At 51.3% G+C, this 142570-nt stretch overlaps 1 protein-coding gene across 2 annotated transcripts; it reads left to right on the top strand.

Annotated features, from left to right (window-relative positions):
- Positions 1–18288: 18288 nt before the first annotated feature.
- Positions 18289–79293, top strand: Spsb1 (splA/ryanodine receptor domain and SOCS box containing 1). 2 transcript variants are annotated; one of them, XM_057784579.1, is made up of 3 exons: positions 18289–18443; positions 67708–68550; positions 77192–79293. In XM_057784579.1, the coding sequence occupies exons 2-3, from the start codon at positions 67857–67859 to the stop codon at positions 77317–77319; spliced, it is 822 nt and encodes a 273-aa protein (XP_057640562.1). In that variant the 5' UTR covers positions 18289–18443; positions 67708–67856; the 3' UTR covers positions 77320–79293. The 2 variants fall into 2 exon arrangements, with proteins under 2 accessions (XP_057640562.1, XP_057640563.1); XM_057784580.1 differs by lacking the exon at positions 18289–18443 and adding an exon at positions 32561–32578.
- Positions 79294–142570: the final 63277 nt, after the last annotated feature.

Below are 142570 nucleotides of genomic sequence, written 5' to 3' on the forward strand. Positions count from 1 at the left end.
GACTTTCTTGGCGATAGCCATCTTGAGTGAGATGAGGTGGCGTCTTGGAGTAATTTTAATTTGCATTTCTCCAGTGACTGGGGATGGTGAGCCCTTTAAAGTAGTTCTTGTTTCTGTGTGTGTTTCTTCTGTTTACAACTCTGCTCTCTTCATCAGCTCATCTGTTGTTCCGCCGTTTTATTTCCTCGGTGTTTCATCTCTGCGGTCCTTGATAAACTCTGGATGGGAGCCTCACCCGAGGTCCAGCTGACCAGGGGTTTCCCCATGCAGTGGGCTGTGTGACTGCTCGGCTGGACATTGCCTTTGCCGTGCAGGAACTTGTTTTCACATTGTCCTGTGTGTTGATGCTTAAGGCTGGTTCCTGGCTGTTCCTGTTCTATTTGGGCAGTTCTTGCCTACCCCAATGCCTTGAGGAATAGTCCCTATGTTTTCTTCCAGAATGTCTAGCATTTCAGGTTTTAAACTAAGGGTCTTTAATCACCTCATGTTCATCTTTACACAGAGTAAAAGACATAAATATGATTTCATTTTTCTGTGGATGGAAACCCAGTTTTACTGGCATTTCCTCTTGACTAGCGCGTCTCCTTCCCCACCACCCCACATGTTTGGCCTCCTTTGTCCAAAATTAGGTTCCCATAGCTTTGTGGCTTGATTTTGACATCTTCTGTTCTATTCTATTGGTCTAAATGCCTGTTTCATGCCAAATCAAATTGTATTTGTCACTGTAGCTCTGTAGTATAATTTGAGATCAAGTATATAACCAGCTATGTTCTTACCGCTAAGGATTGCTTTGGCTCTTTGTGATTTTTTTTTGTGGTTCTACATGAATTCTTAGGCTTTTCTTTTTTTTCAAGATCTGTGAAGAATATTGTCAGAGCCAGGCATGGAGGTACACCTCTTTAATCCCAGCACTTGGAAGGCAGAGGCAGGTGGATCTCTGAGTTCGAGGCCAGCCTGGTCTACAGAGTGAGTTCCAGGACAGCCAGGGTTACACAGAGAAACCCTGTCTAGGAAAAAGAAACGTTGTCAGAATTTTAATGAGTACTGCATTGAATGACTGCTGCAGTCTCTGCAGCCTCCATGGCTAGCAGAGTGACAGTCTGTGGGATGGGCAAGAAAGCAGTTTGATTGAACATGACCAAATAACCAATTTGGGTTCAAACTTCAGAAATCTGACCCCTAGTGGTTTATTTTAGGCGTATTTAAGCACAGCACAATTTGGTGAAAACTTTTCTGGTGCCAATTAACTTAGTCTCACGTGTACAACAAAGCACACATAAATCTCTGACAAACAAAGTAGGCTAAATAAAGACCAGACATGACTACATTGAAACTCTTTGTGAAGTACATGGGACACCGGCCATAAAGATAGGTTCTACAGATTGACTGGGGGAAAAAAACCAAGCTCACCATACGGATCTGGGAGGTTTCAGTGTGGTCTTGGCCACACAGAGAGACCAAAGGTCACCAAGCTATTTAAACCACATCCACTCCCAGCCTTCTGTGTGGATAACAGATTATGCATCCATTACTTGGAAGGAACAACCCTGCCATGATTAACATTCCCGGTTCACCTAGTGCTTAACTGTGAGCACAGGACTCTGTACCCGCTACAACGATCTCGATTAATTTTGGGAGTAGAGCCATTTTCATTACACTACACTGCCAATCCAGAGCCGTAGGTAGTGTTTCCATTATCCAGTTTCCTCTTTGTTGGTTTCTTTTCTCACTTTTCCTTTTTTTGTTTTGTTTTGAGATAGGATCTCTTTATGAAGTCCTAGAGATCTGTCTACTTCTGCCTCCAGAGTGCTGGAATTAAAGGCTACCGTCCCCAGCTTTGGTTTCCTTTCCAATATGTTGAAGTTTTCAGTGTGTGTGTGTGTGTGTGTGTGTGTGTGTGTGTGTGTAAAGGCACACAAAGTGTGAAGACAACTTATGGAAACCTGGTTCTCTCCTTCCACCATATGAGTCCCAAGAATTGAACTCAAACCATTAGGCAAATACCCACCAAGTCGTCTACCCCGGTCTGATGTTTTCCTTAGTCTCTAAGGCCAAATGCTTAAATGCCTTCTGGTACCTGAAAACTTCCAAGGCTGCCACAGCCACTCTGCTCTTACCCACTTTTGATTTCTTTTTTTTTTCTTTTTTTTTTTTTTTTTTGGATTTTCGAGACAGGGTTTCTCCATAGCTTTTGGTTCCTGTCCTGGAACTAGCTCTTGTAGACCAGGCTGGCCTCGAACTCACAGAGATCTGCCTGCCTCTGCCTCCAGAGTGCTGGGATTAAAGGTGGCACCACCACCGCCCGGCCCACTTTTGATTTCTTATAGCTATTGTGTCTTCATGTGCTGTGGTGGAGGAGCTTCACAAAACCCTAAGATGCCTGGGAGGCAGGCTATGGGTGTCTTAGGTATAAGTGACAGGGCAAGCTGGCCAGTGCATGTGTGAGACGTAGGAGCTCCTGGAGCCAGACATCAAGTGACAGAAGCAGATGGTGCCCCTGCACACAACCCCACTGTGGGGAGTGACCAAGAAAGAATGTTCCAGGGACAGACAAACGGGCTTCCCCTCGATCATTTCTTGCCCTTCCCTGACCTCCCCCTCCCCCCTCGCCCATCTGTAGTCTCCAGGTGTCCTATCTCTCTTCCCTTCTCACCCCAAATGTCACTCAGTGGCTTCCTATAAGTATGTGTCCCCAGGTACCAGTCAGCTCCGTAGAGCAGACAAGTAGTCCAGGGCCTCCCCTGGGCTGGATCTCAGGGTACCTGGGTCTTCTGCCCCTGCCCCAGGAGTTAATGTTAGTGTTCAGGCATCTGCACTGGCCTGCCCTTGGTCCTGACAGGATATGTCCTCAGCTGCAGTCACTAAGCGCATCCCCTCTGCACATTTATTATGTTCCCTTTTAAAAGGTAGGCCTTGCCCACCTTCTCTCTCTCTCCCTCTCCCTCCCTCCCTCTCCTCCTCCTCCTCCTCTACTTCTTCTGTTCCTGTCACCAGAGGCTGATCTCCCCCTCCCCTCCCCTCCCCCACTTCCCCTCCCCTTACCTCCCTGCCTTTTTCCCATTCCCTTTCCTCCAATAAAAACCCCTCCATGTGAGTTCCATCATATGGCGTACGTGTTTCTCTCTTGTGCCATTTTTTAAAATTACAGTTTTAGTGAGTATATAAGAGAACAGAAGAACACACCCTCTGGCTCTCCCCAAATCTGAGTCCATGCCCTACAGTGTCCCGAGTGCCAAGGCGTTGAGACTGCCTCATTCATCCCTTTGACTTATTTATCTGCCTTGAGTGAAGATGAAGGAAGAGAGAGAAAGGACAGCACTAGGGACAGGAAGGGAAGCCTTGTGTCAGGAAGTGTAGTGGCCATGGCTTTGACTTCCCAGCCCCCTTTCTCTCCCCTGATTTCAACTCTGAGCCCTTCTCACTAGGGTGGAAGCCCTAGGCCAGTTATATTTGGATCTTCTCCCCTGACCACAGATACCCAGGGAGAGGGGGTAGCAGCAGGCTGCTTAGCCTCCCTGGGTGTCCTGCCCTGCCCTGCCCTGCCCTACCCAGTAACTTTCCCTCCATCCTGTCACAACTGGATCTGAGAGAAGCTGATCTCACAAACAGTCCTTGGCCCTAAACAAGGTTTGAGCCATCCGTGGGCATCCGTCCCGGGCAGGTCTGCTCCCTGCAGGTCCTTTCCTTTATTTCAGAAAGGAGAATAAGAGGCCCCGGCACTCCCACCCACCAGACTCCTGCCCACCAGACTCCTGCCCACCAGGGCACTCCTATGAGGCATGTGCCAAAGGCTGGGGCCAGGACTGAGCACTGTCTCCTGGCATTTTCTACCTGGAGTTGGGAGGAAAAGCGCATTTCTCTTTTTGACTAAGAGTTGGTCCTGCTTCAAGCCTAAAGAGCAGGCAGCCAGTCTCTTTTCTCCCCCATTGATTGCTGGGCCCAGAGAAGGAAGCCCAGCAGACAGGGGGCCTGAGGTCTCCAGCCAGCCTTTGGTGCCCAAGGCTCTGCCCACGCCTTCCCTTGCCTGTAAACCAATCCGTCCGGCTTCTTTCCCAGCTTAAACTGCTTTGAACTGGGTTTTTTCACCCCTAAGGAAAGAACCCCTGGACAATGGAGCAGACAGACACAGAACAGAACATATCCCCAGCCCAGAGCTCCACCGCCGAGAACCACCAAGACACATCCCCAGCCCAGGAGAATGTTCGGGACTTAGGGTTCTTCATATCCTTATTATATTGAGTTTATGTATTTATTTATTTTATTTTTGCAGGGCTAGGGGTTAACCCTAGGACTGTGTATATAGAGAAAAACAGATTTGTTGTTATTGTTTGCTTTTGAGACAGGATCTCACACAGCTCAGGCTGGCCTTGAACTCACCATTTTCAGAGTACACACTATAGACACAGACAGCCACTCTTGTTTATGCAGCGTTGTGGATGAAACCCAAGGCTTCAAGCCTGTTGGGCAAGCATTCTGCCAACTGAGATGTATCTCTAGACACAGAAAAACAGGATTCTAGTTTCTGTCTTAGAAGTCCAATGATATGGAGATCCCAAAGCAGGGCGCCGGCCACAGAAGGAAGAGCGGAAAGCAATGGTTGTGTCCTGAAGACCCCTGCCAGGAGAAGGGACTAGGATAGAGCATGGGCTTCTCAGGCAGGAAGCCGGAAGCAGCATGTCTCAGGTGGGAGACACAGGAGGTTCTGAACTGCTAGACAGGATGGTTCCAGGTGGGCAGCTTGGGCTACGGAGGCTGAGAGAAGACAGACCTACACAGCCTTGAAGGCTGTTCAGTCCTCTCTGACCAGGTCACCCCATAGACTTGGAGATATGAAGGTACAAGGGATAGGGGACCGTCTCCCAGACAAAAACCATATCCAAGAGTGGTTAGAAATGACTTTGCCCTAAAACAGTGCTAGAGCGGCAAATGAAATTCAAATAGGCCTGGCAAGAAGGCTCACCATTGCCATCGGTCAAACATGACAGCGTTGTGTTCCCTCTCTGGAACTCGTGGAAAGGTGGAAGGAGAAAACTGACCCCACAAAGCTGTCCTCTGACCCCCACACATGTAAATAATAAAAAGTAAAATACAAAAACCGTATCAGAAAAACCAGGCCTGAGAACTTGCCGAACACGCCACATGTGTGAAGGGATGATGTAGCCTCCCTGGACTCCATGGTGAGGAGGGCACTTGACAATGAGATGGATGGTCCCCTTGACCTGTGATCTCACCACCTGATGTGTGTCAAGGGACTGACAGGCAGAGAACTCCCTACTGTCCCCAGGGCTCCAGCTCAGCTCAGTCCCCCTGCTTGAGTCTGTCTGCTGGGTCACCACATTGCTGCCCTCTATCCCATCTTGTTTCTGTGTCTCATGCCCACAGTCCAATCCTCTGCAGCTCAACTCCACTCTGAGGTGGACCCCAGCAGCTCTGTGGGCCACCAGCACCCCTCTAGCTGGGTTCATGAGCATCTTCTCTTGGGGCTGAAGGAGCATGACTCAAGAGAACTGGTTGAATTTATTGTGACATTGTAGGAAGATACAAACGTGTTTGGCGATGTTTGGGGCACGGCTCGCTTACAGCAGGGGTCCAGCCCGTGCAGCTGCTGTACAAATGCTCCGGGATCCAGAGGCGGGTTGATCTGCCCATCAACACACCTTTCATTCACTCACTCATGGATTCCTCCCCCTGGAATTCTTCAGTTCAGGCGCAATGGCAGATGCTGGGTCCCTGGCTTTGAGGAAGCAGGCCAGGCCCTCCGTTTCTTTGCCATATTGTGACAAATCTCCCCAGTTAGGGGCAAAGGCTTGCTGTTTTTTGTCGCACACCCTGCCTGGTGTGCCGTTGGGCACTCAGAAAGTGAGTCAGGCCTTTGGGCCAGACCACCATGCTGCCCTGCCCACGAACATTTCCTTCCCATGGGCTTGCTCAGTAGCGGTCTGGCTCATGCTGGGCTGCTGGCACTCCGCCCACACACCCCTTCTCCAGCTCCTGCCAGCAGTGATTTCCTCTTCCCAGGTCCACAAGGGAGGATCAGCTTTGTCCGTGACACACTTTCTATGCTCTCCATCAGAAGCCAGGAACAAGGATGTGGGACCCCTGTTCGCACCTTGTAAGATTCTAAACGTGAAAGGTCAGAGTTCAGATCCCAGCTCCACTCCTTAGCAGTGAATGCCACGGGGTCACGTGACCACTCTGAGGTTCGTTTTCCTCCTCTGTGAACTGGGATAGTTTCTGGTTTTTGAGACAGGCTCTCATATAGTCCTCAAACCCGCTAGGAAGCTGGTGTCGAAGTCCTGATTCTCCTGCCTCCTCTTTCTAAGTGCTGGGGTTAGGGGCACACAACCACCACATCTTAGGCTCGCTCCGGGAGCCGTGCCTTCAGAGAGCGCCCTGATGCAGAGAGCTGGCTTGTGGAAACAGGTTCATGACGGAGGCACCTAGCCCCAAGCAGGTGACCCGGTCAGGCCACAGTGGCACCGGATTTCCTACGGGAGGCGTTGCTTCTCTTCCAGCCTTAGCTGTAGCTCTCATGTCTTCCCGAGCCCGTGTGGCCCTGCCTAACCACAGAAGGCTTGGTGTCCCTTTGTGCCATCGGCCCCTCCGGGAGCAGGAACCCTGTGAAGCCCAGACCTGAGGAGGGCAGGCTGACATCCTGGAACCAGTGCAGCCCCCTCCTAACCCCAACAGCTGCAGAGTGGCTTCCGGATGCAGCCACCGGAAAAGGTTCAGCCCATTCATGGAACGGTCCAGATCCTGGGTGGTCTAGTGTCAGGGACCCAGAGGCCAGAGGATCTGGGTTCAGATTGCCACCAATTTCCTGAGAGATTTTTTTCTAGGACTCCAGGCAAACCCACCAGTTGAACAGGAAAAAAACAGACCCCACACTTGAAACCAGATGTCAGAATTTCTCCCGAGCCACTCAGAGACAGGAGGCGCCAGCTCACCTCTTCCTCCTCGCTGCAGACGGGGGCCTCCGCCACTAAGCCACACAGCAGACAACTTAGCGGGCACCTAAAAATATTGCCTTGTGTTTTCCCCTTAAATAGAAAGGCCCTTCAGCTTGATCCCTGCCAGGCCTCCGCCTTCTCCGTTCTGGGTGGGCGCCGGGGACCTCAACCAGATTCAGCGGTCCCCACGCTGTGCTGCCATGGCTCAGAGATGGAGCAGGGTCGGGTGGGGTGAGTCGTGGTTCTGTGGCTGGTCCACTCCTGAGAACTGGTTGGATAGTACAGGGTAGACTGGTGTTTGGTTTCCCCGCCATCCCAGAGCATCACGTACCAGAGGAACCCTATTTCAAAGCCCAGGGCATACCATAGCACAGGTGAGAGGCAAGGGTCAGGATTGAGGCGGGGGGGGGGGGGGGGGGGGGGGACCTGTGACAATGGAAAGGGGACAGAGCAGCTGATGTACTTATGGGAGCCTTGTCCAGGGCTGTCTGCTTCCTGCGGTGCCAGAGAGAGCCAGGAAGCTGTGCCCTGGGTTCTGAGCTCTGTCTGGCAGGAGAGACCAAGGGATTTTTTTTTTTTTTTTTGAAGGAAGAGCCAACCAGGGGCCATGATAGCTGGGAACCCTCAATTCTGACCCCCAACTGTGCCTCTATCCCCTGACTGGAGCCAGCTCCATGGTCAATGCTTAGGAGGAAGAGCAGGAGGCCAGTGTATGGCTTGTGGCCCCTCCAGCAGAGCACACAGAAGGCCTGCTGCTCCCTGGGGTATGCCCAGGTGACCATGAGAAGGCCACCTCTGGGGAAGGGGACTGTTGGAGTTGACTTTTCTTGATTTGTGCTGTAAGCAGGACAACACAGACTGTTGCTATCTGCATGTTTGTGTCCTCAGAGATGGGTGGTACCCTCATGAATGAAATTAGTGTCCCTATAAGAGAGGCCCGAGAGACTTTGCACACTCTTCCACAGCAAGGCCAGGTCACACAGGAGGTTACAACTGTCTGGCAAGCATGCTATGTTTGTTAAGTGTTTGCCACTGTGTCATGAGCTAGGGTCGTCTGAGAAGAGGGACCCACAGCTGAGAAAACAACTCTATAAGATTAGCCTGAAGACTAGTCTGTGGGACATTTCCTTGACTAATGACAGATGTGGGAGGGTCCAGCTCACTGTGGGTAATGCCACCCCTAGACAGGTGGTTCTGGACTGATTAAGACATCAAGCAGGAAAAGTCACAGAGAGCAAACCAGTAAGCAGCGTTCCTTCATGGCCTCTGCATCAGTTCCTGCCTCCAGGTTCCTGCCTTGCGTTCCTGCCCTGACTTCCCTCAGTGATGATTCTAACCTGTAGGCCAGTTAAACCCTTTCCTCCTGACACTGCTTTTGTTCAAGGTGTTGATCACAGATGTAGAAAACAAAATGAGACACGGGCCTTCCCCAGACAGAGCGATTTGGACTTCCTCCCAGTCCTTCCAGCCTCCAGAACTCTGGGGAGGAAATCCCTGTGGCATTTTATTATAGACATGAACTATTTAAAATACATGCAAGTCGTTTGTTTATTTGATTCTACAATCCCAGGTATCAGACATGGGGCCACTAGGAACATGACCTAACACTGGGCTATGTTCCTAGTCACAAATACTTTTTTAAATATGAAAAAGATACAAGCAAAACAATACCCCTCCCCAGTGGTTCCCTGCCCACCCCCACACCCAGTTGCTACACCCAAGGGTGGCTACTAGAATTTTTTTTATTGTTCTGTTATTTACTCTCATATTTTTCGATAGTCTTCCTTGATTGCTCCTTCATAAGGTTTATTTTATTTTATTTATTTTGTGTGTGCAAGCCTGAGTAAAGTTTTTGAGGAGGCCAGAGGAGGCACCAGAGCCCCTGGAGCTGGAATGACAGGTGATGGTGAGCACTTGATGCTGGTTGCTGGGTGCTGAGGAACAGCCGCGCATGCTCTTAACTGCTGAGCCGTCTCTCCAGCCCCACATTTTTGTTTTTGACATAACCTAAACACGCGATCTCAGGTAGAGACCAGGATGAGGTGCTGCCAACAGCTGGGATGTGAAGTGCCCTCATGGAGCCTTTTTTTTTCTCTCTCTCTTTTTTTGGAGGTGGTATCGATGGGGCAGTGGCCTGCCTGGCAGAAATGGGTTATTGTTTAGGAGCCTTGAAGCTGATATCTGCTTCTGCTTCTAGCCTGAGCCCTCTGCCTCTTGTCCCACCGAGACAGCCTCCATATAAGCTGTTGCCAGCCGTGAACCAACCGACCGGTCCTACAGTCCTGCCTTCCCCACTGGGAGAGCCACCGAGACTGGGAGCCCAAACCAAACTTTCCTCCCACGCATTGCTTCTGTGAGGTATTTTACTCATAGCCATAATAAAAGTTTTCAGTGTCTGTGCTGATTTTGAAGCTAGGTGGTGGGTTCAAAGCCACGCTATAAGTTTGTCAGTAACTTGACTAGTGGCTACACTGTCCTGAACAAACCATTGATTTCAGTCTGTGCCTCCCATTTCCGCATCCACACCAGAAGACTCCTGTGAGGATTAACCAAATGAGGTTTCCTTTTGTTTTGTTTGAGGCAGTCTCTTGTGCAGCAGGCTGGCCTTGAACGGCTGATCCTCCTGCCTCTGATTCCCACTGGCTGGGATTGTCAGGCTGCTGTGGCTGGCCCTTTAAACAAGGTTTTTCTTTAAAAATTCATTTATTCTAACTGGGAAGAACCTGGGAACTACAACCAAGGCTTTAAACATGCCACAGCCCAGAAGCCGCCTCGGGAGTACCGGGCATGGAGCATGTCACACTGACGACGTCAGGCTGCTCCCTTCCTTCTTCGCTGGGCTGTCCCTTTGTAGAGTAAGCTTATTCAATTGAACATCTTCATTAATTCATCCAATACTCTTTGAGGACAGTGGGGACTGAGATTGTTAAGGAAAGAGTCACTGTTCCCTCAGTCCCACCCACTGGGGCATCTTCGTCCTCCACCCTGTGACTTCCTCTTGTCCTGGAAGGGAGCAGATCAGAGACTTAAAAGGCACACAAGCTCCAGGTTTTCTGCCATCAGAACTTCCACAGGGTTCCGCTGCCCTTTCAACTCAGGTCCAGGGTTGCTCATTTGTGAGTCAGGCTCAGATAACCCTGGAGCCCAAGGCCAGGAGAACCAGCTCATCCCCAGCCACTCAGCACACGTGACAGAATAAACGATTGCTTTTATTGCTTTAGCTGCTAGGTTTGGGGGTGGTTTGTTTCATGGCAATGACAGAGATATCATGTATCGTCTCGGACCCAGATGAGCCTTGGGCATTTGTGGGAGGGCAACATAGCCCCTCATGTAATAGTCCGATGAGATTGGGGTTCATCAGAGATTCAAACAGACTGCAATCTCTCTGACAGGTGTTGTGAGGGAGGGCCGGGTGGGAGAGTTGGGTGTATTCAAGCCAAGAAGGGCAGATGGGAGCTGGGAGCCAGAGTAGAGCAGGAGAGGAGGGGATGCTCCTGGAGAGAGGCCCGTGGCTGTCGTGGGAGGAAGCAGGAGGATGAAGAAATGAAGGGAAGAGTGGTGGGGCTGGAGAGATGGTGAGAGGGTGCCAGGTGCAGAGGGGACAGAAGACTGGCCATCGAGGGCCTTGTTGACGTGGTCAGGTTTTGGGACTCTGTTTTAAAAACATTGGTTGATTTTTTTTTTAAAGATTTATTTATTAATTATATATACAGCTTTCTGCCTGTGTGTAGGCAGAAGAGGCCAGAAGAGGGCACCAGATCTCAGTACAGATGACTGTGAGTCACCATGTGGTTACTGGGGATTGAACTCAGGACCTCTGGAAGTAGTCTGTTTTAAAAATATTGATTGATTGTGGGGTGTGTGTGTGTGTGTGTGTGTGTGTGTGTGTGTGCATGCCCACACATTCATGCATTCGGTGCAATGAATATGGAGGACAACCTGAGGGAATCTGTTCTCTCCTTCCACCACGTGAGTTCTGGGGATCAAACCCAGGCCTTGAGCTTGGCACCAAGCACTTCACCTGCTGAGCCATCCTGACTGCCTTTGGGCTCCATGTTAATAACAGAGTGGGATGGTGGAAGTTGGCATTGCAGAGACCATTTCTGTTGCTGAGTGACTGAAGGGCTGAGTTCCCAAAGGGACGAGAATGAAGGGCCAGCACCAGACGGCTGAGGGGTGAGGAGGGCGTGCATACCAGTTTCCTGTCAAGGCCAAAGGCAAGGCAAAGGTGTCTCAGGTTCTAGGAAATATTCCTTTCTTGCCACTTCCAACCCCATGAATATTGACAGTTTGGGTTTCTTTTTTTTTTTTTAAATATTTATTTATTTATTGTGTATACAATATTCTTTCTGCGTGTATGCCTGAAGGCCAGAAGAGGGCACCAGACCTCATTACAGATGGTTGTGAGCCACCATGTGGTTGCTGGGAATTGAACTCAGGACCTTTGGAAGAGCAGGCAATGTTCTTAACCGCTGAACCATCTCTCCAGCCCCAGTTTGGGTTTCTTTAGCTTCATGACAAAACAGAGAAAATCACAGCATGTACTTCCTGGGAGGGCCCTGTGGGAGGATGCAGGTAACACGCGTAATTCCTGGAGGTGGTAAGCATATAACAAATGTAGCTTGAAAGAGATTTGATGAAGCTGGACATTTTAATTACTCTTCTTCCATGCTGATCTTCTCTGGGAAGATTCAGGCCATCTTCAAGGAACATTCTAGAATGTTCTAGGCTGTGTGCAGAGGGTGGCAGGACTGATGCTTCAAGCTCTTGGTGTGAGGTAGAACTGGAGCTGACTCAGTTTCATCCTCCATCCTTTTCTTCTTGCTCCATCCAACAAGCTCCCAGCATGCAGCAGGGCCTATGGCTCATGCCCAATAAATGCCAGTGCTGGGTGAATGAGGAAACAGATTCTTGTTAGGTGTGAGGATGAAAAAAAGTCCAGATCTGGGGGTCTGGGCTCATGATCAAGATATCTACCAAACACAGCAAACTCTGTGGTGGGGACTGGAGAGAGATTGAGTCCCTAGCTGCCAGAGGTGTCTGGGGACAACAGAGTGGCTTTTCTAGATTCTTTATATGGAGCAGTGGTTCTCAACCTTCCTAATGCTTAGTACAGTTCTTCATGCTGCGGTGACCCCCAACCATAACATTATTTTTGTTGCTACTTAATAACTGTAATTTTGCTAATGTTACAAATTGTAATGTAAATATCTGTGTTTCCAATTGTCGTAAGAGGTCACTGTGAAAGGGTCATTCGACCCCCACAGGGGTTGTAACCCATAGGATAAGAAGCACTGATATAGAGTCTTAAAATTCTGAGCCAGAGTCCTGAGTAGAGGTGTTCTCGCCCCAAGCTTCTAAGTAAAAGAAAAACAGACCATTGAACAAATACACCTAAAATGAGTCTTTTTTTAAAAAAATGATTTAATAAAAAATGATACAGCTGGGCAGTGGTGGCACACACCTTTAATTTCAGCACTCGGGAGGCAGAGGCAGGCGGATCTCTGTGAGTTGGAGGCTAGCATGGTCTACAAGAGCTAGTTCCAGGTCAGGCTCCAAAACTACTGAGAAACCCTGTCTCAAGAAACAAACAAACAAACAAACAAACAAATAAATAAAAGATTCTTGTGTGTGTGTGTGTGTGTGTTGCCTGTATATCTGGACACAACGGTCAATCCTGGTACCTTCAGAGGTCAGAATAAGGCATTATCCCTGAAACTAGAATTATGGATAGTCATGAGCCACCACCTGGGTGCTGCAGACCAAACCTGGTCTTAACCATTCAACCATCTCTCCAGTCCCATGAAGTGAGTCTTCATTCTCTCTCCTACTATCTGAATGATGCTACTTGCCCTGTGTATTTGTACACCTGTGTGTGTGTGTGCCCGCCCACATGTGTGTGTGTGGTGTGTGTTCAGGTGTGTGTAACTTGTGTGTAGAGGCCAGAAGTCAACATTGTGTGTTATTTTAAATCTCTATCTTATATTTTGAGACAGGGTCTCTCACTGAACCCAGAGCTCGCTAATTAACGAGCCTGGCTGGCAGGAGCCTCGGGATCCTCCTATCTTTGCCTCTCCAGCTCTGGCAGGAGCCTCGGGATCCTCCCGTCTTTGCCTCTCCAGCTTTGGGGTACAGGTGTGCTGCTATGGCCACTTTCTTACCAGGTCTTCATTTGACCAAATGATCCAGCTCCCCAGCCCTGAATGATCCCATTGCAGCCTTTCCCGTTTACATGGAAACTCTCTAAAGCCAGGGGCTTGTTCTGTTTTGTTTACCACTTACCAGTGTGCAGAACAGCACAAGAAGGTTCTGTGCAGGGCTGAGGTGAAAAAGCACTGGTCTTACCCAGTGTGCTGGGTGCTGAAGTTACAATACTGGCCTGCCAGGAAAGGTGTGCCTACTGGCACAATAGTGGCATCAAGCTAGAGTAGTAACCACTGCTTTCTGTTTGGACCGGAGGCCTTTTCCTCAAGAGGGAACTCATTTCTGGTTCCGTAAAAAACAAACATTGCAATAACTGTTGTCCCAGGATTCCCCCAGAAGGGGTTAAATTCCTATTCTCACAACTGAGTTTAGGTTTCAGTTCTCAGAGAAGGGCAGAACAGGTGTCTCTCCCACAAAGAGCCATTTATCCACAATGCCCTTGTATTCAGGGACAAAGCCTGAGCCAGCCTCACAGTGTCTCAAGGACAAATCCAGAAGCCCCTTCTGAGTCACATCCAAACTTGCCCAATTTTGTGCAAGTATGTCCAAAAATGATAAGACTAAACCTCAGCCATTTAAAAATATACTAATATAACTCTGCTTGTTAACTAATCATATTTGAGATGACCTAACTGTTCCTGGAACTCCCCTTAGCTTTGCTTAAAAAGAATCTGCACATTCCTCTCAGGGTTCTTGCCGTTTTGTACTGGTGAACGACCCCACATGCATGCTGGGATATTAATAAGCGCTCTTTGCTCTTACATACTATTTGAGTCTGGGGTCTTTCTTCAGCATCTCCTCAGACCCTACACTCTATCCCCCATCTCTTTAGGATTTTATGTAGCCCAAGCTGGCCTTGAACTCATTATGTAAAGGATTCTGACCTTGAACTTCAGATCTTCCTGCCTCTACCTCCCAAGTACTGGGTTTACAGGTATTATGCCAGCAAGGCCAGGTTTATGTTATGCTAAGCACTCTACCAACTGAGCTGAATCCCAGTTGCACAGAATGACTGTTTCTCTCTCAACACCTTCTCAGAGTCTTAGGAACTCTTCAAGCCTGGGTCCTACCCAAAGCCTGGCATAGTTTAACGGAAACTTTTCTCTGAATGTTTGATAGAGCTATACTGCAATCTCACATTCTGCCAGCAGGTGTCACTGTTCAATAACATATGATGCTGAACCAGCACCGTGTTCAATAACATGTGGTCCTGCGCAACCCCCACCCCGGACAAATGTAGGAAGGATGGACACACCAATTCATAAAAGTCACAAGATCAAAATCTGTGAAAGAACAAATCTAGGTTTACTTTGTGAGAGAAAGCTTAGACTACGGGTGCCCAATGACCTACATTTATTTATGTGCCTCAGTGTTTGTTCTTTCTGATTTGGTAGCTCTTGCCACTTGTCTGTGTCTTGGATTGCTCTCACAAATCTCTGGGAATCTCTAAACACCTCAAAACCTTTTGATTTCATCCTAACACAATGCCCTGCACTCACATTTGTTAAAGGAACACACACCTAGGAGGAGGTGCCCCTGTGAACCCTGGAAAACACACGTAGAACAGTTTTGTGGATAACAAAGCTGAATCTCTCGGGCTGAGTAAAACACCACACAACTGTGAAGACCTGAGTTCAAATCCCCAGCATCCATGCACAGTAGGCCGTGGTCATGATCGTCTATAATCTCATTTCGACACTAATACTTCGAGATGGGAGGTGGAGGCTGGAGAATCCCCAGAAGCTCTGGCAAAGGCCTGGCAGAAAGGAAGCCATTCTAAAGAGACACACCGTCTCTCAGTATGACTGTCAGACTATTGAAACAGTGGACCCCAGAGAAATGGAAATGTCCCCAGGAATCTCATGCTGGCAGAAGGAAAGGACACCAGCCGTGGGGGGTGGGAGGGCTTGTCTCCCAGAGAGATTTCTCACAGTTCCTAAGAACTCATCAGTCCTCCCACGGGATGACACTGAAGCCCTGCCAGTGACGGGCCAGTGATGACGGGCCAGTGATGACGGGCCAGTGACGGGCCAGTGATGACGGGCCAGTGATGACGGGCCAGTGATGACGGGCCAGTGATGACGGGCCAGTGACAGGCCAGTGATGATGGGCCAGTGATGACGGGCCAGTGATGACGGGCCAGTGATGACGGGCCAGTGACGGGCCAGTGACGGGCCAGTGACGACGGGCCAGTGACGACGGGCCAGTGACGGGCCAGTGATGACGGGCCAGTGACGGGCCAGTGACGGGCCAGTGATGACGGGCCAGTGATGATGGGCCAGTGATGACGGGCCAGTGACGGGCCAGTGATGACGGGCCAGTGATGACGGGCCAGTGACGGGCCAGTGACGGGCCAGTGATGACGGGCCAGTGACGGGCCAGTGACAGGCCAGTGATGACGGGCCAGTGACGGGCCAGTGATGGGCCAGTGACGGGCCAGTGACGGGCCAGTGACGGGTGGAGCCGCGTTTTGACTGGGACAGCTTAGATGCTGTCCATATTCTTGGCTTCTGTCTCACCTCAGAGCCCCCCAAATGAACTTGTGGGATTTATAAGCTCTCTTTGTCCCTCTTCCCAGTGCAACCATATGAATACATCTTCTTTTTCTGCCTCCCATGTTTAATTTGGCTCTGTTAATTGGCTTATTGAGGACGGGTGGCTGGCCTGATTTGAAACACAATTTGTAACCCCAAGTTAGCCTGGTGTATGCAGAAGCAAGTAAGAGACCCTTGTCTCAGATGAGGTGGAAGGTGAGGACCAATGCCTGAGGTTGTCCTGACCTCCACATGCATGCTGTGGTACATTGGTACCCACATTTCCATACACCAGCAAGCACCCAAAATACCCTCAAAACAAACAATCCCCATAGGTTACGGGGATTGTCCATAGGCCATGGACACTCAGTGGGTGAACGACAGAGTTGGAGTTTACCCTTGGCTACTCCTATTCCCAAGGACCTCGGAGAAGATGGGAGCCTATGGTCTTTTGAGAACAGCAGGATTCTTCCCTTCTGACCCCAACTGTCCGAGACATCTCAAGCTAGACCTCGGACCATCATCAGAAAAAGCAAGCCTGTGCAAGTTTGTTCCCTAGTGATGCAGTCTTATCATTTCCTCAAGATTAAAGAAGTGAGCAAACTCTATCGCAGTGTCCATGATACAAAGATGTGGAGTGGGTGTGGGAGGGCAGAACTGGGAATCTCCTCCCCGTGGCTCACAGGCCTGACTCAGGCTTCAAGCATTCATCAGCTGACCTTCCAACGGCGTTTATCAGCTGGTGTTACACTGTTGCGAGAACATGACTTCGTAGCAAACAATAGCATCAGGCCCTGTTACTCCTCACAGTCTGGCCTTGAGGAGTCTGTGATAGTGCTGGCTCTGAGTCACCGGGGTCACTGCTACGTGACTTAGCATCTGACATCTAGCCTACCTTCCCGGTGTTCGGGGGCCGGGAGAAGAAGACTGTCAGTACCTAGGTACCCAACAGTATCGGAACTTAAGAGTTCAAGACTTTTGAGAACTCTTTCTTGGGGCCATTCTAATCATTTGAAATGTGCCCCCAGTCTGTCCTGGAAACTGTCCCCCAGGCAAAAGGCAAGGCCTGGAAGAATACTTTTTGGGGAACCTGAACGTATGTGGGCCCCTGGTGTGTGGCTGTCCTCCCATGCTGGAGGAGGTCGGTGGCTGCTGTGATCACTCCAGAATGCTACAAGTCTTCAAACTGTGAAAGGGCTGATGGGAGAGAGTCATGATGATCAGCCAAGGGCAAACACCCCGAGGTACCGACAAGGCTGCCCCTCTAAATAGCTGTGAACTTAAACCTATAGGGCCCCCAGAGGGGCCACATACACTCCCCCCCCCTTGCAGGCCCACCTTGTCCATTGCAGGTGGAAACATCTGTGGGTTTTCAAACAAAACTAAACTTATCTGTAACATAATTACTCTGGCCCTTAGGGTTTCATCTTCACCGGCCACAGTATTTATAGCACCTCCTCTGGCATTCCCTACCACCCACAGGTGAAGAGTGGGGAAATCTTAGGGGGATTTCGTCTAGACAGGAATGTGAAATCCCCCCAGTCACCTGTGACCACTCTCTGTGCACAGTGAGGGAAAGAAAGATTTCTTCCAGACTAGAGGCTCATAAAGGTGGAGACTGCCTGTCGCTCATGCGGTCCTAAGCTAGGGGTACTGTGGATACCCATGTAACCAGCCCCTGGGGGTTTGGAAGTCTTGAGATGCCTGCCTGGCCCGATGGGTGCAGAAAGAGTGAGAACAGTCCAGTAGGATTACTAATTGATTCATATACTTACTGCCCCTTTGCACGTAGGCATTACAGAACCTTAAAACTCGGAGTTTAGGGCGGTGGTGGCGCGCACATTTAATCCCAGCACTTGGGAGGCAGAGGCAGGTAGATCTCTGTGAGTTCGAGGCCAGCATGGTCTACAGAGTGATTTCCAGGACAGCCAGGGCTATACAGCCTCTAAAAAAAATTTTTTTTAAAAATCTCAGAGTTTCAAACGAATTAAGCAAGGTTTTGCTCCTGTGATTATTGTTATAACCTCACCCTGCCAAACGTGCCCCCGCCCCCATGAATGAACCTCAACTCCCCAATGCAGGGCCTGGCACTACCGCAGCCCCCCGCAGGCTTTCCGTTATTACAATCCCGGCTTCAGGCCCAGCCTTTCTCAAAAACTCCTCCAGAGGGATCGAAGCTGTTGGTGCAGACGCCAGGGTAGAGATGCCTGGCTGCAGCCTCCACCACCCCAGGGAGCCTCCGCAAGAGGGCGGGGGCGGGGGCTGCAGAGCTCGCCCGCCCGCCGTCCCGCCCCGCCCCGCCTCAGCACCCTGTGCGCCCTGCGCTCTCGGGCTCCTCGCAGCGCTCAGCGCTGGGAAACCCACGACTTGGCCGGGAGAGTAGAGGGGCGTGGCGGGGAGAAGGGGCGGGACACGGCATGGGCGTGGCTGGCAGAAGCCGAGAGGGCGGGGGTAAAGGGCGTGACCCGAGGGAGGGCGTGGCGTAAGGGACTCGACAAGGGGCGTGGCAGGGCGTGCAAACCCCGCCCCTGGCACGTCCCTCTGTCCCTCCACCCCCCACTTTAGAGCGGTCCGTTGGTTTTTTTTCTCAGTGCACGAGTCGCGCTCGAGCGGCCCGCGGGCTTGCAGCAGGAATCAGCTCCAGGCGCTGGCGCCGGGGCCGCGGGAAGGAAGCTATTTCGTTCTCTGCAGCAGCGGGCGCGGCCCGGAGCCCCGCGAGCGTCCAGAGCTCCAGGGGCTGCGGCCTCTCTGCACGGTAGGTGGCGCGGGACGCCGAAGACCGGGTGGGTGGGCGCGCGGTGGGCCTCTGGGACCCGAGGAGGAGGCAACGTGGGGACCGCCGCGCTGTGGGAACTGAGAGGGTGGGCGCGGGACAGAGCGTGGGTATAGGGTGGGCACCCGGCGCGAAGCGCTGGCTCTGGAGCCCTGTTCGCTGTGGGTCCCTGGAGAGGGGCCGGGCGCCGCCCAGCGCGCTGCTGCCTGTGCTGCTGAGGGCGGCTCCTGGAGGCTCCAGGGTTCCACCTGCGGGGGCGGCACTGGGCGGGGGCCTCAGTGGAGCGGGGACTGTCGCGCCGTGGGATGATCCGCGGCGGCTGCAGAACGGAAAGAAGCCTGGGGCGCGCGATAGTCTCCGGGCGCCCTAGGGTTCTGACTTTGGTTGCCCAAGTAGAGTGGACCCCTTCTGCAGCGAGCATCGCGACCCTGCTGAGTTAGTTTCGCTTTTCCCGCCAGTCTGGGTTCTTATTTGCAGCGGTTACTACTGTCCCGGTCCCCCTCTTGCTGCGGCCCCGTAGCGCCTCTCTATGGGAGACCGCCTGGTGTCACTGCGCTTGGCGCCAGCCACCCCGGAGCCGCCGATGCTTCTCCCGGCAACCGAGGTTATGTCAGGAAATCGATGGAAACAGAGAAACAGGAGCAGCCTGAGTCGCTGGTGAAGCAGCGGGATGGATTGCCCCGCTCCTGCCGAGTGTGTAAAGAGTCGTTAGTTTCCAAGTTTACCAATGTGCGATGGCAAAGGCTCTGAATTTTCGTCAAATGGTGCCTTTAAAGATGCTGGCCGGCCAGGAAGTTGTGTGCTTTTGAGTATGGGCGTGTGTCCTCGTGTGTTTGTGTGAGTGTCTGTCAGTGTATCCTTGTGAATATGTGTTTTCTAAGTGTTCTTGCGTATTCACATATTTCTGTGGCATGAGCATGTGCTGTGTGTGTGTGCGCGCGCGCGCCATCTGGGGTAACCAGTGGGGCTGGCCATTGGCTCTCCAGGCTATGGAGTATGACCCCCTTGCTTGTTTGGTTTTGGTAAGTGGGGTATTGCTGGAGCGTTAGCTGGCACCCATCCAGGGAAGCCCCTGTGAGTACCATCTGACCAGGGCTCAGGCTCTTCTTTCTCTCTTCCTCTCTTTTTCTCTGAAAGTAAACTGTGCAGTGTGGTGGTGAGCTGGCAGAGGCTGCTTCCTGAGTGAGTAATATTTAATTAAATACTCGAGTTAGTAGCATCAGAAGCTGCTCATGAGCTGAGTTCCAACAGGTGTTTATAGGAACAGTGCTGTCCCCCATGCGAAGGCTTGGTGTCCTTGAAGGTGTGTGTGTGTGTTTGTACACACTGAGGTAGGATGGCCTGGAGGGAGTTAGCTTTCTTCATATTTGTTAGGTCTGAGGAGAGTAGACGGCTTTTCTAACTTCCATCCCTGGGAGGTAGAGATCATTACGCCAACATTAGTGGCACAGACAGAAGGAATCATGGAGTCGGGGAAAACACTACATCACTTAGAGAATATCCAGCTAGACCAGCCCTTTCCCAGTGGAAGCCCAGTGGAGAGGTTGGGTGGCTTACCCAAAGGGCTATGGACCAAGCTCCAAGTCCTCTCCTGGCTGTTGTTGGTTAGTGTCCCCGGCACTGAGGTCATAGGCCAGGCAGCTGCGGAGTGATGAACTGGATTAGATCATTTGAACCATTTCTGCTCCCCCTCTTTCTGCAGGGAGCTCTTCCAGTAGATGGTGGTTATCTGGATGGGAGGTGTGGAGTTGCTGAATCCAGAAACTTTACAAGTCTTTTTCTTGACTTAGCCTAGATCCTACTTAAATCAGCCAGACCAAGCCCTGGGGAGAAGCCACAGCTGTTAGAGTCTCAGGAAGGAGTGGTCTTGCCTGGGGCCCTGGGTGAGGTCACTTAGGGGGTAAATGAGGCTGCCTGAGTGTGAGGTTGTGCCAGGCAGGGTGGACACACCCTTCAATGGGTTCCTCACAGCTACTGCGTAAAACTGGGCCCCTCGGAATCAGCATAGAATTCTCCTTGCTCTTAGGAGGTGCTGCTGCTCATGGAGATGTGGGTGCACCCTTCTAGAACCTGCCATCTTCTCCTTCCTGGGCGGATGAAGCTTGCAGGCAGAGGTATCTTCACTTTAGCCAAGTCTTTGCTTCTTACTGGGTTCCAAGTTTAGTCTAGGAATTTCACACCACTCCCTTTCAGAAACAGGGTGTGGCCGGTATGCGTGAATTGATTCATCCTCGTGTTATGGGTGTACAACGCGTGACAGGTGTGCCTCAGTCTGTCTAGGTGTAAGTGCACAGACCCTGCATTCACTGCAGGCCAGGTCAGTGAACACAGAGCACATGGCTGTCTGTCATCTAGGGCTTTCAGTGCACCCCTTTCCCCCATTGGCATCCTCTCCATCGGAGAGTCTGAGTGATGCCCATGCTGCCAGGGCTCTGATACAAGCCTTTGTCTTACTCTTGGTGGGCAGAGGCTTGAGCAATGTCCTGGTACTCTGATTGAAGCCTTTGACACGTTAACTTGTCTACACTTCCCGGAAGCTCTGGACTGTGGGCTCTCCCTCCTTCCGTCCCTCTTTGCCCCAGCTGGCAGGTTACGTAGTCAAGATCTGTTTGCCATTCAATGGTGAAGTCAAAATTCCAGTCCAGACTTTAGTCACCAGAATGGCGTCTCCCTCTTCTGCCTTTCCTGTCCCCTCAGCAAGTTTGTGTTAACTTTTAAAGTTTTTATTATTGTGTGTTTATGTGTATATGGTGTGTGTGTGTGTGTGCGTGTGTGTGTGTGTGCAGAGGTCAGAGGACAACCTTGGAGAATCTCTTCTCTCTACATTATGTAGGTGCTGGGGATCAAACTCAGGTTGTCAAGCCTGTGTAGCTAGCCTTGTCTGCCGAAACATCTTGACGGCCTTGTTAATTTTTTTAAATGATTTTTTTTGTTGTTACAAAAAAAAAAATCTAAGCTTGCATCAGTGGAAAGGAGAATATACTGAATAGGTCCCTACATTCCCTCACCAGTTTCAAGGACCAACACAGGCACCTACATGGATGCCCGTATGAGCACATGCATGTACACATACATGTTGGGATATTCTGAAGCAGAACTATGTTGTCAGTTTACCTGTAGCTACCTTTTAAGACGAACTTAAGGGGGGAATCGAATTTATAAGTGACCGTGTCACTCCTTATGAGGGTAAGATTTGGGTCAGTGTGCCGCCAGCACTTTGGAGGTGACGTTGACACTTATCTATATTCCGGTCAAGAAGATTGCGCAGCCAGTCAGGGCCTCCAGCTTGGTGCCACTCTTCAGAACCTCTGGGCCGCATCTTGCTTATTTAGCCTTGTAAATGTTCTGTGCATTGCCTAATATTAAAATGAATGAGTCTGAGGGTCATGAGGCAAACCACATCAGCTTAGGCTCCCTCGGCCTCCCTGAAGAGTTGGGCAAGAGAAGCCGCCGAGGCACAGCCAGCTCTGCCTGCTGTGGAGGCCCAGGCCTTGTGCAATGCTGGTGCCGGGGGTCCGGCGTCAGGGTAAGAGAAATGATTTGTCAACAAATTCTGGACCAGACCTCAACCCAAGCTTAGCTCTTCAGCTGGTGCAGTGCCGTCCGTGGCTGGAGTGGGTCTGGGGGCCTCTGCTTCCCCCATGCAACGTTCGGGAAAAGAAGAGTAGCTCTGGGCCGCCGGGGCCAAGTGTGGAGGAGATTGGGATGTGACCTCACACTCAGAAAAGGGCAGCAGAGTGGGACTCCAGCCACTCAAGGTGCCCTGCCCGTGACAAGGTCTCCAGTCTGCCCCTCACTGTGAACCCTGCTTACCAGGTTACCTGAAGCTGCTGGCTGTGTTTTGGGCCACCTTGATGGGTAAAGTTACAGCTTTCTGAGTTACTTTTCTTGTTGCTAAGACAGAATACTGGACAAAAGCAGCTTAAAGAAAGGGTTATTTCGTCATTTTGGGGAAGGTGTGGCGCAGAAGCCTGAGGTGTCTGGTCCTGTGGTGGTCACATAATCAGAAAACATGGAAAGACGGTGCTGGGACTCAGCTCGCTTTCTCATATTTCTTTAGCCCAAGAGCATCCCAGACATTGCCACTCACACTCAAGGTGGGTTTCCCGCCTTAGCTATACCTCTCTTGAAATAACCTCACGGCACACCCAGAGAAGCGTCTCCTAGGTGAGTCTAAATCCCATTATAAGTTGACCAGGCAAGCTAAATATCATAGCACCCCTATCTTGTGAACATCTGTGTCTGCTTCTCACCTCATCCCTAAGGAGCAAAGGCTCTTGCCCTTTGGGTCACCTTACCTGTGCAAGGTGACCTGCCCTCCAGAACAACTTATGTTCACTGGAAAGAACCCATAAGCCTATGGGGACGGACTTTGTGGGTATGGGGCCATGGTGGCAGGGGGCACAGAGTTGGGTCTGCTGAACTGATTGGTGCTGAGAGTTTTAATTTAGTATTGCAGTTCTAAGAGTTATGAAGGACGCTAACAGGTTGACTGGCTGGCTGAAACATGAAAAGCTGGCACTCTGTGTTGGAAAGGAGATGCCAAATCTCCCTGGGTTTAATGAAGGAAAGAATCGGCAGCTGGAAAGATTGGAATTCCAGAGGGGCAGGCAGATCTCCCACTTAAACCTCACCGCCCATCCTGGGAAGGTCCAAAAGTTGAACTTCCCACCAGTACTCTCGGAAACGGATTCGGGAGAAGAGACCCACCACTCCTGATGTGCTGGTTGCTCTTCTCAGGCCTTATGTGGAACCCTGAGGACTCTGAGATCAGTGGGAGTAATTGGATGGGGCAGAAGGAGGCCGAGTGGTGGCTCGCAGCCTCCAAAGCCCAGGTGGGTGTAATCAGTAATTATGGTAATAGAGGCGGCGCAGAGCAGCAATCACAGGCGTCTGGCTCGTGCAGACTTATGGGGCTGGCGAGTTAATCACCATGTTCCTAGAAGTGAAATAGATGGGAAGCCTGCTGCATTCTTGACCGTGCAAGCAGAAAGCCTCTGGGGTGGGTGAACTGAAGACAGGCTCAAATCATAACAACGGAAGCGGAAGCGTGGCTCCTCCACTGTTTCCAGCTTGAACCAGTTTTCAGGCCCTGAGCTCAATGACAGGGAGGCCAGGCCTACCTGAGTACACCCAGTATCACTCGCGAAAACTTATACTGTTAATCTTTTGGCCAGGCCTCCCGGAGGCCCTTTGAGCAGGATGACTGTGCACTGGGAGAAAGGAACAGAGTACCCCGGGCCTCCTGGATGTTGCCGTGAGCTGACTTGAGTCCAGGAGACTGGAATTGTCATTGTGGTCCTCCCTTCCGACAGGGGCTGATGGAAGTCATGTGATTCATGGATTTTCAGTTTAGATCCAACTCGGAGGGTGCTGTGGGTCCCTGAACATATCCTGTGGTTATTTTTTTCCCAACCCCAGAGTGTAATTGGAGCAGAAAGTATAGCAGCTGGCAGAATCAGCACATTGACTCTGACCTGCGGAGTCAGGGCCTGCTACGGGGACCAAAGTCAAATGGAATCCTTTAGATATGTGCCCGCCCAGGGAGATCATACATCGGAAGCAATGCCATCCCCTTTAGGGGGATTTCAGAGATGAGCACCCCCATCATGGGTTTGAGAGATGCCAAGGGTGACGGTCTCTCCACCCAGATCCCCATTCAACTCAACAAAAGACACGCAGCCTATGCAAAACACGTATGGGTCTCAGAGAATAATGCTGCCCACCATTAACTGGACCAAGTGTCCACTCCAGCTTAGCTGCCATTACAGATGTGACTTTCTTGTTTACACAAATGCACACATCTGGTACCTGGCATATAGCTATTGACCTGGCAAATGCCTTTTTCTCCAGACCAGTCCATAAGACCTTCCAGACCTTTCAGCGGGCAAGGCCAGTAATACAATGCGTGGTTCCACCTGAGGGGCAGTCAGCTCCCCTGTGCTGTGGCACAGTTTCATTCCCGGGGACAGTCCTGCTTACCTTTCCCTTCTACCATACACCCCGCGTTGTAATGGTGTTAATAATATGATGCTGATTGGATTAACACAGCAAGAGGTGAAAACCACCCTGAATTACTAGTAAGACAGCTTCATGACAGAAGTTGGAAATAAGACCTACTGAAGTTTAGAGGGCCCTTTGCATCAATGAAGTTTGTGTGAGTTAGTGGTTTGAGGCATGCCGGAACACCCCTTCCTAGGCAAAGAATAAGTTGTTGTGCCTTGCCCTGTCTCCAACCCAGAAAGGAGCATAATGTTAGCAAGCAGACATTTTGGACTTTGGAGATAGTACATTCCTCGGTTGGGTGTGTTACTCTGGCCCATCTATTGAGGGACTCTTCAAGCTGCTGGATTTGAGCTGGACCGGACTGGGAGAAGGCTCTGCAACAGATCCAGGCTCCCCTACCGACTGCTTTTGTGTTTGGGCTGCATGATCCAGAAGCTCCAGTGATCCTTGAGGTGTGGTGGTAGATAAGGATGCTATTTGGAGCCCTTGGCAGCTCCACATGTGAATCACTGCACAAGTGTTTGGGATTTTGGAGCATGGCCCAGCTGCTATCCCCAAATAACTACTCTCCTTTTGAGCCTCCCTTGGCATGCTGCTGGGTCTTACTGGAAAGCCAACCTTTGACCATGGGCCACCACTTTGTCATTTGATCGGAGCTACGCATATGAGCTGGTGTTATTAGACTGCCCTAAGCCATCACGATGGATATGTACATGGGAGCAGTCTGTGACCAGCAAAAGGTATTTATATGCATCTGAGTGGTGCCTGAAGGCTCAAGCGTGTCTCAGTAGATGGAAGACATGTAGCTAGATATATGTTCAAGTAAATGGCCCCTAAAAGATGATCTCAGTAAAGGGGATGTTAGTGTTCAAGTGGACAGGGATGATTTGTTTTGAAGATAACTGGCCAGCTTCTTTCCTATTGCCCAATGATGTCCTAAAGTAGCCGTGGTGCCAGAGAAGAACGCTGTGTGAGAAACAGAAAGACTGACGCTTGGGAATTATGTATGTAACATGCATTCATGGTTTGTTTCTGCCTGGTGAAAGGGGCTGACAGCTCCTGAGGAATGACATGTGAGGTTGACCGCTAGCTCTGCATGCACAGACATGCATGCATGCACACATCCATCCATGAAAGTGGACACGGACACACACGCACGCACGCACACACACGGCGTCTGGTGAGGAGGCTGGAGCTGAAAGGTCAGGGGAGGTAGCTGTCTAACCCAGACCTGCAAGTTGGGAGGTGAGCTGGTAGCACTCCTGGGGTACAGTGGGCAGACTTTGGGAGCTCATTGGACATGGGATGTTAAAGAAGGCTGAAGAACTATAGGTGTTTCCGAGAAACCCAGCTAATGAGGTCATCGTGGATCCAGAGCCTAGAGCGAGGTCTAGAGACTAGGTCCACGGAGGCCCTTCCATCCTGTCCTGGTGAACATGGCCCGAGTAGACCTGTCCACATAGACAGGAAGACTTGGGGTGAGAGAGAGACCTGGACTAGCAGCTAGGAACTGGAGCTTCTTTGTAAGGAGGTTTCTCTGCAAACATATTGCATGGCATGAGGTGAGATGCCGTGGGGAGATGGAGCCATGTTGGGCATCTTCTTCCAGAACTGGGCAGACCTGTGGTGGCTTCTCAGGCTGGGTGTTCCCTCCTGGTGCTCCTACCTGGTACTCCATGTCTGAGGAGTGACCACTCTTGAACATCAGCAGGTACTTGCTACCTGATGTGTGTCGGGGCCTCTAAGATGAGTATCAGAGTGTCCGAGAACCCTCTGGAAAACCTTTCTGTTTATGGTTTTATGCTTCTGTTTCCATTTTTAAAATTTCGAGAGAAAACTCTAAAATCGACTGTCTTAACATTTCTTCTTTCCAGTCTTGGGGATTGAACCCAGAGCCTTGTGCGTGCTGGGGAAAAGTTCTACCACTGAGCCACACTTTCGGCCCCTGGGTTTTTGAGACAGAGTCTTGTTTTAGCTTAGATTGACCTGGAACTTGTGATCCTCCAGCCTCAGCTTCCAGGGTGCTGGAGTTACAGGTATGCTCAGTTTGTATGATGGTAGAAATAGAACCCAAGTCTTTGGACTAGTACTTTACCAGCCAGGCTACATCTCCAGCCAGGGGGAAGGTGGCTTTGTGGTCCGCAAGTCTGGGTGCCAGAGAGATATGGCTCTGACTTCTTGGCCTTTAAGTGCCTCTCCAGCCTGGTCCTGGAACGAGAGGAATAACACCAGTCATGGCCCAGCCTCCATTCCCAGGTCTCTGGACTGTGGTCAACACTCTGGCCTCTGCCTCCTAACTTCCTTTACCGTCCTAACCCCCCTAAGCCTGATCCAGCACCTTTGTTACTAGACCTACTCAGCAGAGGTCACCAATGACCTGTCCCCATGACCCACACACTTGGGGGTACCCTTGCCCTTCCCTGTGTTAGGGCTTCCTGGCCCCTCCTTGGGTCTCTCCTGCTGCTACCAGACCCTGTTTGCATCACTGCTTCCTGGCACTGATCCCCAACCCTGAGACCTTCCTGTTCATCAACTGGCTTTTGGTTGCTGAGACAACTATGTGTGAGAAACAACCCAGAAAAAGACAGATGGATTTGGGGCTGGTGGTTTCAGATTTTGTAGTCCGTGGTCACTCAGCTCTGCTGCTTCTGGGCCCGTGTGAATTTGCACCTCTCATGAGCAGTAGGGCATGTGACGAGCGAAAGTGCACACCTCACAGCTGCTGGGAAGCGCAGAGACTGGCATGCGGACGGCTACACCATCCTCTCTCCATTTCTTCCTGACAGCTTCTTGCATTCTTTCCCTACTCAGTCCGGCGTTCAGTGTGGGCTGTCTGAAGTCCCAGCTTCTCTAGAGATGGTTCTGCTAGAAGTCAGAATCCTTGTCAGGTGCCTCTGCCGGGCTCTGTGCTTGCCTCCCTCCAATGGCCCTGGGAGGCAGATACTGCTGCCCTGTTTATGGGTGAGAAGAGCGAAGTACAGAGATGTTCCCTGAGCTGTGGACAGCTTCCAGGTGCCTGGTGGACCCCAGGAATATGTGGAGCCCAGACACATGTGCCCATGAGGAGGGTCCTGCCAGGCTGGGGAGTTTTCTTGGTTGGCGCAGGGAAACTGGCCCTCATGGAGAAGACTTAGAAGTGGCTGCATTACTGTTTAGCAGGTGGCATTCTCTGTCAGGCTCAGGTCGTTTGTGGGCTCAGGGTGCTCTTGTACCCGTCTTTCACCATCTCTCCCCAAGTTGTTTCTGAGATGTGTTAATTGATGAATTTTTTTTTTCTTTCTCAACTTGCCTGTTTTACCTTGCATATAAAATAAAACATAGCGGCCAGTCAGTGGTGGCGCACGCCTTTAATCCCAGCACTAGGGAGGCAGAGGCAGGCGAATCTCTGTGAGTTCGAGGCCAACCTGGTCTACAAGAGCTAGTTCCAGGACGGGAACCAAAAAACTACAGAGAAATCCTGTCTCGAAAAATCAAAAAAATAAATAAATAAGTAAAATGAAATAAAACATAGCAAGTGGGGATCCTGGACAGTGTCTCTCAGAAGACCCAAATTCAAATCCCTGCTCCTTCCAACTGGCTGACTTCCCGAGTCAGGTCATCAATGCCCCCTTGGCAGTGCTGCCGTCCACCGACCAAGGCGTAGGTGTCTAGCTGTGTGGTGTCGCTCTTGCCTCAAGTCTTTCTCTTGTGGGGTCTGTGATGATAAGATACTCCTGCAGCTGTTGTGGGCGGCCACAGAGGAAACCAGCTGTCAGAGGGGTTCGTCCATCCGTTAGGGGATCACAGGAAGCCTGCAGACCCAAAATTAACACAGGAGTCAGCGAGTGCTAGACTTTGTGAAGAGTGAGCCCTACCTGTCCTTTGCTCTGTGAAACCCTTCAGGGGTTTCTGAATGAGCCCTGTAGACAGGCAGAAAGCCCGCAGAAACAGAGTCATGTGGCTTGAGTCCTCTGCAAAGGAGGGAGACCTTCACATTCTTTCCGGATCCCAAGCTCTCCTCAGTTGGGCGATTTTAGGGCTCACAAGAACGGTTGGCTGTGTTTGTCTGGGATACATGGAAATGGGGGAGGGGAGAGCTTCCTAAAGACACGCAGCAGTGTTCAGTTATGGTAATTATCTATAGGTTATATTTATGTGTTAGGGTTTCTTTGAAAAGACTTTCCTCAGAGTGATGATCATTGCTCTGTCCTATGTGTTGACTCCTATGATCACCCCCCCCCCCCACACACACACACCATTTGCCCTCTAAGGTCCCTCAAAGCCAGCCTTCCTGCCACCAACCTGCTTTCAGGACTGTCTGGAAAGCTCAAGATAAAATGCGCCCCCCCCCTTTAAAAATTCCTTCATCCTTCAACCACTGTCCCCTGAATGCCTGCTCTGTCCAGGCCGTCCTGGTGTCTGCACCAAGGGAGATGCCCAGACAGAGCTAACCCGGAGGTCGCGTCTGAGCCGAGCCCGCATGACTGGCTCTCTGTCTTCCCTGTAATGATCTTGCCACAGCTGAGGTTTGCATTACGGTCAGATGTTCACCTCAGAGACTGGCAGGCACAGATACCTGACAACAGTGTCCAGGACTCCTGCTCACTGCCTTCTTCAGCAGGCATGGTCATCCTCCTAGGAAGGCCATCAGGTTCAGGAATAGCACTGGTGTTCTGAAAAATTAGAAGGGCTCTGGGGCCTTGGAGGTTTACACCGAGCATTCCCTGAACCTGCGTTTTTGGACACTTTCCCCAGTTTCTACAGAGTCTTGGGTCCATTTGAACTGGAGGGGGGTACTTGAGCAGTTTAGGGATCTCTACAAGATGAATTCTTTTTTTTTTTGAGTGGTAGTTTGCTCTGCTCAGCATGGATTTGGAGTCCATCCCCAGAGAAGCCGACTCTGAGAAGCCTTCTCCCTCCTTCTCTGTCTCTGTCTTCTCTCTGAAATGCTTCCAGGAACCTGGCAGGAATCAATAGACGCAAACCATACCAGGGCCAGGCAGGCAGTGCCCTGCTGTTTCTGCAAGTTGCTGGGTGTCAGGTATGACACATGACTTCACCTGGCGTGTTTTGAGTGTGCATGGGGTGCTATGTCTGTTTCTTCCTGAGAAGGTGGGTTTAGAGTAACCCGAGGAAAAAGAACTTTCTCTTTGGTACTGAGCCGTGTGTCCTTCCCCCCCAGCCAGGTGAAGCAGCTGTACTTAGACCTTTTAGAAACCGGGGCTCTATGTCTCTCTCCTAAGCGTGTCAGTGAGTTGAGACTCATGACCCTTCAGGAGGACCAGACTTCCTGTTGGTATAGCTGGCTCCCTGCTGTCTTTCTGAATATTTTATAATGTGCACAGCGCATGCTGTCAGCACATGCCACTGTCTCACAGGGCCCAGTATATGCAGTAGGACGTAGTGCAAGCCGTGCTTCTCAGGTCTTAACTGTGGTGTGATTTATGAGGCACAGTTTGCCTGATCTAAGTGTCCACGTTGATTTTTAAGACATAGTACACAGGTGGATAGCCATTGATGCTCTCTCTCTCTCTCTCTCTCTCTCTCTCTCTCTCACTCTCACTCTCTCTCAGTGTGTGTGTGTGTCTGTGTCTATGTGTGTCTGTGACAGAGACAGGGTCTCTCTGTGGCTATGGTTATCCTATAACTATCTCTGTAGACCAGGCTGGCCTTGAACTCACAGAGATCTGCCTGTCTCTGCCTCCCAGTGCTTGTTTTACAGGTGTGCGGCACTGCACCTGGCTTCATTAACATTTATGAGTCCTGTTTCTCCTCACAACGGCAGCATCCTTGCGAGCGAGGAAAGTTGGGGGAGACAGTGCTCTCAGGTTGCTTGGCTGCTGGCTGCGGTCCAGGTGGGCACTAATGTGATCTCTTGGACAAGACACTTATGAACTAAATTTCCTGTCACTTGAACAGTATCACTTTGACTCATCCTGTAAAAGTGGCACAGCTTTGGAAAGCCCCCAGGGAAAGCTGTCCCCAGGATGTGACCAAGGGTGGCATGTGAAGATTGTCCACGCTAGACCCATTGTGAGTTTGGGGTGGTCCTGGGTGTGAATCACTTATTTCCTTCCTGGGCTTAGGAAGGAGTCCAGTTCTTTGGCGCAGAGGGAGCATCTGTGTCGGATTTCCTTCTAAGTCTTCCCACTAACACGAGATGCAGACTCTTCAGTCCGTTCACAGACAGCTAAAAACAAGCCGAGTGCTGCACATGGAGGTGCATTGCATGCCTGTAATTCCAGGACTTGAGAAGCTGAGGCAGGAGATTTGTAAATTCTAGGCCAGTGTGGACTACATAGTGATCCTGTTGCCAAAGAAAAGAAAAAAAATCAAAATCGAAAGCTTAATGGAGTCACATAAGAATTCCTGCTGACACAGTAATGTGGATGCAAGCAGTCCCTGTTTTGTTGTATGTTTTTTTCATTTTTTTCTGTGTATGTGTTGTGAATGCATTTTTATTGAGCACACACATGTGTGTTTGCGTGTGCAGGTGTGCACTCGCGAGTATGTATGCATGTAGAAGCCTCAGGCTGATGTTGGGAGCCATCCTCCATCACCCTTCCACGTTATTCCTAAGTCAGTTTCCTGGTCAGGCCCAGACTGCACCAATCTGGTTAGTCTTGTTAGCCCACTTGTTCCAGGGACTGCCTGTCGTCACCTTCTGAGGATGCCATGACAGGTGGGCCACCATGGCCATCTGGCATGTATGTGGTTTTGGGGACCCATGCTCTGATCCTCATACTCCCCGTCACCCCCTAAGCCATCTTCCCCAGCCCCCCAGTGTATCATCACCCTCTGCCTACCACTGAGCTGGAAGCCAGTCAGGATGGGGGTGGTGAGACTCAGTCACCACAGAACCACAGTACAGCCCTGTGGTGGGATGTGCCGGGCTGTGTAGGGAGAGTTTCTGGCGGAGGGAGGCAAAGGGGTGGATGATGCACATGACTGGGCCCAGGTTAAGGAGGAGGTGGGAGAGTGAGTAGCAGCGAGTTCAGCTCACCTACTCCCGATCCCCAGTGTGTGGTCCTCAGCAGATGTTGGTGGTGGCCGCGTGAGCGACACCAGCATCTCAGAGAGGTAAGGAAAAGATCCCGAGGCTTGCACTTTCCACAGACAGCCCTGGACATGTTTAGTGGTTCTGCTGGGCTGTCAGCAGATCCAGCCACATCCAGCGAATCTTCCACATTCTCACGAATACCTAGAGCAGCTGCTGGCTGGGAAAGCTGGAAGGCTTCTCACAGCTACCCTCGGTCTTTCCTGGTGGGAAGACGAGCCCAGAGCTGGGAGCTGACATCAGTGATTTACTCTTCTGCCTGTCTTCTGCATGTCTACAGGGACATCAGCCAGAGGTGTAGCGGACTTGAGTTGGTAACCAGGAGGTGGAGGGAAGTGGGGGAGGGAGCAGGGTTCTCACACTTACTTATGCTCTTTGTCTAAGAATTCACATTAAAACAAAACTGAGAAAACGGAGGCCTTGCCGCTGGGCTTCCCTTGTAGTGCCACGTCTTTCTCTGAGAAAACCAGCCCTGAGCGTCAGGCTTTAATTACCTTCCCGAGGGGCGCTTCCTGTGGATATTTCTAGTGATGAGTGGCTGAGACTGAGCTCCTAAATAAAATTAGGGTTTTAACTGGGTCATAAGCTCACATGCTCCCAGAGGCTGGGAAGGGAGGCGGCAGGGCATCGGGAAGACTGAGGCAAAGAAGTGTGTGTCCTGGCTAAGTAGTAGCTTGACAGTAGAGCCCAGTGGTGTGGCAGCGTTGCCAAGAGTCTAGATTTGATTTTTTTTTTCAATAAAAACTTTGACACAGATGATTCAGCGAGTTTTGTTTGAGAAGTGCCCAAACTGCCCTGGTTGGAAATACAATCTCTACGATGAGATGGAGGACAAGACTGGGGAGCCCATGGGGTCACACAGTTAGGGTCCAGGGCAGCTGAGATGGGAACTGTTTCTGCACCTGGTCCAACCCCCTGCCCACTTGCCCAGGTTGCATTGTGGGTAAAACTGAGTAGTGACTCAGCAGATCCTCCGGCAAGAGCCGCATGCTGACACCGAGGGGACAGCTGCCTGCTCATGAAGAGATGGTGTTTGTGTGATGTCTTCCTGGGTACCCTGCACAGAGCCTCTCAGGTCGGTTTTTCTCAGTTTGGGGGATCTAATGCATACACCTGGTAGATAATCCATTATCTTTACACTGCAGATAAGCAAACTGTGACCTGCTGAGGCTCCACCCCCTCTGGTGGGTGGGATTTGAGTACAAGTCTGATTCCCTTGTCTGCCTGTTAAATAAGTACGCAGTACTCTTGTCTGGTGCCAATGACCTTGCCCCTGGGCCATGGCTGCGTTCTAATTATATCCACTGGCAGGCATCATCACCCATCACTTGAAGGGCACTGGGATTGGAGGTTGAGGCCCCCCTCGCTCCTCTCCAGTTGGGAACCTAAGGTACACAGGCTGCCCCACCTCTGAGGGGTGCTGACTAATTCTCTTTGCAAAGGGTTGTTTCACAGGCTTGCGCTTCCAGTAACCACGTGGGTGGATTTGTTTCACTAAAGGGGAAAATGAAACAAAACAAAACATGGAGGGGTTTTCTTTCCCAAGAAGAGGACTGGTGGCTCAGGGCATCCTGTGCGTTTCTGCAGCCAGCAGGGCCTCTTGGCCGGCTCCAGGGAGAAAGCGCTTAGTCATTTGCAAGCAGATCCAGGTGCAGGGAGGTCAGGGAGGTGGAGGGGCTGTGGGGCACAAGAGGCCCTGCCCTGCCCAAGGAACCATAACAGCTGGGTGCTCCCTCCTGCTCAGCCCTGCCCCAGACTGCAGGAGGAGAACTGGGCAAAGAAGAAGGTGGCAGGTGAGACAGCCACCCAGACCCTTGGGGCTCATGGCACTCCCAAGGGAGGTGGCCTGGCAAGAAGGTGCGCTCAGCTGATGCAGGCCAGCTGCCTACTGCTGTTGGAGTAGTTTGGAGATCGGGGCGTGCCTAGGCTGCTTAGGTTCTACTGGAGAGTGTACAAGGCAGTTCCAAGAGACCGTGTGTGTGTCCGCATGGATATTTCCACATAGCTTCATCCATGGCATCACTACACCTGGTTGGGTCCAGGCACTATCAAAGCAGAGCCTACTTCGGTGCTGATATTGGCAGGATACGAGGAGCCTCTGCTAGGTCCTAAACTAAAGGTAGAGCCCCTTTTAGTCACCCTACAGTGAGGGAGCACAAGTGACGGCAGAGACTGATTACTTGGGTGGCGGACATGGGAGGTTTGGTACCTTGTAGCCCCTGTGTGTCCCTGTCTTAGAACACGGGCATAAACAGGCCGCACAGGGGTCGCTCAGAGTGCAGCGGATAGTTGCTCTTCTCCAGGGTGGCAGACTCTTGTCTGGATCAGGCCACAGGGGAAGCTGGGTTTAGTCTGTGTGTGGAGGAGGTTGATGCTGTTTTGAGCTTGGCTGGGAATCAGAGAGATGACTGCATTCTAGCGTTGGCACTTCCTGCTTCTGTGACCTGAGTGTGCTGGTCACTCCTCTGAGCCTCCAGTTTCCCCCTGCGAAGTGGGAGTGTCAGAATGCCCTATGGAATTGATACATGTAGGTGAGTTGCCTGGGGGTGCCCTGCCTATTGGAAATGAGGCAGCTTATCATAAAGAGGGCGGATAGCCAGATAACTCTCCCCAAATATAACACTAGTGGAGGTGGGCAAAGGGACCAGCAGTGTTTGGGTTGAATTTTAATGGCAGTCAGGATTTACACAGGTGACTATGGGAAAGCTATGTGGGGGCCGTGTCTCTGACACTGGGTCTTAGGTCTGAGAGGGCTGAGCGAGGGCCGTGTATATGCAGAGTCTTCAGGGGTGTACCTAAGACTTGGGTAATCGGTGCCTGGGAGATGTCATCGGAGAAGGCACTATGATGCCTGGATTTTCAATTTGATACTTGGGAGGCGCGTGCATGTGTGTGGGTGTGAGTGTGTGTGTCTTGTCTGTATGTCCGTCTTTGTCTTTCCCTTCCCCCTACAAGTCGATTGGTTCCTCGAGTCTGAGCTTTTTATTCTTCTCCGACCTCCCATTTATCACACTGCATATTAAGGGTGTCTGTGTACCAGACTTGGCCATGAACCAGTCCCCTCCCCAGCCATAGGAAGCAGAGTGGACAGTTGTGGGCAGTGAAGCCAGGTGGAGACAGGAAGCAGCTGCACTCTTTCCCCCTTTCCGGGCAGGTTAGGGAAGCACGGTGATTGTTCTGGGAAGCTCAACTTGGACAGCGCCTGGGTTTCCTGTGGCCAGTGAGGGTGGAGCCTTAGGGCTGAGGCAAGGGCTGGAGGTGGGCGTGGGCATTGGAGGCTTATAGTGCCCTGCCAGACCCTCAGCTAAGGGGGTGGCTGATGGTGATAGACTCCCTCCACACCCATGCCTATTACTGTGCCTTCTCTCTGGCTTTCTTGCTTTCTCCCTTGGCAGCATAAGTCCTGCCCGAGAGGCAGTGTTTGCAAGCTCTCTGGGTAGCAGGCAGGAGAGAATAGAAGTACTGGTGTAGCCGTCCTCTGTCATGCTGTTCTTCGTTGTCGGTCTCTCCCCCCCCCCCCCCGCCCTGCACACCTTCCCTTCCCGTGTCCTGAAAACACTGTGCCCTGCCTTCCACAGCTGTTGATAAGGGCGTGAGGCCCCTTCTGCAGAACCACAGCTGGACTGAGCATAGACACAGATGTGTGGCTGATGCCTGCCTGTGGGCCACTGTGCCATCGTTCAGACAATTGTACCTTTGTGAGTTGCTCTGCCAGACAAGGCAGGGTTCTTGGCCCTAAGGATTGGCCTTCCCTGGTGGGGACAGTCATATGAGCTGGTGATTAGAACGCAGTGTAACTGTGCAGAAGCCACTCTGGCAGGAGCCCAGCCTGCGATGGTGCCCTAGAACAGGTCCTAATGAGGAGTCAGGAGCTGCAGAGGCAGAAGTCTGTGGGGCAGCAGTGGGTGGGCCTATGTAAGTCTCCCAGGCCACTGATCACCTGACTTCATAGCCCTGCAACACCAGTTCCCTTCAAGCTAGCCCCACCACTCTGGGATACTGGAGTGTAGACCCCCTGCTCTCTTTTGAAGCTGAGTTGATATAAGGAGGTATAGGGACCCTCTTAGCTACACACCTGTAATAAACTCTTGGGAGGCTAAAGCAAGAGGGTCGCTACATATCTGTGGCTGGCCTAGGCTGTGTAGCAAGACCCAGCGTCCAGAATATAAGAAGCAGGCAAGGAACTCTACTTTTAAGCCCACTGGATCAGGGGACAAGGCATAGAGATTGGACGTCCAGGTTGCATCTACTGCAGTTTCTTTGCCTCTTCCGATCTTTCACGACAAGAACTTCCTCCTACAGAGAGGTGTGGAGATCCACTGCCGCTCTGTGTTGTCCTTACAGCGGTGTGGGGAGCACTCTGGGAGAAAGACTAGAGGGTCGTGATTAGCCATCGCCGTCTCAGGACAGGTCTGCCCTCTGCATGTTAGACACATCCGCTGGTTTGGCTAGCCAAGCCAGAGGCTTAGTCCCCTAGAAGACTTTGCCTCCTCTCAGGTTCCTTCCACCTCTGCCTCACCTCAGGTGCGTATGGGTGTGGGGTGGCCACAGGAGCCCCTTTGTCCTCAGGTATGATCAGTTTGTTTGGCATGCCTCGGTTAGTCCTTATAACATCGAGAAGTAAGTCCCCACTCCTTCCATCTCTGAGTGTTGTATGCGGTAGCACAGTAAGACCCTGGAGGAGCCGAGAAGACCCAGCTGGGGCTGTTGATCACTCCCTCAGTATCTGCCCCGAGACCCTGAAGGAAGGGCCAGAGTACACTTCAGGTTCAGACATGGCTTAATCACTGTCAGAATTGCCCATCTTATACAGTAGCTGGGACATGGCGGCTGCACATGGTGGGTACATGGTAGAAATGGAAATGAAGGGCTGAGCGAGGGAGTGAGCAAGGCCATCTCCTCACTGATGATGGAGCTAGCACCTTTATCTAGCCAGGTCATGCTTTATGGATGTCCACTGACTGGCTCTCAGGGGCTCCACCCATCGTGTTCTGAAGCTGCTGTGTCTAGAACAGTGTCTGGCTTACCGTGGGATTGAGTCTTTTGACCTAGTACGATGGACAAGGTTGCCTTGGCTCTCTAGCCTTTGCGTTGCTCCTAAAGGATCGGGTCTGTCTCCTTCCTCCCTACACACACATCCCCACCCTCCTCCTGAAGGTGGACTGAGGGCGGATCCCTGCTCGGCTCTCCCCACACAGGCTGACCATCTTCCTCCTGCAGGGCCGCTGAAGGCGGACTCTGTGTGTCTTACTTCTTCATGCAGGGCTTTTTGTTTATCTCGCTGGTGGTTTGGAGACCGTACATCCTGGGGTGAAATGAGAGGGGTGGAGTTCCAGTAGACTCTCACTGTACAAGTTCAGTGGGGCAGGAGGAACCAAGCTTTACCAGGTTTCAGGGGAAGCCCCCCTCTGAAACCAGCCCCCCCCCCCAATTCCTATGAACTGTTTAAATGTCTGAATTCCTGAGATCCCCACTCCCACCCACTAGGCTACAGCAAGGGGAGTAACCTTGGCCGTGATTCTAGAGACGGAGGCAGCAGAGTAATTACTGTTACTGGAAGTAATCTTATTTCCTCTCGGCCTTCTCTGTCCCACTAGAAGAAAATTAAAAAAATAAAAATGAAATCAAAACAAAACAAAAACTTCCCCAAAACACCAAGCCGAAAGAATTCTTAAACCTCTCTAGTTTAGTCTGCGTGGTTGGTCGGGAAGGGCCTTGGGTGGGGGGGTGCCTTAAACATTTGCATTCCTGGGGCTTAGCTGGCTCTTTGGGTGTAGAGTTTCTGGGTTAGTGGTCCACCAAGATGGAGTCAGAGCTCCTTACGAAGAATGTGTGTGTGTGTGTGTGTGTGTGTGTGTGAGAGAGAGAGAGAGAGAGAGAGAGTGTGTGTGTGTGTGTATGTGTGTGAGTGTGTGTGTGTGTTGGAATTACAAATATCCTGCCAGGCATGGGTGGCCTCCTTCAGCACCAAGACCATGGAAACGCACTCTTGTGCTAGAGAGAGACATGTCGCCTAGTTGGGCCTTCAGACCCTTATAGCACGTTCACTGTGTGTTGGGGGGCACAGCTGAGAAGGGGTGAGAGGCTTTGGGGAAGTAACTAGCAGTGAGAGACAGACACGGGGTTGTTCCTGTCCTATCACATCAAAGGCCATTAGGGTTGGAGTCACCTGATGGTCACTGTAAGGTGCCATTGTCCTCAGGACCAGTCTAATGGCAGAGACAGTAAGATGCAGGTCCCATGACGGAGTTGGGGGGGGGGAGATGAGCACGTTAGACAGGTAGGTGGTGCTGGGCAGGCCAAGGTCATGGCGAGGGATTTTTATGGACTGTGGAGGAAGACTACCAACCACCTCTGCTCTGGGTCAAGATACAGTTCCACCGTAGGCAAGAAACTGTCGTAGGCATGGGGCTGCAGAGCTGGGTGTCTCCAGTGGTGGCCAGAGAGGATGACAGCCACAGGAAAAGTGTGCCACCTATGATGCCCCCCTCTGGCCTCTTATCCTATGAAGGAGCCTGTCTGGTATCTGTTTTATACATGGGAAAAAGCTGTCCGTCTGTCCTTGGGAAATACACAGCCGGCTCATGTTGGACAGACTGGTGAAATGCCTCCCTCTGAACTCCCATCCTGTAGGAGGCACAAAGGGTCTTTATTACCCCCTGAGCCCCTGGGTTTAGCCCCGGAGATGGAGTCTTACCCCGTCCTCTCCCAGTGGCTTGTCTCTCATCAGCTCCTAATACACACCAGGCTCAGGACTCAGTGGGTGCCCGCATTGTCTCATCTAATATTCAAGTCATTCTTATAAGACAGGGGCTGCTATCCAGTTTACAGAAAGGGGAAACTGAGACCCACAATATCACAGGTTATAGCTGACCTATGCTTGCAGAGCACACTGAAAATTTCAAAGCTCATGAGTCTTTCTGATAATTGGCAAATTTCTCACAGACTCTTATCTGTTCCTGTTTGGAGAACTATCCATTAGCTGGGCCCTCTGTGTGGTGTGTTCACCAGCTATTAGCAGGTGGGATTGGAAGCCCCCACTGAAAACTGACCAAGAGGAAACATGTGTGAGCAGGACCGAGGGGCTGCGCTAGTAAGTTTTCTTCAAAGCTGGAGAAGAAATAGCTTCATCTCTGGACAGAGTGTAAAGGGGGACTGGGGAGCACTGTGCTCAGGGGTTCCGAGGCAATCAGGGCACCTGCTGGTTCCATTGTGGTTGAAACTTAGTAGATTATTTTGGAGGGCCGCGAGGAGCCACATGCGGGTGCAGGTATTATAGAGGGACAGTGGTTTATGACGTTGAACCTGGCTTTGGTGACTCTGGCAGCTAGCAGGAGGCAGAGGTCCTTTGCCTGGAGGGCAGCTCTGGCTTAAGTCACCAGACACAGCAGCCTCTCACCCTCACCACACCCTTCCCAAGGCTCTTCCCAGACACCTTTTGTTGTCTGGCTCTGACAGACGTCTGGGCTCCCAGGGAGGTTCCTGATGAGGGATCTTAGAAATAGGTCACTCCCTTCCCGTGTAGCCAGCACTGACCTAGATGTGACCTGCCCCGTGTGACGGTATCTCTGTCTGAGTGTAACTCTTTGATGCTGGCAGTGGAGGGACCAGGTGGCCATCTCTTCCCAGCTTGGCCTTTGAAGACTTTGTCATCTCAGCCACAGCACTCTGCATGCTCTTTCAGTCAGCCCCTCCTCCCCTCTGCCATATTGGAAAGGGGAAATCCAGCCTTGACCTCTTCTGCTCTCATGAGAGCCCTGGCTGGGCTGGCGGCTCCCAGTCTCTGGATGAAACAGTTCCTGCTGAGCCGAAGCCAAGGGTTGCTGGGGCTTGATATAGCCCCTCTCTGGTCCCCTACCCCTTTGCCTCCCACAGAATCCTGGGGTTTTCCATTTCTCCCTGGCTTGCTTTCTCAGTCCCCCAACCCCCAGACCTTTTGGCTGGGGCTTTAGGAGATCAGCCCATGGATGGTAGAGGCCATTCTTGGAACCATAGACCTTCCCCTGCCTCTCTCTCAGGTCCTGGTTCCTGAGAACCAGAGAGAAAGCTCAGGGGGCTTTCTTCTAGCGAGGAAAACTGAGGTATGAACCCCAAGGAGGGGGTTACTTTATCTGAGCCACAGGATTCCTCCCAGGGTATCTGGTGGCTCCATCTTGGTCACGATTTTTCGGTTTTCTAGGCTACTTCTCTTCCCTTCTTCTAGTTCCTACCTGTTTTATGTAGCTCTATTAGGACCTTTATTTATCCCTCCCCAGACTGTCTCAGCTTGTGGAGTGTGTGTGTGTGTGTGTGTGTGTGTGTGTGTGTGTATGTGTGTGTGTGTGTGTGTGTGAGATAGCTTGAATGTGGAGGTTAAAGGACAACTTGCGGTGGGGGGTTGGTTCTCACGTGCTATGCTGTGAGTTCCAGGGATTCATGCATGCTAGCTAAGCCCCTACCAGGCGAGTTCCATCCTCAGGCCAAGGGACACTAACTTCCAATAATCTCATCCCTATATTTTTCTCAGTCAGCCAGTCTGGCCCCCCATGATACAGCTGGACCAGACCCCAAGTGAGCAGGCTTGTCCTCATCACCGTGTGCACACACTGTGAAGCAAGCCTATGGAAGCCGTGAATGACATTTTCAGTGGCCAGCAGTGTCATTCTGTCTGCTCTGCTCTATGCAGGCTCTGCTCAGCACATAGTAGGTCCTCAGTAAGCTTCTAGGGAGTGTGAAGATGCCCAGTGCTGACTGCATGTGCTTGTCTATCCTCAGTGCCTTTATGAGGAGGTGTGGCAGCCTAGGGGGTCTTGGACTGTACCTGCTGGGGAAGCTGGATGGGTGGGCGTGGGGTAGGAGTCAAGACAAAAACTTATTGTGTCCTTGGAGAAAGTTCAAACCTGGCTTTTCCTGACCCTGGATTAGCCAGTGGCCATCCTGTCTTCCCATAAAGAGAACTTTGTGTTTGGCTCCTGGTGGGAGTCAGCCGCTGGTCAGTGCCTCCTAATGACCAGAGACTCTGGGATGGGTGTGACAGCCTTGAAGCCATGGTGCATGTACCATGGCGATAACTCTGTGACCCTTGATTTCTCAGAGCTGACACCAGGCTAGGCGGTCATGTTTGAGACAAGAGGTCTGTTTTCTCTGTGGGGAATGGGGGGTGGGGGAGAGGGCTGTGTGGCCGGATCCAGTGCAGATGCGTTCTTCTTTCTGAGAAGGCAGGGGCACTGGCCTCTCCGGCTGGTGGATGGGAAGGCGGTCAGGTGCAGGTGCTGTGGTTGGCTGTCCTGTCTGGAAGGACAGTACTTGCTGGCTGTTGCTCCCAAAGAGAAGGTTTGTGTGGATGGAGGGGATATATTGGGCCTCTTCTGTGCCCAGTGTGGATGTCGATTCTCCAAGCTGGGACAGGGTGCCTAGAAGGACCAACACTCTGTTGTCCAGCCCTCAGCTGACACTCTTGGTTCTGGGCCAGGGAGAAGTCAGGGAGCGAGGAACCGAAGCTGCTGCCTGCTTCCTAGGCACAACCAGCTCTCCCCACTAGAGATAGTTTTGGCTGCAGAGAATTGAGTCTGAGTCTCTAGAAATGGGGGGCCTGGAAGGCAAGCTGGGGCTAAAGCGGCATTTACAGCCAGTCAGTTGGGGACAGGCAGAGGAATGCAGAGAGAGCCCTTCAGGACGGTGGTATATCTTGGGGAGGTGCTAGGCCCTGCTTCCCTGGGAGTATTGTGCAGTATTTTTGGGGAGCACAGTGTATCAGACAGAAAGAGCCTCTCATTCACCCCACAGGCATGTTTTATTACCACTCCAGGCACTATTCCAGACCCTGGGATGTGGTGGGCAAGATGAACTTCCTGCCCGCGTGGAGTTCCTGTTCTGGTGAAGACTGTCTCAGGCCGCTGTCTCCGTGAACATAATGTTTCTGGAGAAGCACGGGCTGGGCTCCTGAGGTAGGAGGACTGGGGCAGACGTGCCGGCAATCCCAGGTGATGGCTGGCAGGCCTCTGTGGTATGTTGCCCTCAGAGCGAGGCCTGATGGGAGAGGGAGAGCCCTCTGAATGAAGGACAACCCTTGGTGGTGCAGAGACTGGATGAGGTGTGGCAGGTGAGGAAAAGCAGGTGATGCGACCCAAATAGAAGACCTACAGGCCCTGTGAGACACTAGCTCATGCCTGAAGGCAGCCACGGGAGAGTGTGGGCGATGGAAAGACAAGATCTGGCGTAGGAGCCACAGAAGGACTGTGGCGTGAGGGACTTGTGCTGGCCCTTAGAAGGAGCAGAGGTGGGGATAACAACCTGGTTCTTCCTAGACTGACCGGATTTCTGCCTTCAAACTTACACATGATGTGACATCAAATAAGTGTCACCAGGTGGCAGGTGCTCCATCTGGATGATTGTCTGACGTGTGCTATGTGCCTGGCACTAACTTTGAGAAGGTTTAGTACTAGCAGTTACTGCACTCCGCTGCTGTGCTGAAGTAGGCACCAGGGGACGGGGGTCCACGGCTCAGCACAGACGGGATGATGCGAAACAGGTCAATGACAGAAAGCTCGCAAAAGCCCGCGAAGGCACAGGAACGGTGTCACACGGGGGAGATGCCGTAAGACTTTCCAGTGTCAAAGGCTCTCTGGGGCAAAACTCAATGAGGAAACAGGACATGCCTGGTGGAAGAAACTGCATGGGCCAGAAATAGTCTTTGTCAAGTTCAGCTTGGAACCATGGAAGAGTTCTCACTCAGCATGCCAGTGGCCCTGTGCTCAGTTCCCAGCACCATAAATAAATAGTTTAAAATATTCATAAGCAAACAATCTGAAAGCCCTCAACCTGGGAAAATGGTTCAGATGTTAAAGAGCTTGCCATGCACACACAAGAGGCTGAGTTTAATCCCCCAGAACTCACAGCATGCGCCTGCAGTCCCAGTGCTGGGGAGGCAGAGACAGGAGGAGCCCTGGGGCTTGTAGCCAGCCAGGCAGGCTCAGTCACTGAGCTCCAGGTTCAGAAGGAAACCCTGCCCTAAGGAGTGAGTAAGGAAGATGCTCAGGGTTGACCTCTGGCCTCCACATGGACACACACACACGGGGACACACCCCAAAGCTTAACCTGCTTGTCAGCAGGGACTTTTCCGCATCAGAAAATAAAATCTAAAAAGGGGGAAAAAATGCTTTGGTAAACTGTAAGGTTGCTTAAAAAAGAAGAAAAAGAAAAGACAAGGAGGAAGAATCTGGGCCCAGGGGTTCCAGCCTTGGCGTCACCAACTGTGTCTCTTGCTATTTAAGCATCTAATTTCATTCCTTCTGGCCTCTTTCTCAGAAGGTCATTTAGGCAAAAGTCCCAGGATCGTTTTGACTGGTCCCCTATCTTCACTGTTCTAGGGCCATGTAAATCTCCTGATGCAGCAGTTTGGGGTCATGTCCCAACTCCCAGGGCCCAGCAGTCGATCAAGGCCTACTTTGTGACTAGGGACAGGAGGGTCTTCAAAATCAGAACTGAGGCATATCACCAAAGTGAGACAAAGCAGGTTCTGGGCAAAGACATCAGATGCTTTGTGTTGGGGACATAGATCATTCTCATAGGGTAGTCATGAAGGGAGGCAGGAAGGAATCTAGAAGGATGTCACAAATTACTGTTGACTGCTGTCCTTGAAGTGACCTGTCCCTGGCAGACTTACAAAGGTCATCTGCATACTTCATGGGTGACCACCAGACAGTTTAACATAGGGACATAGGAGACTGCACCGCGAAGATGCTGAGTTCTGGGGGCTGATTGGGAGGGTCTGGGAGGACCTCAAGAGAAGGGCTCAGCACAGTCTACACCCTGAAAGCCGGTTTAGTCTCTGCCCACTCCTGACACCCTTCTCCATGTGAAGCTACCTGCATCATTTTGGGTGACAAAATGGAACCTGCCATTAGCATGCCCCCGCAGTCTCAGCATCCTGGAGAGGTCACACCTGGTTTTAACTTTGACATAGTTCATGGAAGATGAGCAGGGCGTGTTTCTAAAACCTGAGCTGCGTTCTCACTTGGGTGTTTTACTTTCTGGCCTGCCATTGAACTTTGTTTCTCCATAAATCCTGGAGGGAAGTTAGAGCTGGCTCTCCTTGGCATTCCTGGCTCCTCTTGAGTAGCAAGGAAGATGTCTGTTGTGCTGCTCGGAAAGCCAGTCGTATACACCTCATTGCAGAGTGCTTGATTTGTCAGGGTTAAAGGTCAATGTATCAAAGAGTGGTGTCAGAGACAGAGTATCTCAGGTCCAACCAGAAAGATCTGAGTCAGATAACTGGCCCAGTCTAATACTGCCATTGTCCCAGCTGTCCCCAAGAACATGACGGGGCCAGCTGCTGACATCAGGTGGGAGCATTCCCATGCAGGGCAGAATTTGCTTCTCTCTGCCATTGAATGGTTGGGCCTCTGGTGCTCATGGGAAGAGAGTCCCCTAATGGTGATCAGAATCTACTCAGAACACCGCCAAGAGACTCAAGTCTCCCCCTGCCACAGAGATAGACACCCATGGGCCACTGAGATTCCACCCTGCACAAATTCTCAAACCACTGGAGGCGCAAACACACACCCTGCCAAGAAGAGTCCGGAGTGGTGTCCCACAGTCCGCTCCATTGTGCTTTGCATGGGGGTCAGAGACATGATCAGAATAGATGCAGAGGTAGGAGGAGCTTGGCCTAGATGGCTCTGTGAATGGCCTCCTTGGAGGGCTGTGGAGATCTGGCACAGGAGCTGCGGGAAAAATCTAAGAGTTTCAAGGAGTTGGGATACCCACACGGCCCTGCTGCAGCAGCTGTATCTACTTACTCAGAGAGAGCTGGAGGCCAGAGGGACCCTGCACATTCACCCCCTGGAGATAAACAGCACCCTGGTGTAGCTGAGCAGACGCAGCAAGCCCAACTTTCCAAGGGGCTTTCTTTATTCCTAAAGTTTAGTCTACTTTGGTTTATTTCAAAGATGCATTGCTTTTGAGTCAAAACATTAAAAATCCCCCTGGATGCATTATAGAGATTGTTGGCTGTGAGGGAAGAGGGTGTTGGAGGGAGGGGACAACTAGAACATTCTCTAAGCCTTTTCTGCCTGCTGCCCTGGCCAGCTCTCTAGGAGGTACCATGTCCCAAAGGCATCCCCTTCTCCATCTGAGGGTCTTTGCTTTAGGACTGGTGTTTCAGGGCTGGGTAATGGGGTGGTTTCTTGTGTTTAGAGGACTCTGCTGTTGTTTCTTAGCTGAGAGTCCAGCATGACCCTTGTGCACAGGTGTAGTGCATCAGACAGGCTGGGTGACCCTCTGTGCCCTCCTGAGTAGCCCTCACAGGATGACCCACGGGGATGGGGAAGAAAATACAGCTTTATTTCTGTATAAATAAACTGTGTCCGTTTAAGTTTCTGGGGTGGGTGTGTGTGTTTCATGATGTTTGAACTTAGTCGATGTAGCATTATTGTGACCATAGTATATATTATTAGTCTATATCATCTGTGTGTGTGTGTTTTGGGAGTAATTGTTTAAAAATGGACACTTTGTCACATAGGTATAAAAACTGGAAAACATGGTGGATTCTGGTACAAAAGAGGCTCTGGTTAATGAAAGGAATGGGTGCTGTGAGTGGCCTAAGTAATTTGGGGAGATGCTTCTTCTGGGCAAGGGAAGCCGGACCAAGAGAAGGAAGGCTATGGGAAGAGTGACAAACAGCTAGATGCCACACTTCTCTGCCGATGTAGCTGGTCCTCCCACTTGAGTCTGGGCCTGGAAGACCCAAGTTTGGGTGAAAGTTTGGCCACTCAAGGGCCAGCAACTTAGAGTCTGGCTAGTAAACCGCCATTGTCCATCTCCTGGCAATGGTGATCCACTGCCGAGGGCAGCACTTTGTTACCAGTAGATCCCCAGACACCCTGCCTTCTGGGGCTTCATTCTTACAGCTCAAGTACCTGGAGTCGAACAGTGTTGACTGGAGTTTATTTCCCTGTTCAAACCATGCGGCGCTAGCTCTTGTACTGCCCAGAGGAAGGAGGATCTCTGCCTGCTAGAAATCTGGAGTGTGCACATGATGTCTCATTTTAATTTGGGGTTCCCCTGTCTGTAACAAGTCTTTCTCTTTTCCATCAGCCAGCTCCCAAATAATGAGACTTCTTATTAATTATGAAAGCTCAGCCTATAGCTTAGGCTTGTTGCTAACCAGCTCTTCTAACTTAAATGAACTCATTTCCATTAATCTATGTTCTGCCATGTGGCATTCATTACCTCTCTCCCATCGTGCATATCCCATTTCCTCTCCATGTCTCCTTGCATCTCTCTCTGACCCCTAGATTTCCTCCCCCTACTTCCTCTCTCTGCCTGGAAGTCCTGCCTATACCTCCTGCCTAGTTATTGGCTGTTCAGCTCTTTATTAAACCAATCACAGCCATATATCTTCACACAGTGTAAATATCCCACAATACCTGTCAACTTGAGTTTGAATATCTTTTCAAGCAAGTCTGGAGTCTGTTTGCCGTTTGTTTTTGTTTGTGAGTGGACTGTCCGCATCCTCTGGCCGCATCACGTCTCTGTGTTAGCAGATCCAAAAGCCAGTGTAGCGAGAGCCACCCCCTGCAGTAATTTCACACTGAGGACTCAGGCGGGCAAAGGGGACCAATTTGAACTGTAGTGTCAGAGGGAACTTGGCCCCGACCTGTGGTGTGAGGGACGCCCAGCGAGGAAAACCTCTGTGTTAGGACTAAGGTGAGTCGGGTTGAGGACAGAAACTGACAGATACATAGAGACTGGAGGGCAGGGGGTGTCTGATTGCGTCCTTATGAGAGATATTGTTTGTGGGTAGATATGGAGCCACTGAAGCAGAAGGGCAGCAGAGGCCTGCAGCATTGCTGGAGTGGGGCACTGGGCAGCGAGGCTATGCGTCACGGAGAGTACAGCGTCTGTGTCAAGGACATGGCAAGAGTTCCAGATGAGTCTGAGAAGTATGGCGGAAGCTTTTCTTAGGCTGTTCAATGTATTGATTAGGAGTCCATGACCTTGAAGGGCAGCTGGACTGGGCCTGAGTAGCCTGCTTCTGCAGGCTGAGTGCGGATGGGAACAGAGGCCACAGGAAGTGTGGGCAGCAGAGAGGGCACTGGGAGCCAGAATAACATTGGCACTCTCAGCCCACTCCTGGGCGCTCTGCCTCAGACTTGACATCAATGATTTGTCTGTTTGTTTTGTTTTATGCAACAGAGTCTCTTGTAACCCTGCCTTGCCTTGAACTCTCCATATAGTGGGAGCTGGCTTCAAACTCCCGTCCATTCTGCCTCAGCCTACCCCAAGTGCTAGGATTATGGCCACTACACTTAGATTCAGCTTAATTCTCTCCAACAAGTGGGTGTATTGGGCACCAGCAGCACCCAGGTGTCTCCAAGCTGCTTTCCATATGTGGTCCTGGTTGATACCCTGTCCATTGTCTCCCCGACAGAGGAGCCCTGTGCTCAGGAGAGATGTGAGCTTTTTGCTACTTGAGGCTTGATTCGGCTTTTTTTGAACTGGCTTCTACCTCCTGCCACTTGTCTCCTTGCCTGTTTAGTGAGACCTGCACCTGCACATGGGCTGCCCAGAGTGGCCCAGATTGGACCCAGATGCAGTCTGGGAACTGTGACTGGAAGGAAAGGATGGTGCAGAGAGCCCTGGGAAATGGTCATCAGGTGAACGGTGCCCTTCCCTTTGTGCTTAGCCTCCTGTCCTTTTCAGCACGGCTGCTCTTGGGAGGACAGACAGTATTGGCCAATGGTCGGCTTAAAGAGACAGAGGGCACTGCCAGGGGCACATTTCTTAGCAGTTTGAGCATCTGTCCCAGAATACCAGGATTAAAGAGTTCTTCCTCCATTCCTTTTAGATTTCTATGCCACAAGTTTTCCTTTATTTTCATATAAAATATGAAAATACAAAATATAAAATTCATATAAAATAAGTGTTTATGGGGGCTGGAGAGATGGCTCAGAAGTTAAGAGCATTGCCTGCTCTTCCAAAGGTCCTGAGTTCAATTCCCAGCAACCACATGGTGGCTCATAACCATCTTGTAATGGGGTCTGGTGCCCTCTTCTGGCCAGCAGGCATATACACAGACAGAATATTGTATACATAATAAATAAGTAAATAAATATTTTTTTTTAAAAAAAATAAGTGTTTATTGTGGCAAAGATAGATGACCTAAAATTTACTGCTTGAATCCTAGGCTCAAACCCAATGCCGCATGCATCCCAGGCAAGTGCTCTACCCCTGAGCCCCATCTCCAGCTCCCAGCCATTTTAAAGAGTAAGCTCAGGCTGATGAGATAGCTCAGTGGACGAAGGCACTTGTCCCCAAGCCTGATCACCTGAGCTCAGTACTCGGAACCAAGCGGTGAAAGGGGAGAACTGGTTCCCACAATGTCTGCTGACCTTCACAGGCCTGCCTTGGCATGCACAGCCCCCATACAACACACTAACAAACAAATGTGTGTGTGCAGGCTAAGTTCAGAGGGAGCAGTAATGTGCATGTCATCATGCATCTGTCACCATTGCCTGCTCCAGAACCTTCTCATGGTCCCCATTGAAAGTCTGTCCCAAGCAGCCCTCACTCTCCATCTCTACCACCCCACCCTGAGCCCCAACACCCACCAATCTAGATCAGTCTCTGAATTCATCCTCTATGAGGACCACGTAGAAGTGAAAACATACTATATTTGTCTTTTTGTGACTTACTTCATTTTCCAAAATACTCTCAAGGTTCGTCTTTGAGCAAATGTCAGAATTACCTGCCCTTCTAAGTCTGAATTGTAACTCACTGTCGGCACAGATTGCAGTTGTCCATCCATGTGCCCATCATCAGTAGACGTATGGGTTGCTCCCGCCCCTGGCTCCAATGAGTTGTGCAATGCCATGAGCACGACTTTCAGTTCTTTTGGACACCGTGATGGTTCATCTTCATGGTTAACTTGACTGGATTTAGAATTGCCATGGAAACACATGCTGAGCATGTCCACGAACGCATCTTCAGAAGAGCTAACTGAGGAGGGAGACCCACCCTGAGTGCAGTAGCACCATCCCGTGGGCTGTGGTACCGAACTGAGTAAAAGGAGGTGAGCTGAGCCCGAGCATTGGTCTCTTTTAGTTTCCTGACTGTAGGTGTGATGTGACTAGCCACCTCACGTTCCCGCTACCGTACTTTCTGCCATGATGGACTGTACCCCAGTCTGTGAGCCAGAATGAATCCTTCTAGAAGCCGGGTTTGTTGGGCATGCTGGCACAGCAGCAAGAAGAGCACCTAATTCGGTGGGCCGCTGCTGTGATGCACCCGGCCGGGTGGTTCACAGGCCTTGGGAACTAGTTCGCAGGGAAAAGCGGAAGAGTTTGGAGCCGTGGGCCAGCATGCTGTAAGCGGAATTGTCCTTGTGAGGGTTTGGAGCCGTGGGCCAGCATGCTGTAAGCGGAATTGTCCTTGTGAGGGTTTGGAGCCGTGGGCCAGCATGCTGTAAGCGGAATTGTCCTTGTGGGGGTTTGGAAGAATGCAGAGAGAAATGTGGGCAGTGGAGACCTGCATTAGGAGGTTTCAGAGAGGAACAGATACTGTGTTGGGAAGTAGGCCTGAAGCCATTCGTATTTTATTCTGGCAACTAAAGTTATGTCTGCATTCTACCTGTGTCCTGAGAATCTGAGTGAGACTTAAAGATGACGAGCCAGTTTATCTGGCAGAAGAAATTTCAAGAAAGGTTAGCATCTTTACACTGTGGTGTGGTTATTAACCGCTCTCATCCGGCCTTTGGTGGCAGGGAGCAGCAAGTGGAACAGAAAGATGGGGGAGATGTGTGGATTGGCTCAGAAAGGTGTGCCCGACTTTTAAATGTGGGCTGTGGGCATCAAATCAAGTCTTCCTGCTTGGAGGGCAAGCACTTTACCACACCGCCCGCCCCCCCCCTCTTGGTTCTTAACCTCCTTTCCCCAAAGCAAAAAAGAAGGAAAATAGAAAAGGAAAGGGAGAGGAAGGTGGCACATCAGCTGTTTGTGATGGCTTCTCAGGGACAGGTCAGAGTACCAGTCTCCATATGTACTGGCAGGTCCCTCACTTTAGCTTGCCAGACTGAGCCCAGCTGCCATGTTTATGGACCTGCCGCCCTGCCCTGCCCTTTGCAACAGGGAATGTGACTCTAACCGCTCTGTGGGGAGAGGACATGGCTCTCCACGTGTTCTGCTTTCTGGTTCCCACCCAGAAGCCCAGGGGAGCAAATGTACTAGTGGACTTTGTGCTGGGCGCTGTCTTCCCTGCCACTCCCTGGATCACTGCCCGATGTCCAGACCCTGCTTCCTGCTGTGATGAGGCCCAATGTCCTTGCCACTGGGCTCCAGACAGGGTTTCATATTCTTGCAACTTCTCCAGGGGGTTTCTGATAGCTTCTGGCTGGTTGTCTTGGGAATGTGCTGTTTAAATTTTCAGCACAACCGTATCAAAATCTAAACTCTGACCTACCCCCCTCCGCCCGCTCTTAAGTTCAGTGGCCTTCCTGTCTGTGACTGAGGCAGGATGAGGGGGCAGTGGATCCTCAAGTCCCTCTAAAGTAGCAGTTCTCAGCATATAGGCCGTGACCCCTTTGGGGGTCTAACCACCCTTGCATAGGAGTTGCCTAAGACTGTCGGAAAACACAGATATTTACATTATGATTCATAACAAAATTACAGTTATGGAGTTGAAAGAAAATAATTTTATGGTTGGGGTCACCACAACATGAGGAACTGTACTAAAGGGTCGCAGCGGTAGGGAAGTTGAGAACCCCCTGCTCCGAGACACACAAGGATCAGGGTTGAGCCCAAAGACTTAAGCCATCTTTCAGTGAGGTATGGCCTCTGCTTTCTCCGGGGCAGACCCCCAGCCTGACTGAAGGCTGTGGCTCACTTGCTTGTGCCCTAAGCCCTCCCTGGGTCGTGGGTCGTGGGCACAAACCCTCTGTGGAGGACGAGAGAATAGGATGGAGCCGAGAGTGGAGCACACGAAAGGCCCTGACCTCAGTCCCACCAGACTTGGACTTCAGTACTCCAGCCGCTGGCCCCGCCCCCTCGGTTTTGAGGATCATGTCTTTACTATGTTCAGAGCAGGGGTCTAGCTCCGCATACACTGGGAGGCCGCTGACACCCTGTGCATCCACGCTGGAGCCTCCAACCTCTGCCCTGCCTTCATTCTGCTTCCCGTTCCCTGTTCTCTGTCTCTCCCCTGGGCAAATCCCTGAACCCAGAGCAAGGTACTGTTCTGGTCAGAGAAAAATACAGCTCCAGGGAGGCTACTGAGTAGGGGACCCAAGTGAGCCTGAGGATGGACTGAGGGAATATTTAAGAGCATCTTCCAGGTGTTTGGTGGCTCCTATATGACAAGGATTTGGACCTTGTCCAAGGTTAGAGCCCCTATGCCCCCCAACACCAGGCAATGAATAGGGCTACTCTGCCTTCCAAGTCAAAGTGTGGGGAAGAGAAAGCATGGCTCACTCGCATGTGTGCCTGGAACGTAGTAAGGAATCGGGTGGAGGAAGGACAGATGCTTCTCCCTGCATGGCACCCTGCTGCAGGGAGCCTGGAGACTTGGAGAGAGGGTCTGAGGAGGGATGAGGTGTGTCACCCAGCTCTTTCTTGTTCCTTTGCTGCTTGAGCTTCCCTCCAGGGTCTACTTATGGTGTCCTAAGATCCTGGCAGTGGGGTGTCCCTAAATGGGAGAGATTGTGTCCTAGGAGAGGCTGATTCTGAAGGGAAGGTTCTGGATGTGCTAGGGCAGGAAGAGATTGGGGACCGGCGCCCTGACTGTGCCCGGCTGCACCTGAAACCCTACTGCCCAACCTCTGAGGACAGTGCCGAGCCCTGGTGCAGTCCTGGCCGCTCCTCTGCCAAGTTGAGCTGGAGCCTGGTGAGAAGTGCCTTTGCTCCTCTGGTGGTGAGTTTACTCATCGGATGGCAAGCTGCTTGGCCAGGGGTGGGAGGTGGGTGGGGGTGAGAGGGTTGGTCATGGCTGGCAGGCTGTGCGAGAACTGTGACGGTCCTCAGCCTGCCCCTGCCTGCGCTGATGTTTCTGGTGAGTCCCTTCTTGAGGTCTGATGGATGGGGGCATCACCTGTGCACCTGCCAAGCTTACTGGTGGAAAATAGTGTTGTGGACTTAGCTCAGTGCTCTGTGCTGTGGCCTGTGTTGGCCGTGACTCTGCAGTTACTGGGGTTCCGTGTGTTTCCCTGTCTTCCTGAGTGGGATGACACAGGGTCCCCAGGTCTTGGGAAATATTCAGAGGCACAGGAAGGGAATGAGTTACCTACTGGCCTCCCACTGGCTTGCAGCCTCCAGTCTTGGAGGGCCCTTAAACTGCTGAGCCGATTCCCCTGTAATTGTTCCCAGCAGTGAGGAGGGAGGCTTGCTAGGCCTTGGTGTTTGTTTTGCCTTCTGTGTTAGGCCAGTGGTAACCAAGGGCCGTTTCCCCTTGGTGACGGTGGAACTGGCTCTGGCCAGGAGTGATCAAGCAGCTCAGCACAGCAGGCCGGGGGACCCTGTGAGGCAGCCACGTTCAGAAGGATCCCCAGGTCTCAGCAGCCCGATGCTGCTTTCATTTTGCTCTCTAATTCTATCCCCCACCCCCTGGGGTGAAGACCCACAAGACCTTTCTCCTGGCTTTTCCCCAAGGCACTTGCCTGGAACATTCCAGAACTCTGGATTTTGTGGTAGGTGTTGGGAGACTGTGAGGCCACTTGCTGGCTGGCCACATGTGGGCGGGTCTTGGACAGGCTCATGGACTTCAGCCAAGATACAGGGTTGTGACTGACCACATGCCTAGGTTTCTGCAGGCCCAGGGTCCTGAGGTAATCCCAGACAGAGTTTGGAAGAGATGGCGGTGAGAGGCCAACCAGGGAAGGCTCTATGGAGGAGGCAGCCAGTGTAGACCTTGAGAGATGAGCTTCAGCTGACTGTAGGCCATTTAAGGGCAAAGACTTTTCTAGCAGTTGTGGTGCTGGGAAGTCCCAGGGTCTACCTGACCCATAGGAATCTAAGGGATATCTGAAGTAGGAGGACCTGAACGGACGGCTGAAGCCTGAAGGGTGGGCAGAGGGAGACTGAACCGTGAATAGGGGAGGAGCCTCAGGGTGGCGTCACCATGACAGTCCTCCCAGATCGCTATGACCACTGCCTTCTGTACCGTCTAGGAACGCAGTCTGTGCCCTACCCTGTCTACCTCTATGGGCCTTACAAAAGGGCTGGCGTCTCTGACCCAGGACAGGGAACATTGTCTGCCACCTCTGTCACATGGTCAGTTGTTTCAGGACCAACTTCCTAGAGGAAGATGAAGCCCTCCAAGCTTCCCTTCCCAAATAGCCCACACTAACAGTCCCAAGCCACCTGAGCTCATGTCACCTGAGGTCTGTCTGTTGCAGGTCCCCTCTGCGGGACCTTGGCTATGCATTTTCATCGAGCTCTTGGGCTTTGCTGGGTATCACAAGATGCAGGATGTGCCAGGTGACTGGTCCCCTCCTCCTTTTTAAAGGGAGTGTGCCTGTGTTGTATCCATAAGAGTCAGGCTGGTCCACGTGCAGGATCTCTATGCTGTCTGGTTTTCTATTTGGGGGCCTGGAGAGGGTGCTGTCAATCAGGAGAGATGAGTGCAGGGAGGAGGCTGTGCAACTTTCACACGGGTCCCTGCCACCAGCCCAGCTGCCAATACCATTAAGCCTCAGTGATTCATTGTAGTGCGCTGTGTTATGAAAACGCAGGTCCCAGCGGCTTGTTTTGTTGGCAGGTCCTGTCGCCTCAGCAGAAAAGAACTGCTTTTGATATGGGAACAGAAACTCAGACAGCAGGAGAGCTCGGCAGTGCCTTCGGTAGGAGCAGGGATTGCGGTCCAGCTCCAGCTGTGGGAACCTGAGTCTGGCAGGAAGGCCTGCAGGGAGGGCCTGAGGAGGGGTCTTCCCACAATTGGTCTGGTGGCAGCTGCCCAGCTGGGGTGTGCCAGGCCTTCCTGCTTGTGCCTTCGTAGTAACATGCATGTTGTTGTCTTGTGTCATGGGAAATCCAGCCGACTGCAGATGTACCTGTCTGAAGCTGGGCCTTGCTGCTTCCAGAGCTTTCTGCCAGCAAGGGCAGAGTATGCCTGGGGCGGCAGGAGCTGGGCCTTCCCAAGGCTGAGCTGGTTGCTGGGACTAGCGAGTGCTCTCCTTCTCTGCACCAGTTGTCGCCCTGGGTTGACCCATTAAACAACTCTCTGGCCACCTTCTCCCCATTCCCCTTTGTGCTCTCGTGATTTCAGAACTGGAATAAACAGGCCCCAGATCCAAACTGCTTTCCTGAGAAACTTTCCTTGTGCTCAGTCCTTGACTTCCTGGCGTCAGGGAGCAGAGGAAGCATGAAATGAGCATCCCGGGCCAAAGAGATGGCTCAGGGGCTACAGGGGCTTGCTACCAAGCCCGAGGACCTGAGTTTGATTCCTGGGACCCGCATGGTAGGAGAGAAATACCTCCCCGTAACTTTTCCTCGGACCTCCACGCACCTCCACGCACGCTTTGTGACACTGCTGTGTAGCAGTTTCCTCCAGAGATGAAAATTTAATTCACCAGACACTGGGTGAAGTCCCCAGGGGCTCTGTGGCTGTTACCCAACCTGAGATGGCCCAAAGTAGCACGGAGCTAAGTCAGCAGTTTAGGGCTGCTGCTCTTTGCCAAGATGGCTGAATTTGGGGTAGGAGTTGGTTTTGAATTTGCATGTCTGTGTTGAAACCCTGTCTCAGGAGACATAGCCCTCCTCTCTTTTTCCTCACACAAGTATATCTCCAATGTTAGCTATTTAGCTGTTTTTACGTGTGTGTGTGTGTGTGTGTGTGTGTGTGTGTGTGTGTACTGGCATGTACATGCCTATTGTGTGACAAAACTTTTACTGGGGAGACGCAATATCAATGTACAATCACCCCAGACAGGAAACCCATGACAGACCAAACTGTGGACACCACCAGAGTTCAGCTCGGTGAACTAATGAGTTTTATTGGGTTACTGGCAGAAATATAGGTGAGGGGTCACTTTCAGGAGCAGAAGAGACCCAGCTGCATCACCAAAGCCCACCCATAGGGTGACAGCTCACAAAGCTGGGAACCTGGAGCACACAGCACAGCCTGCAGGCAGCTGAGCAGGCTGGAGAGCCTTCTTTCCAGGTGCCTCCGTTGGGCTAAAGCTCTTCCAGGCAGCTCTGCTGGCTTCTGTTCCTGCCAGGCAGCTGCTCTGCTCTCAGTCTTCCTTGGGGCTTGGTTTTGCCCCTCTGAGAGGGACTCTCAGGGGCCCTAGTGAATCTGATCAGTTTCAAGGACTTCCTGAAGCTGTTTTGAGTTGTTTCCCTTCCTGCTTAAGGAGCTTCCCTGCAGGGTGGAATGTTTTCATCTCTGGAGGAAACGGCTACACAGCAGTGCCACCGAGCATGCTTGGAGGTCTGAGGAAAAGTTACGGGGAGGTATTTCCTACCATGCGGGTCCCAGGAATCCAAGGACTCAGGTCCTTGAGCTTGGTAGCAAGCCCCTATACCCGCTGAGCCATCTCTTTGGCCCTGGACGCTCATTTTATGCTGAACTTCCCATGGGATCTACATTTTACCCTCTAAGCAGCTGGTGAGTTTGGAGCATCGTTGCCTTCACTTCGGTGCATGGGGGACCCAGAGCACAGAGAGGTGAGGAAGTACGGCCATTCAGAAGTTGGTACTTGACAGCCCAGCCCTAGTCTGCACACATGGCCTCTATGGTTTGACAGGCACTTGGCTAAACCTCCCTTGATTGACCCTGTTTCGCAGCCAGCTTTCATGTTTCGTGTGAGCCCAGCCCAGCTGGAAAGGGCCTCTGGGAAGTGACGGCACCTGTGCGAGATGCCTGGGCTGTGCTCAGGCTCTCGGTGGTAATGGTCCAAGAACACATCACTTTGTCCATTAGAATGAGTTTGCGTGTGGGAACAAGCCTGGTTCGTCTGAGCGTGGGCGTGGGCAGTTCTGTGGTGTAGTTTTGCTGGCCAGGCTAAGACATCTGCAGCAGGGGAGCAAGCAGGAGCTGAGTAGCCGGAGTGATTTCCTGATACATCCCAGGCCAGCATCACCACACTGTTGTAGTTTGGCTGTGTTGGTCACCACTCCCCAGTCCTCTGAGCACAGGTGGGAGACACAGGTATACATTCCAGATTCCACCAGAGAAGCTTGATTCACCGGTGCCTGCTCAAGGATGCAAAGCTGGCAGCCAAGCCCAGTGCTCTTTTCTTTTGCAAAGAGAGAAGTGTGTGGGTGCAGGGCCAGAGGATCACAGCAGGCAGGCTCTAGAAGGCTCTTAACTCCCACATCTTATACCATTAGCCCATTAGCTGTGGCTGGTTTGAAGCATTGGCTGCAAGCCAGTGCTCGGTCAGCCAGGTCCCCTGTAGGTTCTGGGTGTTCTTCAACCTTGCAGCTCTGGCCTACCCTCCTCCTGTGATCATGAGCATGCAGTGTGGCATACTTTCATTTAGTGTGCTTCAGATAGCCTAACATTAACCTGTGTGTGTGTGCGTACATGTGTGGCAGAGTACACGTGTGTATGTGTGGAAGACACAAGTCAATCTGTAGTGGTATTATCAGGAGTTAGCTGCTTTGCTTTTTGAGTCAGGGTCTCTCCCTGGGACCAACTGATCAGACTGGACTGGCTGTCCCATGACCTTGGGACTAAATGATCAGCCTAGACTGGCTGTCCCATGGCCTTGGGACTAACTGGTCAGCCTAGACTGGCCGGCCCCTGGATCCCCAGGGCTCTTCCTTGTTCCACGTCTGCAGAGCTTGGCTTTGTCCATGGTGCTTGGGGTTGGATGAGGGTCTTTATGCTTGTGTGGCAAGCACTTTAGGAACTGAGCTCTCTCCCCAGCCCACGGTTAATCTATATTTTTAAAAACGTGTGTGTACATGTACACATGTGTGCCTGTGTGTGCACTATCGTATGTACAAGTGGAGATCAGAGGACAACTTGGAGTCAGTTCTCTCCACCATGTGGGTCCCATGACCAAACTCAGGTCATCAGGTTTGGTGGCAAGTGCCTTCTATGCCACCTTGCCAACCCACTATTAATCTTTTTAGAAAGCACAATTCAGTGGTATCTTGTGTACACACACATACACACACACCCCACATCCCACTTAGTCCCCAGACATTTACTGACCTCTACAATCTGCTTTGGTCTATATGGATTCTCCCACTCTGGTCATTCCATAAGAAGGAACCATAGGCTGTGTGATGGTTTGTGTCTGGCTGCTTTCACTTAGCCTAAAGTTTTCAAGGTCTAGTCACAGGGTGACATACACCAGGACACTGTTCTTTCATGGCCGAATAGCATTCTATTGTATGTGTGAACTGCAGTTAGTAAACCTAGTTCATCTGTTGATGGGCACTTGGGACCAGTGTTTCTGACAGGTGATGAATAGTCTGTCCATGCACTGGGCAAGAGGTCATTTGTCTCCCTCCTTGCTCCGTTCTACATGGAATAAGCTGGTGCATGGACATTTGCTCCCCAGAACCTTGTCTGAAGTGCCAGATCCATTCGTTTGCCACCTTTGGACTTGCTGGGGCCTCTCCTCTAGAGGTCAAGGTCTTTCCAGGCTAATGGGCTTGGAGCAGGAAGGCCAGGACAGGTAAGAAGTTCCTGGAGGCCATAGGAACTGAGAAGTTAAAGTCATTGGTTTTCCCAGTGCTCATGAGATCAAGGACTTGCCTCTCCGAGGCCTCCTGTTCAGTTCTGTGGACTGGTGCTGCAGCTGCTACCGTTTAGAATCCTTAGCTAGTTTATCGGAAGCAGTCTATTAGAAGTCTGTTTGACAGACTAACTCAGCAGAAACTCTCCAGCATCTGGAGCCTGCCACCGTGTAGTCCAGAGACCAGGAGACCTCTAGGCAAGTCAGGGGCATCTTTAATGTCTTCTACAAATGATGACTGTGAAATGGGGGTTCTGAGAGCCAAGATTTTGAGGGTGAGAGTGAACTAAAGGAAATCCTTCCAGGTCAGTCTATTAAAGAAAAAAATCTTAACTGTATATGTGACCATCCTTACAAAGAACCTAGGTATCACTCAGATGTGATAAGCGTCTACCAAGGGCTGTTTATACAACCATTAACACATAAAACCAATGCAAGAGCTAAGATATGACTAGGAAAAACAACCTGTGTGCTGGGTGTGGTTTGACCTTTGGTTGTAAATGACTATCATTGTATCTGTACTCTAGAATGGTCCAGAAGGCAGACGTATACATATCTTATGACTTCTTATATGTGACATTTGAAATAGTTCATTCATATCAAGGTAGAAGGAGAGTTTTCTAGAAAGTGAAAGGAGTTGGGGAGAGATGGCTCAGTGGATAAAGTGCTTGCTACACTATCATGAGAACTGGAGTTCAGTTCATAGTTACTCCTTGTAACCCCAGTGCGTGGGAGGTGAAGACAGGGTACTCCTGCACATTGGCTACCCTAGCCAAGTCAGTGAGGTCCAGGTTCAGCGAGAAAGACCCCGCACACACAAAGGGACAGCACACACACACATACACACACACACACAGACAGTGAGTCATATACTTGAATACATGCAAATCATAGAGCCAGTCCACTGATACGGACTGGGGATCCAAGTTTGATGGTGCACGCACAGCTTTAATCCCAGCATTCGGGAGAACTGGGAATCTGTACGGTTCCCAGGGTCTACCACAGCTGATACCTCACTTTGAGAACCCCTCTCACATACATAATTACAGGGAGCAACCATACAGCCTCTTTTGGGGGTGATTCCCACTGCTGCTGTTTTTTATCTAAGGGGTTCATGTGACTGACTGAATTCAGAGGAAGCTAAGGGGGTGTTGTGCGAGGGGTCCTTCAGCCTCCTTGCTTTTTGCGTGCCCTGTGCAGGATCTCACCTCTTGTGTCTTCCCTCTGAGACACCTTCTTGAGAGCTGGGCAACTGGAGTTATCTGTGTGAACCATGGACCTGTGACTTTCCATGAACCCCTGCACTTGGCTTTCAGGTTCCTTGTTTTTAGGGATCTCTTAGTAAAGAGAGACAGGAGGAGGCAGGACATTGCATGTATGATGCTTCTGCTGTGTGCTAGATGCTGTCATCTGAAGCTGGAGCTGCATATTGTGTGCTGAAATAAAAACTACCATGCTCCTTCCTCCCTGTACACTCCCAGGTAGTTTGGGGGTATCTACATGAATCTGTCGAATGGGACAAGTACCCCTGGGTCCTAGACACTCAGACCCATGAACAGATTCTTCCTGAGGCCCACTTCTAGAAGCAACCTTTTCCAAAGGAAGAGGTCAAGTTATCACCTGCTCCTGTACTAGGTCTTGGGCCCCAAAAGCTGAGTTGTCTTTGCTGTAAGCCTGCAACCTATCTCAGAGCTGTGTTAACCTCTTCTTAGATCAGGCAGCCCTGGAGCCAGCCTGGTGGAGAGCCATGCAAGAGGGAGCCTAGGGAGTGTTCCCCTGGGGAGCCTTCTCACAAGGGTATATAGGCTCTTTGGAGCCACCAAACCTACTTGGGGACTGTCGGCACCTACCTCCAGTACCCCATTCCCTGCCTTCCTCTGGAGCTGGTAAGGGTATGGATGGGTAAGGGGCAGCCAGGCGTTCTCTGGGCTCCCCTTGCTTCTCCGAGGCTGGATTGGAGGCACTCAGCTTCCTCTGCACCAGCAGTAGCAGCCCAGTCTGTGACTGACTTCCCTGGGCCATATGGACCAGTAGCCCAGAGTCTAGACTGTCCCCACTGCCACTAAAGTTGCACATGACACAGTATGGCTGCCCCTCCTGCAGCGGATCCTCTCTGAGTGAGCCGAAGACTAGCCCTCCAGCTCTAACTAGACTACAAGCTAACTGTTATTTTAATTTTTGGTCTCTGTATGAATGTCTCCCTGGTTTCCCAGGGGCACGGTGCAACTGCTTTGAGCCCTTTCTGAAAGCGCCGTGAGTAATCTGGGTCCTTCCGTAGGAGTTTGCGGCAGGTGCGTTTTTGCTCTTTTGAGGCCAGAGGCTAGAGCTATGGACCATGTGGGATTTTCTTTCCAAAATCGCCTATCAGAACTTCCCAGAAGGGCCTGATAACCCTGATGGTTCTAGAGTCAAAGACTTAATTTTACATCCCTGCCTGAGAAGTCCTCTCAAGCGGGTGATTGGGTGGAGCAGATTACAGCCACATGGCAGGAGTCCAGATGGGGATGGCACCTTCGCCCAGTCGCCCAGCTTGTTGTGCACGCCCCGAGCACTCCCTCCTAACCCATCCTAGCACCCGTGTTCACCCAGGGCAGGCGGTCAGACAGCGGCTCAGCCTGCCTGCAGAGGCTGCACTGTGGTAGAATAACAGGCGGTTCTGCCCCAGGCATATTGCTCTTGCCACACTCTAGACTGCCACTGCTGCCGTGTGTGGGGCAGGCAGGCCACAGGAGGGAGGGGCCGGTTTGATCTGCAGGTGAAAGAAAGCTTTTATAAATAGGTCACCTTGTTCCACATCCTGAATTTCATTCCATCTTGTGTCAAAACAATGGTTTTACTGTTCTGGGGTCAGAGGTAGTGAGGGTGAACCGAGCTTCAGGAGGTGGGCATGTGTCTGCTTACTCCCTGGTGGCTCTCCTCTATCCACACCCATCCACTGCCATGTCGTTCCCCCCCCCCCCCCCCGTCACCTTGGCAGTGCCTCCTACAGTAAAAGGATAATTTTTCGCAGAGGTGGAACTTTTGAGCCAAGTCATTGGAAGGTCTTTGGGGAACCGTGAGGTCTGCCGGGCCATTCACTGAAGGGATAGGATAGGATTGCCAGTCGGTACTGGCAAGCTCTGAAATCCTGCCTGAGTCAAGTGTTGAAAGTTGTCCCCTCAGATGTCCCTCTCCTCATTTTTCCTCCTCCTCCTCTTTTCTAGAGTTGGTCTCTTGAGGTCAGAGCAGTCCTGGCTTTTATGAAACAGCAATATGAGGCCCATGACGGGCAGGACAGGAGTAGAGCCCACCTGGCTGAGTCGTAGGGTACAGGAGTGGCGTTGGGGCAAGTGGCACTAGATAGCTGCCGCACTTTGGGTGGACAGAGTGAATTGGTGGCTTAGAAAGAGTGCAACCAGCACCCTGGAGAACCAGTTCCAGGTACAGTGGCCTAGAGCTTGACCAGGCTTCTTAGCCTTACCTCTGCTTTCCTGTCAATCACAGACAGCAAGGGGCTAAGATGAACGTGTGAACCTGTCATGACTTTGCTAGCGCTGCACCCCGGGGTGACTACTGTGAAATATCTGGTATCTATTCTTCTGGGTAGTTCTCCATGCCTGCAAACAGACACACATACGTGAAGAGATTGTTTAAATTCTGTTTCTTTGGAGATGGGAGCACACACTACATGTTTTATGGTCTGCTTTGGAACAGCCTCACGGGACATTTTCACAGCCTGTCCCAAGCTGCCTCAGTCCCAGGACTGCTCAGCCTGTCCCTCTGCCCACTATGGACGAACTGGACTTTACGCTGTGGAGATGTCTTCATCTGCAGGCTCTTTTGTATAGGCCTGGTTTGAGGTGGGGGAAGAAGGGAGCTCACAGATGAGGCTCCTGAAAGAGTGTTTGACACCTGGTTGGAGGCATGCCCCCCTACACAGTCCCTGCCGAGAAGGTTGTCCCATTTAGGGGTCTGTCCATTAGCTGATAATTTCCTGCCAAGCTCTTCTGTCCTCTGTGATTTCGTGGATAGCAACAAGGGGTCCTTGACTAAGAAGAGCACAGAAGGCTGCCGTGGGAAGCTGAGGCTTCAGGAAGTTCCCGTCTTGTTAGAGCCAAGCTGTGCGTTTGAACGGCTGTCACATGGCACCTGTAATAGACGTTTGAACGCACAGCGTCTTTGGTAGGCTCCTGGTGTCCCGGGCCACCTAATCTTCCGGCATCTAGTAGGGAGTCTGCATTGAAAGCTTTGCCCCTAACTGCTGCTGCCTCTCACAGTGAACCCGGGACTGAGCAATGACCCCAACTCTGTGTGTGGCAGATGTGGGGGGAGGGGTGGGAGTTCTTCCTTAGTGGAAGGCGGAAGAAATTAAAACCACAAGGTTTAGTGTGGTCTGGTGGATGCAGACACCCCTTCCTTAGCTCCTACGCTTCTGCTCTGCTTCACGCTAGCATAAAGAAATATAGAATCAGTCTGGGGGTGTGTGTAAACAACAGGCCTCTGTGTGTGTGTGTGTGTGTGTGTGTGTGTGTGTGTGTGTGTGTGTGTAAACTGGCCTCTGTGTATAAACAGGCAAGTATATGTGGGCCTCTGTGTGTGTATAAACTGGTAACCGTGTGTGTGTGTGTGTGTGTGCGCGCGTGCGTGTGTAAACCGGCAAGTATGAGTGCGTGTGTGCATGTGTGTGTGTAAACTGGCTTCAGAGTCGCATATCAGCTCACAGGGCCAGTGTCTAGGTGCAAATGTCTTTGCTCTTGTTCGCCATCGTCCTGACCCTGCTTCTCATGTTGGTTTCCTTCTATGCTTCTCTTACCCATCCCACCCTCCTGTCAGAGAGCAAGATCTCAGCATGTGCTTGGCTTTGATACTGTGAATAGGTCTCCACCCTTCCCAGGCTGTGACCAATACTGTGCCAGGTGGAGCGTGGCTTGAGCTGGGAAATGAGTAGCAGAAGGGTCAGAATTGTGAAATTCTGGGATATCCCACCCATAGCCTTGGGGTCTACCCTAAGTCTATAGCCCCCTTTTCAGTGTGCTTAAATTCAGCCACACATCCCTAACAAGAGAGTAAAATATACAGGCAATGGCAGGAGCATGCCTCACCTGCTGTGACCCGTGAGGCTGCTCACATGGCATTTTCCGAGTGATCATCCCGGTAGCTTTAGTGGCACACAGCCCCTGTCACTGGTCTTGACTCTGGAACAAGAACTCAGACTCCAGAGGAAGGAGTTCTCTTCTGTGACTCAGGACGCTCTCAGTGTGTTGTGCGAAGAGTATTCTTTCTCTCGTACGCAGCCTGCTCGCCCTCTGCTGATGGTTTCCCTGCTGTCCTTGGTTGATCTTTAATCTGTTTTTACATGGAGAAAAACATTGCCAGGAGAATGACTGGCCATGCTCCCTGCTGCCCAGTAAGAGTGACAGATCTGTAGTTAGAGCTCCTACATACACACAACACAAACACACACACACTCACAGATGTGCACATACACCTGTGCACACTCCCTTGGCTGGGATAGCTGCCCTGCTTTATGGGAGCGGTGATGGGATCACGACATGGCGTGTCTCCTCCTCTGCTCTCTCTGAGGGGTGTCCCTGGTCCTTGGGAATCACCAGCACTGTCTGACAGCTGGCTGGTATGGTCCTGAGGACTAGGCACAGTAGGATGTGTTCATTATTTGGGGTGGCCAGAGTTTGATAGGGTGAGAGGGGTGCCAGCTAGGACTTTGTTTGGGAGTTGGCTGGCCATGAGGATGGCCAGCAGGTGCTGTGTGAAGGGCGTGGTGGTGAATGCCGGAGTTTCCTTTCTGAGCAGGTAAATTGCTAAGGGACTCAAGTAGGAGTTGAATTTCCAGGCTTCTATCCTGGCTCCTTGCCTGGCTGACCATTGCCATGGCTACACTCAGCGGTGCCCACGTGTGTACGGCATGCATGCCTGTCTGTGGAGGCATCCACGGCTGCCATGAGTGGCGGAGTGTGGGGATGGTGGTCCAGCCCTGTCAGCCTTCTACTCAGCCTACAGGAAACACATACCCACTCCCTTCCCGCCCTTCACGGTCTGGCGTCTCCTGGGTAGAGACAAGGGCTGAGTCCTCCCACCTCATAGAGGTCTGCCATCTCTCTTGGTAACCTTAGGCCCTGGCACTCATGTGGCACACTTGAACCCCTTGAGCTTCTGCTTTGTTCCTAGAACAGTAGGAAATGGGGGTGACCTAGAGCCGGCATCTGTACCGGTTCCCCACTTCCTACCAGTAGTACCCACTGCTGGACTCTGCTGGCTCAATGAAGCCTGTCTCATCCATTGTCAACCACAGCTCTGCAGACCCACCCATGTTTCTGTCACTCAGCACCCATGGATACCACACACCCACCCCATCCCGAGCTCCGTGTCCAGGTGCTTTGAGGAGCAGGTCAGCAGGTTTTCACAGCTTCGTAAGTGGGGTCAGTCAGTCACTGTGGCCCTGGGGTAAATCCAGCTCTTTGTTTTCTTAGAGTTTTATTGGGACATAGACACACCCGTTTATGTACACACTGTCTGAAAAACCTAGTGGTTACTATCTGGCCATTCACAAACCAGGCCCACTGAACCTGGCTCAGTAGAGTCCTTCATCTTAGTCCTCTGTAGGATGGCATTCCAGTGCCCAGACCATGGCCTGAGGCAGGGTCCATCTGTTAGGCCAGGTGCGGTAACCAGGAAGAGCGACTCACAGTGGTCTTTGTTCAGTGAATGAGCACATTCTAGAACATCAAAAGGAATATGCCAGTTGTGCCAGGCCCTCTCTAAGACATTGTCTCCATTGAGTTTCAGAAAAGCATGTGAGACACAGATGAATGTCATGTTATAAATGAAGAAATGGGAAATTAGCAAAACCAAGGGTGAATCTTAGCTGGTATATTCAAGGCACAGTCATCCTGAGTGAGTTCGGGAGCCTTGGAGACGGGCCAGGGACATGTCTTTCGGGCCACAGCCCAGGGGAAGGTAAGGATGGAAGGGTATGTCTGCATGGGGGTGTTTTTTTTAAGTTATGTGTATGTGTGTGGGGAGGGGAATGTGCACTTGAGTGCAGGTCCCCACAGAGGCCAGAGGTACCAGGCTGGCACCGCAGTCAGTTGTGAACCGCCTGGTGTGGGTGCTGGGCGTGGAACTTGGGTCCTCTGTAAGAACAGTGTGTACTTTTAACCTTTGAACCATCTTCCCAGCTCCCTGCATGGGCAGTTTTAAAGTGGACGAGAGAAGGGAAGCTGGACGGCTTTGGCACCTTGTGTAGGCTAGGAGGTGGCTAGCTATGCACAATAGAACAGTGTCATCTTCAGCCAACAACCTGGACACACAGGAAAGATGAGTCAGGAGTGACTCGAGGATTGCCATGGCAACTGCCCACTCAGAAGGTGACTCAGATGACGGCATGGTGGCACACATACAGTAGAGGGCTTGGACCGTGTCCTCTAGCCTGCCCTTCCGCAAGGGTCATTTCACAATACTGTGGATACTTTCCCCAGTGTTACCCTCTCCAGTTCCTCCTTCCCACACCTTCCCTCTCGTGGACACACACCTTCACAGCCGTTCCATGCCTGGGGCTCTCACCCTTTCCACAGCTCAGCACAGCATGGGTGGTAGTAGACTCAGTGGGCCCTACACAGACCACTGGAAACATCTCAGTAGAGGAGCATGTGGAACTGACCTGGACAGAGTGGACGCTCCACCCTCAGGTCACTCTTTCGATTGTTCATCTAAGGCTGCCAGGACATCCTTTCTCATCCTGCTGCATGCTTGCCTGCTGCGGCCTTCGCAAAACTTCATTCAGAAGAGACAGAGTAGGAGCCATAATCTCGCTGGTGACTGGCAGGCTGTGGGCTGGCCTGTTTTTATACATAAAGTTTTATCGGAATGCAGCCATGGACATTAGTTTGTCTGCCTTTCATAGGTGCTTTTGTGCTCTGATGAAGTTGAACAGCTGTAGTCTGTCCCACAAAGCCCAAGACAGTTAGCATGGATCCTTTACACAGAAAATTTGCCATTTCTGGTCATTTTCACTTGATCTCTACTGCTATGATAAAACACTCGGACCAGAAGCAATTTAGGTGAGGAAAGCTCTGTCACTGAGGAATGTCAGGGCCGTAACTCAAGGAGTTTAAAGCAAAAAACCACAGATGAATGATGGAGCCAGCAGTGTGAGACCCTGGGTCATTTAAAGTCTTTCAAAGGTCTGATGATGTTGTCCAGTGGCAGAAGTCTTGCCTAGCGTGTACAAAGCATGGGGTTTGTTGTCCTTGTATTTGTTTAGTTTTTTGGTTTTTTTCCAAGACAGGGATTGTCTATGTGACAGCCCTGGCTGTCCTAGAACCCACACTGTAAACCAGGCTGGCCTCAAACTCACAGCGATCCACCTGCCTCTGCCTCCCTAGTGCTGGGATCAGAGGCTACAAAGCAATAGATTTACCCCCCGGTATCACAAAGAAAGATGAGAGAAATGAGGATTATTGTACCTAGACATTCTGTGAAGTAGGGTCACAGAATCCATGGGGCTTTGTGGAACCAGTGTAGTCCTCAGCTGCAAAGGGACATTTCAGGTCTAAGTAGATTTGGGCCCAGGTCCTGCCTTGTCCCTGTAGAGATGTCTGTGTCCTTGGGATTGGGAGCTAGGGTGGGTGTGCCATGTGCTCTCTCTGGCACTAAGAAGGAATGGCAGCCACAGGATGAGGATAATGGGCACACGCATCCACCTAGATCCGTCCCTGGGACTGAGCCTCCAGGAGACCTTTCCACCCTGAAGGCAACATTCTCATGGTGGTCTTTCCCAGCCAAGAGGACAGCGGCTTATGCTGGTCCCATAGCAGACCTGTCCCACCTCCAGGACCTGTGCTCACTGACGAGGACCAGTGCTCTCTGGTCCCCAGATGCTCAGCCTGGCACCCCACAGCCTTCTCACACTAGACTCCTTCCCACTTCTTTCATCTGCTTTATTCGGGTGTCCCAGAGCCCCTTGGGACAGGTGACTCAGCATGACCCTGTTTCCCAACAGCCGAGTCTCAGTGGCCCTCACCCATCTTGGCTGATGCTCATTCTGTTAGATTATGGAGCCAGGAGGCTGCCCTCATTATCCTGTTGATCATAGGCACCTCTTCAGAGTGGGGAGAAGTCCCTCTGGAGGCCGAGAAGGGTTCTTTGGGTTTGTAAATGTATGTGCAGTGTGTGTGTGTGTGTGTGTGTGTGTGTGTGTACGTGTATGTATGTACATGTACATGTGTTTCGAGACTGAAGGATGGCAGTGGGTTCTTTCTCACCTCTCCACCTTGTATGTTGAGGGTGTTTCTCTGAATTCACTGCTTTTGCTAGTGATCCAACCAGCTTGCTCTGGAGGGAGCCTGTCTCCACTTCCAGGTGCACCAGGGTCACAGTGGGGGCTGCCACAACCACCCAGCTCCTATGTGGGCTCTGAGGATCTGAATTCTGGTCCTCACACTCACAAGGCAGTCCCTTTAGCCTCTGAGCCATCTTTCCAACCCTCCAGGTTTGGGCAGCAGAGAGCACCTGCTCATGAGGAGGACCTAGGAATGCAAATGCTTTGCCGTCTTCCCTGATGCCAAGCTGGGCAGGGACAGGTGGAGGAGGTGCTGTCTGCTCTGCTCTTAGCCTCCTCCTCCTCTCAGTCATCTCCTAGAGATGGAGTAGACAGATGTTGGGAGGGCTCCCCTTGGTCCCGCTTCCCCATCCTCGTTAACAGACCCTGGGGATGATGAAGTCAGAAAAGAAAAAGGCAGTGTGCAGTTAGGTCCCTGCCACAGCATTCCTGTTACCATGCTGTAGCAGGGAGACCCAAGCGTGAAGAATTGCCCTCTAGGTGAAGGCTGACTTCTAACAAAGCGGTTGACCATCTGCAAGTTAGCCCAGAACCACGTGTGGGTGAGTGGATGAGCCTTGCCCTTCCATGTCCATCCGAGTCCAGGGCCCAGCCGGGGGCCTTGAGGAAAGCCTTGTTGATGGCACCAGTCTGGGTAGGGTATGGACCTCTGGGCCTCAGCGCCTGGCCCGGTGTGCATGTGCACGCAGTTCCTTAGCCAACCTGATGTCTGCGTCGGGATTTCCTCCCTAGGGCCACTTGGTTCCCGTCTATCAGAGATAACTCTTCTGGAGTAGAAGAGGGGAGGGTGCGCTCGGTGTCCTCATCTGCCTGTGCCGCGCTGCGGGTTCCACACAGGGAAGCAGTGCATCCCCTCGTTCTGACCGAGGTGTCTCTGAGTTGAGGCTTACTCCAGCGTCCGTGTCACCACCTTGGCCTTCTGGCTGTGAGACACCACCTAGAAGCCCCAATGGTGTCTCAGACTGACCCAGCACATTGAGTGCAGGTCCCAATCCCCAAGCCCACCTCTACCTCTCCACACAGGCCGTGGGGCAGATGGCCCGTTTTCCTTTGTGACAATATAGCCACAGGGAGGGGGGCATTTCATTCTGCACCAGGGTTCCAAGCTGCTGAGACGAATTGGTGTGTGCAACTCTGCGTTCCTCTTTAATCTTTCCCCTTCTGCACCCCACTCACCCACTCTCCTGTTTTTCTTTCCATCCATTAGGCAATACTGAATGCTTCACAACCTTCAGAGATCACCTAGCAACCGTCCTTAGGAATTCTGTCTGGCCCTGATTAGAAATCTGGAGTCAAGGCCCCAAGATTGATGAGTTTGCCTTGGGAGTCAGTGAAAAGGTGAAACCAAAGGTCAACATGGGTCAGAAGGTCACGGGAGGGATCAAGACTGTGGACATGCGGGACCCCACATACCGACCTCTGAAGCAGGAGCTCCAGGGTCTGGATTACTGCAAGCCCACCCGGCTGGACCTGTTGCTCGATATGCCCCCCGTGTCTTATGATGTCCAGCTGCTCCACTCCTGGAACAATAATGACCGCTCGCTCAATGTCTTCGTGAAGGAAGATGACAAGTTGATCTTTCACCGGCATCCGGTGGCCCAGAGCACAGACGCTATCAGGGGCAAAATTGGGTACACACGTGGACTGCATGTGTGGCAGATCACATGGGCCATGAGGCAACGAGGCACGCATGCTGTGGTGGGGGTGGCCACAGCGGACGCCCCTCTGCACTCTGTTGGGTACACAACCCTCATAGGAAATAACCACGAGTCCTGGGGCTGGGACTTGGGGCGAAACCGTCTCTACCATGATGGCAAGAACCAGCCAAGTAAAACGTACCCAGCCTTTCTGGGGCCGGATGAGACGTTCATTGTCCCTGACTCCTTTCTTGTGGCCTTGGACATGGATGATGGGACCCTGAGTTTCATTGTGGATGGACAGTACATGGGAGTGGCTTTTCGGGGACTTAAGGGTAAAAAACTGTATCCTGTAGTGAGCGCCGTCTGGGGCCACTGTGAGATCCGCATGCGCTACTTGAACGGACTTGATCGTAAGTGTTCCCTGCCTTGTCTAAAGCAGTGTCCTCCCACACATCCCTGTGGTCCTGGCTAGTTATGGAGTTGTTGGACTTAGAATGTCTTCAAGTCAATAGCCCAGTGTTTGTAAATCCACATGGGCCGTGTGTCTTAGCTTCTATTGCTGTGAAGAAACACCAGGACCACAGCAACTCTTGGAAAGGAAACATTTAATTGGGGTGGCTCACTTACAGTTTCAGAGGTTCAGTCCACTATAATCATGGTGGGGAGCATGGCAGTGCAGGCAGACATGGTGCTGGAGTGAATAGCTCAGAGTCCTACATCTTGCAGACTACAAAAGTCTGGGTGGTGTCCTGAGCATTGGAAAACCAAAGCCCACCCCCACAGTGACACCCTTCCTCCAACAAGGCCATACACACTCCAACAAAGCTACACCTCCTAATACTGCCTCTTTCTATAAGATTATGGGTACCAAATACATTCAAACACCACACCATTCTTGATCTATAGCTGGCTAAATGAGAAAGTCTGTCCAGAGCCTGCTGAAGTACCTGGCAGTGGTTCATGAATAAGCAGAGGATGGCTGGATGGACAGACGGACGGACAGATGTACGAATGGATGGATACATGGATGATGGAGCAGTCGGATGGATGAATAGGTCATGGTATAATGAGCGGATAAATATATGAACGGTTTTTATTATTCTCTGATTAACATGCTTCCAGCCTTGACCTGTAGTTGTCCATATTCTAGCACAGTAGCCAGTGTCACTAGGTGAGCTTTGTAGCCTTGGGGATGCTCTGGCTTCTTAGATAAGTGAAAGCCAAGGACCTTTTTCAATCATGACCCAGATTCTGAGTTTCTCTCCCAGAGCTCGACACTCCTTTGCACGTAAGTCCCGAGAAAGACTTGCTTAGTCTCAGAGTGGGGACTGCGCTGAGTCAGCAGTGACTTCTGCCTGTCCTTTTGGAAAGGGGTGTGGCCTTTCTCTGTGCTGAAGTAGTTTGCATGCAGCAGCATGAAATAGCTATGCTGGTGGCAGCAGGTCTGTGATGACCCAGCATGGGTGGAACCCGGAGCTGTGTTAACTGGGGTCCTGGTGCTCCAGAGCCACCCACCTCAGGCCAGACCCCCTCTCTGGGAGCTCATTTCCTACAGGGGTGTCTCCTGTGGTCTGTGTGTTTTCATCTCCAGAAGGGGGTGAGCCAGAAAGCACCAACCACCCATGGCTGGTTTTAAGGCAGATTTGCCTGACCCTTCAAATCCTAGCCCCAGCCTGTGGTGAGTGATAGGTGTGGCTCTCACTGATGTCAGGAGACAGTCCTCCACTGGCCTGTCATCTCTGACCCTGCAGGATCCCCAGAGTCTACCTTTGGGAGACACTGGAATGTCGAGAGCACCCAGAACCCTGTGCAGCGCAGCATGAGGGGCATGGTACCCCTGGCAGAGCGGCCCAGCGTGCACCTAGAAGGGAACCCCCTGAGGAAGTTGTCTCGGGCCTGGACTGGGAGCTGGCAGAGCCAGTCCTGGGAGTCAGTCTCCCTCGATCACAGAAATAGGTGGCATCAGTCCACAGCCAGATTCGCAGGGGTGGGCGGGGACTGGGACCGCTAGGCACAGGTGTCCGGGCTGAGGTTCTCGAGGAAGCCTGGCTTTGGGCTTGCCCGCCACCTCCCCGTGGAGGAGTGGTCAGTAACGCAGCAGGGAGGTTATGTTCCTTCACTGCAGACTGACAGATGATAGATGGGAGGGTTGCCGGGCTACTGTTGTCTCCCAGAGGCCACATCTGGGCTCCATGAGAACTCCCCAACCTTGTCATTTGGAAACAGACAGGCCTGCCAAAGTTTTCATGAGCCCTGAGGATTTGCATGGAGGGGCCTGGGGTGTGTTTGCCCTTGGTTTGCCCTCAGAAAGCCACGCATAGCACACATGACATTTTCAGCAGTGGCATCCCAGAGGCCTAGACACATGTTCTTTGAGCAGATGGAACTCTGCTTAGCTGTGCATCAGGTGTGGGGTCTGCACGCCAAGCTAGCTCCTTTCCCTGTTGCTAGGACAAACACCCGAGCAGTGCAAGTGAGGGAAGGAGCCTTGGCTCACAGGTCAAGGGGTCCAGTCCATCATGTAGGGAAGGCATGAGACAGCTAGTAACATTACACCCATAGTCGGGAAGCAGAGGAAGGTGAATGCCTGCTTTCTCTTTTTTCTTCAGTCTAGAGCTCCAGCCCTACTGGCCGGGTGGGAGTGTGAGAACCGGAGCATCTATCATGGCAGCTAAGATCCAGATAGACTCAGAATGTCACATCAAATTACTTCCTGATCAGTGATACACACTCTGGGTGCTCTCCAACCTAACTGAGTGCCAGAAAGCACCAAGACACTTGGCTTCTCCTTTTCCATAGTCCTGGTTGTGTATGTTTGACCCTGGAAGATGCAGATAGGAACATGGATGTGGCCATTTCCTGGGGTGCTGAGCAGGACATCTGAGGGTGGCGTGTTATCATTAGCCCTGCTAATGCCAGGAGAGAGGAGGGAGAGATTGCACCTGCTTACACTGGCACCTCAGGGCATTGTTGAGGGGTGACTCATGCCTTACGAGGATCCCTTGGCTGATGGTAGGCAAGAGTGGCTGCCATGACAGTTGTCTGGTAAGAGATGACTGAGCTTGAGGCAAGGCAAGAGCTGTAGTGATGATAGAGGCAACCGTATTCCAGAGTGCGCACCTCAGGAAATTGTGTGTAGGAAATGAGAAAGCTTGCTAAGGATATGACTCCAGGTATTTGGCCTGAGCAGGTCTAAGGATATATCCACAATCGGAAAGATGGGACAAAACTAGAGGGAGGACCATGGACAGGTGGACCTACAAGCCTGGAGTTGGAGATCCCGGGCATTCATCCATATATATATATGGTATTGGGGGTATTGCTTAAGGGTAACAAGCTCGCCTGGCATGCACAAGGTTCTGGGTTCCATCCCCAGCACACTAAAACAATAACTACACCGTGACCCTGGATGAGAGCACTCAGAGGGATGGGAGAGCTGGGCCTGAGGGCTGACGCTGGACTCCTGTTAGAAGCAGGAGGCCCAGGAGAAGCAGGCCATGTGTGCAGAGGATCCCAGGAGATGCTCTTGTGTGCCAAGGGAAGGAAGGGTTTCAAGAAAGACAAAGTAATGGCAGGTCAGGAGCACTGGCAGCTGCCTTGGCAACAAGAAGGTTGTTAGGGACCTCGCCAGGAGTCATGTGGGTGGAGCAGGGTTAAGGCCTGGTGCCTGATGGAGGAAGGATGCTATACTCATTTCCTGGCACTGCCGGAACAAATTACCCTGAGCCAGGCATCTAAAACAGCAGAGATATATTCTGTCACAGTCCAGGAGGCCAGCTGTCCGAGATGAAGCTGTCCAGCGGGGTCCTCGGACCTCAGAGGCTCTGGGGGAGAATCAGTTCCCTGCCGCCAGCAGGCTTGACTGCTGTTGCTCAGTCTGTAGCTGTCATGCCCTCCCGGCCTCTCTCTGCTCTTGCCCAGTTCTCAGTGTACCCGCCCTCTCCTACTGCTGCTCTGGCTGCCCCACCACCGCGGAAACTGCTCCTTGCTCTGGGGAGACACGTTACCCTGCCCTGCCAGGACTTCCTTCAGGGAGTCACCCCATTCAGGAGATGTTCTAGTGCCTCTCTCAGAAACACTGGCCTCGTGAGGACAACAGGTACTCAGGGTTTGGAGGACAGGGACCAAGAGCGCCTCTATCACTTGGAGAGATGTCAGTTGTCCTTCCCTGGCTCCTCTTGTTAGAACTGCTGAATACAAAGAATAAACACAATGGCTACTTCCACTCAGAACATTCTAGAATATTCCCATGGGTATTGTCACTGCCAGCTGCTTGTAGGAGTGAGCCCTAGGTCAGCCATAGGTACCGTGGGGGTGGGCAGCATGACCTGGAGGCCCCTCTGAACGTGACTTTCCTTGATCCTTTAAGTCATGGGCTGGGCATACAACACTTGCCCTTTTTCTTTAAAAATCCCATTTGTGCATGTGCATATGACTGCTTTAGTGTGGGGTGTGCAGGGGTGCACGTGCAGGCATGCACTGCAGGGTGCACTTGGTGCACTGCATGGGTGGTGGTGCATTGAGGGGGTGCAGGGGTGGTGATGCATGTGCAGTGATATATTGTGGGGGTGCAAGTATGGGGATGCATTGCAGGGGTACATGTATTGGGGTGCGTTGTGGGGGTGCACTGCATGGGTGCATGTGGGGGGTGCGTTGCAGGGGTAAGTGTTGGGGTACATGTGCCTATGGAAGTCCAAGATTGATATCAGGAAGCATCCTCAATAACTATTCCACCTTAATCATTGAGGCAGGTTTCTCAGTCAAACTCAGAGCTCACTGATGTGACTAATCGTTCTAGCTTGCTTGGGGAACCCATCTCTATCTTCCAAGGCTGGAATTACAAGCAGACTGCATTTACTGGGTCCTGGGGATCCAAATTCTGGGGCTCAGATTTGCACAGTGCTTCTCCTGCTTGAGCCGTCTCCCCAGCTAGCCTTGTGTTTTTGAGGCTTCATTTGGGTCAGGTTTTTTTTTTCAGAATACCCCAAGAGTCACAGGTTTGGGGCTCTGGGACAGTGCAGATCTGACTAGGCCACTAGGAAGCTGTTCCTCTTTGAAATGCAGAAGTTGGCATGTGGGCTCTTCCAGGTCCTCGACCTTCTCCTGGAAATATATCTGTTTTACTTCCGGTGTCATTGCTGCATATTCACCTCATCTATTATAAACGGTAAATATCAGTGACCTCCTGAGATAAGTGGCCAGAGGCCCCAGCCAGCAAGACGCACCCACCAGGTCAGTGGGACAGCAGTGGGTACTTGGGCTATGGATGGAGCAGGGAGCAAGCTTGGCCAGAAGTACTGAGGTGGGAAAGACTTCCTTGGGTCCTGGTAGTGACCAGCTGAGATTGGTACGTGTCTGTCTGCCTAGAGCAAGCTCTGTGGACTGCTCTCCTTCAAGGGAGGGAAATGCGACCTGCTTTTTCTTGTTTAGAGCGCCTGTTTCACTCTGATTGTATTTGCATCTCGATGCATCACCACAGCCATTAGCTACCCTTCCTGTAGCTGGTCCTGGAAGGCCCCACAGCCCATGACCGTATTACAAGAGCTCCCCACCCCCACCCGCTGTGTGCCTGCTTTCTGCGTGGGTGAATGAGTTGGCTACTGCCGCCCTTCAGAGTCCTTGATCCTTTGTCCTTGGGCTTCTGATGTCTGTTTCCCCATCTCTACCCAGGTCCATAGCATGTGCTCCACCACCCATGGTGGCAGTGGTGGCAGCTTCAGTGTCGGTCCTGAAACACAGGAGCTGGAGCAGGGTCTTGTAGAGTCCTAGTCCTCTTGTTTGGGAATTTTCTTCACAGGGGCTATCTGCGAGGTGACGTGAAATCACAATGCCAAGGGCTGCATGGTGGGAGTATCAGCTGTGCTGGTGAGGCTCTTGGTTCATATTCAGTGACTCCCGGTGCTCCCGCAACAGCCCTCCAGCCTGTAGGGAAGCTTCTCTACCTCCCAAGTGGGACTGAGCCACATCCTTCAGGAAGACTACGCTTGGCAGCCCCAGGCCCTTTGCCTAGTGACACCGGATGGTAGTGTCCCCAGGCAAAGAGGAGGTACAGAGGTCCCCACTCTGCCATGCAGGAGGGCCATCTTATAACTGCTAGGTCCTGGCCAAAGGCTGCAGTGAAGCCTTCTGGTTTCAGAACCTAGTTGGCCATGGATACATGGAACTCCTTTACTTCATCCTCCTGCCTCCAGGCTCCTGGTGGTGGCGCTGCATTGTCTAGGACAGGCTGTATTTCAAAACTTCCCATTAAAAACCATTGCTACTTGAGTTTCTCTCCTGAGAAGCTGTGGCTGAAGTTTTCCATGCCTACATGCATGCGTGCATGCATATGTGCGGGCGTGTGCATACGTGTGAGCGAGTGAGCAATGTATGTGTGTGAGTGCTGGCACACCCATGCCACCAGATCATACTCTGGTCATCAAGTTTGCAGCAAGCAGTTGTACACACTAAGCCATCCCGTCGGCTCATGTGTATTCTGTGGGCAGGTGTGAGTGTGGGTGGGTGCGTATGGACATACATGGATGTGAGTAGGTACATATGCACTACATGTATGTGAGTGGGTGTGTATGCACATACATGCATGTGAGTGGGTGCTTATGCACATGTATGTGGAGGCCAGAGGGCAGCTTCAGGAGTCGCTCCTTGAGTACTTTCCACCATGCTCTCTTTACCTGGGATTCCCCAGTTGGCTAAACTAGCTAGCTAGTGAGCCCCGGGGATCCTCCCTTGTCTGCCTCCCCAGCACTGGGATTACGAGTGTGTGCCGCCATGCCTAGCTTTTCTCATGCGCTCTGGAAACTGAACTCAGGGCCTTGTTCTTTGATGGCGACCACCTTCTAGACTGAGCCATCTCCCCAGCCCAGTTTGTTCTTTTTCAGTACAGCTGCTGTAAGGTGCAGCTTAGGTACCATTCTAATTCGTTTGTCTGAAGCACCCAGTGGCTTCACTGCAATCAGCGTCAGACCGTTCTCTGACTCCCAAAGAATCTTGCGCCTGTTAGCAGGTTCCATGTTCTCTCAGACAGAGAACCCAACCTTCAATAATGTTTAATGTTATTTATTCATTTGGTGATGAGGTCTGAGTCCAGAGCCTTGTACATGCTAAGCACATGCCCTACCACTGGGCTATGTCTCCAGCCCACAAAGGGGTTATTTTTAATGTTTTGAGGCACATTGGTGAATGTTGAAATTCAGAAGAATGCACTTAGCGTTATGGAAATGGCTGTGTAAAATGCTTGCCTTACAAGAATGCGGACGTGAGTTTGACTGCCCCAGAACACACATAAGACATCCAGGTATGATGTGTGCACATGTAATCCCAGCACTAGAGAGGCAGAGAACCAGGCAGATGTCTGAGGCTAGCTAGCCAGCCTATCCACTTGGTGAATTTCAGGCTAATGACTCTGTCTCAAAACAGACAGCAATGTGGTGGATGATTGTCCTGAGGAACGCTGGCTAAGGCTGTCCTTTGGCCGTCACATTCGCACACATGCATGTGTGCCCCCCACCATGTTCATCTGCACACACATGAGCATGTATGTGTACACAAAAGAATAAGTGCACACATTGATAAAAGAACCCACTTTTTCAGTGGAGTGAGATTTGGAGGGGAAGTTTTCATTCTGGGCTTTTTTTTTTTTTTTGGCTCACAACAGACTTGCCATCAAGGGGTGGACATGGACCAAACCACAGTCCATTTGTTTGTGCTCTTTCTAGTCCCAGGATGTGGGGGAGCACTGAGTGGTCCCACGTGTGCGTTTGTGCCTGGTCCCAAGCAGAGTGAGAAGGGTCTGCCCACCCCCGGGACGTTCAGAACGCTGGGAGAAAGGCTGAAGAACTCTTTGGGGTGCCAGCTGGCCAGGGCCTTCTCTGCAGGATGCGGGGCCTGGGCTCTCAGCGGGCAGGACAGAGGGACCTCGGAGACCGCGAGGGGCAGCGGTCTCCTCTTTAATCTGGACCCCGGAAACAGCTCTGACTGGAAAGCATCCTAGTCAGATGCTTGGGGCAGTGCAGGGAGGTGACTTCGAGTACTTTGGTGCTCTAGCTGCAGCTAAGCTGGTGTTCCCAGTTTCCCTGTCAGGCTGAAGGAAGCCCAGAGACCTGGGGTTCCTCCAGCTCTGACCTATTGGTCACCATAACTCTGAACACCACCTTGGCTCTGCCACTGGGTACACATGACTTTGGCTATCATTTCTTTTTTAATAATTTTGCTTACTCGTTTGTTTTATTTATTTCACATATATGTGTACTTTGCACACATGTGAAGATCAGAGGACAACATGTGGGTGTTGAATCTCCTTCCGCCATGTTCACCCTCCAGAGATTGATCTTGGGTCATCAGACTTGGTGACGAGTCTTTATCCACTGAGTTAGCACCAGGCCAGTTCTCTGTATATCCTGGGCAATACAGAACATGGATGCCAATACAGAACACAGGGTGCCCGGAATTGGATCTGAACCTTTACTTTTTCTATTCCGTATCATCCTCTGCTTTAAAACGAAGGCAAGGACAGTACCTGAGAGGCTCTTGAAGGCAGAAGCTAGGTGGCACACAAGGACCTCCCTTCCAGATCCTGCCTGGGGCCCTGGCGCTGGAATGGGGGAGTGCTGAGAACAGACTCTCATTTGCCCTGGAGCCGTTCACACAGAAGGTAGCCCCGCATGTGACCAGGCACAGCTCCTTTAGGTCCCAGCCCCATCCCTTCCAGCAGGGCAAGCGTAGGCAAGTTCTCTAGATGCTTTCAGTTCCTTTTTCTGTAAAGGGAACATGAGCAGCAGCGGCCTCTCTGGTTACTCCACTATAGTTGGTCACTGTTGGGAGAGCAGATGAATCCCTGTCCGCAGAGGGCTTCTGAACCTACCTGGCCTAATGCAACTTTCTCTGCAGCCACCACCACAGGTCAGAATCTAAAATCGCATTTGTTAATGATCTGCTTGTTAAAATCCCCTCGGTTCAGTGCTAACCCTGGACATGCTGTAAGGGTTGTCTCATCTGTTCTAGAACCTTCCTGAACTTTGCTAAGGTTCTCCTTCTCTTTCCTGGTTTTCCCAGCTGAGCCCCTGCCACTCATGGACCTGTGTCGGCGCTCGGTGCGCCTCGCTCTAGGAAAGGAGCGCCTGGGTGCCATCCCCGCTCTGCCGCTACCTGCCTCGCTCAAGGCCTACCTCCTCTACCAGTGACCCACATCCCAGGACCGCCATACCACAGCCACCTGGTGCCAACTCACCAGGCCGTTGGAGTCCTCCGACCCCTGCGCCTGGGATGGATGTCCACCCCCAGCCATGGGCAGATGTGTCCTCTCATCCTACCAGCTGCCTCTGCTAGGTGGGCCAATGCCAGCGGACTTCTCTCCTCCCTTCCCAACACTGGCTGAAGCAGCAGCATCCAGGCCCTCCCGTGAACAGATGCAGAGAATAAACTTCTATGGAAGCCTCTGTCAGGCTCCTGACTGCTCTCACGGAGGGGGCTGCTCCTACCCTGCAGCCCCCTGGGGGTCCTGGGAGGAGAGATTAGTGGGAGATGCCAGGGCTCCAGGGCAGATTCCCAAAGCAGGAATGGCCAGGACAAGGCACTCAGATGAAGCTCAGGATGTCACATACCATGGACACTGAGACACGACCCCAGGTTGGACCTCCCTTGGGCCAATGCGTGCCGGCTTCATTGCCAGCTGTCGGTGCTCCATGCCCTGTATTTATTCTTTAAGCAGTAACAAAGGCCATTTATTTATTCCATTTAGAAAGGAAACCTGGTTGGGTCACCTCCCTTTGTGTGTTCTGTTGCTCCCCCACACACACCTGCCACTTCCCAGGAATGTGTATGCCACACCTGTCCCTTTTCCTGGGACATGCCTTTGGCATATGAACTGGCGTGCACAGACACAAGGGTGTCATTGTGTAGATCCCTTGGCCCAGTTTCCAAAGGGCTCTGCACCAGCACGGGATCAGGCCCCAAGGAGAATTAGAGGACTGCGCAAGTCCGCACGTCCCCAGGTAGCTGCTTACCTTGGGCGTTCATACATCATTGCGTGTGTCTGGGTCTCTTGTCTTCCATGAGATTTGAATTTCGCACCTGATTTTTCCGGTGTTTCCTATGGGCATCCTTGAACTCTGGGCCTGGAGGGCCATCAGGATAAGCAGGGCGAGTGGGGTTCCCAGCCACTAGGGAAGCTATAGGCAAAGCAGGATGAAAGAGACCAAGAGCAGAGTGGAGCATTGTGAAACCCCACGCCTCGAGGCTCAAGAGCCATATGGAGCAGCACTCATGACCCCACCACACACACCCTCGAGCCTCGGGAGTGGGGTGTAGGATGGCAGCAGCTGATGGCTGTCTGTCCCCAGCAGCACCTTATTGGAGCATTCCAGCACCTGCTTCTGATCTCTTGCCCTTTCTTTTACTTTGAAATCAGCTCCCTAAATTGGAAATGTAGCCCAGTTGGTAGCGTGCTTGCCTAGCCTGCAGGAAGCTCAGGTTCCATCCCCGTACTAAGGAAAATCAGGCATGATGAACCACCCGTGATCCCAGAACTCAGGAGGTGGAGGCGGGAAGACCAGGAATCCAGCTGCATGCTGAGTTGGTGGCCACCCAGGACTGTGTGAAACTTGTCCTCTTAAAAACAGAAAAAGAAAAGAAACCAACTCCAATCAAGTCTGAGCTTTGCTCATTTCTGCACAGGTACAATAAATGACTTTATGTTGAAAATGTTTAATATATTTACATATATATATATTTGTAAGCATCGTTTTAAACAGCTGCTGTAGGTACCTTTCCCCCCAGTCTTCCAGTGCAGTCTAATTTTTAAAGCACAAAATTGGTGCCAAGACTAGATAAAGAATGTAAATTATTCCCTTCATATTTTGAAGTTTTGGAGTATTTTTGTTTGTTTGTTTCCTTTGGGGCCTTGTCAGATTGTAAAATTTAACTTGTTCCTATTTTGGAGTGGGTCGTGTTCATCTGTACAGATCCCAGCTTCTCATCTTGATCCAGTTGTACCCGATGGACGCTGGTGAATTGCCAGGCTCTCCTGAATCCACCATAGTCCATCACCCCAGGTCGCCACCCTCCCTGCTGTCCCATCAGCATAAAGCCTCGTGGCATGTATAGTTTGAAACCCCTGTTCTGTTCTATTTTATGATGATTCATAACAGTAACCTAATAAAGTTTGTTAAAATATGAAACCATTGAGTCCTTTGTGCCTTGTGGGAGGGGAGAGGGGCATGATTAAGCCCTCAGCCGGCCAGCGATACTGCCTACTGTGTTGCTTGCCACTCCTTGAGAGTGGGGTGCTTGCCAGAGAGTCGGGGATCATCCTAGGATACACCTCACTTTTGCAGAAAGCTTATAACCGTTGCAACTCACCAAGCCTAATAGGAAGTGATTCCACCTGCCGCCAAAGCCCTCTCATTGCCTTGTTTAAAAGCTTAGGGTGGGAGTTGGGGAGATGGCTCAGCTTGTCAAGTGCAGTCACACAGCATGAGGACCTAAGTTAGGGTCGGAGTACCAGCCTAAAAAGCTGGGCTCAGCGGTATGCATCTGTAATCCCAGTACTAGGGAAGCAGAGGGAAGCCCCTGGAGGCCAGCCAGTTGTGCCAAATCCAAGAGCTCCAGGTTCAATGAGAGGGCCCTGTCTCAAAAATTAAGGTGGAGCCGGGCGGTGGTGGCGCACGCCTTTAATCCCAGCACTCGGGAGGCAGAGGCAGGCGGATCTCTGTGAGTTCGAGACCAACCTGGTCTACAAGAGCTAGTTCCAGGACAGGCTCCAAAACCACAGAGAAACCCTGTCTCGAAAAACCGAAAAACAACAACAACAAAAAAAAAAAACTAAGGTGGAGTGTGACTGAGAAAAACACGTGATGTCAGCCTCCAGCCTCTGCCTGCTTATATGTGCACACAGGCAACATATGCACAAGAACTAGAGGAGTACTGCAGTCGAATGGAGCTAGTTAGGACGAGCAGCAGCCGGCACAGCCCCCATGGAGCCCAATCTCAACACTTAGAAGAAGACTTTAGGCCTATGTCCCTCACATCCCATCAAGTACACAGTGGCATTGAAAGAACCTTGCCCAGTAAGCCCCTCTTCGCCAGCCGCTGCAGATGGAGGCCCTGTGGGAAGGACAGGGAATTCTGACTTATTCAGAGGAACAATGAACAATACCGTGAGCACTAGAGAAGCTCACTGAGTGAGCTCATACGTCATAACTGGTTTCCAGAGAACCGCTGAGAGGACGTGAAGCGTGTCGAGGGGATTTTGTCTGAAGGGCATGTTGGTCTCTAGGGATGCTGTAGATGCTTGTGTCAGGGGCCACTCAGCATGTCCCTTTCTGAGAGTCTCCCGACCTGTTTTCCTTAGATCCTGTGTTGTTAAATACAAGTTCCTGTGCTGCAGTTGTAACTCGGTTGGCAGAGTGCTTGCTGGCCTGACATGCACGAAGCCCTGCATTGGATCCCCCAGAACCATAGAAAATCTAGCATGGGCCTCCATGATGGCCCAGCAGGTAAAGATGCTTGCTGCTAAGTGTTTCGTCCCGAGGACCCATATGGTGGAGAAAGCTGACTGCCTCACATTTTCCTCTAGTCTCCTAGTGCACACTGTGGTGCCTGCAAAGAAGCATACGACGATTAGAATTGTAAAAACAAAGCACAGCTTGTCATAGTGACAGATCCCTGTAATCTCAGGACTCGGGGGAGGGGGCTAGAAGAGCAAGAGTTCAAGGCCATCCTTGGCTACATAGTGATTTGAGGCCAGCCTGGGCTACTTGGGACCCTGTCTCCACCAAAAAAAAAAAAAAAGGAGGGGAGGGGGAAGAAGAAGAGAGACAGGGAGAGGGAGGGAGAGAGAATGCATAGTGCAGCGACCCCACCCCCTAGGCTTCACCAGACCCCGGAACCTGCACTCTCCCACACTCCCCAGGTCACCTTGCTTAAGGGATGTACCAATGCTCTTTGGAACTGTGTTCACGCTTTCTCTTGCAAAGCTGCTAGGTAAAGGCACTCCCATCAGTGTGGCAGCCTCTTGGCCCAGGAACTAGCACATGGAATCCCAGTCACACTGAGGTCCTGACACCGATGTTGTAACCTCAGATGTGCCTCTGTAAAATGGCTGTCACAGATGTAACCAGGGGCCATGGGGCTCCCAGAACAGGGCCTGGCCTCACTGAAGTCCATGTGCCAGCAAGCGCTGTAGAGACTCTCATTCCCTGAAAGCTATGGCTTCCTATTGTGGGACTTGGCTTCTGGGGAAGCCAAGCATTCCTGATCTAACCTCATAACTAATCTTTCTTCTCAGGTAGTCATCCACAAATCAAGGTGGATGCTGGGGTAGACTTCCACGCCCACCCCGGATGCAGGCAGAGGGAAGAGGGTGGCTCTAGAGTTATTTTTAGGCGGGAGTTCATGTCTAGGTTGCAGTTGGAACCTGGGCCTCCCTTGAAAGGGTGGCAGGGGTCAGGCATGAGGTAGGGGAGGCATCGGCAAAATGAGGGTCTTTGTACTGCCAGGAGACTTCTGGGGGAGCCGGCCTTTGTGCTGAAGGGAACGGTTTTAATAAAACCATCTGTGCAGACTTGGCCCATCTGGTTGCAATTAATCCCCTGCCTTCGAGCAGGTAGCGGGCTCTCTAGCTTGGCCATATTGGGAAGCTGCCTCTGTCTCCATCCTGGGCAGCAGCCTCCCTCCCGCTCCTAGGCGGGATGAGGAATGTGGACTCCGCTGAACCGTAAACTATGCTGGGGAAGCTGGGGAGGGGGCTGAGGACAGAGCAATTCGTTCATGTTCCAGTCCAGACACCCAAACATGGTCGGGTTCCAGCCACAAGGAATATTTGAAATAAATGCACTGAGCAGGGCCAGCAGTTTGCTGTGTTTTCTGCATGGGGCCATGGCAACCGGAGAGGAAATCATGAGCTCGGATCAGGCTGGAGGATCAACAAATGATGTCCTGGCCCAGCAAGCCGGAGGAAGCGGCGCATGACTCCTAGGGCTTCTCAGGACTCCGCTGTGGGAAGCCAGAGCTGTGGAAAAGCCTGTCCATCTTCCCCGCGCACTCCGAGCTCGTGACCCTCTTCTAGACCCACATCAGCTGTTTGCTATGGCTTTGCTAGGCCATAGGAGATCTGCCACTGCCCCTGAAGGTCTCAGCAGAGGGGATGCTCTCCGTTAAAACATAAAGTAAGATAAGGCTAATGGGCAGCGGCTAGAATTTAGCCGTTAGCTAAAGTATCCTTGGCGCTGACCTGCCCCAGGACTGTCTTCCAACCCAGGCCCAGCTGCTACCCTTCTGGGTCTATATTCTAGGCAGAAAGGTGGCCTCAAGGTCCCTTCTTCCTCCTGATGCCATCTCATGGTGGACTTATGTCTCTATATATTTATGGGCTCATATATGCCCATTATAACAGGTCCTAGCTAGGCGTGTCAGCTGAAGTCTCCAGATGCCCCCTTGCATCTGAGTCACCTGGGGGAACTTACTTGGAAAAAAAACAGAATCCTACCAAACTTGCTATGCCAAGACAGAGGATCTGGTGACTCTGATAAGATTGCCTCAGAGTCCCTGAGAACCTAGAATTCTGTACATAGCTTTACCTGAGCAGACTCCTCTGCCAGTCCCCCCATGGTCCTCCAGAAACCTGCAGATGGCCCCTGCAGATGGCTTGGTGACACCCCTGGTGCAGAAGCTATTGTGTGAAGACTCTGCCAGGTCCGTCTGCTTTGTTCCTGGCTCCTGCCAAAGCCCCAGAGAGCTGAAGCGGGCGGCAATGCCAGCACCCCACCCAGGCTCAAAGGCCTAGTCTTGAGACTACAGTTAAGTGATCTGTGGGGAAGTACTGGAGCAGAGGCCAGGAAATGCCTTCCTGGAAAGCTGCACCAGGGGCCTGGTGACATTATCAGGTCTCCGAGTCTCCGCTCAGGCAAGACCTTTCTATCAGGACCGTCCCTTCAGGAGCTATCCTTTTATTTTCCAATAAAGCTGAGGTCACGTGACATTAAATTCACCATTTTAAGGTGCACACATCAGTGGTGTTTAGCATACTCCCAGTGTTGGACATTAGCCCCCACCTCCATCTAAAACACCTGCTAGCCCTCCCCACACACAATCAATCTCCCGTTTCCCCTTGCCTGCAGTACCTGGCAACCAGACACCTACTTTCTGTCTCCGTGAATTTTTCTGTTCAGTGGACTCATGACACCATGGGACCTTTTGTGTCTGGCTTCTTTTGCTTCCCAATGGCCTGTGAAGGGGCTTTGTCCCTTTTGTCCCTCACGACCTCCCTTATGACTACTCCTTTCTCCTGGGTCCTCAGAAGGGGACAACATTTCCTTGGGTTCCCTTCGGGATTCAAGAGCCAGGATCTACAGACTATTCAGACCCTTGCAAGCCTTAGATGTAGGAGAGACCTACATGGTTGCCAGCCACCCAGAGTCCCTTGCGCTCACGCTGTTTACCAAAGTCAGCCCATTCCTACAACGGCATCTTTCAGGGTCGTTGCCAGGACCCAGGAGCCTCAGTTTCTCTTTGAAGAAATGAGGTCTAACATTTGTTTGTTTGTTTGTTTGTTTGTTTGTTTGTTTGTTTATTGTTAGTCTGGAAGCCAGGAGCAACAAAGCACCAGGCAATAAGGGCTTCTTGGCCTTGCTCAGTATCTCTGATTCCAGCTTCCGCGGTGCATTCATTTCCTCAGGCTATATGACAAAGTGCCCTGCACTGGGTGGCTAAAAATATCACATTTTCTCCCACAGTTCTGGAGGCCAGAAGTCTAGCATCAAGGTGTAGACAAGGATGTACTCTCCTTGGAGGGTCTAGGGGAGTAGCCTCCCGACCTCTTGTAGCTCCAGATGGTTCCAGACTTCCCATGAACTTCCACTTAGTTTGTGTGTGTTTGCGTGTGCATGTACATGTGGGCATGTGTGTGGAGGCTGAAGCACAACCTCAGCTGTTGCCCCGCTGAGTTCTCTCACAGACCTACAGAGCTCTAAGCAGACAAGGCTAATTGGCCAGTGAGCCCCAGAGATCTACCTGTTTCTGCCCAGCTCTGCGTCTGCAAGCATGTGCCCCACTCCTGGCTTTGGTTACTTACGTTCTGAGGCTCAAACACAGGGCCTCTTGCTTCTAAGACAAGCATTTCACAAGCTGAATTCGCCCTCCCGCCAGGTGAACTAGTTCCCTCCATGGACTTTCCCCCTCACCAGGTGAACTAGCCCCCTCACCAGCTGAACTAGCCCTACCCCTTCTCTCTGTTCTATTCCTGGCTTCTTTAAACATTTGTCATGGGACCCAAGTGAACTTATCTTAAGTCCTTTACTCAGAAGCATCTTCTGAGACCCCCTTCCCCAAATAAAGTCACATCCACGGGTTCTGGTCTCAAAATATGTACACATCATTTGGGGCCACCGTTCAACCCTCCTCTTTCTTAAAGACAGTTACTGGAATGGCTGGGAAGGCTCTTCCAGCAGCAGGTGAGAGATGCAGCCCAGGCTAGCCCACAGGGTCAAACAATCCGGTTCTCAGTCATCAATAGTCACACATTGACCTCCCTCCTTGGCCAGTTTTATGACACCGGGTTTCTGCATACTTGATCTGTATTCCATGATTAGAGCTCAGAGCAGGCTCAGCAGCCATAGGGCCAGGCTCTCTCCCCTTAGGCCCACTATGCCACCAGGGGTTGGAAAGGATGACCATAGCTCAGAAGTCTCTAGAAATAGAGGGTGAACCTGAGACATCACACTTCAAGTGCCAAGTTCCCTGTAGGGACCTTGAGAGCTCATCTCCCTCCATCTGATGGGACAGGGATGCCACATATTCCCGCGGCTTTTGCTTCGGGGTTGTGCACTGAGTTGATCCTACAAGGACACGAAATGTGAACCCCAGGCTACTGGGGGACAGAAGGCACAGCTGGTGCCATGCCAAACTGGGGTGCCATGGTCAGCCAGCACCATTCTCCTCTGTGCACATGGTTTGATTTACAAGAGGCCGCGAGCAGCTCCGACTGCAGACAGAAACTATTTGAAGCAGCTGCCAGATGTTGTGTCTGAGCCGGGTTTTACAACTTGCTTACTGGTGAGCAGCCACCTCCTGCTGGAGTTCAGCTGGCCCCAGCGGGTTCAGGGCCCTGGCGCCAACCCCACAGGCCTCGCTCAGCTGCCTGGAGGCGCCCTCCTGTTTAGGTCTGTTGCGACTCTGAGGGGGAGCCAGACTGGGAGCCCAGTTTCCAAAGCATCCCACCTTCCTGAGGAGGTACGGCAGGTCTGATTTCAGGATGTCTCTCAGGAGTTCTAAGAATGCTCTGGAATGTTCTGTTTGAGCTCAAGCACGTGGGGCGTGGCTTGAGAGACGCGTACCGACAAGCCTGGCGCATGTTCCGCTTGTTCTGCGTCCGGGTCTCCCCCGCTTTGGCCACCTGACATCAAAGGCAGAGGGGACCAGGGCTGGGACCACAGCTCAGCCAAGAGCTTCTAGAAGGTTCCTCACGTAGTGCAAGAGAGAGGGACTACTGTGTACTGGAGACAACTGCGTCAAGCCTGGATAGCCCTAAAGGGGGTGGGCAGGCTCTTCCCCAGCATGAGACGCGTCGGGGGTCACCGGAAGTTGGACTGCCTTTCTGCACCCGCCCGTCCAGGAGGCTGAGGCAAGAGGTACAGACTCCAGGCTCATGATCACTTCCTGGGGCCACTAGGAAGCGTTTTCTCAGAAAGTTTAGCTGCTCAGCAGAGCTAAGCGGGTGACAGGGGAAGGGTGGGGAGGAGGAAGGAGACACATGATTAATCTTGTTGCTGTGAAAGCTTGCTTGTGTCCGTCCAGGAATCCTGGCTGGAGGCCGCCAAAGTGGACAGACTGTTCAGTCCCCTCCTGAAAGCGCCGGCAATGTTTTGTCCGCCGGGAAGGAAAACACCCTTTGCCTAAGCTAGAATTTGGCTCTGCCTCAGGGAGGCCTGGGAGGGCTCCATCTGAGAGGAATGTAGCTGAGGATTGGAGGGTTTGGGGAGCCCTGCTTCCCTGAGGTCCCAGGGGTGTCCTCCAGCCTGCAGCGCTCAGTAATGTCCCTCTGCACTGTTACCCAGCCCCTGTTTTTTCTTCTAAATTCTGCAGAGAATTAGAAAAAAAGGGAAGAAAAGTACCCAACAATTCGTCTCTCCCTACAACCTGTGTTACCAGCCCGGGAATGATGGCGGAATTTAAGATACTCGCAGGCTGGCCCACAGCAGGGACAATGCCAGTGCACAAGTACAGAGACTCAGACCTAAGATCTGAGTTTGGACTCAGAGCATCCATCATGTGGGCCTGTCAGCTTCCCAGGGACCTGCCTGTGCCTTCAATAGTTTGGAGATAATGATGACCTCCAACCAAGCTCACAGCAATGCCAAGATCAAAGGCAGTGTGGATATGGAGATAGGATCTGAAAGGAAGGCCTTGAAGCCGGGACATCATCACACCCCTGATTTCCCGGACAGTGGGAAAGGGACCTATCCTAGGAACGCCCACCACTCCCAGACAGCCCCTCCCTCTGGCCCAGCACTTCCTCCTGGATCTGCAGCAGCCCTCCAGGAAGCTGATGGCCTTTCCAGCATCGCCCACCCTGACTTCCTGGAAGGACGGATTAGTTGCAGGTGTCCCTTCAAGGGGAGCCATGCAGCAACCCATGCCAGAATCACCCCAGAACATGCCGGCCTCAGAGCTTGGGGGTCCCCCCGTTGGGATAGCCTACAAAAATGTTGTCAAAGACCCAGACTCCATTATGCCATTTGACAGACAGCTCGTAACCCCCCCCCATCCCCGTGTCTGTGTCACACACATGTGGACACTAGATAGAGGCTCAGAAACCCTGAGCCAGGCACAATGGGAGGACACAGACAAGCAGGTATGGGGATGGGCCCTGCCGTTCATGTGGGCAGGGATGCCTTCCTGGCATTTGGAAAGATGGGTAGTAGTTTTCCATATGCACATTTCTGTATAAAATTGGTTGTTGCTGAGTAGCTCTTTATAAGCTAATAGAGTTTGGTCAGTGCAGAACTAGTAATAGTAGCATTGACAACAACGATGATGGTGATGGTGATGATGATGACGTCATCCAAGTACATGATGTCAATGCCTCCCACAGAAAACCCTTTGAAGAATGTTAGTCCCACACCCTCAGGAGCCAGGGTCATCTCTGAGGCCTTCTGAGTCCCTTCAGGTTCTGGCTTTTCTGAGTTGATCCCTTCAGAGCGACTGTCCTGAGAAAGGCCCTCAATTCTGACCATTGGAGATCCTAGGGGTAGCCATGAGCCAGGTCAGGAAGGCTGTTGCCCCATGGTGGTGTGTGGGCTCAGGACAGCAGCAGGCTTAAGAATAGCCAAGAGCCAGTGGGAACTTTTTCCTGAAATGGTCCTGGGCCCAGAGCCCATCAGGAGCTGGGGTTGGTTCAAACATGGATGCAAGCCTTAAGGCCTGCATCCTGCAAAGCCAGAGGACCCCTACTACCACACACACAGAGTCTGGACTAGAGACCAAGGCCACCCACAGTACTGGGACATCTGTGCCCGGGATCACCTGGTGGCCGCTGCAACATGAGAGGCTCGGAAGGGCTCGGTGCTTTAGTCACAGTTCCTCTGCCTTCTCTTCCTCCCCTTTTCTGAGAATTCTAGAACATTTCTGTTTGGCGTTTAGAATGACTGACCCCACAGGACTAGAAAGATGGCTCAGTGGATACAGTGTGTCTGTGCAAGCATGGGGACCCGGGTTCAAATCCTCAGCACCCACGTGAAAAGTCAAGCATGACAGTACATCTGTGACCCCAGCCCTGAGGCTACACAGAGACCAGGAGAGTCTGACGCAGTGGCTCTCAGTCTCCCGAACACTGCAACCCTTTAATACAGTTCCTCATGTCGTGGCCACCCCAACCACAAAATTATTTTGTTGCTACTTCATAACTGTCATTGTGTTTTGTTATGAATCATAATGTAAATATCTGATATGTGACCCCACACACACAAAGGTGTATCACCCACAGAGTGAGCACCACTAATGTAGCTGAATCTGTGAGGTGCGGGTTCAGTGAGAGACCCCGTATCAGAAAATAAGGTGGAGGTGCCTTGTTATCAGCCTCCACACGCACACAAGTGTACATGTGCACACATACCAACACGTAAACACACGGAGAAGCGCACACGCACACACAGCCTTAGGGAGTGCTAACAGGACCATTCCGACCTCTACACCTGTTGGCTCCCAGGTCTGGGAGGCCAAGCTTTCTGCAGACTGTCTCTTGGGTGTTTTCTACAGCCTGTCCTGGGCAAGGTGGTCCCTTCCTCCTGCACTTACACCACTTATGAGGGCATGCTCTGTGGCCTCCCAAGGGCGCCTCTGCAAAGGGGCACCAAAACAACCAGGCTGGCCTCCCCAGGGCCACATCGCTCCCTGCTTTCTCCGTAAACATTGCTCTGTCCAAGACCAACGAGGACACCTGACCCGGCCGAGGTTACCCTGGTCTCCTGAGCTCTGTGTCGGCTGCCAGCTTATTTTTACGAGCTGTTTAATCTGCTCACTGTCCTCTGTTCCCAGTAGATGAGGACACGCATTCCAGGATGGCCTCGAATGATAACAGCAGCTGTCTAGACAGAGGCTGGCCCCGACACCACCATAAATAAAAGGAGCTTTGTGCTCCAGGCTCCCTCGCGCCTGAGCCCAGGGAGGGGTGAGCAGGCCCCCAGTGGGCTGGCTGCCACAGGGCTCACCCAGCTGCTGTCTGCCCCTGCCCCACACCCTGGAAGTCTAATAGAGTACCTAAGGCCCCCAAGATGGCAGAAAGCGGCTTGCTGGCCTTGGAGGACAGAGGCGCTGAACACTGATGCTTTCTCAGCTCTGTCCGTCTGTGTGGTCTGAGAGACCACTTAGACAGTGAACGCGAGGCAGTCATTTGCTGATTTAACTTTGAACTCCAGAGCTTGTGCTCTGCCCACGCTCCCTAGACCCAGGCCTCCAACCAGCCCAATCAATCCAGGCACAGCTGGAAGTTTCAATTCCCAGCCCTCACCTTTATTATCCGTGTGCTCATGGCCCCCTTGCTTCCTGCGCTGAGCGTTCATTTGCTGGTTTGTTTCCCTCTCGTTCCTTGAATGCTACCTGAGACACAGAGGCAGGCAGGGCTAGACTCGGGTCTGAGAGGAGCTGACTGGGAGGCCCCATGACTTCAGAGAGCTGGACACTGTGGCCACATAGATCAGGTGTGCCAAGGATATGCAGAAGTGTCCACGAGTGCGTTCAGGCCAGCGTGGAGGTGTGTGTGCAAATGAGCCCACAGTTCCAGGTCCCCACATCATCCCTTTGTTCTCCTGTAGATTGGTTGATGTCTTCATTGAGAACAGCGCCCTCCTGGGCAAGGTGCCTTTGGGCAGCAGACGGCCTACCCTATGCCACTTCCCCAGGCCAGGGAATTAAGTCTCTGGAATAAAACATTGGTTTTTCTCTGGGTCAGTGGCATGTTTCTTTCAGCCCCTCCGAGGAGATAGGGGAGCCGTGGGGTATCGTGGGAGATTTAAGAGGACAAAGACGGTTCTTGAATAGAATCCGGATATTCAGTATGGCTGGAGGTGGGAGAGGTGGGAAGGAGACCGTTGGCTGGATTCCACAGACAGATGTCAGCGCGACACTGTGCGTTATACACATGCCTATGGGGTGGACCTTGTTTTCATTGCTAAAGACTTGGGGACTAGATCTCAGTGCTCAGGTGCCAAACACCCGTTCTTGGGAGCGCAGATTCCTCCAAGGGCTTGGCAGATCCATGCTGACCTCCCGATCCTGAGCTCATAGGTCTCCACAAAATACAGTTCCTCAGGGAATGGGGCCCCGGGACAGCAGAAAGGGCAGCACCCAGACATAGCACACCTACAATGCGCTGGGCCTTCCCCATCCCCCAGCCACAGCGGGCACAGACCCGGGGGTCCTTTTCTTTTAAATCTTTGTCAACCTATTTGCTCCAAATGGCGTCTTAGAGCCAAAGTACCCAGTAAGGAATTCTAAAACCACACCATGCAGGTTCCTCACACTCAGCAGAAAAGGCAACTTTTCCTTTTTTTTTTTTTTTAATTTATTTTATGTACATTGGTGTGAAAGTGTTAGATCTCCTGGAACTGGAGTTACAGACAGTTGTGAGCTGCCATGTGGGTGCTGAGAATTGAACCCGGGTCCTCTGGAAGAGCAGCCAGTGGTTTTTAACCCCAGAGCCATCTCTCCGGCCCCCTTCTTTTTTAAGCTTTTATTCTTCTCTTCTACATTACATCCCAACCGCAGTTTCCCCTCTCTCCACTGCTCTCGTCTCCTCCCCCAGATCAACCCCTTTCTTTACCCCCCACCCCTTACACCCACAGAGAGTCCAAAATCAGGAGAGATTTCGCTGAGCTGGGGATACAGTAGCAATGCCTAAGAGGAAAGCTGCAGGGTTACCCACATAACACCGTCCCTGTGATAGATTCCAGCCACCAGGCCAGGACTTCCCTCCCTCACCCATGGTGGCCAAGCAACTTTGGTCCATACCATCCCCAAGGCACATCCCCATTCTGGCCACAGGAAAGAAACCCAGAGGCTTCTGAGAGGCCAGAACAAGTCAGGGAAGGGTGACAGTGCTCTGATCCTCTGGACACTGGTGCACGTACCTGACTTTTAAAGATAGAGAGTCCAGGAGAGATAGTGGGTGGGGCTGGGGTCAGCTGGGAACACGTGATTGCTGTGGGGTCCATGCGAAAAGGAAGCGTTGACAGCAAGGAAATCAGTCCCTTCCAGGAACAAGGGACAAGGGGAAGAGACGGAAGATTGGATAACCTAGAGAGGACCAGGGCAGGATGGGTCCCTGTGTCTTATTAGGTGATTGGTCACCTCACAAAGGAACAGAAGGGACGGGTGAGGAAGCAGGCAGAGCCCTTCCTCTGTTTCTGTTTGGAGATACGGTCTCCTGGAGTCCAGGCTAGTCGTCCTAGCTCACTACGTAACAGAGGATGACCTGGACTCCTGACCCTCCCCAGGGTTGGAAATACAGACATGCTCCGCCATGCCAGGTTCCTGCAGCGCTAAAGAGTGACCTGGGACTTGGTGCGTGCCAGGCCAACACTCCACCAACCGAGCTGCGTCTCTAACCCGTCTAAATTACATGTGGATGATTTTTATACGGGACATGAGCAAACATCTGTATGACAGGCAACAGGAACGGCCTGCTAGAACTTCAGGCTGTGTCTGTGCCCCAAGCCCGCTGTTCAGCACCAGGATATTCTATCTGAACCCCAGTGAGATTCTGGAAGGTTGGGTTCCCATCATCACTCTACAGAGGAAACTGAGGCACAGAGGGAGGGGAGTCTTGACCCAAGTGTGCCTTGCAGCTGACAAGAGCGAAGTCAGCATTCCAGACAGAGATGGCTCTGATGCCCTGTCGTCTCAGCCCCTCTGTGTCCCGCACCGCCTGGCACTGAGCTGGCACCAAGCGTGTTTATTCAGTGCATGGCCGGGAGAGATCCGAGCCCTCCCCGCCCTGCTCAGAGCGGAGCTTCACGGGGCAGCTTACCAAACAAGGGTCTGTTGAGGCTGCGGAGCAAACAAGGGATCATTGGACCGGCCACCCTGCCTTCAGGGGCCGCTGACTGGGCTGGACAAAGGGAGACGTCCAAAGTCAGAAGCCTGGCCTCATGGTTGTCAGGAGCCAGGGGATGTGAAAAGGGGACATGGCCCTTCCTGGCCATCTCTGGAACCCATCAAAGTCTCCCTTCAAAAAGGCAGTAGGGAAACAAGATCCAGGATGGAGAAGGGCAGTGAGGATGAGTTAGATCCTTTTCGTTAGACCCTTGGTGAGGGGCCCAGGATGCCAGTCAGATCTGCCATCTGCTCAGGGTCTAAGTCACCATCCCTTGGGAAGGGTTGTAGTGTTGAGATGTCTGGGACATAATAAAAATGTGGCATCCCAGGATGTCCTAAGTCCAACAGGACATCAAAGAGCATGAATCTTGCCCCATCCCCACAGCCTCTGATCACCCTCTCCTTAGCCCCTCTGACCCTATATTATAGAAGATGAAACCCAGCTGCCATGTTCCCTCAACACTAGAGTTGACCCAGTAAGCTTTCCTGCGCAACCTGGTTAAACCCACTCTTTCCAAAAGTCTCATCAGCACTCAAGTTTTGGGGAGCTAACTGTTCAGCCTGTGACCCTAGCCATCAGCGTCTCCCTAAGACCATTGTCAACACCACTGGGAAAGAAACCTGCTTCCCAGGGGAAGCCTGTAGCGGGATGGATCTCCTAGAAGCCTTCTGGGAGCTATCTCAGACCAGCCCCTGTGGTCAGTTCCCCAGTTCTTCTTCAGTGGGAAGAGGAATGGGAGACGGCGGACATGCTCGGTGTTGGCACTATATCTCGGTGTTCTAACAAGAGACAGATGGCACCTTCGGGATAATTCAAAGATGGTTTCCTCACATGGTATGTGTAGGGCCTCAGAGAAAAAAGGGGGAAATGAGGACACCTGGAGCTGGCAACAGCAAAGCTGCCTTCTCTCCACGTTCCAAAGGACAATGGTGTGACCCACAGCTGAAACCCAGAAGGCAGCAGGCCACTCTGCAGGCAGCAGCAACTTTCACGCATGGACCTCACCAGCTCACAGAGTCTGGCAGTGGTCTGGACTAAACCCCAACCTCATGCCCACCCAGAACTCAGAGTATAAGCTGACGTAAAAACTAGCCCTCCTCTCTCTGCGCATGTAACAAGGTAATTACTGCCAGGTGACGTCAACATCCAGTAATTGGTATCCCCATCAGAAGAGAACGTGGACAGATAGACAGAGTCAAAGGCCATGTGACGAAGGACGTGAAGATGGGGGAGATGCTTCTCCGAGCCCAGGAAGATGAGCCACCCGAAGCAGATCCTCCCAGAGCCTGGGAAGGGCCCTGGGCTTGGGGACGTGACGGTGAACTGTGAGAGCATGCACGTGTGCTATTAGCTCCAGGAAATCGGCGCAGGCCTCCTTCCCTCTGGCCTGTCTTGAGTCTAGCCCGAAGGCAGAGGGCATGAAAGTCTCTTGGTGTGACCTGCACAACACAGTCTCCAGACAGGAAGCAGGGGAAAGGGGGAGCCAGGTCTTGAAGGGTCAGAGGAAGACTAGAGGGGACAGCCGTTGTCCCAAAGGCAGCCGACCAAGATAGGGAGATCTGCCTTCACTGGTGTAAGCAGCACTCACCATGCTCCTGGTGCCAATGACAGTAACCATTTTGGCACCTTGATCTATTCTCTCCTGGATGCCAATCACGTGGGCATCTGCTGCTACTAGATCTCTTCAGAGCCCACCCGCCTGCTCGGCATCAGAGGGGAGTCATGAAGGAAGAACAGAGTTCTGCAGCCACTCTCCAGGGAAACATCATGGGGACACTTGGATTCGCCAATGCATGGTGCATGTATGTGTGCATGCGTGTGCATGTGCTTCAGTGGAAATACACTCGTGGGAAGCCACAGGTAAACCTTGGCATTTGTTCCCCAGGCCACCATCCGCTTTGCTTTCTGGACACAGGGTCTTTCACCAGCCTGGAACTCAACAATTGGGCGAAGTTGGCTGAGCAACCGTTCTGGGGGTTGAACTCAAGGTTTCCATGCTTGCAAAGCAAGCGCTTTACCAATGGAGCCATGTCCCGGCCCTGCGTCAGGTTCATGTCTGGTTGGACATCTGCAGGAGGAATGTGAACTCCAGCACAAGGGCAGGGCATAGGGATCCATTTGGACTAGACAGAAGGACAGACACAGTGAAGGCCACAGTGGAGACAAATGTGTTGGGAGCAGTGAAACCCCAGATCCTCAATTTCTTGTAATCCCCTGATCTGAGTGCCTACAGCTGCTCTGAGCACGAGACCTTCAGGAGTTCCTGATGGCAGGAGAGTGGTTTCTGGTGGGTTTGGCTGGGGCGTGGCTATCTCTATATAATCTGCCCCTGAACACAATACAGAGGACATTCTTGGGGAATTCAAGGATGACCTGTGTCACTGTCTCTCTGTCTGTGTGTCTGTGTATTTTAACCTCCAGCTCCCTTGCCCGAAGCTCGGTAACTGGGTGCCAGCGCACAGAGCGCAGACACGGGCGCGGTGCACAGCACAAATGGAAGTCCAGGGACCATAGGGAATCCTCTGCCTATCAGTCCCTTGACACACACCCTGGGTGGTCAGATGACAATGGCAGGGACTGTTTCCATCACAGTGGTAAGTGTCCTCCGCTTTCTGGATCCAGGTGAGGGTGCTGCACCCTCAGTCTGTATTCAGGAAGTTCTTAGCCTGCTCTTCCTGGTATTTCAATGCATTCGTGTGCCCATATGCTCCCAGTCTTGCCAAGTTCTTGACGGTTCGCTTCCTCCTTTTAGGAGCTAGCCATCCGTCTGTGCTTCGTAGTTGCTGCAGGACGGGTAAGTCACATCCACACGTGCAGGATGCAGAGTGAGCCTGTCTGCGTCTGCACTGAAAAGGAGCCAAGGGCTGCCTGTAAAATAGGGTCACCAAGGACAAGGCGCAGTCTGAAAGCCACCCAGGGGTTCCAACAGAACCGGGGGACTTCTGACGGGGGGGGGAGGGAGGAACACCAGGCCATCCCTGTGGGTTTCCTGTGACGACAAATCTGAGAAATGACCGTGAACCCATGGGTGTGTGACTTCAGAGCTCTGGAGGCCAGAGTGGTAGAAGCAGGTTTCAGAAGAGCTGACTCTTGGAGCCTGAGAAGACGTTTATTTTCATTTTCTAACTTTGAGCAATGCCTCTGTTCCTAGGCTCACACAGTCTCTTCTTCAAAGCCCTAGGTGGGAGAATCTCTGCGTCTCTTCCTGGCCCTCTGTGCTTGTCTCATGTCTTCCTGTTTATGTCTCTCTCTCTCTGACATTTCCTGTATCTCTGTCTGTGTCTCTATCTGTCTCTGACTTTCTGGTTTGTCTCTGATGCTCCTTCCTGTCTACTTCTGAGGCTCCTTCGGTGACACCAAGCCTGCCTGGGTAATTCGGGTTGATCTCACCACTTGGAGGTCCCTAATCCCATCTTCAGAGTCCTTTGCCCTGTGAAATTATAAGGATGACTTAAACATCCTCACAGGGCGGTTATCCTGCCAGTCACATCCCCTCTAACTAGCGCCATGGTCAGCCCCACACACTTACGCTGCAGCGCTGCCTTACTCAGGGTCAGTTAGCGGGCCTCCTCCCAGGACCATTGCCCAGTCAGCCCCTTGCAGTCGAGGTTGCTCCAGCTGACCTTTGACTTGGGCACCCGGGGCCCTGCAGCCAGTCCAATGGCAAACCGAGAACCCTCCCCAAAAGTCAACAGGAGTGGTGGGGTAGAGGCCAAACACAGAGGGATTTTGTCATTGTCGATCACTGTCCTAAGCATCCTGGGAAGTCTCCAGAAGGTACAGCGAGGGAGGCCAGGAATGCAGGCGCTTCCAGAAGCTGGAAAACTCCAGAAAACTCTTTTCTCCGCAGGCCCCAGAAGAATTCAGCCTTGTTGACTCCTGCTTCAACCACTGTCTGCAAAAGAGAGAAAAGGCCCCCGCTGTCCTTAGCAACACTTGTGTGGGCTTCAGGGGTAAATTCCAGCCAGACCCAGTGAAGAGTTTGAAGATTAAAAGGAAGAAAGAGAAAACCCTGATGTCCCTATACATGTCTATAATCCCAGAATTCTGGATTTTTAGCCACATAGCAAATTCAAGGTCACCCTGAGCTACATGAAGCCCCTGTGTCAAAAGACTAAACAAATATTAAAGGAAGGAGAGAAAAATTGAAGAGAAAAAAAAAAAAGCAGGTAGCTGACTTGTGGCAGGAGAGAGGTCGTCCCTGCACAGAGCTGGCATCCATGTGGCTGACATGCTCCCTGGGGACCGGGCCTTGACTGTCAGTGTAGTCCTCGCCTCCCCTGGACAGTATGGAAGAGGCCTTCGTGGTCAAGAGGCTAGGCTTGCCGACAGGTCCTGGAATGTTCCCAGCAGCTGCCTAGAAAGGGACCATAAGACAAGGGCTGTGCAAAGAATGTGCCCGACAGTGCTGGCGTCCCCAAGGCGAGCTGTCATTCTACCTCCTACCATCTTGCAGGCAAAACGTCACAAAAGCCCAGGGCCTCCCTGAGCCCTGTAGAACTGGGCTCCAGTGGACAGAGGCCTCCCCTAAGCTTGAGCAGTTGTCACTCAAGCTTCTCCCTGGGAGGGATTCCAGAGCCCCATGCTCTCTCCAGACCTCCATGACCCAGCCAGACCAGAGGCTTTAAATGTTTCTCAATTAAGCCAGGGGGTCTCAAAGCATCCTTGAACACTATGCACAAGCCAGGGCCCTCCGCTAGCTACTCTCTTGGCACGCGGCCCCTGGCTGAGGCCTGCCAGGCACACCCTTGGATAAGCCAGGTTTTTCCTGAGTGGAAGCCAGGTTCAGATCCATGTGCCCTATGAGCTTGAGCAACTGGGCAGGCCATCCGGGTCCCACAGAAAAGGTAGGGAATTCTGGCCACCAGCCGGGGAGGGGACAACAGAGGATTCTGAGAAGCTTTCAGGCTTCATCTCCACCCTCCTGAGTCACACGGGAATGTTTGAGACCAGGAGGCAGGTGGGTGGGGGTAGGGGACTTTTTCCCAGCCCCTTTCAGGGTCACAGTCGGGGTACCACAGAGGGAGAGCAGGCCAGACCTGTGAACGGTGGCTGTGGAGAGACAAGCAGAGGATACAGCTGCAGCCTCAGGCTAGACACCACTTCCTCCCCTCAGCCTGCCCTCCTTTCCAGAGATGCAGTCCCCCCCACAGATCTCGTGTTCTGGAAACACTGGCTGATCCGATCCCTGAGTGTGAGGGAAGTATCTGAGGTTCCTGTTCCCAGCTGATCCAGGGAAGCCCAAGGCCTTGACTCAAATGGTCCCTTCACTCCTCACCCCTCCCCTTTCCACTGTCCAGTCCCTGCCTGCAGCTTCTAACATACTGACACCTTCCCTCATTCTATCTCCCAAAGTCTAGCACCAATCCCAGCATACCCTGGGCTCAGGAAACACCCACCATCTCTCCTCAGCGTCCCCCCACACTGAAGGTTGCTGCCCACCACTTTGACCAGCAGACTACAGGTTAGGAGCTAGATCATGGGCAGGAACTGGCAGAAGCAATGAGCCCCAGCAGGGCCACTACATCCTGGGACCTTGCCCTGCCCCAGCCCAGGGAGAGGCTGATGAAAACCCGCCGAGACAGAAACCACGGCGCGCCAATCTCGGGGCTGGGAGAGTGACTTTCTGTATGCTGGTGTCGCCTCGAAGGTGTAAGAGGACATCAAAGACGTCAAGGTGCCCAGCCACCTCCATCTCTGCCTGAACAGAAGCTGGGACAGGAAGCGTTAGCCAGCTGCTCCCTCACACCAGGGATTGGAGATCCAACAGCTGGGATTCCTCAGAGATTCCAGGCTGGAGAGCCAGCTCAGTCATGTGGATATTCTCCAGGTAGAAAACTTAGTCCACACTAGGCCAGAAGTTGCTGATGTACTGGAATCAGCCTTGTCCACCTGGTCAGAGACAACACCGGTCTGAACCATACCAGCCTCAAAGAGTCCAATGGGGAAACGTTGGCTTTGCTAACTCAGGCTCCCATGGTAAAGGGAAGGACTCCTTCCTGCCAGAGCCGGCTTCAGAGGGATTTGGGTAGCTCTGATCCAGCCTCCTGGAAAAATCCCTGAACCCAGATTTGTGCGTGGTGGGTGCTGAGATGCAGAAAGAGACCCAACTCTGACTGGCCCTGCCCTATAGGATCCTGAGGCAGCCAGGTAAAATCAGGCCAACGTGGCATGTCTGAACTGACATTGCAGAAGCCAAGGAAAACAGCTGGTGGTCAGCCACCTGCTGGAGGGTCCCTGGGGCTGTCCAGATGAGGCTGACTTTGCAGGGAATAGGCAAGGATGTTGAGGCGCTTGGAGGCAGCAGCCCAGGGCCTGGCTCTTGGAATCTTCCTGGTACTTGGTGTGCCAGGCCTGGGAACACCAGGCTTGCTTGGAAAGCCTCGGGCTCTGTGCCTTGGATGACTGCGCTGCACCTGCCTGGCCTTGAGCCACAGGAAGTGACTTGCCGGTGAGGTTCCTATAGGCAGCATCTCCCAGAAGCACACAGGAAAGAGCTTACATGGCTTGTGGCCACTGAAGTCAGGCTAGGTTTGGGGAGGGTGTGAGCCAATCCTGCTGGTTCTGATTAGAGGACTGGCTGCTCAAATGGCCGAAGGGGCTAGGGGCTATGCCAGGTTCACAGAGCAGATGGCAATGTTTTGTACATCGTCTCCTAGCAACATGGGCCACTGTTATGGGGAGGGGGTACCCCAGGAGCTAGGGAGCCCAGCAGTTAGTTTCGCTGCAAGGCTTGTGACTAGCCCGGCTGGGGCACCTGTCCTGGGCTGAAACTGGGTGGTTCATTCCTGGTGTCTTACCCCACAGGGGGCACAGCTGAAACCTGTATTCTGGTCTAGAACTGCTGGCTCCCAGCCAGGACTGGTACAGCTAAGGATCCCAAGGTCCTGAGGCCAGAGCCTGGCTGTGGACCTCACCTGGGCATTCTCAAATCAACCAAAAGCAGATGACTGAATCCAAAATCTAGATTAGGCAATGCCTTATCCACAGTCAGTGCCCAAACTAAATATAACCACAGTCAGTGCATGGAACTCAGTCTGGGGTACAATGGCCTCTCCGTATACATGTTTAAAGAGCCAAACTAAGTGACAGCAGGCAGTGTCCCGTGCTCACCTATGCTGTACTATCCCAGGCCCCAGGGTTTCCGGGTTCCTGCCCCAGGGATGCGGGTGGGGTGGTAGGCACGGGTCAGACAGTGTGTGTCTGGCCTTTGAATGCTTTTCCCGGCAGTTCCTCTGATTCACAGCTGTCCCAGGAACAGTCATGGCTGTGTCAATAAATATTGGTGACACCAAGTGACCTCTCCGTCTCGCAGGGCTGTTTGGGCCTTCCTGCCCCTTCAGAACCCTGTCCCGGCCATTGTTACTCTAGTCCGCATGTGAACCTCTGAGCCACAAGCTATCCTGAGGGAGAGAATGACCCCTGCAGGCTGAGAACCCAAAAAGCTGTGCCTGTGTCCCAGATTGGGGTCCCATTTTAAGCAGAAGCTCCAGGCCTCTGGGTACGTGAGGGTGAGTGACACCAGGAGGTCCTGGTGCGGAAAGAGCTAGAAAGCTACCCAGCCTGCACTTTCCCCACAGCCCACCTCAAGTCCCCTGTCCTCCGTGTTGGTGACGGGGCGGATGCGTGTTGTGGCCCAACACAGACACTTAGCTAAGGCCAGCTTCCTCCCTCCCTGCTTCACGCTCTCCATACTGAGTGCACCCCCTTTTCAGGATGACAGATTTTTAGCAGGAGAGGAAAAGAAATTATGAGCATACAGGATCTGTGTCACCTCCTTCATTCCACTCCAGAAACATCATTAGTTCGGCTTTCTGTGGGCCAGGGACACTGGGGATGTGACAAGCCTGAGCCCGTGTCCTCTCTCCTAACAAGAGCTTGTGGCAGGAGGGGAAGGTGTCAATGAGCAGGCGTGGGGCTCTGGCGGGGAAGCTTGGGCCTGCTGGAGTAGCCAATGAGGACTAACGGGACAAGCCACCAAGCCCTGGGGTTGGGGACTTCTGGCTGGAACCTGTGTTGAAAGCAAAAATAGGGCCAGCGACTCGTTTTTGGAGCTGTTGAGATATTCATTGTGGAGAGCATGTTAACTGGTATTCCTGAAGCCAGGCATGCAAGAGACCGTCCTGGATCCTGCAAGGTGCTTGCTGTGTTAAAGAAGGAGGGTGTCTCACCCTGCACATGGCTTTGGAATGCTTAGGGGTATATGGATGGCAACGTGCCTGTGGCTGAGTCCCAAGTCACTGTGCAAAGTAGAGAGCTGCCGGAGCTGAGCCAGGGAAAGGGCAGAGAGGTTTGGGCTGCAAATGGCCAGTAGACAACAATAGTTCACTTCTCCAGAGCATGGCTGTGAAGTCTGAGGAGGTAGAATCTACAAGGTGGAAGGGATGGTGTGGAAGGATAGAGAACTTCTGGTTTCTGATGTAGACCCAGGAGGACAGAAATGGCCCTAGCAAGGGCAGAAGTCTCAGGGCCAGTGAGATGACTCACCGTTAAAGGTGCTGGCCACCAAGCCTTGCACCCACACGGTCAAAACAGAATGCTGACTCCATAAGCTGTTCTCTGACCTCCACGTCATGGATGTGCCTCCTCCACCCGTAATAAAATATAAATAAAATTGTTCTTTTATTTATATAAAACACTGCTTGGCCCATTAACTCTAACTTCTTATTGGCTAAAAAAAAAAATTGTTCTTAAAAGCCCAGCTTCCAAATGTCTATAGCAATAGTACCTCTCAGAGCTCCAGGAATTTGGAGGTGCGTTGGCCTGTAGAACCATGGAGTGTGAATTCTGTCCTCAGACATGACTGTGGGGGCATCACGTCCTTTGGCGGTGCCAGCCAGGCACACGGGATGTCCCAGATATAAGGCTCAGTGAGGACAGAGATTACGACCTTTCCTCGTCTTGATCTTATTTCCCAGTCCCCTCTCTGCCTCTTGGGATAGATGAGGACACTGTTCCCAAGGCGCTTGCCAGAATCCACAGACGTCCCCAGAGGCCCTCCACCTCCTATCCCAGGTAAGACAGGAACAGACCGGAAGCCACGATCTGGGTTTTTCTACATCCCCATTTATTTTGTTCACTTATCATGAGGGTCATCAGAGCAGCTTGGACAAGTAGGAGTGAGACGAGCCTACCTCAGGGGTTCTGGAGATCTGCTCCCTTCCAGGATACCTGCAGCTGAACCTGATCTGAGGTCACCTACTAGCTCGGCACATAAAGATTATTAAGCGACTGTGTTCCAGGCAGCGTCTCAGATGCCAGAGAGATAAGCACAGACAATACAAGGAGTATAGTAATAATAATGTAAATAACTCTGCACAAATGCATATAGACTTGTTCCTCGAGCATTTGGCAATGCACCCAGCATTCTACCGGAGGCCCCAGGCCTTCTGTAACCCAAATAGCCAGTGTATGTAATATTATTCTCCTCAGTTGAATTAGGACAACTGGGACTCAGAGAAAGGATCCAAGTGCCTGCTCAGGGTTGTGGTTTACAAGTAGCAGGGTCAGGATAAGAACTTTGACCTGGAGCCTGTGATCCTTCATATATCTTCCTAGGGCCTCAACTTACCTCTAAAGATTGGCGACAGTTAAGAGTCTTGGTCAAGTCCAGTTCCATCCTTGGGAGCTTGGATCTTGGACTCACTCCTTTTTTTGTTCTAACCCTGGACCTCTCCTTTCATGCTGGGATCACCCACTGGTAGCCAGCAGCCAGTCCATTCAGCGTATGGGAGAGGCGCCACAGCCTGAAGCCAGTTCGGGCTAAGGAATGGAGTTACCCCGCAGTGCATAGGACAGACATGCTTGTGTATATTAAAGAAGTCCTTGTCGTTCACATGAAGTTCAGATTTCGGGGTGCCAGGACAACAGCTGCACAGGCTTCTTATGTGGACCTTGGGGCTTGAACATTGCTCCTAGTGCTTGTATTGTCACTGAGCCATGCCCCCAGCCCTCTTGCTGTAAGTTCTGAAGCTCAGTTTCTCTGAGAAACTATGTTCCTTCATGCCAGACTCAGACATCCAACCAGCATTTCCCATGCTTCCCCCACATGTCAGCTGCAAGCTCCCTGTCTCCTGATTCTCTTCACTCAACTGACATGTGCATATGACATTCATCAGCGGGACTTAGCCCTGTGTCCAGCGATCTTGAGATCTGTCTCCCTGATGGGGCTTGTCAGTCTCCAGCTCCATCACTAACCCCAGCTTAGTCTGGAATTTCCAGGACCTGATCCTTCTGCCTAGAACACTTTCCTGAACTCTGCCTTTCTTCTATAAGCCCCTCCCCTAAATCCCAACCCTAAATCCCATCACACTTCGTCCTTTTTAAAATATGATATCTGTATTGATTCTTTGAGAATGTCATACATACATATAATGCATTCTGGTCATACCCACATACACTCACACACATACAGGTGAGCGCCAGATATGTGAGGGAGGGGGCAAGCTGATTGCCTCTTGGTGGCCAAAGAGCAGGGGCAGAGAGAGAGCAGAGAGAAGGGAGGGAAGATGCAAGGGGATAGTGAATACCTCCCACAGACATGCACTGAAGGACCTGCTTCCTTGTGTAAGTTCACCTTCCTAAATCTCCATCACCTCCCAGCAGCCCACCAGATTATGAATTCATCTCTGTGTTAATTCATATCCAAGGTCAGAGACTACCTTCATTGATTGATTGATTAATAAAACAGTCTCATGTGTCCCAGGCTGGCCTTGAACTCACTATATAGTCAAGGATGATCTTGAACTTCTGATCTTCCTGTTCCAACCTCCTGTGTGCTGGGATTACAGGAGTCACTACCTTACCCAGTTTTTATGGTGCTAAAAGGGAAAAAATAGGGTTTTGGGAACACTAGGGAAGCATTCTACCAACTGAGCAGTCTCCCCAACCTGCCCACTCTGATTTATGACCAAAAACACTCCCTGCAGGGAGGAGGAGGAGAGCAAAGTCCCCCTAGCCAAGAAGCAACATCATGTTCAGGAAAGGAAGGTCAGGGACCGCGCAGTCTGGAGCGGATGCCTGGGGGATGCAGGCTGAGGAAGGGGCTCAGAGTAGCCACAGCCACAGCTGACCTTGGGATGTTGTCTGAACCTCGGGGTTGGCGAGAACGGGAGGGCTCAGGGAAGAGCCAGAGCAGGCTGCGCCACTTTGTTTACCAGCCTTGGACCCTGAACTTGGGGCTTTTCCTGGAATAGGCAGGGCCTGGTGTAACTCAAAATCTAATTGTTTTTAATAATAAAAGCCGAGTCAGATATTAGGGGGTGAAAGCTGAGAGATCAGAGAAGCAGTGCAGTTGGCCACTAGAGAGACCTTTCACGTCTACCAAATCCTCAGACTGAAGGGGCCATCCTGTCTCCAGGAATCCTCAGACTGCCCAGATCTCAGACTGTATCTCAGTTTGTCTCCTCCCGCCTTATTTTTCTCTCTGCCCAGCCATATCGTTCCTGTCTCCACCTCCCTAGTGCTGGGATTAAAGGTGTGAGCCACCACCACCTGGATCTGTTTCGGGATCAATCCTGTGTAGCCCAGGGAGTCCTTGAACTCACAGAGATTCCTCTGCCTCAGCCTCCCCGAGTGCTGGGATTAAAGGTGTGTGCCACCACTGCCTGGCCTCTATGGCTAACTAGTGGCTTAGCTCTGCACTCTGATCTTCAGGCAAGCTTTATTTGTTAGATTACAACAAAATATCACTACAGCCTGGAGCCATGGCCTGTTTCAGAGGCATCCGTTCCCTCCTCCACAGTCTGGCACGTGTTTAGCTGGTGTTGATTGTGCCACGTGCCTGAGACCTCCAGGGGAGTAAAGTCCGGATCCTATTTCATGCCGCCCTCACCTGGAGCAAAATCTCCAAGAGGTAAGATCATTGGTGTAGGTTTTTTGTTGTTGTTTAGATTTGTTTTGTGTTATTTTATATGTATGAGAGCTTTGTTTGCATGCATGTATGTATACCATATTTGTGACTTGTGCCCATAAAAGCCAAAAGAGGTCATTGGCTCAGCTGGAGCTGGAGTTAGAGGCAGTTGGGAGCCATCAGGTGGGTGCTGGGAGCTGAATGAGGTCTTCTGTGAGAGCAGCAGATGCTGTTAAGTGCTGAGTCATCTCTCTAGCTCCTTGAGGTATTTTTGTGTAGAGTATTGGTTGGTTTTGGAGACATGGTCTTATTATATAGTGCATGCTAACTTAGAGCATGGAGAGGGGCCTGCCTCTAGTTCCTGTGGGCTGGGGTGACGGACATGAGCCACCATTCCTGGTGTTGGCATTATTAGCCCAGCACGCTGGCTTGTGCCTCTCGTCCTGGCACTCGGGAAGCTAACAAGAGTTGCTGTGAGTTTGAGCATAGCTTGGTCTATATAGTAAGACTTGATCTCAGACAAAACAAGACAGAAAAAGTTGGGTTTGGGCATGGATTTTAGAACTTGATTGTTATAGATGGCTATCTATTAACCCGTATTTCTTAATTATCCATTACATTTTTAAATGAGCTACACAAACACAACACCTTAACCAAGAGCAGCAATATACATATAACAAAATTGATTTTAAATTTGTATCAATAAACCAAGATCCATACCTGTGCAAAGTATTCATCTCTCTATCATATCGCCTTTATAGGGTGTTTGGTCTGCATGTACGACAGTGCACCACATACATTCAGTGCCTGTAGAGGCAGAAGAGGGCATCAGATCCCAGGGAACTAGAGTTCCTGATGGCTGTGAGCTGCCATGTGGGTGCTGGGAATTGAACCCGGGTCCTCTGGAAGAGCAGCCAATGTTCTTAACTGCCCATTCAGCTTTCCAACCCTCACCACCTTCCCTGGGCAGGGCCTCTTTTTGGTCTGAAATTCTCCAGGTAGGTTATCCTGCTTAGCTAGCAAGCTCTAGGGCTCTGCCTGTCTTCGCCTCCTGCACTGGAGGTCCCAGGGCACGCTGTCACACCGTTGTTTGTTTGTTTGTTTGTTGTTGGCATGGGTTCTAGGATGAAACGCAGGTCCTCACATTTGCAAGGCAAACATAGCCCGAGCTTTCCTTCCCCGTCCTCGTTTCTCAGTCTTTAGCTCTAACCACATATCTTAAAGTCCCTTTTGCTGTGAAGGTTCCAGAAGGATTCTAGTTTAAGAGACTAGGACAGGGTGGCCGTTATCTACCATGCTGGGTTCTGCTGGTGGATGTGAGTGTGAATGTGTTGGAGAGCATAAAGATGTTGAGGGGATCTATGACCAAACCACGGCACCTGATTATCATGTCTAGTACAAGACCTCTGCTTGAGGGGCTGCAAGGATGGCTCAGTGATGAAGAGCACTGGCAGCTCTTGCAGAGGACCTGGGTTCAGTTCCCAGCACCCACATGGTGGCTCACAACCACCTGTAACTGCGGTTCCAGGAGATCTGACTCCCTCTCCTGAGCTCTGCAGCTACAAGGCTGGGAGGAATGGAGGGTTTCTGCCAGCTCGGCTTGTTTCAGGACCGCTCACAAATGGGCGAGCTTCAGCTTCAGCGACATAAAAATCAGGCCTCCATCTTCCTGCAGAGCAGGAGGGTCAGCTAAAGTCGGAAGCCTCCCATCTTTCCACTCTGAGCCAGCCTGCACCATGAGCTTGTTCACTAAGGCAGACTTGCAGTCAGAGCTATAGCTGTGTCTGTCTTAGCGATTTCCGAAAGGGCGTGAGGAAAGGGGGGGACACTGGGTCTTGGTTAGTCTCATGGAAGCATCGATACCATTGGCTGAGCCCCACCCCACATTTGTCTTTCCAGTGCCCCATTTCCTTGTCTCCGAGGAGGCCTGAGTGGGCCTGAAGTCCCAGAGATCTAACTATAACTAATGGCGGGGCCTTTGTTTCCCAACTGGCTTCTCTTTGTCAAGCAACTCTTGTATGGCTTCAGCTCTGTAGGGCCTTGGTGTCTGAACCATGACTTTGAAAATGTTCTCAACTTCAAACCAAGGCTTGATGGGGGTGAGGGGTACAGCCGAGGTAAACCCACTTGCCTTCCCCAGGCCAGAGCCAGTACAAGTAAATTCACTTGCTTTCTCTTGCTATCTCCTCTCTCTCTCTCTCTCTCTCTCTCTCTCTCTCTCTCTCTCTCTCTCTCCCTCCCTCCATTTCTCCGTCTCTCTCTTCCCCCTCTATCCCTCCCCCTTTCCTGCCTTATCTCCATCTCCCTCCCCTCTCTCACAATACATACATACACACAATAAAAATAAATATAATAGAAGTGATTTTTTTTTAATTAAAAGTGGCAATAAAAGCATATTGTACACACAAAGGTTCCTAGGAGATGCCCTCTTTTGTAGGGAGTAGACTTTGGGTTTAGAGAAGACAGCAAGTGCCCCTGCTATCACTGAATAACAAAAACCAAGCATATTTTTGTGCCATCCCCTGGGGATTTAGGGCAGAGAGGGACTAGCCTGTGGGTGCTGCCAATGACTCCTCAGATGGCCATCCCAGCGCTCCCAGCCCCTCCCACCCACTCCTGGTATGGTCCCCCAGACCGGCCTCCCCTACCCACGTCTTCACACCAACCCAACAAGGAGGGCCTGGCCAGCCTGACCTGTTTTGCCTTCTAATGAAACAGGCAACTCTAGGCAGCCCCTGCTGACTCCTGATTCATGCTCACCTCTGACCAAAACAGAAACGCAGCTGTGGTGCAGTGAACTGCGGGGGGTGGGGCGGACAGGAGGCAGGGTACAGGCAGGGACGGAGAAATTCTGAATCACAGCACTGCACTGGGGTTAGAGGCAGTCATGGGAGTCCAGGGCGTCACGGCTGTAGACTGAGGACAGGCCAGCAGAAACAGACACGGGGAGTCCCCATCCCCACTTTCCCAACCTCAGAATGAGTGGCATTTCTTAGGAATCAAAGGGAGCTATCCCAGGGCCTTGAGGGGGAGCTGCCATGGCCTGAAGGAACAAATGAGTCAGTAGCCCAATAGAGCCCCTAGCACCAGCACATTCTCCGAGAGATGCCTGTGGCATTGTCCTCACCTGGACAGGGCAAGCGCCAACAAGCCCCAAGTTGCTTTGCTCTCTCTCTCTCTCTCTCTCTCTCTCTCTCTCTCTCTCTCTTCTTTCTTTTTTTCTTTCTATAAAGTCTCACTTTGTAGCCCTGGTTAGCCTTACGGCAGTTCTCTTGCCTGCCTTGGGATCACAGGAATGAGCCACCAAACCCAGCCTGATCTTCTATTGATTACCCAACCCAGTGATTCCAGACAATAAAGCTCCCAGGGGAGCCAACAGGTGCCCAAACCACTGAGTAGAAAAGTCACTGGGCAGTCTGCCAGAGTCTGGGGTAGTTAATAAACTGATTGCATGGAGATTATAAAAGAGGCCAGAGCAGGGCCTGAGGCTGGGCTGGGGAAGCCGAGCCTGGGGACAGCATTCTGGCCCAGGGTCATGAGGTGGTGGGCCCATGTTGGCCAGGAGTCTGAGCTAACAGCAGACTCTATCCCTGAAGCCTGGACTAGGAGCCAGCCTTCCCAGGCCGCAGGGAACTCCCAGGGAATGGGAACCTCAGAGCCAGGCAGAGCGACTCCAAAATTCCTTGGGATTTTTCTTCCCTAGTCAAAAGACTGTCTATTTTTAGTCATGGAAATAGACATGCAGGAAGGGCTGGATGGAAACACTAAATGTTAGCATGCTTGTTTTCTTCTTTCCCTTGTTTGTATTGTTTTTGCCAAAAATAGGACATTCGAGATAAAAAAAATATTTTTAAACTATCGTTAATCTTGATAGAAGTTATTCATATTTGGGATTTTAAAAAGTGGAAAACAGAAATTATCAGCTGCCAGGGTCAGTTAATCAGGAACGTTTTGCAGCCCTGTTTTGTTTCCGCTTTCTCCTGTCCTGGTTCTTGGGCGGAGAGCGGTACTTTTCAGCATTGCTGTTGTAGTTAATGTTCTCGCAGAGTTTTATCTTACCACAAAGCCATCATTCTTAAAATGTCTACCTAGGGAGGTAGGGAGACAGCCCAGTGGATAAAATGCTTGCTTTGCCACAGTGTGGGCCTAACTGTGGATCCTCGGCACCCACGGGAGAAGCCTGCAGGGTCCCGCACACCTTGCCACCCTAGGCCTGGGGACGAGGACCCCAGGGGCTCGCTGGTGGGCCTGTCTTGCTGAACTGGTGATCTCCAAGTTCAGTGAGAAACCCTGTCTCAAAAACTGAGGTGGGGAGGACTGGAGACTCCATGGTTTAGAACATGTGCTGCCCTTGGAGAGGACCCAGGTTTAATTCCATGGGGTGGCATCCGTAACCCCAGTCCCAGAGGATCCGATGCCTGCTCTGGCAGCCAGGCAAGCACATGATGCACACACACACACACACACACACACGCACACACACGCAAGCAAACCACTCACACACATAAAATAAAACGTGTTCTAAAATAAAATGAAGCCATGCGACTAAAAGCGTAAGGGGGGTACTGGTGAGATGGCCCAATCAAAGGCCACCTTCAGCTCCACTCGGTCCTCCTCATTCGCTCCCTCGCCCTTATGCCCTTCCTGGGGACAGTAGAGTGCAAAGGCTCTGACCAAAACCAAGCAATTTCCTATATCCGTGATTTCCTGGTCTCCAGGAGCCAAAGGAATGCCTCGTGTTTAGAATCTACGCAGCCAGTCAGATTCTATGGCAGTAGCAGAATGGACTAAGACACAGAGTTAGTCTAAACAAAGTCCCATCTTGACTGAGCATGGCTGTGCACGCCAGTAATCCCAGCACTTGGGAGGCTGAGACGGAGTCTCACGCAGTCCAGACCAGCCTGGGCCATATCTCAAGAACCCATCTAAAACAACAATAACAACAAAAGTCCCTGTTTTTAATCGTGCCCAATGTTATTAAAAGAAACGTGGGGGCTATCAAGATGGCTGAGCAGGCCAAGGCACTTGCAAGCCTGGGGACCTGAACACAATCTCCGCAACCCATGTAAAAGGTGGAAGGGAAGAACTCTCTATAAAGTTGTTCTCTGGCATTCAGAGGTGCACTGTGCCTCTCTCTCTCTCTCCCTCCATCTCTCCAATGTTTTATTCTGAAGAGGAGGATGAGAGGGGAGGAGAGGGATAAAGAGGTTTCTTTGGAAACAGATGGGCATGCGATCTCTCCTGCCTCTGACTCGTCTGCACAGCATGCCTACTTCTTATCGACACAGGTCGTCTCGCCTCTGGCGCAGCTCCGTCTACATCAAATAAGTGGGTACAGAGTATTGTAAGTCACTTAAGGACAATCTAGGGGCTAAGATTGTAGAAATAAGCAACTTGGGCCTAGATCAAGAAGGGAGCAGCATTTTGTCTCCTGGGGGTGAGTAGGTTTCCAGCTGGCAGGGTAGTGGAGGGCACCACCCCAGGGCAGGGGCCTGCATCCCTGGTGGGCATCTAAGACCCATCCAGAGCATGGCAGCCAAACTGCGTGCCCACTTGGCTGCATCTAGAATTGCCCAGGAGGCTCACACTGGGCATGTCTATGAGGGCATATCCGGAGAAGTTTTAACTAAAGAGGACCGACCCATCCTTAGAGTGGGCAGCGTCTTCCCGTGGGCTGGGGACCTATGCATAGAAATGAGAAAATGACCTGGGCACCAGGTTAATCTCTCTCTGCTTCCCACCCCTGCTCCCTGCCCACCGCCCGCTGCCCGCTGCCTCCTCTGTGTCTGTTCCCTCCACCTATGAACCGTGTGAACCCTTCCTCAAATCAAAGCGTGAGGGGAAGGCACGTGTGGAGGCGCATGCACGTCTGTTTGCGCGTGTGGAGGTTAACCTCCTGTGTAGCTCCTCAGGCATATTTATCTTGGTTTTTGTTTTGTCTTGTTGGAGACAGAGCCTTTGTTTGGCCTGGAGCGTGAGCACTGACTAGACTGTGCTGACTAACCAGAGAGCCTCCGGGGGCCTTGCGTCTTTGCCTCCCCAGCGCTGGGATTCCAAGCACGCACCACCACGCCCAGAGCCTTTGTTGTCGGTTGAAAATGAGGGCGCTGTAGATCAACCCAAGTCTCCATGCTTGTGCGCGTGTGCGACAAGCACTTTACTGAGCGAGCGGTCTCTCAGTCCTTCAGTGGCTTTTGTCACAGCCATCAGACAAGCCACTAAGATGTGGAGGAACCCAGGAGGGAAGCAGCAGCGGGGTGCCAGGTGGGTCTGAGGAAATGGCTCACCTGGAGTATCCCCACGTTTCCTCACCGTTTATTCATTAAGCGTCCAGCCTCCAACTCCAACCTGCCTGGGCCCTCTGTGCACAAATGGGAAGCCTGTCCCACCAGCCATGATGCCTCGGGCCTCCTGTACAGTCAGTGATGTTTAAAATTCACTTTGCGGGGCTGAGGGTATAGCTAATTGGTACTCTGCAGAGCCCTGGCTTCAAAAGCAAGACAGTCTTGCTCAAACTAGTTCATCTACCTTGTAGCTGGATATTATAAATTTAGTGCCACTAAATAAGAAATCTCTCCACCTTGAACAGACAGGAAATCTGGGTTTGGGGTCAGAGAGTCCTAAATTTGAGACCCCACCATGCCTCTTGGCAAAGGCTTTAACCCCTCTGAGCCTGGTTTTCCTTATCTGTATCATGGGGATCATCAGGCAACTAACGTCTAGGAATGGGAAAATTGAGCCCAAGCTTGTAAAGCTGGCTGTGAGGTGGGCGTTCCCAGAGTCCCACGGCAGAACCAGGGCTTTTGGCATCGCCAGGTGGAGCAGTGGGCAGTGCAGGAACTAGACATTGTCCGGGCCTGCATGCCCCTAAGCACCAGGCAGCAGATGTGTGAGTGGCCAGACCTCACAGGACTGTCTGAAATGGTGGCAGACTGTCATGTTCCTGTTGTATTTCCCCATCCGTACCTCTGCCTGGCAGAATTGGGAATATGTTCTAATTCGCCTCCGCTGCTATGTTAAAACACTCTGACCGAAAGCAACTTGGGGAGGAAGGGGGTTATTATTTCATCTTATACTCCCAGGTAACGGTCCATCACTGGGAGAAGTTAAGACTGGACCCAACCGTAGGACTGCTTACTGTCCAATACCACATCGCCTCTGACCAGGTAACTCATTCACAGCCAAGGAAACACACCAGGAACCGTGCAGGGCACTGCTCGCTACCTGGGACACTCCCACTCTCACTTAACTAGTTTTCTTACACAGCCCAGACCGCCTGCCTAGGGAACGGTGTTTCCCGCTGTGAACTGGGCCCTCCTGCGTCAGTTAATAATAAATAAACATGTCCCCCACAAGCAAGCCCACAGGTCAGTCCTCAATGGAGGCTTTCCTTCCAGGGTTGGGGTAAGGACACATCGCTAACTAGAACATCACGATAAAGGCTAACCCAAACCTATACATCCCGGGCCTTATGTTTATCTTTTGTTGACATAAAATATTGCTTTGAAGGAAATGTGATGGTTCATTCTGAGCCGAACATGCATGACCAGGGCCAGGGAACGCACGCTTTATCACCTGCATGGGACATGTCACCACGGAAAAGCAGTATGAGCTTTATGATCAAAAGTAAAGAAAGGAGATGGGTTCGTCAGGTAGGCAACTATAAAGGTGGGAAATCCCTTTGTAGCTCTGCCTTGTTGGTAATTGAATCCAGAGCCTTATGCATGCTCACATTAGTCACATGCTAACATGCTAATCACACGCTGTGCCACTGAGTCATCTCTCTAGCCCTCGTTTTTCCTTCTGAAACACTATTTTAATTTTGAGGCAGAATCTTACTAAGTTTTCCAAGCTGGCCTTGAACTCAGGGCCCTCCTGCTTCAGCCTCTTGAGGAAGGATTGCTTGCAGGCCTGTGCGTCCAGGCTCAGGTGCTATTTTTTTGTCAGTTTCAGCTGCAGGGTTGGTGGGAACTGAGTATCTGTCAGGCTTAGCGAAACCTTCCAAGAGTAGTCAAGACACGCTGGATCAAGACACAGAGGTGACAGTGTATGTCTATTGTCCTGACCAGCTTATGCCAACTTGACACACGCTGGGATCATCAGAGAGGAAGAATTCTCAATTGAAAAAAAAAAAATGCCTCCATAAAATCAGGTTGTAGGCAAGCCTATAGAACATTTTCTTAATTAGTAATTGATGTGGGAGGGCTCAGTCCATGGTGGGTGGGGCCATCCCTGGGCTGTGATGCTGGGTTTTATGAGAAAGCCGTGATGAGCAAGTCAGTAAACAGCACCCCTCCATGGCTTCTGCATCAGCTCCAGCTTCCTGCCCTGTGTGAGTTCCTGCCCTCACTATTTTTGATGATCAACTGTTTTGCGGAACTGTGAGTGAAACAAGCCCTTTCCTTCGTAAATTGCTTTTGGTTGTGGCGTTTGCAGACAGCAGTGGTAACCCTAACTAGCACAGGCATCAGGAGGGACTGAAGCTGGCCTGACCAACGTTGGCCATTTATCTGCGCATTCCATCTCTCTCTCTAATCTTGACGTTCTAGGCAGCCAAGGTCAGACAGGCTGCAGGCTCTTGAATATAAAAAAAGCTTTGTCACAGAACTTCAGCTCATAATAAGCATAAACATGTTTTTCTTTTATCATTATCATTGTTATTATTGCTGCAGGGTCTTGCTTTGTCACCCAAGCTGGTCATACACATCTAGACTCAAGTCCTTCTACCCTGGCCTCTCAAGTAGTGGGGAGTACAGGCAGGCACTATTACATATAGATGGCTTCTATATGCACATTCAAGGGTTTGTTTATTTATTATTTAATTTGTATGTGTGTGCGCCTGATTGTATGTACATATATCACGTGCATGCAGCTGCCCAAGGAGACCAGAAGAGGGCATCAGATCCCCTGAAATTGGAGTTACAGGCAGTTGTGAGCCACCCAGCTGGGTGCTGGGACAAAACCTGTCTCCTTTTTAAAGAGCAGTAGGATTCCTAAGCATTAAGTCACCTCTCCAGCCCCAGGATTATATTTTTAAAAGATGCGGACATCTGCAAAGTCAACACAAGGCCAACATCAAATCAAATCTCTTTGTTAGTTCCCTTCATGGGCAACCTGTTTATTTTAGTCTTGGTATTTTAATTGGCATGTAGCAGGAATTCACATCTAAGCAAAAATGGAAATATTGGTTTATATAACTGTAAAACCCGTGGAATAGTCCTGCCTCAGGGATGGCTGGATCCAGGAATTCAAGTAATGCCATGAATGATCTCTACACACACGCGTGCACACACACGCACACAAACACACACGCACACACGCACACCCCTCCCAAACATCTCTCCTCTAAAGCCAGCAAGATGGCTACCAGCAATCCTCAGCTACCATCCTCTCTAGGTGGGCCAGGTTAAAGGAAAGAACCAGTTCTTTCCAACAGCCAGAAGAGTCTAACAGGACACCTTGGATGAGGGAGAATCCCCACCATAATGCTCTCATATCTTCTCAACCCCATGCTCACCAGTGGGTGGTAGAGCAGTGGGTGCAGGGTTTGGCCATGGTGGGAGATTTGGAACTTGAAAGAGCTGTCTGTGAACTCACAGACTTTGAGTCAGCTCATCTCAAACCAGCAGAGTGGGAAGAGCCTGTCCTCTCACCTAGAGATGGAGGCTGGACATGAAAATGGAGGCTGACAGGTGCTCGGGTCTGCTGAGTGTGGAGCTTCCTGGAGAGGCTGTTAACACGAATCCTGTGGGCTAGGAGAATACTCCGTCGGTAAAATGTCTCCCTTGCAAACGTGTGGACCTGAGTTTAGATCCCAACACTGTGTGAAGAGTAGGACGAAGCGCTGGGAACCTGTCATCCCAAGGCTGTGGAGATGGGGTTCACAGTTTCATCTATGGTAAAAATCAGAGTTTACATGCTATGGTGAAAATACCCTGCACCAAAACAACAGAAACAGCTTGCTGGAAAACAGGAGAGATGGCTTGCCAATAGAGGGTTTGCTGTTCTCCAGAGGACAGTTTCGGTACCCACATGGCCCACGATCATCTATCTGTCTAAAATCTTCAACTCCAAGGACCCAGGTACATGTGTGGTACATATACATGATACATATATGTGTGTGCAAATCTTTTTTTTAAAAAAAGAAATTTAGGGGAGAAAGGGTTTATTTAACTCACAATTCCAGGTTCCGATTCATCATCACATTCACAGCCAAGGTGGAAGGGCTTAGAATAGCTATCACAGCCACAGACAAGGTGGGAGGGGCTTAGAGTAGATATCACAGCCATAGTCAAGGTGGGAGGGGCTTAGAGTAGCTATCACAGCCACAGACAAGGTGGGAGGGGCTTAGAATAGCTATTAGAGCCACAGACAAGGTGGGAGGGGCTTAGAGTAGCTATTAGAGCCACAGACAAGGTGGGAGGGGCTTAGAGTAGCTATCACAGCCACAGTCAAGGTGGGAGGGGCTTAGAGTAGCTGCCACAGCCAGCCAAGAACAATGACAAATGGATGCAGGCACGCCCACTGCTCGGCTCCCCATCACCAACCAGTCTTCCACAATCCAGGACCCAACTCTGTAATGATGCTGCCCACAGTGGACTGGGTCCTTCCCACGTTAGTCAACAACCAAGACAGTTCTCCTCAGATCAGCCTGATTTAGACAAGCCTCATGGAGACCCTCTTCCTGGATTGCTTCTAGATTGTATTCAGTTGATAAGCAAAGCTTACAATTTCAGGACCTAGGCGACTCCAGAAAGTTGTCCTCTGACCTCCACATGAGCCACACACTCACTATAATTAGAAAAGAAAAGCAACCATACAGAGGGAATTCCTGGGGCTCACTGGCCATTCAGTCCAGCAAACTGATGAGCTCCAAGTTCAGTGAGATGGAGAGTGATGGACATTAGCCTCTGGCCTTGACAAATGTGTGTGTGTGCATGTGTGTACATTTTCATGAACATGTATCATACACACACACATGAACATGTATCTCTCACTCGCTCTCTCTCTCACACACACACAAAACCTTCCATGGTGGTCTCCTCCCATTCCCAGATGTCAAGAAGACAGGTCCACCCAAGGCTGAACCAAAGACAATCCAGCCAACATGGAGCCTAAGAGTGGCCCATACTTTTCTCTGCTGACAGCCCACCTCCCCTCCCATGCCTCAATCCCCGCCCTCAACCACTACCCATCTCATGCTATGGAAAAATCAAGAACTTCCTGTGCCAGGCTGCTTGCTTCAGAGCCTTCCAGCAAGCCAACTCAGACTTTTCAGCTTGCTCAGCTCTTTTAAGTCAACCCTTCACAAACAGCCCAGAAGTGGGGGCTGCGGCTTGATTCGAGGTTAAGCAAATAAGTTCTGTTTCTCCACTGACAATCTAGGAATGAAAGATTTCTTAAGGCAAATTCCCAAGCTATGTGCTCCATTAAAAAAAAAATGCTGCCCCAAATTGCAGGGTTCCAGTCCGGCGTTCTCCATTTTCGAAGATAATCTGGATTGGTTTTGGCTGAGCTCTGTAGAGCGCTGGGACCAATGGCGGTGTGGGCGGCCAGGCACAAGGCTTTGAGCTCTGTGTAGCCCTGACCTGGGCTTTTTTGGCAGGCAGCCTCCTAGCCCAGACCCACAGGAGCTCAGAGGGCCTGGGGCACTTCTTGGCATACCGAGAAATGCACTCATCCCTTCCTTGGAAGGCCTAGGCAAGATGACCAGCTGTCTGGCTGCTTGAGACAGAAGGCTTTTCTCCATATGCAAGAAAAATGGGAAGGAGGAAGAGGCAAACGTGTTAGAATAGTAATGTGTGAGGGCCTCCTGGGATGTAGAATACATGAACTGCTTAAGGAGAGGGTTTCCTCTTCTCTCAGAATCATCCATCCTTGTGTCCAAGCAGGAAATCTAGACCAAGAGTTTTCATCTGGTGTGGTGGCATATACCTGCAGTCCCAACACTAGGGAGCCTGAAGCAGGAGGAATTTGAAGCAGAAGCCAGCCTACACCACATAGCAATTTCCAGGTCAGCCTGGGACACAGCAAAACTGTCCTCTTCACTCCTGGAAGTATCTTGAGAGTGAAAAGATGACTCCCAGGGAAAGTCCTAGACTCCCCCCACACACACACACACACTCCTGTGGATGCTTGCTGGGGTTTATGAAGAGTCTGGCCAAGGAAGTACGGGAGATGTGTGTTCTCAAAAGCCCTGCCTGCCTGCTAGTGTCTTTTCTCAGCCATTGTCCCTGCGGAGGTCGATCCACGAAGGATAACTTCCAGGACTAGGGTGATAACTCGGTCAGCAAAGTGCTCGTCATGCAAGCATGGGGACCAGAGTTCGATCCCCAGAACCCACAGGAAAAGTCAGGTGTGTACTTGTAATCTGAGTACTGGGGAGATGAGGGCAGGAAGAGCCCTAGGGCTTTCGGGTTGGCCAACCTAGTGTAGTAGGGGAGCCCTCAATAGTTAGAGAACCTATCTCCAAAAAAAAAAAAAAAAAAAAAAAAAAAAAGCCTAGGCTAGAGATTTGGCTCGGTGGTGAAGAGCACTTGCTGCCCTTGCCAAGGGCCCAGCTTCTCTTCTAGCACACATGGTGGCTCATAGCTGTCTATAACTCCAGTACCAGAGCATCCAACACCCTCTTCTGGCTCTCCAGACATGCACATACACACGCATCCAAACACACAAAAATAAAAAGTAAAGTATCTGTTTGAAGGTGGACACCATCTGAGGAAGAGTGACAGACACATGTGCTGTCTCCCTGAGTGAGGCGGTGGTGGAAAATTGCCTGCTAACCCAATGGACCTTATAACCTGAAGGGAGGGGGAGCTGTTACCGTGTCTAGCCACGCAGCCCCAGGGGCTGTTTGTTACTGCAGGATTGTCTTACATTCTCTGACTGATTCGGCTCATGGCACAGTCTGGGATGTCTGCCACATCATTCACTGAGAGAGAAAGATCGACTTGCATGAGAAAAATAAACAATCCACTTGGTTCTCTTCTGACCAGCAGCCTTCACCCCAAGAGTAGTTACCAGATTGTGTCCAGGGCCCCCATGATTTCTGGAACACCTCTGAGATCTGGGCCCAGTTCTGTGCTTTCCTTTGTGTTTCCCTGCTGTGGGTGACCATTAAGCATGTTGCTCAAGGGGACGTGAGACAGGACAGGCAGGAGGGACCTACTCTATCTTGAGCAGGGTTTCATGGATCCTAGCTGGCCTCAAACTCCGTGAAGCCAATTGGGGTAATTAGCTGTCATTTATCCTTTACCCTGGGCTCACATACTCCCATGCTACTGTGTCTGGATGCTTCAGATAAGTTCACTTCATCTTCCCAGCTTCCCCACCATTCGGTTGTTGTCTTACTAAAACGAAGAACAGAGGTGGAGAAAGACGAAGTGAACCTGCCCAACATTGCACAGACAAATGCCGGAGGTGACAGCGAGGCTGTACCCTAATGGTCTCTCTCAACTGTGGATATTTATATCCTGGACAGGGGTACAGACCTTTGGGCCTGCTGGGGGGAGGGGCCCTTGGCAAAGGGCTGTGTCACTGGGTTCCGAAGCTTACTGGACAGTGACTGTGGTGGCTAAAGACAATCACTGGTGATCATTAAGGACACTAAGCCACACTCATCCCATCCTAACCTCACCTCAGCCAGAGGAGATCGCTGGGAGCTTCCTTATCGAGCCTAGAGACCCAGAATGGCACAATGACACCCCACAAACGTTAGTTCTCTTGCTGTACGTCCTGCTCCACAGGCAGGTGCCCTGCGACCATCATTCCAGCTGTTGCCTGTTCCACCCTGTTTGCTTTGTAGCCTCTCCCTAGATAAACTACAATATTGCAAGGAGAGTGTGGGAGCCAGCATCACTGAGCAGTTGCTATGGGCACCATTTTGTCAAGCAAATACAGGCACCATGTCTCAAGAGACCTTGGCACCCCTAGGAAGCAGGATCTATTGTACAGATAAAATAGGATCCATGGCTTTTAATGACTTGCACGCAGGAGACCAGTGGTACAGCACTGCTTCAAACCCTTGCCTGTTAAAATCCAACACTGAAACATCTTTCTTCAGTCGCTTCTCCATCCTATCTCATCCATCACTCATTGAGACAGTCTCTCACTGAACCTGAAACTCGCTGTTTCTGCTGGACTGAGTACCAGTGAGCTCCTAGGATCCTCCCTACCCCTGCCATACACACACCACCAGCCCCATGCTGGGGTCAGAGGTGCACACCATCACACCCAGCCTTTATGAGAGCTCTGGGGACAAAAACTCAGGTTCCCATTCACGTGCTGCCAGCATTTTCCTCACCAAGTCCCTCCCCAGCCCCTGTTCTATCATATAAACAATATCTTGCTGTTTGGAGCCTGTCTCAAATTCTTGGACTCTAGCCATCCTCCTGCCTCAGTCTTCTGAGTACTGGGACCGCAGGCAAATACTACCATGCCTGTCCTTTTTGAGGGTTTTCTGGCTGTCTGTTCCATTACAGGCTGTGGACTGGAGCTTGAGGCAAACTGGCCTTGGCTTCCTTCTATTCACCAGGGATGGATCTCCAAATTAATGGTGTAGCTGGAGTGTTTCCCATTGTCCCCGGGTCCTAAGAAGGCCAACTAGCAACCTGTGGCTACTCCTTGGGGACAGGAGGATTGGAGGTCTTTCTGGGAGAATCCAGGTCTGAGTGCTTCAGAAAAATCTCTGATCTGCCAGATTTCTGTGTAACTGATCAGTCAGAGATGAGGCCAGGTTTCCCGTCAGCTCAGCTTTTGTCTCTCACATGAGCCCGAGACAGACAAACCACAGCCACAGACTCAACCAGCTGTGGAAGCATCGAACAGGAAACCCCGAACATCTGGCGCTCCACTTCCTCTGAAGGCTGCACACGTCTGGGTGCCTGTGTTCATGTCTGTTTTCTCTCCTGCTGTTGGTTAGCAGGACTCAGATGCAGACAGAGCTGGAAACCACAGGCCTTGTGGTGACAAGGAGTCAGACACTGGCTCCCAGACCCCGACAGCACATGGCTGCTCCTCAGACAGTATCCCAGGCCACCTTCCAACTCCCAGCCGTAGTCAGCAGCAAGTCACCGAACGAGCAGAGGAAAGCCATCCTTTCACTTCTGGACATAGGTGGTTTTTCAAGCCACTGTCTGGAGATGAGGTGGGAGGGCTCTGCTTAAATATAACTTGGCCTTCATGTGCAGACTCGCAAAATGCAGCGTCTGGATAAAGCTGCTGTTATGGTAATTTGGGAATCTGTGGGTGACCACTGAAGCTCTGTGCTGAGCAGGGGACTGATTTCCCATTAGTGATGGTGGCCTCCCTGGAAGGACTGGCTTTGTTGGAGCCTCCACCCCTTCCTCCCTTTTTTCTCTTTTTTTCTTTTTTTGAGACAGGGTCTTATTATATAGCTCTGGCTGGCCTGGAACTTGCTGTGTAGACCAGGCTGACCTCGAAGGTACAACACTTTCCTTATTTTGAAAGAAAGATGTCGCGGCCCCCCTCGTCCAGCAAGGATGACGCGACCACCGGAGCTCTTCTCACTGCAGTTTTATTCAGGACCTTTTGACAATTGTAAAATCTCTCTCTCTCTCTCCCTCTCTCTCTCTCTCTCTCTCTCCGGGCAAACCTCTCCCAGCCCTTAAGTAGGCCTGGGCCGCCAACCTCAGATTGCCAGGTGGGCACTGCCCATAGGTCCATGCATATGCAAGCAGCTGACAATCATTGCATGATAATAGCATAAGTCAGGCCTAGTTGATATTATCACAGAGAGCACACGCTTTCGGGATCGCGGAGGGCGGGAGCCAGCACCATCAGGTGCGACTCCACGCAGCTCTCTACATTGCCATCAGGTGTGGCTTCATGCAGCTCGCTACAGTTCCCCCTTTCTGTTTTGTAAAGCAACAGGCAAGAGGTCTGATCTCTGTTAAAAATGGAACATGTGCTAGTGTCCATCCAGGTGTCATCCACCCAGAGAACACTAGACCTATCCGGTGTCTTTTTACAGAGGTGGGAGCTGGACACCAACCCACATGCAATCAGACTTGCTCTTCTTGAGGTTGATGTATGCTTACCTCAAGTGCAGTGCGCAAGCCTCGCATCCTGTGCTCGCTTCTATCTCTTTTAAGATAGCCAAACTTGGGGAGACTGTCCTGCTTCAATGACCGTGAAGGCCTGAATGATCATAACTGCATTGCAATGCTGTGAAACCCTTACGTGACAGATGCACCACAGGCATACCAGGGAGGCAAGCACCATTAAGCCTGTTAGGGCTCCTACTCCCGCCCACTCCTTCAGATGATCCATGGAGTGATCCAGGAGGATAGTCCTTCTGCCAGGCTGGTATCCATGCATGTGGAATCTGCAGTCGCATCGTCATCCGCAGCTTTTCCAGTTGTTTTTGAATTCACCAGACCAATTACCTAAAAGATATCTAGACAATTCTTTAGACAGATTAGCTGCATAGGTTAATGTTTCATACTGAATGCTGGTCACACACAGCCCTGGATGGATAGAAATGTCTGACAGACTAGGGTATGGACTTGCCTCTCTTAACATACCCCAGCTGCCATACCCCCGTGGCACATTCATTCTTGTCAGCTGAGTGCATGGAAGACACCTTCTCCTCGTGCACCTCTTTGGCTTCCCTAGCAGCTCAGCTGATCCTGCTTCTGCTAAATGACCATATGCTGTATTCTCATGGGTTGTCTGATCTTACACAGGATTTAAAGATAAATGCCCATGACAACAGGCATTGAGATTGCCAGCAGTAGGGTTCCCAATCACCACTAGACCCAACCTCCCATTTGGGCTATGGTATTCTACCAACCCTTTGGCTAAAACAGTACACACAGGTACCTGCTCTTACAATAGGGCAGTCTCTTGATTTAAATTCGCTCTGTCGCAGACTCTTCAGCAGCGTGCAGAGCCTAAAACTGCCATTACCTTTTCCTTGCCCTGCAGCTACGCTGCGTTCTCGGGCAGCCCTGTGGGGTCTGTGCTCCAGCTTGTCTCAGCTCTAGCACTTGTTGCGTTTGCTGATACTCTTAGCACTGCTGTGGCATCCGCCAGGCTAGGCACCGACTGCTGAGGCAATGTGCCTTCCACCACAGCCACCTAGCAAAACTCTGCTCCAGCTCTGCTCCAGCTGCCTTTCTGCCCTAGCTGCATTCGTTCTGGGTCCAGACTGGTGCATGGAGTGGAGCGGAACTCAGGAAAGCAGGCTTGCTGCTCTGCAGCCATTGAAGGGTCCCCACTTACACGTTTTAGGGAATTTGGGCGTTGTCAATCTGTCTGGCTACTTCCTGCTGAGCAGGGACGTTGCATTTTTACTGCCATTTTCAGCTGCGCTTGGACACAGGTCGCGGCAGCGACTGGAGAGAGGAGGGGACTCTACCTCCCCACCGAGCTGGAAGGTGGAGGTGTGGCAGCGCAGAACAGCCCTGGTTGTGCTGCACTTCTATGCCCTGAGGCACACGCTGGGAGTGGCCTAGCATTCTGGCCTTGTTGGTCCTCAAGGCAGGTCCTGGGTGTTTGCAGCTTCGCAGACCCTCAGCCCTGCTTGGCCTTGGAGCCGCAGCTGCTCACTCTCCACTGCAAACTCAGGAGGTCTCGGTAATTCAAACCACATGAATCTAACTCCCTTCCTTAGCGTACCTTGTTCTGCAGCAAAATTCAGATCTCTACCAAGCTTGTCCCAGGATGACACATTAAGATTGCCAGAGACGGCAAACCAAGGAGCAATTGTGTCACATTCAGTCAAAAACCTTTCCAATGCGCTCCTTAACAGCTCGTTAAGAGCCAGAAAAATCAGGTGTGATGTTGAAGCACCCATTCTAAAATCCCATTCTTTTATTTTCATTTTAAACCGTCCACTTTGGTCGTGGCTCTCACTTTGATCCGTCTGCTATAGTCGCAGCTCTCATTACCCCCACTCTCCCTTCTACTGGCGAGAGCGGAAAACCCGCTTTTTTCGCGGATCCCCAGCCTTTACCTGAGGATTATCCGGTGCACCCCCTGACTGCAGCAAGTTCTGGGCTCCACGGAGAGAGGTTTGGAGGATCCCCGTACGCGGCACCACTTGTCTTGTCCCCGTACGGGCCACCAACTGTCGCGGCCCCCTTCGTCCAGCAAGGATGACGCGACCACCGGAGCTCTTCTCACTGCAGTTTTATTCAGGACCTTTTGACAATTGTAAAATCTCTCTCTCTCTCTCCCTCTCTCTCTCTCTCTCTCTCCGGGCAAACCTCTCCCAGCCCTTAAGTAGGCCTGGGCCGCCAACCTCAGATTGCCAGGTGGGCACTGCCCATAGGTCCATGCATATGCAAGCAGCTGACAATCATTGCATGATAATAGCATAAGTCAGGCCTAGTTGATATTATCACAGAGAGCACACGCTTTCGGGATCGCGGAGGGCGGGAGCCAGCACCATCAGGTGCGACTCCACGCAGCTCTCTACATTGCCATCAGGTGTGGCTTCATGCAGCTCGCTACAGAAAGACATATAGGAAATGGAAACACTCCCAAAATCATAGCATACGGTTTGAGTCTTTGTACCCTTGGGAGGTAGGCTTTGGAAATGTTCACAAATCACTCACTGGCATACAGAGAGGGTCTTAGCTCACCTGAGATCACACAGCAAGTGAGAAGTAGAAGCTCTATTGCTTACATATCATAGTTTCTGCTTTTGTGTTTTTATACCATTTCTGTATGTGGACGTGTGTGCCTCTGTATCTCTGCATGTTTCTTGTAGGTTGGTTTTTTTTTTTTTTTGCTCTTTTTTATGTTTGTTTGTTTTGTCCTATTCTGGTTTGTTTGTTTTAATTCTATTTTATTTTTATGTACTTGTTTTTGTTTTTTCTAATGAGAGGAAAAAAGGTGTGGATTTGGGTGGATGGGTAGGATCTGGAAGGAGTTGGGGGAGAGGAAGTGAGATCAGAATATATTGTATGAAAATGTCTATTTTTAATGGAAAAGAAATAAGTAGGACTAAGATTCAAATGCAAGTCAGTCCCTAGCTCCCTGCCAGGTCCGGGATTAAGCTTTATCTTTTAATGAGTAGTCATAAACTGCCCAGCTGCCCAGCACACAGCTGGTGCTCAATAAATACTTCTTGAGTTAATCAACCAACTGCGCTATCATTTGTGACAGAGATAGTGCCATCCGCATTGGACGGGGACACACACACACAATATCTGCACAAATGCACAGCCCAGAAAGGATGCTCAGTTGTTACTGGCATTGTCAGGGGCAGAGCCTGAATCCTGGCAACCCTGACAATGTAGACTCAGCATCCTGCCCTCAATGAGCCAGCTACAGAAACAAGTAATAGTGAAAAGCAGAAAAAGGAGATTCATTCAACGTGGCCACATCGGGGAAGGAACAAGGAGGTCTTGTGCCCCTCGAAGTCCACCTTGAGGATTCGGACGTAGGATTTCTTTTTAAACAAGAGGCACGAGGTATGTATAATAAGCAGTCCCCAAGAAGCTGTGGTCCCACCCGTGAACCTCTCCAGTCTCTTCTGCAAGGACATTTGCGAAGCCTTAGAGTTGTGTTAAATCTCTCTCTAGGGGACATGGGTTCCCTCTGGCCGGCACCAGTGTCTGAATATCCTCATTCCTGCCAGGACCATTACTTCGCGCAAGTTCTCGAGTCCGTGCTACCTGTGACGCTATAAAGCCTGGTGAAGGCTCTCCTCAGCCTACAGAGCTAAGGAGCACGTTAGGGAGATGACCTGCAAAAGAAAGCGTGCCAATACAACAGCGATTTGTGAATCCATCTTGCAGTCAGACGGACTAGGCATGATGGAGGCCTGCCGAGAGATAGAAGCGGCAAGGTGAGCACAGCACTCATCAGCTAATCGGGTATCGCCCACAGGCGGCTCAAAGCAAGCCAGAGAGAGGCTGAAGCATCTCGGGTGGTTTCTGCAGCTAAGATTAAACGAACCGGCTCCCCTTCCGCAGACACGCTCGCCCTAGACTGCAAACTAAAACTGAGCGCCGGCGGACCCGAAGTGGCACATGCGCAGTATCCCGAGCCGTGCTCTTTTTCACACCTATGGAGTCCCGCTCCTGAGACTGGGCTTAAGTCACCCGAGCAGCGTGAGGTGATGGCGTCATCGGAAAGCGCCAGGGACAAAGTCGTTGCCGTGGAGATGATGCGAGTGTCTAACCCTGCCCCCTAGAAAGGATTGGCTGAGGTTTCAAAAGCCCGTAGAAGCTCTCTCTCTAGGGCCCTGGTGTTCAACCTGTGGGTCCTGGTCCCTTAGAGGGCAGTCGAACATCAGATATCCTGCATATCATATATATATACACATTATGATTCATAACAGTAGCAAAATTACAATTATGAAGTAGCAACAATAATAATATACTTGGGGGTCACCACAGCTTGAAGAACTGTATAAAAGGGTCTCAGCATTAAGAAAGTTGGGAACCACTGCCCTAGGGCACATTCTGCTCAGGCTCCATGCTAACTTGTTTCTAGTGGCGTTATAAGGATGATTCCAGCAACTTACAGATCCAGGATAAAAATACCAAAATCACTTAGGAAGGCAAGGTAGTGGCACACACATGCACATACACACATGAAACACACACACATACAACATACACAACCCAAAACAAGAAAGAAGGACCAGGAAGACAAGTGCCGGGAGTCTGAAGTGTAAAACTATACTGTATTCATAATTTACCAAACAAAGTCTATTTGAGCTCAGTGACAGAATTTCCCTCTCGGCACGGAAATGCACTGCCTCTACCTCCCGAACGCATTCTTTTGTGACTCCATCTCTCTCCCCATCTTCATTTTCCTGGCTATCATGACTCCTTGAAACTTCTTACATTCCTCTTCCAGCCTCCACCTCCTACCTGACTGAATCCTCTTCTGTCTCCTCTCAGTCCTTGCCTTCTCTTTTCTACAGGAACATTCTCTGTAGGCATAATTTTCTGTCCCACCAGCCAGTTCCCAAATAACTACACAGAGACTTATTAATTATAAATGCTCGGCCAATAGCTTCAGCTTGTTACTAACTAGCTCTGACAACTCAAATTAACCCATATTTCTTATCTACACTCTACCACATGGCTCAGTATTTTTTTTTAAACACAGTATGTTCATCTTCCTTCTCCCAGCATCTTCCAGCAACTCCACCCTTCTTCATCCCAGGGCTCTCTCCCTGTCTGCAAGTCCTGCCTAACCTCTTCCTGCCCAGCTATTGGCCATTTAGTTCTTTATTAAACCAGTGAGAGCAACATATCTTTACAGTGTAGAAAAGATTATTCCACAGCAATTCTCTGTGAAACTTTCTGTGGTTGACTTTTGGCATCATACACCTGACTTTGTTCCTCCACACCTGGTTTTTCTTCCCCGTTTCATTTGTTGGCTCAGACTCTTCTGACTTGTAAATGTAGCTGATGTGGCATATATCAGACAGACCCATAGCACTGAATGTTTGTGTTTCCTTCTTCATTGGCTCTTATGATGGCCTCATCTACTTTGGTGGGTGCAAAACCATTTTCATACTGATGACTTATCTATATCCCTCCAGCCCAGAATGCTGCTTTGTCTCAGAGAATGGCCCATCCATGCTTCTAGCTTCTCAGGCTCCGAACCTTGCCTGCTCCTTCACCCCACGCCCCACCCATCACCAAATCCTGTTTCTTCCAAATAGATGCAGAAATAGAGGCTGGAGCACAGTCCAGTGGGGGAGTGCTTGCCTGGCATGCACGAGTCTATGGGGTTGATCCCCAGCACAGTTTTCAAATGTCAACTTCCCCTGACAGAGTCTGAGAAGACACCTCCCTTATCTCTCATCCAGACAGTCATTCTACATTTGCCCCTAGTCCCTTCCCCCATGTGTGTTCATGTGACCTCAGTAATTGTGTTCAAAGGCAGATCCTGTGCATCTCAGTGTAAATCCTTCCAGAGTTGCCATCTTACTTAGAATAAAAGTCAAAATTTTGTCATAGCCAGCCATGTCCTAGACGGCCAGTCTCCAAGCACACTGAAGGGCCTCTCTCTTCTTGATTCCCTCTTGCTCGTCTAGTTACAGCCGTGCTGGCCATTTGCTGGGCTTTCTTCTACCTCCAGAACTGAGCTTACTTCTACCTCTGCGAGGAACGCACCCTCCAACATCCATGGGCCTCCACTCAAACACTGGCCACTCAGGAAGGCACTTTGCTGATTTATTATTTTAATTTTTAAAGTTTTTAGATTTTTATTAGTGTGTGTATATGAGTGCATGTGCATGTGATACAACCTGACAGGCTGGGATAACAGATCTAAACATATACTGGTGTGGGACAACCAGACAGGAAATAAAGGCAGGATAATGAGAACAGGAGTATTCTGGGAAGAAGGAAGCTCTCTCCCCATTCCTGCCCAGACCACCAAAGAAGCAGAATGTGATCTGCTCTGCTGAAAAAGGTACTGAGCCATGTGGCTAACATAGATAAGAATAATGGGTTAATATGAGCTACAAGAGCTAATAAGAAGCCTGAGCTAATGGGCCAATCAGTTTATATCTAATGTAGACTCTCTGTGTGATTTTCTTTGGGACTTGCTGGCTGTGGGAAACGGGCAGGACAGAAACCCCAACTAGCGGGCCCTCGTGTTACAATATTCTCAACAAAGGAAAGACCAGATGTCCACATCAAGAGAAACTACCAATGACCTAACTCCCGGTGCCCAGGTCCCACCACAAAACCACAAATGTAAATAACCAGGTTCACTGTCAGGGTACTGATAAACAGAAGAACTCCTGAACAATTAGGGGCAGAAATAAGAGATGAGGTTCACCTCCTGTTGGCTCTTAGCAATGGGGCTTGGGAGGCAGTAGAAGCCTTCTCATTTCAATACAATTCAGTGTTCAGATCCGTGGCCTCCCTTGTGAACTCTCACCTAACCCTCCCCGCCCCACACCTTGATCAGCGACTCTACTTCAAATAATTTCACACAGAAATGCCCCAGTGCCTATCCCTGTGTGGAAGACCACGCAAGCATTTCAGCCCAGTGGCCAAGAAACCCTTGAGCTGCCCATGTAGCTCAATTGGTGGTGTGCTTGCCTACCGTGCACAGAGGCCTCAATTTGATTCTAAGCACCCCATAAATCTGGGGTTGGGGTGCATGCCTGTAATTCAGGACTCAGGAGGCTACAGCACGAGCATTAGAATATCAAGGTCATCCTCAGCTACACGGGGCAAAAAACAAAAACAATCTGACTGTCCTCATCAGAAGTAAGTTTGAGGGTTCTTAAAGAGAGGTGGTAGTGACGTGTCTTGGCAAGGCACGTCTATTCCGAACCAAGAAGTGCTGTTACTCCCAAAAGCCAGAGAGCAAGGCCCTGGAACTTCAGGTGGTGGCTGGATCTGTTCCCCATTGGCTGGGATCCGACCTCACAGTCTTCACAATTGGCTAGTTTAAAGATTAGTACACAAGGGAAGCAGGAAGGAGTTGGCTACTTAGCTCCCTTAAATTTGGTGAGCTAAGGTTTTCCTGGGTGGGGGGGTGTAGAAACATTGGCATACAGGCAGGGGAGATACAATTTCTCTTATTTATTTTGGGGTAGGGGCTCAAGACAAGATTTCTCTGTGTATAGCCCTCGGTGTCCTGGAACTCACTCTGTAGACCAGACTGGCCTCCATCTCAGAGATCCACCTGAATCTGCCCCCAGAGTGCTGGAATTAAAGGTGTGAACCACTGCCACCTGGTGATATGCCAAAATTTTAATTCCTGGTCAGAAACACAAGCTGTATAGTGCTTGATAGAAAAACTCCTGATTAATGTTTCTCGTCGTCGCCTCCATTCCCCTGACAGAGAAGTGTCCAAGGCAATCATTGTGACTGGAGGCAGAATTAACTGATGGAATGTGCTTTGTGGTGTTCAGTCAAAGAGATGTCTCTTACATCCCACCGGGCTTTCTTGGCTTCCAACACGGGTGCTCTACGGGGATGCTGAGTCTGTTTCCTCAAGGAACGAAGCATTTGGCAGTAGCCGTGTGGTACCCTTCCATGGCCTCCATATCTTCTGCTCCCAACCCGCACGCCTCTCCCTCTTCCAAAAGACTTTTCTTTCTTAATGGCGCTTTTGAGGAATATCTTGGTACATAAATCTTCCCGACTTATCTTTAGAGGCATTTCTATAAATGAGACTTCTGGGAAGAAGGATTTCTGCTGTTGAGTTTCCTAACTACCTTCCAGAGAGGGTGTTCTGATGTGTAGGCCCACGGGCAATTTACAAGATCGCCTGAAGTCTTCCCCCACTCCAGCTACTCCAGGAATGCTCCTTACTCTCGCCAATCTGATAGAGGGAACGGATTATCTCAGGGTTGCTTTCATTTGCATTTCTTTGATTACCAGTGAGACTGGCCTCCTTTCCACCCACTTCCTACACTTCTTCAGTCAAGTTTCAGAGCTAAACGCGGGCCTTGCCCGTATTCCCGTTCAGTTTTATCTCATTGGGATTAACCAAGCATTCCTTCCTGTTGAGATAATTTTGGACCTCGAAGTTGCAATTCCAACAGATTGGCCACCCTTCCCAGTCTGGGGCTGTTAGCACAGTTGATAAGCAGCTATCTTTGGTCCCATCCAAGTGTTGATAGAAGGCTGAGGAGATTAAAGCCAAGGACAGAATTTCTTGGCATGCCACTAGAGAATTCTTTGGACTGACTTCGCCCCTTCTGTTGATAGGATTCCACATGACCATGCTCTGGAGTTCCAGCGACATAAGGAGCCTTTACCTTGGACATGAGGCAGGCCTGGCCACAGATTCCCCATTCTGGCCTTATTTGCTGTGTGAAATGGTGTCGCCTTCCAGGGAGACATGCCTCAAGCTTCGGCAGGCTTTGTCACTGTTTTTGGTCCACAGGAAAATCTGTGAGAAGTAGTGGAACTATAAGCAGCATGGGTGCTCATGGCGTTCATTCTGTTAACAGAACTATCAAAGGCATCCTTTGGGTGTCATCATCGACCCTGTCATCACCTTCTGTTGGCCAACCAGCCACGTGCCTGACCATCCGCTGTTGCCTTAGAATCAACCCTAAACTCATCAACCTTCCATTGATCTCATTCGTGATTTTAAAATCTAAAAATTTTAAATTGTGTGAGGATGTGGCTTAGTTGCTAGAGTGCTTACCCAGCACGCAGTAAAGCCCCAGCACCGTGTAAAATGGGAGTGTTGGGGAGGTGGAGGCAGGCAGAGCAGACGTCCAGGGTTGTCTTCAGCTGTGTGGATGTGCTGGCTTGTTTTGTGTCAATTTGACACAAGCTGTAGTCACCTGAGAGAAGACGCCTCCATAAGATAAGATCAGGCTGTGGGAGAGCCTGTGGAGGATTTTCTTAGTGATTGCTTAGTGGAAGGACCCAGCTCATTGTGGTGTGGCCATCCCTGGGCTTGGGCTCCTGAGTTCTATAAGAAAACAGGCTGAGCCAGGTTGTGGTGGCGCAGGCCTTTAATCCCAGCACTTGGAAGGCAGAGGCAGGCAGATCCCTGTAAATTCAAAACCAGCCTGGTCTACAAAGCAAGTTCCAGGACAACCAGAGCTGTTAAGCAGAGAAACCATGCCCTCCCTGCCCAAAAGAAAAAGGAGGAGGAGGAGGAGGAGGAGGAGGAGGAGGAGGAGGAGGAGGAGGAGGAGGAGGAGGAGGAGGAGGAGGAAGCCAGTAAGCAGCACTTCTCCATGGCCTCTGCACCAGCTCCCGCCTCCAGGTTCCCCTGCTCTGGTTGAGTCCCTGCTCTGACCTCCTTCAATGGTGAACTACAGTGTGGAAGTGTGAACCAAATACACCTTTTCCTCCCCAAGTTGCTTTGGTCATTACCACAATAGAAACCCTGACAAAGCCAGCCTGAGATCCATGAGATCCTGCCTCAAAAACAAACACCCTAATAATCCAACTTGTTGCCTTTGGCCTTCGTGGTTCCTCACAGCACCCTGAAGTCTCAGGGGTGCTCAGTACCCCCGCCAAGGCTTGTCCATCCTAACCCTCCCCCTTTCGAATCACGGATGAGAAAGCCTCCTCTCTTTTAGACAGATGGGGATCAGGGTGATGGGAGAAAGGTGCAGAAGGAAGCGGGAAATGGGAGTGGCGGTTCATGCTTGTATGTTAGCACTTGGGAGACTGAAACAGGAGGTGTATGTAAGTCCAAGGCCAGCCCAGGCTACAAAGTGAAGCCCCGCCAAATGGTTTCTTCTCAGGGAGAGAGGAAACCACGAGAAGCCTTGACATTATAGCTCCCACAGCCCTCCAAGAGACAACACTATTGTCATTCTCTGTCACTAGTGTCACCCCCAAGTGGTTTTACACACTGGGTTACTTCAGTGTGGAGGCCAGACACAGTTATTTGCAGGAAAGAACAGGAAGCCTTCACTCCATATAACGCACGAGAATTAAAGGGGAAATTAGGTTCCTGATTTAACAGACATAAGGGCACCATCGCCTTGGCCTCATGGCTTCTTGTTTTAACTATTTCCATTTTATGTGTATGAATGTTTTGCCTAAATGTATATGTATGCACATACTTCATGTGTCCTTGGTTTCCACAGAAGCCAAGTGAGAGAGGCAGCTCCCTTAGAGCTGGAATTACAAAAGTTGTGAGCTGCCACGTGGGTGCTGGGAACTGAACCTGGGTCCTCTGGAAAGCCGCCAATGTCTGAACTGCTGAGCCATCTCTCCAGCCCTGTCTTTTGGATTCTTATCGCCATCCCTGGAAAGCAGCGATTGGCTTACACTGAAATATCCAATCCGAGGCCACACGTGGCCCAGGGTAGCTAGAAGTGCCGCCTAAAGCAATTGTAAACTTGCTCCAACATGCTATTTGTATGATTTTTTTTTTTGCTTGCTTGTTTGTTTTTGTGACTCAGCTGCAGGTGTCAACATCATGTTTCAATTCCAAAGGCTGGACATACCTGGAGCTGCCGTCACCGTGTGTACGAACAGTACAAGACGTCCGAAATTCCTTTTTATTTATTCTAGCTTACTGATGGCAATGACAAAAACAAAGGTTGCCCTGCCCTGAGGGACGGTGTCCTTCCTAAAATCCACGTGGAACTGAATCCCTGCACAGTTGTTAGGCCTTTGGGAGGTGACTGAGTCACCAGACTGCCACTATGGGGGGTGGGGGGTGAGATGCTGTAGAGAAGGCCTGGAGGATCTGAGCAAGATGGCCTTTCCCTCCAGCCCTCTGTCCCACTGGGAAACAGCAGGAAGGCCTCACCAGATGTCAAATGCTGCCTGGTGACCTCCATTCCCTGCCTGCAGAACTAGGAGAAATAGATTTCTAACGTTTATGAATTACTATGTTGGTGCTGTTTTGGTTTGATTTGGTTTGGTTTCAGCCAGGGCAAGCAGACTGGGATCAAAGCTGCTAATGCTTGTTGATTTCCTGCTGTGCCCCGGAATTAACCCTTTAGTCTCGAGGCATGGAAGGAAGTTGACCCTCCCAAACCCATCCTCCTTATAAGAGATAGAACTGGGACTTGAACTCAAGCAGTCTGGCTCCAAGTGGCAGACACTACATCCTACTGTTCTACATGTAAATGAGGCTAAGGAAGGAATGGTTAGGAATTGTTTGTCAGGGCTGGAGAGATAGCTCAGCAGTTAAGGGCTCATACTGATCTTGCAGAGGACCCAACTTCGGTTCCCAGCACCCATAGCTCTGGACCAAAGGGACTCAGTGGCCTCTTCTGGCCTCTGAGGTAATTTACACATGCATACAATTTTTTTAAAAAAGAATCAATCTTTAAAACAAAAGAAATTATTTCTCTCTCAGCTTCTGAAAGCGCCCTGCAAAGTGGCCCAGATATAGTGGAGCACAACCTCTCCTCTGATGGAAGAAGGTCATTGGTTAAAAATAAAGAAACTGCTTGGCCCTCATAGGTTAGAACATAGGTGGGTGGAGTAAACAGAACAGAATGCTGGGAGGAAGAGGAAGTGAGCTCAGAGGCAGGGCAGCTCCTCTGAGAGACAGACGCCATGCTCTCCTCTCCAGAGCAGATGCGATGAAGCTCTGACCCAGGATGGACGTAGGCTAGAATCTTCCCAGTAAGCACACCTTGGGGTGCTGCACACATGAACAGAAATGGGTCAAGCAGTGTTTAAATGAATAGAATTTGTCTGTTGTTATTTTGGGGGCATAAGCTAGCCAGGCGGCCCAGGAGCTGGGGTGGCAGGAACGCAGCCCACAGCTCCCCACTACACTCATCTCCTGGACAAGCCACACGAATGAGCAAGGGAACGAAAGCATGTATGCCCACAGCCTCTGACTAAGCGAAGGGGGGCGTATACACCTACAGCCGGTGTCCATGACCCAAAAGCAGGGCACACCGACGCCAGGCCCCCGATCCCAGCCTGGACCACATCATCATGAGACAGACCTGCGATATACAGTCCCTGCCCTCAGGAACATCTGGCTCCAGAGACGAGCTCCAGATGTGTTCAGGACTCTGCAGCTGGTGGGGGTTCCCAGTACTGCCTTCCAGTTGCTAACCTGCACTTCTTCCTAGGACAACATCCGAGGTGTCTGAACTAGAATGTAAGTACATTTTCATACAAATCACTTCAGCCACAGCAAGGCAACTGGCTTCTGACGAAACTGGCAAGAGATGCTCGTGAAGTCATTCCGACTGACATCTTTCGAGGGGCTCACGCCAAGTGCAATCGGCCGCTTCATAATTATGAAAAGATCTGAGCTGTTCCCACTCCACCGGGGTTAGGCCTACTGGTATCTGATTCAGTGTTTACTTCATGAATGAGGTCAGTTCCCAGCACAGCTGGGGCTCAGGAGCGGAGATTGGTCAGCAGACCACGGCCAGGTCGCAAATCCACCCTCGGGTGTTAGCCTTAGGGCAGCCAGCTTGTGGCTCAGCTGGTTTAGCCACACCCCTGCGTGTTTTCTGGGGTCTGCTCCCTGGAGAAACAGACCCTGGCCTGATGCAGCCTCCACAGGATAAAATCACAGTCAAGTTTCCCACACGCTGTGCTTCCTTCCACCACCTGCCTCTTTGGTGTTGCCACGCTGTGCTCCTGGCCATCCCCTCATGAGCTGCAGAATTGCCAGGAAGCAGGGTAGGTTTATTTTAGTGCTTTTGGTTGTTTTTTTTTTTTTTTTTTTTTTTTCCAGGATAGCTCTACATGGGTGGCATGAGAGTGACTCAGTGTCTTGGAAGCCACCTCCAAAGGTAAAGAAGTCCCCAGGCCAGAGTGTCTTCTTTGCCTGTCCCCTACAGACAAGAATAAACCCAAAAGCTCCGAAGGTTCGAAACGTGCCTTTTAAGGACACCCATTGGACTGGGGATGTGGCCCAGTTGGTATCCATTTGCCTGAAGGGCTCGAAACCTGGGATGGAACCCCAGGGCCAGGCCTGTATTCCCAGCTCTCAGTACAAAGGCAGGAGGACCAGAAATTCAGTTGGCTACACAGTAAGTTTGAGGCAGCCCAGAATACGCAAGACTTTGTCTAAATAAAAATGTCACAGAGACACACAGACAGGGTCCAGACTTGCCTTTTTTGGGGGGATGGGGGACAGGGTCTCACTCGGTAGGTCCTGACTGGCAGTTACCAGCTTTGCTTTCCCAGTGTGCCATCATGCCTGGTCCTAGATTCCTTCGGACTCCTTTTTTAAAAGAACCCATTCTCCCAGTGACAGCATTAATCCACCCGTGATGGAGGGGCACTCATGACCTACACACTCTTAAAAGCCCCCCTCTAACTGTATGTGGTGAGACACTCCGGTAACCCCAGACTTTAGGAGGTTGAGGCAGGAGGATGGTGCATTTAAGGTCAGCCTGGGCTACATCACGAGAACCTGTCTCAAAACTTGGGAATTTCCCACCCTCCGACACTTCTGCATTGAAGATCAAGTTTCCAATGTATGATTTGGGGGATGTGTTCCAAGCTCTAGCACACTCTACACAAAACTGTGCCTTCGCCCTCTTCTTCCCTAAGGCAATGCACACGGCCCTACTGGAGCTTGCACCCCCACAGAAGCCACTGGAAAAGAGCTGGCCATCCTGCAGCCAGAGCCTGCCTGAGAGTCTCTTCTGTCCCCTCGGCTAGTCACCTGAAGCCCCCGACTGCACCAGCCCTAGGCTCTTGTCCCCTGCTGCCACCTCACAGGTTCGAGCAGCACAGATACCCAAAACCTGGACCCATGAAGGTGCCGGGAGCTCTTCCAAGAAAACCTAACTAGTTTTCATTTGAAAAAGGTCTTTTGAGAGTTTCGAGTGACCCCAAAGTAACCTCTTGATTTCTGTTTTTGAAGGGAAAATATTTCCAGATCTGAATGGCTGCAGGGCCAGACTCGGCATCTATGAGTCCTTCGTTATGTGACCTTAGCCACGTCCCCTAAGCCACTGCCAGGCCTGATTGCAGAAACAAACCCAAAGCAAAGACTTTGAAAGAAAAAAAATCAAGAATTCTGAAATTTGCCCCATCAAGTCTTTTGAAACAAAACTATCCACATTTTTAAGTGTTTGACGTCATAACATTCCAAAGCAAGACAACATTTTGAAAAACAATGGTTGTGTGTCTGTCTGTCTGTCTGTCTCTCTGTGTGTGTCTGTGTGTGGGTTTGTGTCTATGTGTGTGTGTGTGTGGTGGTGGTGGTGGAATGTGAGAGTTTTAGCATAGTCCTTAGGAAATCAACTCTTAAACTTGAAATTTGAAATTTGAGACGCGTGGACAGAATGGGCCACGAGGCTGCGCTTGTCCCAGGAAACCCATGTGCTGTTGAGACTGCCTGGAACTGTCTGGAAGTTAAATGTTAGGCTCTGAGAGAGGCCGGTCCTCGGAGAGCCGGCTGCTGTTATTCCAAGCGCTCTGTAGGCAGTATTCTATTTAAAGTCCTCACACCTGGTGCTTGAATGTTTCTTGTTTTCCAGTGGGTGCCCTAGAGCCCCGAGCTTCTTTTCCAGTGTCAGGTCCCCTTTTCTGTGTCCCGGCAGCTTTACTCGGCATGCTGACTGGAAAGGAAAGACCATTAGAAAAACAACAAGGGCACAGCCTTTTGCCTCTGTTGCTGAAACTGGTCTCACGTGAGATTAGATGGGCCTAGAAAGAGTGCTGGGACAGAGAGGCCGGGAAACTGAATGAAGAGTGTCCCTATTGTCACCCCAGAGAGAACGCCATAGCCACTCCCTCAGTGCCTTGCACCCCAGCATGCCTATCTAAGTAAACCCAGGTCTATAACCTCAATGGCCCCTGGAGAAGCAGGTCTTGAGAAAGGAAGGGAACCCCAAAATGGCTCTGCAGATGAAGACCCCTGCCCCCAATGATCTGGAGGTCCGAGTTCAATTTCAGGACCCACAAAGTAGAAGGGGAGAACAGGTTCCCACAACCTGTCCTTTGGTTACCACCTACAAAGGCAAGTTGTCTGTCCTCTGACACACACACACACACACACACGAACACACATGCACACACACTAAAGTACATTTTTAAAAAAACTTGGGGGGAAAAAAAGAAGGAAACTTGGAGAGAACAATTAAAGGTAGGCAGAGGTTGTGCACAGTGGCACCGGCCTATGTCCCCGGTACTGAGAAAATGGAGGCAGGAGGAGCAGGGGTTCAAGGAGTTCAAGGTCACCCTGGACTTGAGCAAGGTTGCACCCTGGGTTACAGAAGACCTTGTCTAACTGGAACAAAGAGAGAGAAGGAAGAAAAGGAGGAGGGAGACAAGATAAGGGTAAGGGAGAAGGATGGGGTGGGGGAGCAGAACCCTCTGGCCTGAATTAGAGTCCTAAGTGGTGAAGGACTCCTGCCCAGCATCCCAGGTCTCCCCTCGTTTCTCCAGGTCTCTCTTCCAACCTCAGAGACTCCCCCCTCCTCTCCCTCCCTCTTCCCATTCAGTCTCTCACCCTTGGGGGCTCAGAAGAGCAAGGGTGACTGAGGGACACAGCAAGGCCACCAGGTTGCCTGGATAGCTGTGGTTGTGGGCTGTGCACCGGGCTCTTCACGGTGTGGTTGTAGGCTGTGCACAGAGCTCTTCACGGTGTGGTATGGCTGTGCACCGGGCTCTTCACGGTGGTCTCGCAGAGACATTCCAGAGATTTTTCACGTGCAAGCAGATATTTCCTTTGTGAGTTTCTAGACTAAATAAGACTCCCTGTGTCTAAGGATTGGTGTGCGCTGCTGACCTGGCTCTGTCCTCTGCCGGTGGGAGGAGAGGGGAGCCCTCGGCTGCCCACAGGCCTGAATACCCAGAGGAAGATGTCAATAAAATGGTGTCCTTGTAAGAACACCCATGCTGTCCCTCCTCCACTGTTCCAGACCCCTTCAAACACTGAGGAAGTTTGTTGGCGGGCCTTGGAACGAAATGGGTACCTTTCTAAGAAAATGTGCCCAGCCCTCTGTCTCCACTTGTACTCATCTGTGTATGAGCAAACTTAAGTCAGATTTACTTTTTGAGGGGAGGGAGGGTCTCATGTAGCCCAGGCTGACCTCCAACTCGATACACAGCTGAGGGTGATCCTGAACTTCTGATCTTCTTCCTTGACCTCCCGAGTGCCAAGTGCCAGCATTACAGTGCCACCACACAGGGTTGATGCCATGTGATAGCTCCGGGGCCTTCATCAGCTCTCCACCAACTGAGCCTGCCACCTAGAGCAGTTTCCAAGTCACAGACAAGCGGAGCAGACAGTGGAGGCTTCAATTAATCACCCTGCACGTGGCCTTCCTGGCCATCAACATCCTGCACCCTCGGGGACATCCCTTGCCCATGAAACCATGTGGCCACACTGTTATCACCCGAAATCTCTGCCACATTAGGGGTCACAATCAGCGTTGCACAATACATGAATAACTTACTTCTGCTTTTATTGTGGCCTACAAGGAAGCTTTCATGACCAACAAATTGCGTGAGCCGCGGCTCCATCCCAACCCTGGCCGCTCCCAATCTGTTTCCGTAGCGTGTCTTTTCCAGAAAGTCAGAGTAGGGATTAGACTGTGGGTAGCCTGTCCAGACTGGCTTCCGCCACTAGTACCACGTGACCTCGGTCCTCTTTTCCTCCTCCTCTCTCTTTTAAAGACAGGTTCTCACTATGTAGCCTTGGCAGATCTAGAACTCACCATGTAGAACAGGCTGACCCTGAAATCACAAAGATCTGCCTTCCTCTCAAGTTCTGGGATCAGAGGTCTGTGCCATCACACCTGGCTTCCTCCTCATCTTTTCATGGCTGGACCTCTGACTTTGCTGTAGCAAGGAATAATAATTCCATTGTCTCAATGTAGCAAGTTTTATATATTTCTAAGAAGCCAGGCTTGTTTGTTTGTTTGTTTGTTTGTTTCTTTCTTTCTTTCTTTCTTTCTTCCTTTCTTAAGATTTATTTATTTATTAAGCATACAATGTACTGCTGGCAAGGAAGGCACCAGGTCTCATTACAGATGGTTGTGAGCCACCATGTGGTTACTGGGAATTGAACTCGGGACCTCTGGAAGAGCAGCCAGTGCTCTTACCCTCTGAGCCATCTCTCCGGCCCTGATGAGCTGAGTTGTTTTCTTTCTTCCTCTTTCTTTCTTTCTTTCTTTCTTTCTTTCTTTCTTCCTTTCTTTGTTTTTTAAGATTTTTTATCAAGGAACACGTCCTAAGAGCAAGTGGCTGTGAGGCAGTGAGCCTAAAGTAAAGCAAAAAAAAAAACCAACAAAACCAAGGAAGTTGGATTTTTAATGAGTTTCATAATTGATTAATAATAATTATTTTATTATAAATAAAGAATTTGATATTACATATATTTAATATTAAATATTGGTATTGTAAAGCTACAATAAAGTAAAAACATTTGGCCAATATAATATAATAATAACTTTTAAATGACATTTTAAAATTTATTATAGGAGACTGTGTATGTGTTTGTGTACATGTGTGGGCACACACAAGCCACGGTGTGCACATAGAGGTCAGAGGACACCTTGCAGGAGTTAGTTCTACCACGTGCATCCTGGAGACTGAACGAGGGTGTTCAGGTTTGGCAACAGCACCTTTACCAGCCGTGCTATCTCACTGGCTCAGAACACAGCGACGCCATCACTATGAAGGCTGTTATCACCGTCTCTGGCTTTGAAAAGTAAACCAAGAGGCACAGAGGGAGCCTGACTCGTGTGCAGTGTGCAAGTCCGTGCTGTGCTCGCCGTAAGAAGGGTAGAGTGGAGCACCACAGCCTCATGCTGGGAAGCTAAGCTTCCTGCCTCCCTCCCCCCTCTCTCCTTCTTATGTTATTTTAACTTGTTGGTTTGTTTGTTATTGTTGGGGGCACAGTTACACACGTGGAGGGCAAAGGTCAACTTGGTCTCATTAGTTCTCACCCATCTGTATACAGGTCCTGGAGTCAAGTCCAGAAGGTCAGGCTTGCAAGGCAAGTGTCTCTACCCACTAAGCCACCTTTCCTCTCTCCTTTTGCTCCTGGGGAAAGGAGAGCCACTTACTAAATTGACAATACTAGAAAGAACTGGGCATGCTTGTCACCTTAGCTTCCTGGAAGCTGAAGCAGGAAGGAGGGGTAAAAGTTTGAGACCCACCTGGGCTACCTAGTAAGTTCCAGTTTTGTCAGGGGCCACATAGCAAGACAGTATCTCTAATTAATCCATTAATCAATTAGAACCAGTGTGAAGTCAGAGAGTTGTACAGGGGCTCACACATGTAATTCTAGCACTTAGGAGGCTGAGGCAGGAGGATGTCAGTTTACAGCCAGTCTGAGTGACTCAAAATCAAAATCAAAAACAGTAACTACCAAAAAAAAATCTGTCTAGGAAGGTCAGCATAGAATAACCGAAACTAGAGTTCAGTTTCCATGAAATGGAGCTGGCACCAAAGAGACCTCAAGTACTCAGCAGGTATTTCAAAGCCAGTCCTGACGGCATGCCTAATCTTGCATGCCTCACCCTACCCCTGTGATTGCTCAGTGCTATCTGGATTTCCGGGGCCAAGGCTGAAATCCCACCACAGCAACACCCAGGGCAAGAGTGACGCTCATGAACAAGTCTGCACAGAGGTGTGAGAGGAAAGGGGTACAGAGCCTCACCTGCTTGTGTTCGGGGCGTCCCACGGCATCCCGCAGGCAAGGAGGACAAGGAGGGTGGTAATGACGATGGGAAAGAGTGTTCAGGGAGCATCTCCAACCTGGTTCCTGTAGTTCCCCGATGGCATGGTCCTGTTGCTCAGCAACCAAGCACATCATCGCTCTTCCTCCTCCCTTGTCCATCCCCACTGAGAGCCTGGGAAAACCAAATCCACCTGGCAGAGTCCTACCAAAGGTTCTTCTTCCCGAAAAGATGGACTGGGGGAGGCTAGAGAGACACCCAATAGCTAAAGCATTTGCCGCACCAGCATAAGACCCTGCCGCACCAGCATAAGACCCGAGTTTAGCCTCCTGGAACCAAAAAACCCCACCTGTCTGTAATTGCAGCACTGGGGAGGCGGAAACTGGAGGCTATGTAGAGTTGCTGCCCAGCCAGTCTAGACAAATCATGAGCTCCAAGTTCAATGAGAGATCCTGTCTCAAAAAATGAGGTAGCAAGTGATGCAGGAGAAGCTGATCTTGACTCTAGCTTCCACACTCATATGCACAAGTGTAAACATGCACCCCCACACACGTGCACACACAACCACATACACACAAAAAATAAGGTGGAGGTTAATTGAGGAAGACACAGATGTTGACCTCTGACCTCTACACACATGCTCCTCCTAAAATAAATAAATGAATAAATGGGTTGGAGGAGCCTCTTTTGCCTGTTTCTATCTTGACTATGGGCACAATATTTGGAACAACAACCATGTATGACCATGATGTGAACCTAAAGCCCCTGATAGCCTAGTGCACAGAGACCGCTACCTGCAGCCCTTCTCTCCCCAGGTGTAACACTATAGGGTGTGGGGAACACCAGGAACACCAGCAAGTCCAAGGGGGCATGTTGTGCCATTAAAGCCAACTGCCGGTCTCCTGCCCTCAGCAAGTATAAACAAAACAAGATGTCAAGGAGTAATTGCTCCTGCTTTAATTCTCGCCAAGGTCCTGAGGCAGAGAGCAAGCCAGCAGAGGCCAGTGATGTCCCAACACAGAGGTGCAGAGCACCTGAGCAGAGCTGGCCAAGAGATGTCTGTGCCCGGTGGTGGCCCACAGGTGGAGGGTAGCAAGGCGATGTGGATGCTGAAGCTCTTCCCTTCCTGCCTCGGTCCTGCAGAAGATGGCAGAAAGATGACAGGAAGATGTGGCAGCACAGGAGCTCAGGGGCCAGACACCTCATGTTGGTCTCATAAGAGCATGAAGTCCTGAAATCAGGAGAAAGGTGAAGGGCAGCTGCCCTGAGCTCCACCCACAGGGACTGGCGGGGGCGGGGGGGGGGGAGCGGGAGGGGATGGGGTGCGATGACAAAGGATGCAGCTGTGTTTTCTGTGGGCCTTGAGGAAGCGCTGACCCAAGCAGCCCACCAGGATAAAGCACTAAGCAAACCTAGGAGCCTAGGGAGTGGGAGGGAGGAAGTGGGCAGAAAGCACAAGGAAAGTCACTTTCTGGGGCTGGATGCCCATGCTGCTCTTGCAGAGGACCAGAGTTTGGTTCCCAGTGCCTACCCAGCAGCTCACAACTGCTGTGCCCCACCCTCCTCTGGCTTCTGAGCCCCTTGCATACTTGTGCATAGACACAAGGCAAGCAAAGCACCCACACGAACACATGCATTTTTTTATGATTAAGGAAAGCAATCAGACTATGCCCTGAAGGTGGGCTAGCCGCTTTCCAATTAGCCCGCTGCTGTCCATACATCTGCCTCACACACCTGCTCCCCTCCCAGGTCCCTCTTTCCCACTCAGTCACACTGGAGAGTTCTACACGCTCATGTCAAAGTAGTGTGTGGCATTTGGGGCTAAAGAATATACTAGGAGTCATAGAGCAGACGATATAATTGTTGTTTGTTTAGGTTTGATCGGTGTTATATAGCCCTAGCCCTTGAACTACATGTCTGAGTTTGGCCTTAAACTCCCCATTCTCCTGCCCCAACCCCTCCAGTTCTGGGATTACGGGTTTGTGTCGCTACCCCTAGCTCTTACCTCTCCTGGGCTCCTTCTGAAGGATTTTGTGCTTTCATGCTGTTTGGTTTTGGTTTTGGTTTTTGAGACAGGGTTTCCCTATGTAGCCTTGGCTGGTCAGAGCTCAGTATGTAACCCAACCCCTTTCTTGAGGCCATCCTCCTGCCTCAGTCTCCCAAGTGTTGGGGTTATAGTACCAGCCACATTTGGCTAGGAATCCTTTTTAAATATGAACGACAGGGTCATTTCCTATCCTGCAAGAATCCAGCTGGAGCAGAGGCTTGGCTTCCACTATCCCGGGCAGTGGGAGCTGACTGGTCTGCCCTAGACAGTGTGGTAGCCACCACCAGGGCGGGAGGGCTGCTGGTCATCTGCCTGCCAGATTCCTAGGAATACTGCCGGCTTTCCTAGCCCGTGGGAAGCAGAGCCAGCCTGTGCCTGGAGGCCGAGGGGAGGGAAGTTAGGCAATGTTTCTCCCTCCCACTGCCCACACAGCTCAGGGCTCCGGCTTCCCAAGTTCCCCCGATCCCTGTGCCAAGGCCTGGGGTATTTATAGTGCTGGCACAAGCTGGGGGAGCCGGTGGAACAGCTGTTTTCTGATATGGGAAAAGGGAGCTATTTCTACTGCGAACTGTAGGGAAGTAAGCCGGAAGATGATGTCTGTCCCCCAGTGCTTGGCCACGCTGGGGAGAGGGCTTCAGATCCTCTAGTGACAGCATTTCCCATCCTCACTGACTAGACAGTTCATTCAGCTGGTGCCCCTGAATGCCAGGTGCTGAGCAGGCCCTGGGAACAAGGCAGGGTAAGGTCTTGTCCTTACAGTGGCTGGGAGTAGCCACATCATGGAAGCTGAGAGCGTCCATCCAGTCCTTCCGTTGCTGCAGCATAAATGAAGGGAACACAGAAGAGTCAATGGGAGGGAGACAGCCGCTCCCGCAGAGTGGTGGTGGACTGTGCGGAGAGGAGGCAGTGGAGTGGCCAAAGCTTAGCTGGCTTTTCAGGACCAACAGGAGGGGTCCATGTGAGAAAGGCAGGTGAATGGAGATTATGAGGCCTCCCGTGAACCTACCCATCCCCTCCTGGGGATCGTAAAGGTGGATGTCTCTTCCTGGTAGCATCATCTGCTATGTGTGAAGATGGTACAGCCAAGCCAGCGGCCTCCCAGAGAGTTGGCAATAACACACGCGCGCGCGCGCGCACACACACACACACACACACACACACGCACGCACGCACGCACGTGCACGCACACAACCTTCCACTCTGTAGCACACACCTGCTACAGGAGGACCTTCCGCTCCTTCAGCCAATAGCTGCTGAAATACCAGCCCATTGGGGCGTGGTCTATTTATCTTTAAAAAAGACCGGCAAGCCCCGGCCTGGTCTCTTGGTTCCGGCTCCTGCTCTGGCGACTAGGCTCCTTTCCTGACAGTTGGTGCTTTGTGAGTTTTACCCCCCCCCAAAATAAATACCCCTTTAAATCCTAACAGGTGTGGGATTGTTTCGTGCATTGCACACCCATGCATGAACACACTGACACTTCCTACACACTCGAACATACACAAGTGTGTGTGTGTGTGTGTGAGACATCTCTACCCCTCACGCATCTGGTGAAGGAACAGGGTTCCACCTTTCTGCCTCTCCTTCCCCAGGTTCCCGTTACCCCATCAAGCTCCCAAATGCTCTCCCGAATGCTCTCCCGAATTTTCTCCCAAATGCTCTTCTGGCATCCTTCTTTACTCATGGAGACCTGTGGGTGCGCGAGCAGCATTTGGAGGAACTCCGTCACTGCGTCACTGGTCGCTCTCCTCTGCGCGGTACCAGGACAGAGTAAGCCCCATTTGTGTTGGACTGAAGGCCTTAATCATTGTCTCCTACCTAACCACTAACAGTGACCAAAGAAGAAATATATCTCGTGTTGTTTCATGAGAGGCGATGCCCCAGTATCAGCGGCCTGATTGGAAGTGGTTCCCAGCGGCTTTCTCCAGGACCCATGGTTT

Source organism: Chionomys nivalis, chromosome 11, assembly GCF_950005125.1.
Source record: "Chionomys nivalis chromosome 11, mChiNiv1.1, whole genome shotgun sequence".
Taxonomy (NCBI): Eukaryota; Metazoa; Chordata; class Mammalia; order Rodentia; family Cricetidae; genus Chionomys; species Chionomys nivalis.

Excerpts from the sequence above, each read along its gene's own strand:
- Spsb1 (XM_057784579.1), top strand. The coding sequence starts at position 67,857 with ATGGGTCAGAAGGTCACGGGAGGGATCAAGACTGTGGACATGCGGGAC. Across the intron at positions 68,551-77,191 it reads CTACTTGAACGGACTTGATC|CTGAGCCCCTGCCACTCATG; the intron begins GTAAGTGTTCCC and ends TGGTTTTCCCAG.